At 52.0% G+C, this 139,954-nt stretch overlaps 3 protein-coding genes across 6 annotated transcripts; 1 reads left to right on the forward strand and 2 right to left on the reverse strand.

Annotated features, from left to right (window-relative positions):
• The first annotated feature begins 22,639 nt into the window (after positions 1-22,639).
• Positions 22,640-83,977, forward strand: LOC111145944 (zinc finger protein 618). Of its 4 annotated transcripts, XM_022501262.1 has the most exons (15): positions 22,640-22,874; positions 31,917-32,012; positions 35,378-35,455; positions 36,014-36,052; positions 40,863-40,952; positions 41,874-41,909; positions 42,002-42,079; positions 49,355-49,414; positions 49,957-50,046; positions 61,728-61,967; positions 65,524-65,607; positions 67,549-67,593; positions 68,575-68,652; positions 81,225-81,326; positions 81,954-83,977. In XM_022501262.1, exons 1-15 carry the CDS (start codon positions 22,706-22,708, stop codon positions 83,468-83,470), a joined length of 2,802 nt encoding a protein of 933 aa, XP_022356970.1. In that variant the 5' UTR covers positions 22,640-22,705; the 3' UTR covers positions 83,471-83,977. The 4 variants fall into 4 exon arrangements, with proteins under 4 accessions (XP_022356970.1, XP_022356967.1, XP_022356969.1 ...); XM_022501259.1 differs by lacking the exons at positions 31,917-32,012; positions 61,728-61,967 and having other exon boundaries at positions 22,665-22,874; positions 65,527-65,607; XM_022501261.1 differs by lacking the exons at positions 31,917-32,012; positions 49,355-49,414; positions 61,728-61,967 and having other exon boundaries at positions 22,665-22,874; positions 65,527-65,607.
• Positions 83,978-92,727: 8,750 nt separating this feature from the next.
• On the reverse strand, positions 92,728-105,785 carry LOC111146307 (alpha-1-microglobulin/bikunin precursor). The gene is made up of 10 exons (XM_022501805.1): positions 105,581-105,785; positions 104,231-104,373; positions 102,659-102,735; positions 101,731-101,847; positions 101,150-101,251; positions 100,398-100,444; positions 95,107-95,188; positions 93,941-94,108; positions 93,443-93,616; positions 92,728-92,759 (listed from the first exon to the last, which is right to left on the reverse strand). The coding sequence occupies exons 1-10, from the start codon at positions 105,695-105,697 to the stop codon at positions 92,728-92,730; spliced, it is 1,059 nt and encodes a 352-aa protein (XP_022357513.1). The 5' UTR covers positions 105,698-105,785.
• A 9,743-nt stretch (positions 105,786-115,528) lies between these two features.
• Positions 115,529-122,850, reverse strand: LOC111146331 (kinesin family member 12). Its single transcript, XM_022501842.1, has 19 exons — positions 122,792-122,850; positions 122,655-122,720; positions 122,469-122,547; positions 122,156-122,283; positions 121,970-122,045; positions 121,484-121,618; positions 121,181-121,316; positions 120,257-120,348; positions 119,927-120,074; positions 119,130-119,248; positions 118,941-119,045; positions 118,252-118,354; positions 118,078-118,168; positions 117,788-117,874; positions 117,309-117,399; positions 117,139-117,237; positions 116,493-116,593; positions 116,280-116,398; positions 115,529-115,954 (listed from the first exon to the last, which is right to left on the reverse strand). Exons 1-19 carry the CDS (start codon positions 122,815-122,817, stop codon positions 115,815-115,817), a joined length of 1,941 nt encoding a protein of 646 aa, XP_022357550.1. The 5' UTR covers positions 122,818-122,850; the 3' UTR covers positions 115,529-115,814.
• Between the last annotated feature and the right edge of the window lie 17,104 nt (positions 122,851-139,954).

Consider the following 139,954-nt stretch of genomic DNA (forward strand, 5'->3'; position numbering starts at 1 on the left):
CCATGTGTGGGGTGTGGTCTTTGTCCAGGAGGAGCACATGGTCTGGGGGCAAATAGGTGCTCCAGGAACTATGGTCCCCATCCCATAGAGTTGGTGAAAAGTGCTGGTGTTGGTTGGTTAAGAGTGGTGGGGGAACAGTGAACAGAGACAGGTCAAATCTGGCTGGGGAGCTGAGGGAGTCACTGATGTGTTCCAAAAGGAAGCAATTTTTGCATTGCAGTGGGGGAGGGAGAAGGTAAGATCCTAAGTATACCTCCACGGAAATGTGCTTCACTCTGTCTGTCCTGGGCTTGACTGGCCAAGGCACACCATCTTGAAGATGTTCTCTTCAAGATGGTGGCCCTCCTCCATCCTCTGAGAGCTCAGGGGACCATGAGCACCCACATTCACAGGGGCACCTCAGCCTCGCTGAGCCTCCGGCTTGGTTCTCTTATCGCAGAAAGGCATTTCATTCTTCGAGATCAGGCAGCCAGGACCCAAGGAGCTGTTTTCCTCCATTGTGCAAGCATGACAAATCATTAATTTTTGATTGATTTGCTTAGAATTATGGGCGCCCCAGCATTCTTTCCGCCGCTGAACAGCTGTATAACAAATGAATATATCAGTGTGCACAAAAGATTGGAGATCTAAGAGAAGCAATTACATTGGCCACCCTCCCCCACCCTCACCCCTCCCCGGGCAGCGAAGGGAGGAAATTTTTACCAGAAATTCCTCAAGTGGCTTTAAAAAAAAAAAAAAAAGCCCTTTTATAATTGAATTAAATCTTTATCTCTTCATCTTTTGCAGCAGATTTCCAAACACATACCAGTTCCCCATGTGCTTGGGTTCCATCCATCCAGGAGGGATCTTTAATAATGAAATTTCGACTCGTGAATTAAAACCAAAATGAAAAAAAGAAAAAAAAACCAATTCTACCCCATTTTGTGCTTTTTTTTTTAAAAAAAATCTTTTTTTTTTTTAATTTTTTTTTGGTCGCTGCTATTGCTTTAAGATTTTGGAACCGTACCAGTGCACTAAATGTGACCTCCATAACTTTTAAATTAAGAATTTATGCTGGCTTGAAATTTATGAAATATTTCAGCATGAAAGAAAGCCTTTTTCCCTCAGGAAAATTGAGCAATAAATCACAGCACTGTGGATTTACTGCCCTAGAGCCAGCGAGAGATAGGATTTTTTTTTTTTTTTTTTTTTTTTTTTTAAAAAAAAAAAAAAAAAATGTAATCATATAAGACAGCTTAGCTGCTATCCTCCCACTCTCTAGAATTTTTAATTTCAGCTGTTTCTGCTTGGATTTATTTCCAATATTCCTGCTCGGCTTTTCAATTTCCTCAGTTATTAAATTTTAATTCAGTGCATTAGCATTTAAATTAAAAAAGGGTTTATTTTATCGAAATCGTTGGCCAGCCCCCATCCCGTAGCACACGAATTGCCTGTTTCTGCCATTTGCACAAAATGTGAAATGCAGCTAATGTCCTACAACTTACATTTGCACAAATTCAGAAATAAAATTTCTGGGTTTAGAATAATATTTTCTTTCCAAGAAAATCCTTAATAAGAGAATGGAAAAGAACAACTTAACATTCATTTGGGAGGGAAGAGGAGGGTCGAATGAAACCAAAAATAGCTTTGCCCGGGTCTTACAGAGAAACTGGTGGAGGAGGAATGGATGGGGCTGGCAAAGGGGGTGCCAATGCCCTTACGGGGAGCTGGGGAAGTGGATGCCTGTACCCTCCCCCTGCGTGGTAGGCTTGAGGGGGAGGGTTTCTCATGGACCCACTGTGCCACGCCCCATTTCACTTGCCATAGTGGGGTTTGGTTAAGGTTGGGTCACTTCCACAGGCAGCAGGAGAGGATCTGATTTAACTCTCGTGCTTCTTGTCTAGTTTTTACCAATGAGAACCTCGTGTCTGGGGAAAGGAAGGAGCCTGCCCCCGGTGAGACATGGACAGAACCAGGCAGAGCTGTGTCCGTAGGAGCCCATGGTCCAGTGGAAGCCACTGCCGCGTTTCCATTGCTTAAGCCGTTGCTACACATAGCTGACCTGCGCTTAGCGTAGGCTGTATCACTGTATTTGACGTCGTTTCTACCAGCCCTTTGGAAGAAGCTTCAGAGCTGTGGGGTCTGGTGGACACCCATGAGATGCCGACCTGCACCTGCAGCCCAGGATTTAGACCAGACCCTGGGACAGGCTGGGGAGAGTCCTGGGGCAGTGCAAGGTCGGCCCCGCCTCTCGCCCATCTGCGGTGCAATCAGCATAGTCCACACTAGTTACTTGTACACGCGTTACCTCGTCGGTCCCAGGAGATTGGTCCAGGGATCGGCATTATTGTCATTTTGCACGCGGGAAGACCGAGGCCTTGAGCGTGCAGGTGGCTTGCCTAGAACCCCATAGCTAGGAAACGGCAGGACTGTTGGGGGCTCCAGACGCAAGACTGTCTGATGCTTCCCTGTGTGCTGTTTGACTTGAGTTCCAGTTGGGAATGGGGTCACGTTACACTGGGTAAAGGTGAGTTTGTGGTTTAGGTTGAATCATAGGAAGTTGCTGGGAAAATGGCCACATCAGAGGGTCAGCTTCATTCAAGTGGTAGGGAGTTGTGAGGACACCGACAGAGCTGGTCTGGCTTCTCAACTGATCCTTTCAACTGAAGGTTGATCCCTGCAACTGAAGGTTGGTGCCTTTGGCACTGTGGGCTTCCATGGGGGTGGGGAGGGCCCGAGAGGCTGTCCCTGGTCCTACGGTGGGCCTGGACTCAGCCAGGCCCATGTGCCCTGACCGACGGGAGCTGTGATGGGGACACATGCTGTTGTGGACATCTCTCACTTGAGCCTCTTGTCCGTGCACAGGCCCACCTGTATCAGTTCCCGGATCTGCCGGGAACCACCCCGGGGCCCCCGCCCCCGGGGCACATCACACCTGCCCAGGTGAGGCTCCTCCCACCAGCAGCTCCATTTCTCCTGTGGCTTCTCCTGAGTTTCTGTGCAAGGGTTTGTTTGGGCAACGGTTTGAACATTTTTAGCATTTTGTCTTTGTTTCATAAAAATCGGTGGAAAACAAAACTCAGTGTTGCCACTGGTGGCAAGAAGTACAGAGCATCGCAAACATAATAAAAAGGAAACATAGGTGGCAGTGCCTAGCTATGCCAGAGACGGAGCATCTTTTCTTCTCCCCAGCCCCGTGTTCCCTGTCAGCATGCAGTCCACTCTGGGTGAAACTGGGAAGGAAGAGGACCCCCCCCAAAAAAAAAACACAAACACCGCAAAAATATGTGCAAAATGCTAAAAATACGTGCCCAGAGTTGAGTGGGAAAGATGAGAGATCATTTGGGATTTTAAAATTTTCTTTAAGCTCTCTGGGGCAGAATCTCCACCCCTTAACCACTTCTGCCTCTTAACGATATGAAGATTAAAACAACTTCGTCCCATTCACTTTCCATAGAAGTTTTGAGGAATGCAAGATGTCGGAAGGAGGCTGTAATTGATCCTGTTCTTTTGCTCGCAGTGAAATGATATGCAAACCATTTTCCGCTTTCTTGTTTCTGCCACTGAAATAATACACCAGCATCCCATTAATTTTTCCCTCCCAGGCCTCACATTTCTGCCTCCTTATTTGTCCTTCATCTTTGCATTTCCCTCCTGTGGGCAGTGGGGGCTGTGGGTGTACCTCATTTCCCGACTGGCTGTTCTGAATGTTGATGCGAGAGAAAATACTCCAGAGCTTAGGAAGCTGGGCCCTGGAGTGACCCAGACCTGGGCTTGTAGCTGTGGAATGTTGGACAAGTGACTTAAAATTCTTTTGACTTCCTTGTGTGTGTTGGGGGACCCATTGGGAGGGTTGAATAAGGAGCATTACATGTGCATACACTGGTACCCCAGGGGAGGTTAGGGAGTCTGGATACCCCTGGGAGCCAGGCCAGAGGGCTGGGTATAAGGCAAGAGGGAGCCGTGGGGACTGGCAGCTCTAGCTGACTGTGGTCGCGTGGAACTAAGTGCTGCTTTCGCTCGCTGAAATCTGGCCTTCTGTGGGTGAAATTCTTTCATTTCTCCATATTGACTGTTTGAATTGAAGCCTGCCATCTGGTTTTGCCAGTTTGTAACTTCTCAAAAACCTGCGTCAAAAGGTAGCTGTTGTCTCTATTTTAGATCAGCCATCCTGAAATTCACAAAACTCGAAAACAAAAAGATTTTTTATGACTGGTGAGGCGGTAGAACTTGACCTGAAGGGAGAAGAGACTAATTCTGTCTTCGTTTATCCTCCATAGGGCCTGATTGCACGAGTTTCACTGTGGAAATAACACCGTAATGGAGTCTGGGGTTGGTGGGGGGCTGCCCAGAGCCTGCCGAGGTTGTTGCAAAATACAGAGCACATGTGCTACATTACCTTTCTAAACTTGGAAGTATTCTGAATTTGGAAACACGTGTGTGCCGGAGTTTGGAACCTGCATTATTCTGTGATTACTATTATTATAAATGCGTTAACAAAGCCAAGGAAAGTGGCTACAACTCATGCATTCTTCCCGTGCGTTCTTTCCATGTCCATGGCCTACTTCAGCCTCTGCAGCAGAGGTCCTCCCAGCACTGGCCTGGGCAGGGAGGTCAGGAACCCCAGGTGTTTGTCATTCTGTCCTCCTGAGACTTCAAGCAGCTCCCTCCTGGCTCAGGGCCTCAGTCTGTCCATCTGACCCAGAATTGTATGATTTCTGAAATTTTCATTGGGTCAGCCACATTTCCTCATTCCCCTCCCCAATCCCAAGTGAAAGAGATTAAGAACCGGCACTCTCTTGTCTCTCCCTGCGAGTAGGATTGGGGGACAGAATATTTTAACGTAATAGGATTTTCCCCCTCTGGTTGGTAGGAATAAATCTGCGGCTACTGTTTTATTGGAAATCCCAGATGAAAATAAAAATGGTGCAATTCAATCTCAGATTTAGCTGGTTACTTACTTTTCACTGAGTCCCCAGGGCCCTGTGGTTGCTGGGTTTGTATTGGCAGTGGGTGCTCTGCTAGATTTAAAGGGCCAAGCAAATTCCGGGGGTGGGGTGAGGGGGTGGGGGTGTCCTGACTCCCTCTTACCACTAGGGGCAGATTTTCCCAGCCTGCAAGAATGGAACAGGGGGCTTGGGCCAGCTCTCCCTCTGTCTGAAGACTGGCGTTGAGGGGGAGCTTGGTGGGGTGGCAGTGGGTACAGTCTGGGCTCCCCTCCCTTGGCTGATATAGGTGTTTTGGGTTTCTTTTGCAGGCTGACGGAGCCAGTGCGGCCGGAAGGAAAAGCACCGCAAGCAGGTACACTCTCTTTCCCTTGCCTCCGGTTGTACCCCTCCCTCTCCGCATTTCCCAACCAACAGCCACCAGAGGGTCCTTGCCTTCCCTGGAAGGAGATGGGGGATCCAGACCAGCTCCCTTGGCTGGGAAGTAGACATACTTCCCCAGAGGATGTGCGGTTACGAGCAGCACTTTCCAGCCCTCCTGATACCCTTGCTGAGCACTCATGATGCACCAAGGATGACTAGATCCCGGATGGGCCTTTGGGCACTCAGGCTGGCAGTAAATTAGAGGAGAAGCAGAAGAGTGGGCAGAAGGACCGGGCTCGAATCCCATCTCGGCTGCTCTGTTGTAAACTCCCGACCTGCCCGACCTATTCTGGTCTGGAACTCATTGGCCCAGCTTGGGTCCTGTGCTCCTCTCCCTGAACCAGTCACCCCACAGCAAGGGGAGGGGATACTCTGCTGAGCCACACTGGGGCTGTGTCCTCACCCTGGGAGCTGGCAGGAGATGTGCGGGTGGTAGCCCCTAAAGGAAAGCTGGGCTGTCGTTACCAAAGAAGGCTGGAAGAGGCTCTGAATAGGGCTGCACGGTGGCTGTCCGCCCCTGGTGGGTGGCATAGGCAGGTACTCGGTAAATGTGAGCACTGATCCCGCTACTGTTCGCTCAGCGAGAGCAGAGCACGAGCAGCAAGACGACCTTTACTGGGGGCATCAGAGGCAATAGGAAGGCAAAGTCAGACCAGAGAGGGCGCTCCAGGCCACGCACACGAGATCTGGAACTCTGGAACGGGCTGGGCTCTGGGATTACCTACTGGAGTTGGGATCAGAGCACAGAGGCCAGGCAGAGGAATTCGCCCTATAGCCCATGAACACTAGTTCTTCAGAATGTTGAGAGATTATGGTGGAAAAAAGGTTTGTGGCCAAGCAAGTTTGAAGGACAGTAGGTTAAACAGAGTCAACAGATTTCTTTGCAGAGGGACTTCTTAGTATTTCGTGGACTGACGTGTGTGCTTGAGGACATCCAATATGAGAATGCCGTGTTTCTCAAACTTTCTTAACCAAGGAACCCTCTTACTGAAGTTCAACTGCAGAGCAAGTATTCCTTGGAATGTGCTTTGGGAAACCACAGGGAGCCATTGCTCTTTGAGAAAGAGTAACCTGTTTGGCTGTGTGTTTTGGGAAGATCACCCGGGAACGCTTTGCAGGGTGGCTGGGGGCGCACAGCATGGAGGCAGAGATGCCCGGCTGGAGGTCATCGAAACCCAACCCACCCAGCGCAGCCTGGCTCCCCCCACCTCCTCATGCATCAGTCTCCCCCTTGTTCTGTGACCTTCGGTGTATGTAACACTCTAAACCAGGGGGTTGAGCAGCTTTACCTGTGAAGGGCCAGATAGTAAATATTTTGCGCTTTGAAGGCCGTAGGTGTCTGTGATGACCTCTGCACCGCCTGTGTGTGTGAAAGCACACAGATAAGACATAAATACACAATCTGGGGTTTGCCGGCCCCTGCCCTCAACTGACTATCGCCTGAGAGCCTTTGCAGCTGCTGTTCCCTTTGCCTGGAATGTTCTTTCTCTGATCATCCTTCTTGACTCCATCCTGGCCTCCGAGAAACCTTCCCTGCACCTCTCCTCGAAGGGCCTGTGGCCTGTGTCCCTCCTGGGTTCTTCATGCTCTTTCTTCATGCCACATGTTTATGTCATTTTTGCTGCCTCTCCCCTTAGGGTGTCACGTCCATGGGCAGAAACCTCTAGCAGTGCTCAGAGTTAATGGGACGGCTACCCTGAATGAGGTGGAAGAAGTGGGGGTGATGTAGGGCTGGGGTGCAGTCTGGGAAGGAGGGGTGGGCTGACAGGCTGGGGCCTATGAATGCTGGCAGGGGCGCATGGGGCGAGCAGTTGCCCAGTGTCTGTGTCTCCTGGGCCCCTGTTGCGGAGTTTTGTGTGAAGAGCAGTGCATGAGGCTGTGGTCTACGGGGGCAGTGGGAGTCTCTAGACTGGGAGCACGTGCAAGTGCTTCTTGGGTTGGAATGTCCGGACTGGATGGGCTCTTGGGGTTTGTCTAGTCCCACCCTCTCACTGGACACATGGGGAGGGATGGCCCTGCTCAGGGTCATATGTCAGGCCTCGAACCTGCCCGAGCAGGGTACTTTCTCTACTTACCAGTGCTGTGCTTGAGTGAGGGTCTGGCCAGCCTCTCCCACTGCACCCTCCGTGTTCACTGAGCCCCTGCTGCAATGGATTTAAAGCTGATGAGTCAGTCATTCAGCAGGTACTTGAGTGTCTAGAGAAGTGGACAGAGACAAACCTCCATCTGTTTCTCATGACTTTAAATGCACCTTGTCCTTAACTTTCTATTGTAGAATTTCTCCCATAGCAGGTGGGAAGACAGCAGGCAGGTTCCTCCGTAGCGGTAGTAACTGCCTGAAGTTCTGAACTGAGTCTTACCAGGCTGCAGTCAAAGTGAGAAGAGTGCGGGGATAGATTAGCGATGCCTCTCCTGGTCAGAGGAGGGGGAAGATGGCACATGTGCCATCTCTTTGTCCCACCTGACACCCAGGCTTGCACACACTCAGTGATGGAGCCCTTGTGTTCTTGCCACAATGCCAGAATAGGTACCAGGAAGGGCCAGCCCAAATCTTAGGGTTGTGTGTGACTCGAGACCTAAAGAAGAAATTTCTAATAATAATGACTACCGTTAAGTCAGCACTTACATGTCAGTAAGTAAAAGCTAAGTGATTTAGTTCATTGTTAACTTATGCAGTATTTCTAACAGCCCTGTGAAGGAGGTACTCTTATTAGTCCCACTTTACAGACGAGGAAGCTGAGGCAGAGTCGTGTATGTACGGGCCTCAGGCTCCCCAGTGGGAAGTGTGTGATAGAGCCAGGATGCCTACCCAGGTCTGATTTCTCTGCTGTGTTTGCTTAACAACCGCACCCTCCCCCTTCTTGGGATGAAGTGGTCAGTTAAGATGTTACAAGAGTCTGTTAGGGACCTGGGGCTGTGCCACGGGCCAGGGGCTTGTCAAGAAGGCAGGGACTTTGAAGGAGCGCTACGAGTGAGTTTGTATTGATTGTATAATTAGAGCTAATAGAGCATCTTTGAGAAACCAAAAGTGTTATTGTATTGTGACCCAGCACTCAGTCCCAAAAGCGAATTAAAAACCCGTCACACGTCAAGAGAACATTAACGCGGGCCTAACCTGAGGCTGGTTGTGCATTTGATCGTGGCCTGGCCAGGTGGGGTTTAGACATGTTGGTACTCCAGCATCTTAGGCGTATTTAGTCCCCGTTTTAGATGGAGAAACATGAGGGTGAGGCTCCCTGAGGTCAGTGTGAGGCTGTGCCAACCCTGGCCGGGAATGACCTTGAAGGACCCCTGGTCCTCTCACACGGGCGTCCACTCCTGCTGTGCCACGGCCCCCTCGGCTGTTGCGCTGGGCTCTGCTTTCTTCCCAGCGCCTGTCTTTTGGCTCAGAACACCTAATTTTGGTTCTTCTCCAGAGGGCCTCTGGCTGAGTCCCAAAACCAGCAGCATGGACTGCTAAGGAATTCATGTTAAATTGAGGGGGACCAGGAGCAGTGGTGATTCTGATCCTAAGAAACAACCAAATGTGGTTTGGTTTACTTCTCTGTAACCCAGCCTGGGTCTGTTTTACAGGACCAGTGATCCCAGCCCTCGAGGTTAATGCTGACTTGGTGCGCAGGTTACAAATCACGGAGCACAACAGCAGCCAAGCCCCACTTACGTTAAGAGGCGTGGGGGCTGTGGGCCTTTTAAAGGGGAACATTTTAAAGGAAGTGCAGTCTTTTTATAATCAAGTAAATGTAACTACAGGCTTGTGGTAATGAAGAAATCTGCCTTTTTTGGCAGGGGGGTCCACTGAAGGCTGTCAGAATTGATAGGGCTCTGGAGATAATCTGGAGTAACCGTCTCATTTTGGAGATAAGGAAACCAGGGATAGAAGAGGTTAAGGGACTCATTTGGTTGTTGTGTGGACCAGTTGCCTAACTAGCAATCGGGATCTAGTATACAGATTGGGGGTGTGGTGGGGGAAGTGATAAGACCAAAACTCACTGGTTCATTCTATAAATCTGACCTGGGCGCTGGAAATACAACAGTGAACAAAACAGAAATCTGGAGGGGTTCATATTCTAGCAAGAGTGGAGGAGACGTAATCAATACATAAAATGGATGGTGTGTCATAAGATAAAGAATGCTGTGAAGTGGGTGGAGGGGAAGGGAGGGTGGGGGATTAGGAGAGACAGAAGGAGTTAGTGCATCACCAGAAGGGGACATTTGAACATGGGTCTGAAGGAAAGGAGGGACTGAGCAAAGCAGTCATTTGGGAGAACCATATCTAGGCAGAGGGAGCAACAGGTGCAAAGGCCCTGGGGCAGGAGTGTGTACATTGTGTTGGAGCTGCAGTAAGGAGGCTGACATGACTGATAGAGCTTTGGAGGCTATCCTCAAGACCTTGACCTTTATTTACCCTGCATGAGATAGGGAGATCCCCTGGGGATTTTGAGCAGAGGTGGGCATGGTACGATTTGGTTTTAAAAGGATCATACCAGTTGCCAGGAGGTGAATAAACTCTGCAAGGGGCAAGATTGAAGAGGTGTTGCCAAGGGTTCAGGACAAGCAGGACCTTAGAAGTTTGGCTTGGCAGTGAGTTTTCGAAAGGCTGTATCTCCTCAGGTCTGAGGAATCTGATTCAGCAAAGCATTGTGTCCATCCAAAAAATGCATGCTTCTCCATGGCTGGTCTCCCAGATTTCTCCCTTGCCTTCTCTCTAGCCTCACTAAAGGCTAAATAGCTTATTAGCCCTGTGTTGAGGAGCCCAGACTGCCTAGGTTCAGGTTCTGGGGCTGCCCACTGCCTGGTTGTATGACGTTGGCCTACTTACCCGACCTCAGTGTCCTCATCTGTAAAATGGGTATGATATTAGACCTTCCCTCATAATGTTGTCAGTGAGGATTAAGTATAGTAATAGTAATATGCATTTGTTTAGCAAAGTGCCTGGCCCGTAGTAGGTGTTCAAAAAAATGCTTATTTTTATCATCACCAGGCTGGATCCCCTTCCTAGGAGGAGGTAGAAGTGGGATGGTGATTGAGTTCTTCTTGAGTCTGGACACTGTAGAAAGGACTGGAGTCAGGGACGAAGGTTGGGGTGGAGGGCTGACCACAATCTGGACACTGTAGAAAGGACTGGAGTCAGGGACGAGGGTCGGGGTGGAGGGCTGACCACAATCCAGTTCCTGTGTCATGCAGGATCACGCACAGATCCCCCTTGGGCCCCACAACGGCCCTCTGAAGTTGTGATGCTACTACCCCTCCTCCCCAGAGGGAATCAAGCAATAGGCTTGTTCAAGGTCACGTGCGTAGTAAAATAGCTTTGGGCCTAGCCGAGTCTTGTCCTTGAAGCTAAGATTTTTCACGGGTGGACTCTTAATCTGATCACCACGTGTGTGCAGCTACAGAATTATTTTTTTAAAGAACATCTTCTTGTTTAGAATTTTAGTTTTCAGCAGTAAAATAAAAGTAGCCCTAAACAAATTAATTTGATTTGCACAAAAGCCGGCAGTAGCAGTAGGCCCGCTGGTAGTCAGTGACCAATACGGTAGCAGCAGAATGAGTTACTTAGGAATTCTGGGTATATTCTAGCCAGGGCACATCTTTATTTTGACTCTAGGTTTATGGTGCTGTTATTGGAGCTTGGATGTGATTTCCAGAAATGTGTATTCTCAGCTTGTTGAACTCTGGGGCAAAGTTGGGCCGCAAAGATTCTAAATCACAGGCTGAGTCTGGGGTTCCTATACTCATCCCTTGGGGGGGCCAGTGCTTTTTTGGTGGGCAGAGTTTCCTTTTTGCTTGATCTATTACTGTTAGACCTAGACTCTGCAGATAGGGTGGATTCTTGAAAATTCAGGCACATCCTTAGGTTTGCCCTGCGGAGACAGCCGCAGAAATGCAAACTGATGTACATCAAAACTGGTGAATCATTTTTGCCCAATAGCACTGTGGCTCTCAAGCTTGGGGCAGTCCAGCGGAGGGAGGTGACCGGTCCCTGGGAAACTTCCATTCAGTGCACACTCCTAGCTGGAGTCTCCCTTCTGTGTTCTTTGAGCAGATTCAGAATGTTGTTGGGCCCTTGTTCTTAACCACTCAGGGCGTCTGGAAGTCTTGGCTTCTTGTCCTGAGGAAGCACAGCGTTGATGATGGTAACGAGGGTGACCAGGCCTGGCTGCTTCTGGAGGCCATTGATGCCAGAGGCCCTTCATCTGAGAAAACAACTCGGGAAATTTCCACAGCTTCCCCCTCTGTCTGGCTCCACACCTGAAAGAGATCCTTCTCCCCTGGATTATGCTTTCTCCAGCTTTGCACACAAAGCCTGGTGCTTCAGAACGTCTGTAGGCTCCAGACCTACCTTCCTGATCACTCCCTCCTGCCCGTCCTGCGGTGAACTTAGCTGCAGCATGTGTCCTCATCCCCCTCCTGTCACTGCTAGTGTAGGGGGGTGGCCATGTCCCCCATGCCTTCTGTTTTCAGGGGACCCTAAAATTGCCCCTCTGAGTTCATTTATGAGTACTCCATCCGTGGCCCGAGAGCTGATGTTTTTGATAGTTTGACCAGACTTTCTACATTTTTGTCTGGCAAATGCTTGGTAAGGACGGGAGAAAAGAACTTAACACTGACAGAGCCCCTCTGTGTGTGTGGGGCCAGGCTGGCTGCCTTCCTTATGTGCATCTCTGCCCTCGAATCTCTTAAGCGGCCCTGAGCGGTTTGTGTTAACTTCACGGGCTTACGTGTGAGGAGAGGGGGGTGTAGGGGGGTTAGGAAGCTTGGCAGAGCCCAGCCCCCAGCACCTCGGGAAGACCTGGACCAGGTCAGGGACATTTTGGCAGGCCGGCAGCTGGGGAGCTCCGGGTCTCCGTTGTCAGCGTGGGCAGGATGGTGGGAGCACAGTGGTCTTCTCGGAAAGTTCTTTATCTTTCATTCCAAGGAGACAGTGATCAGAGGTGCCGGGTGTCAGAGAGGGGACGAGGGGATAGTAGCAAAGTCACAACCTCGGTGGGAAATCGCATTGGTGGCAGAGGGAGAATCTTTCTTCATCATCCAGCATGAGGACAGCTCGGGGGCTGCCTCAGTCTCCCCTGGTGGACTTGGCTGCCTCTGGGATCTGCATGGGAGCCTGTGGCTGCCCCAGAGGATGTGTGCAGGACGACGGGCAGGAACCCCTCGGGGGCTCCCCTTCCCCACCTTCCCTGGTGAGGGAGTTCTGTCCCGGTGAGAAAACGGGGGTCTGCAGCTTTGCCACCGTGGGGTGAGGGGTACCCCTCAATGGGGTGAGTGTTGAAAGGACCGTGGCACCTTGCTCATGGGTCCAGACTGCCCCACTCCTACCCACCTTTCCAGCGAAGGTGGCGTGTTCCCTTAAAATGCTCTTAATGGTAATTCTTTCTAACAGTCCGGGCCAGCCTTCCTTGTGCCTTGATTCTTGTAAGAGAAGTTTCCAGCTTTACCTGGAGGGCCCTGTCCTACTACGTCGGAGTTCGTGACTTGACAGCATCGCTCAAGACTCTGCCTTTTCTCTTTTCGGTTTAAATTAACCAGGGAATTCACTCTTAATATTTAAATCTTCACGCTGCCTTTCTGAACTAGTATTACCCAGCGTCGTGGCTGACTGACAATATACACTAAAGAAAATTAAGTGCCTGGGAATTATCTCAAACTAATGATATATTTATGCATTGTAGGTTATTTTGAATTTCTAGACTGTTAAGAGTTGTTTAATAGGTTAATAGTTTTAATCTATTAATCTCATCTTTACTCCTTGACTATTTATTAAAATATATCAGGGATACATGACAAATGGAAGTGCAGATAATTCTGAGGGTTACGAAAGCATGGGTGATGGTGTGAAGATTTAACACAGGCTGAATAGTAAATACAGACGCAGGCCTCATTACTGGGGCCGGGGTTTGTGGAAAATAGGGTTTCGCTGTAGGTTCTCTCTCTCCTGGTCCTTCCAGGCTGGTGGAAGCCACAGCCTTTATCCCTGTTACGATTCCTGTCCTTGTCACCAAAAACAGGAGACTCTGTGTCCGCGGGACCTGTCTGCACATGGCAGCCAATTTGGAACGTGTCAAGGGGACTTAGAGGTCAACAGGGAACATAAAGCCCAGGCACTTTCTCCGTAGCAGACGTGGAACCCTTCATGCCGTAGTTCTGTTACATTTCTCTGTTACTGTGTTAAGTATCTGGCAAGGATGCTAAGGATACAGGAGGAGATGAGGGGGTATGCTCCCCACCTCTTGGGAGTTTCTGGTTGATAAGCCAGACTTTGTTCATTCAACAAGCGCTTTGTTTTTGTTTCTTTAATCATCTCTCCTTTTGAGAAGGGAAAACGAATCATCCACACGACTAGAAGCCCACGGGTTGGAGTCAGGCAGATCTGGGTGCATCCCGTTCTGTCCGTAGAAAGCTGTGACCCTGAAAAAGTCACTCGATGTCTCTGATCCTCAGTTTTCTACTGAGCATCTATCAGGCATTGGGAACAGGGGCGGTGCCTGGACATGGGGTGAAGCACTGTGCCCCTAGCCTGTCCCAGCCACTCAGAGCCCCTCAGAGTAGCTGCTCTTGTCCTTCTCCCCTTGTGACAGCATCCTTGCCACAGTCACCTCCACCTTCACGCTGACATGTGCACCTCTGGTTGTTCTCTGTCTGTGTCATTCAGCAGGCGTTAGCTGCTGTCTGCTAGGGGCCAGACGCAGGGATACACGGACAGTGGGTAGAGCCTTCACAGCTGAAGGGCTCTCAGCCACGTGGAATCAGAGGGCAGATTCGCAGCTGGAGCCCGTTAGAGGCACAGGGGGCTTTCCCAGTAACCGTGGGGATGAGGCTGTGGATGTCAGAGACCGCAGCTGCCCTGGGAGCTCAGCATCCCGTCCCGTCTGCATGCTCGAGAGTTGGTGCCCCCTTGCAGGACAGATCGTCACTGAGCACCTGCACCTTCCAAATCTTTACGTGTCAGTAATATCTCAGCAGAGCGGGAGAAGAAAAAGACTGGGGGTCAGAGCATCATCCGGCTGCCCTCTTTTGGCATTTCAGGAGGACGGAAGAGTATGTTACATTTGAGAAGGTTCCTGCCGGAGAGAAGCAGGATAAGAACGCAGCCCTTGTGGAATAAGCTTCTCCGTTCAGAATGTGACTCCCATTGAACATCTCCGGGCCATGTGGTTGCCCAGGGCCTGGGGGTAGACCGCACTGACTTCGTTTCCTGACGCGGTTAAACCATTGACGTTCTTTGTGAGTCAGGGGTGGAGGGCGAGGGAGAGACACCCTAAAGGCCACGCTCATACCACCCTTTCCAGGACTCACTGCGTGGCTCCTTCAGGGTACAGGCACCTGCTGATGGCTTCTTCTGTGCCAGGTGTAGCTGTGGGCACTGGGAGGCGACAGGGAATGGACAAGAGAGAGTCCTTGTCCTCCTGGAGCTCACGTTCCAGCCGGGGAGACAGACGGCAAAGGGGATAAGAGGTGATTGGTGGGTGAGTGCAGGATGAGTAGTGAACAGAATGGGTAAAGTGGGGAGTGGGGAGACGGGGTGGGGAAGGCTGGGGTGAGCTGTGTGCGGGTGTAGATCAAGCAGCTAGGATGCCTCCGCTGGCCCGGGGATGTTTGCGTGAGCGCTAACGTGGGGGCAGCCGGGAAGGGCGGAGGAAAGAGCAGGGGCAGAGGCCCCCCGGCCCCATGTGCTCAGGGCACAGCAGGGAGACTGGTGTGGCCCGCAAGGGGCTGTGTTGGTGAAGGCAGTGGGCTCCTGGGGTATGTCCCGGGGAGCCCTGGGGGTCAGGACTCTGGCTGCTGCTTGGGTGAGGTCTGGGACCGTAATGGGTTTTGAGGCCCGGGGGTGACATGACCTCGCTTGCTTTAACTAGGTCCCTCTGGCTGCTGTGTTGAATGTTGACTTTGGGGTGTTGGGCAGGGGTAGGTGCAGGAGACTGGCTGTGTAGTTGACAATGAGACGGGAGCCTGGGGAGGGCAGCAGGGACCGGGGGCTGGTAAGGAGTCATCAGGTTCTGGACACATCATGCAGGTGGAGGTGGCAGGATTTTCTAGTGGACTCATTAGTATGGAGTGAGGGAGAGGGAAGACAGGTTGGTTCTAGAGTCTGGGCTCCTAACTGAAATCGAGAAGTGTGCGGTTGCTTGATTGTGGTATCGTGGATTGCGGGGTTTAGCCGAAAGAGCACTGGGATGGGAGTCAGGATTGTCTGGACTTCAGGGAGGGGGTATAGCAGTAGCTCATTTGGGGCCTGTTAAGTGTGGGTGCTTCTCGGGCATCCGGGGGTGGGGGCGTCCAGCCGTCAGTTACGTGTGTGGGTCTGGAGTTCGGGGGCAGGTCCGAGCTGGAGACGGAATTTGGGATTCATCATCACATTGTTAATATTTAAAAGCCCAAGTCTGGATGAGATCACTTAGGGAGTGAGTGTGGATAAAGACAGAAGAGGTTCTAGAACGGATCCTTGGGGCATGTCAGTGTGTGAGGGTGAAGAATTGGCGAAGAGGAATCAGCAGGAGACAGAGAAGGGCAGGAGGTAGGAGGCCCCCCAGCTGAGCACAGAGCCAAAGGGCGCACAGAGTTTGACGGGGGAGAAGGAGGTTCATCTGAGGCTGCCGACAGAGGATGAGGTGGCCGAAGACAAGAAGGGACTATTGGCTCTACAAGCATGGAGGTCATGGGAGGCCTTGGGAAGAGCAGCTCTGGTGGAATGAGGGAGGCAGAAACCTCACTGGACTCGGAAGCCTTGCCAAGAAGGGGCCTGCTGACACCTGTGAGTAGGGAAGAGTCATTTGCAGCTCTTAGGTCATCAGGAGTGGGCACATGGGTAGCATCGGCGGACTGGGTCGGTGGTCAGCCTCCGCAGCGGGGTACACGCAGCCCCAGAGGTCATGGCTTAGGTGTGTGTTAGTTCCGTTAACAACCTATACATCTGTGCATTCGTGGAGAGTGTATTTAAGCTCAGCTTGAGGCTCCTTTACCCTCATTCCTAATGAGTAGAGTCTTTTAATGAAGTTTTATTCTAGCGGGAGTTAACGAGTCATTATTTACACACTGCGATTAGAGCTTTTGCACCCACCCTTCTCATTGTTTCAGGGGGCCGAAGTACTGGGGTGAGTGAACGGAGCCTTCGCAGGTGGTGGGGTGGTCCTCAGGCCGAGCCTTGGGACACGGATGGGGGCACTGGTCCCAAGCCTGTGCGAGAAGGGGCACACACCCTGCTGGGGAGGTCTGGCTTCTGTCACAGCCTTAGACTCTAGTGCATTCGTCATGCGAATGGGAAACTGAGTCAGGCAAGGGCAAGGTGACGTTCAGCGTGCGGAGAACCCGCATAACTACTATGAGTTGGTAGAGCTTCAAGCTTTAGCATTTTTGGTGGAGTGATGGAGAATTACACCCAAAACAAAGTTGTCTGGTTCCTGGCCACACAGCATCCCCTGGAGCTCTTCTCTAACATGGCCAGAAGTGGCATTTGTCTTTGGGCCCCAAATCCACTGGTAATGTTGTTTGGTTGTACTGTCTTAGGCTTTCTAGCTTCATGGGAATGGCACCAGGATGGGAATCAGAAAACTTTTTCCTCGTCCCTGGAAGTTGTGTGACCTTGGGCATGCCCTTCATTCCCAGTGTGGACTGAGGTCCTGCTGTGCCCCAGGCCTGGTGTTTGGCCTGGGGCGTGGACATGAACCAAACAGCCTCGGGCCCTGTGCTGGGTTTCAGTTTCTGCATCTGGCTCCGGGGCGCTCGTGAATGCCAGATGGGCTGGGGAGGGTCGAAACACTTAAAGAACCATTTGGTAAAACCCAGTAGAGGAGATTTGCTTCTGAAACTTTCCCAGGCAGGCTGTGCAGACACAGCGGAGGGGCCACATGCAGCACTGGGCATGAGTAAGAAGGAGGCACAAGAAAACGGAGAGGAGCGGCTTGCAGACTTCACCACGGTGGAGCTGGTTCTCCAGGACTAGTCGGACACTGCCTAGTAGTGTCCAGTGGCTGCTGTGACAGATTGCCACAGACTAGGAGAGCTTAAACCAGAAACTTGTTCTGTTTCAGAGGCTCTGGGGGAGACTCAGTCCTTTGCCTCTTCCAGCTTCTCGTGGACATCAGATTCCTCGCTTTGTGGACACGTCATTCCAGTCTTGGCCTCTGTGGTCATGTTGCCTTCTCCTCTTCTCTGCCTTGTCCCCTGTTCTGTCTGTCATAGGCCCCGTGTGTCTCTTATATGGATGATGCTTATCATTGCATTTAGGGCCCACGTAGGTAATTCACCGTGATTCTCATCTTATCCTGAAGTTAAATACATCTGCAAGGAGCCTTTTTCAAATAGATTCTGGGGATTAGGACATGGGATATCTCGAATAGGGGAGCACTGTTTATCCCACGACAGGGAGATAGAAGTCCATGTGTACATACATCAGGCTAAAAATCAAAGAGGGAGCAGGGGTCTCGGAGCCCCACTCAACACCACCCTCTTTATTGAGGCCTCGAGAGTACTTTTGACCCACTGTTGTGGAACCCCTAAGCCCTCAGGGAACACACTTTGAGAGCCGTTGCTTTAACGAAGGGTCAGTGCTCTTGGGGAAATCCTTGGGCTGGGACCCACTGGGTCTGGCTTCTCCCTTGGGATTCTGGTGTGAGCAGGAACCAGTGGCCACAGACGATATCTACTTACAGAGAAGTATCCTTTTTAGTGCCTGACTTTAGATTTTATGTTGAAGTGTGACTCAGGTTAAATATAAAATTCATAGCATATCTTGAGCAACTATTTTGTAGTTATCTATATATAAATCTATTTTACAGCGACACAAATAGAATAGATTATGGAGTGTCAGCATGGAGATAGATTCCGAGTGCTTTTTCACTAATATACCTAATGATTCGTGCTGAGAATATCCAAGGGCTCCACTGTACATTTAAATGGATATAATTAAAATAATGAGCTCTATTTTAAAAAATGATATATGAAAAAAAATTTTTTTAAAGAAGTTAGAAGATGCTACACCACTAATTCAAAGTGATATAAGTACTTCAGTGATTCCATTGTTATTAGGACACCTAATTAAATGCAAAGCACCCGAGAAAAGCAACATTTAGGCTTATATATCTAAAGCACGAAGCCAGGAAAAGAGAAGGTGCCAGTGTCCTTGTTGCCGCCAAGGCTGGGCGGGGGAAGGGGGTGTTGTCCCATTTAAAGGAGAGTCTGTGGGCGACAGGATGGCACACGTGGCTCCCAGTTTAAGAGTCTCGTGTGGGGTCCCGGTGGGTGTTCAGAAAGGGGGTCTAACTCCCCCTTGAGCAAGCTGGGAAGGTTTCCCAAAGGTGGGGGTGTCCCCATGAATTAGTGGCATAATGGCAGCCACTGTGCCTGGAAATCCACCCTGCCCAGCTCCCTGGCTCGTCTCCCCATCCCCAAGCTGTCAGGGATCATGGTCTTTCTTTAACGGACGAGGAAACTGAGGCTCAGGGAGCCTAACCCAAGGTAACAGGGTGTATGGATGCCCAGCTTGTCTGATTCCAGCAGCTCCTCCCTCCCACCAGGGCATCATGATGCTGGTGGGGTCCTTGAGAGCAGGAGGGGACATGGAGTCTGTTCAGGTGGGATGGGCAAGTGCTCATAGACCTCAGACTCGGCTTCTGAAGGTTGGCAGGGAAGAAAGGGGAGAGTCTGTTCTATTCCCTTCCCTCCTTGTGACCTCAGTCGTCACGGGAGCGCAGGCAGGGGACCTGTGTCTCTAGGGGGCCTCTTTGCTGTTCTGGAAGTACCTTTGCTCTGTCCTTGGGGCTTAACCCTTTGTGCAGTCAGGGTCAGGACGAGCCACGGCCAAGCCCCCAAGACTTGTGGGCTGGCATTCAGGCCCTGATGGGGTCCCCATGTTCCACCTGGTGCCCTGTGAGCCTTAGGACCAGCAGGGCCTTGTTAGCGTCTGTGTGGTCTCAGGCAGGGAGCAGCGGTCTCAGTAACTGTCAGCAGTCGCCATCGGCGTGAGCATCTCTGCTCTGAGTCCCTCTAGACGAGGTCCTGGATCTACATTTTTGCGGTTGAACTTCACAAGACCTTTTGAGTGGATGTGGGGCTCCCCACTTCACTGATGTGGAAATAGCCTCATTCAGGGTCACCAGCCAGGATGTGATAGTGATGGGACCGGATCCCCTGTTGATTTACAATCTCCACAGCCCCTGCAGTGATGTCTGTGCCGTGGCAGGCCCTTCCCCTGTGTCCTCTGCATCCTTCCCTCCCCGGCACCCTGTGTGAGACAGTCAACGTGCGTAAATGTCTCCACGGGTCCCCCGTTCCGGGGGAGACCTTGCAGACCTTGGCTTGTCTCTGCATCATGGCGCTGTGGGGCAGGTGCTGTGTTTGTCCCCACTGTAGGGGTATGAAGACTGAGGTGTGGAAGGGAGCCTGGAGTCATTTGCACAAGAACCCAGAGCTTGAGAGTGGTAGTTCTGAGATTGGCTGTGTGACCAACCATCCACCTTCACAGAATCTTCCATCTGAGTCTGTCATGGCCCGTTCCTGCCAGGCTGTCCACGCACTTCTGCTCTGGTGCTCCGGTGCTGGGGAGGACCCCCCCCCCCCCCCCCCCGATGTCAACTTCTGTAGCTGGCTGGCTGGCAGATTATCCTCCTTCCCTGAAGCCATAGCTGTCCCCTGTTAACTTCTCAGACCCACTGGTCCTGTGGCTCCTGGGGCCTCACTGAGCCTGAGGCTTTTTGGCCCTCTGACAACTATAAAGTGGGGGATGGGTCTTCTTGCTCCCTTCCCCGGGGGCACTAGTCCTCAGCAAGGGGGCTCTAGCTCAAGATAGCCCCCTCTGAGGAAGCAGCAGCCAGAAAAGTCAGGCGGCCTGCCTGCCCCTGCCCCCCTGCTCCCCCACTCACACCTTGGTTCTGAATCTGTTCTGGATGCAGAAGGTCAGGAGTGGGAGACATGGGGGCTGCCCCAGGGGCAGGTGGGCAGGCTTCCCTCTGCAGGTTTCTCCCTTAACCGCAGTGCGCCGAGGCTAAGAGCCAAGATGCCTGCATCCCATTTTGGTCCCACGTCTTCCTACTTGTATGACTTGGATCATGTTATTTCTCCTCTTCAGTGCCTCCGTTTCTTTTTCTATAAAACAGATCATCCTAAGGCTTCCTCCGCAGTTGTTTCCAAGCTGAAAAGAAGTCTGTATGTTAGCATAGTCCCAGCCCGTAGGAAGCAACTTCAGAGTTTGTTAACTCAGTAAAAGAAGTGATCCCGGAGGTGATGGAACCATCCCGATTCAGGTTTCCCGCTGCGGAGAAGGGCAAATGCTCGGATGGCATCAGGTGGCCCTAGTGTGGCTGACACATCAGGAGGAAGCGTCGTTGGGCCCACCGAGTGCTCAAGATGCCATAACACTTTGTCATTATTAATAATAGCGATGATGGCCGTGTCTTGTTAGCTGTTACAGGCCAGCTGCTGTGGTGCGTGTTCGGTTCGTTGGCTGACATCTCCCTGACAGTCCCATTAGCTCCATTTTGCAGATGGAAAAACTGGGGCTCTGAGGTTAGGCAGCTGGCTTAGGTCACCCCAGCAAGGAGGTGGCTAATGGGACAGCCCTGGCTTCTGGCTGGTTCCCCCCAGGCTGTGCTTCACGCTAGCTGTCCATCTGAGTCCTGTGTATTTGCTCGGGCTGCCATCACGGAAGACCGCAGACGGAGTGGCTTTGGACAAATGTATCGTCACGTGGTCCTGGAGGGTGGGAGTGTGAGATCAGGGCACCCTCAGTGTTGGTTTTTGGTGAGGCCACCTTCTCTCCGTGCCCTCCCGTGGCGGGGGGGTGGGGGGGGACACAGAGCTCTCTCTTACCTTTCTTCTAAGGCCACAGGCCCATCAGATTATGGTTCTACTTTTCATGACCTTATTTAACCTTAATTATCTCTTAAAGACCCTGTCTCCAGCTAGAGTCATGGTGGGGCTTAAGAATTCACCATAGGAACGGGAGGTGGGGGGAATACAATTCAGGCCATAACACCTCCCCAGTGCCTTCTCCTTGCTCCCTCCTTGTTAGCTGGGATCCTCCTCCTCTCTTTCTTCCATTCCCCAGCCCAAGAGCAAGTTCAGAGCTGGGAGGGACCAAGATTATGAGCAGACTCATGCACTTGGTGACGGATGGAGCCGCTGAGGCCCAGAGCAGAGCAGGGTTTTGTCCAGAGTCCCACAGCAAGCCCACTGCAGACCCAGGGTCTGAACCTGCGTCCCTGCCTCCCACCCTGGCACCTCTAGTCGGTGTGCTAGTGGGTCTTGTCTGAGCGTGGCTCGAGCCTGGGCCTTAAGGTGCAGTCCACGGAGAGGGCTAAATGTGCGGGGCGGCACCCCCAGCCTGGACCGTGATGTGGTCTCCCCTTTCTTGCGCACCTTGGCTCTTATACCTCAGAGACGGCAGTGGTGATGATGAACCCCCTGCCAAAAGGCCGAGGGGGCCCTTAGGATAACAGCCCACCGAATCGTCTGCTCGAGTGATGGCAGGGACCGGCTTCATGTCATGGCCTGTCCCCCAGTCTCGTGTGTGGGGCTGGGCACATGCCAGCTCTGTTCGGGGCCGCAGTGGGCCCCTCATGAAGGAGGCTCAGTAGTAACCGGGGTCCTGTCCCCCTCAGCACCGAGCTCATGACCTTAAGGATGTCTTCCCATATTTGAAGACCTACCTGGAGGCCAGAGTGTTTGTCTGAGTGGGGCTTTTGGCTTGTAGTGGCCTGTCTGTCCGCCGGGAACAGGGGGAGCGTTGATGAACTCTCTAGCCCTTCTGCCAAGGAGGGGAAGGAACAGCATGGGGCACCTTGCACACATCACTTCAACCCTTGATGCTCAGAGTGTAGACTGAAGGTGAGCAGCCCCGGCCCCGGCTGCGTGCTCGTTAGAGAAGCAGACTCTCGGGCAAAACCCCAGACCTGCTGAACCAGAATCGGCATTTTACCCATATTCTCAGCTGACGTGTACGCGCACTGATTGAGAACTGATCCCAGCCATCCAGAGTGGCCCTTGTAGGTCTTTTGTAACTCCAGTTAAAAGAGTTTAGACCTCTTGAGAGCCCAGTTTCCGTTATCTGTAAAATGGGTGAAATTGGAGCCATACTAGGCCAGTGGTTTTCAAACTGTGTTCCTCTGAGCACAGTGGGTTCCCAGGAAGACCCCCGAGGGGCTGCCGTGGGGCTCGTGTGCTTCAGGGTGAGATTCGTAGCTAAACATTTTGCAAGCCCCTGGGCCCGTGGGCTCCCAGGTGGGTCTGGGTGCTGGCTCGGGGTCCACACTGAGCGGACTCTCTTCTCGCCCAGGGAGCGCTTGAAGCGCAGCCAGAAGAGCACCAAGGTGGAGGGGCCGGAGCCCGCGCCGGCTGAGGCCTCGCTGAGTGCAGAGCAGGGGACGATGACGGAGGTGAAGGTGAAGACCGAGCTACCTGATGACTACATCCAGGAGGTGATCTGGCAGGGGGAGGCCAAGGAGGAGAAGAAGGCGGTCGGCAAGGACGGGACAGGTGATGTGCCCGCTGAGATCTGCGTGGTGATCGGTGGTGTCCGCAACCAGCAGACCCTTGGTGAGTGCCTGCCTGAGAGGGTCGGGGCTGGGACCAGGGTGGTCGGGTCCCGAAGAGCAGAGGGCTGCCTCTTCCTGGCTGAGAGAGCTTTCGGTGGCTCCCCGCTGCCTTCAGGGAAGGACCTAGTCTCCTTAGACTTGCCCTTGGCTTGTACAGCCCAGGTCTGGACCGCTTTCCTTTCCACCTGACGTGTCAGAGCCCAGCCTGTGTTTTAAGACTTTGTTCAGGTCAGATGCCTGGACTTTCTGTAGGTGTGGTGAACCCCTCATGCTGTGGGGCTCCCATGTCCCCCAGGTGGGTCTGGCACAGACACATTGCTCGTTGTCCTAAACGCCCACCTGCGTTTCTTCCTCCTTGGGCTCCCGAAGGCGGAGCAGGTGCCTGGGCTGGATCACATTGGTGATAGACCAGCACCTTCCCCTGCCTCTTCTGGACTGGGTCAGGCTCAGAGTAGCTCTGCGGAAACGAGCTTCGTAGCAGTCCTCGCTCCCCCACTAGGGGAGTCCCCTCGGGGGCTGCCTGCACACCTGCCAGGGTCACAGACTCAGATGCCCGTGAGGCCCAGCGCATACACGGAGTGGCTCGGTCCTCCGTGGCCGCGGTAACGAGGTGGGAGACAGGCTTTGTGTGGCCGGATCTCAGTGGACATGCCATAGGCCTGAAATGCAACATCTGATGTGAATTCTTTTGGCTTTAGGTGTTGGCGACTAATTTGACTTTTGAAATCTGCCTAACAGAACCTATCTGGGGGTCTGGGTCCTTTCGTGGCACAGATTGGCAACCCCTTGTGTGTAAAATAAAGTCTGCGGGCCTTACCCTGGCGCCAAGGCCTTGCCTAGTTTGTTCCCATCCGCACGGTCCTCCCTGTCTTAGACACGCTGCCACCTCCCGCCCCTCTCCCTATCCCCTCTGGTCCAGCTCTGGCTCACTTGCTCCAGACTCCTCGGCTCATGTCCCATGTGTGGCACGCAGGGCCTCGTGTGGACGTTCCCCTGTGTCTCTGTCCCCAAGTTTACACTCGAGTCCTGTTGCCTCTTCTTCCCAGCTGCCAGGGCTCAGCCTCGTCCTCCGTTTCCTGGCTGTTCTCTGTCCGCCCACCTGGGCCATGTGGCATCCTGCAGACAGCTATGCCTTCATGTCTCTCTGCCCTCACTTGCCCTCCACTCTGGCTGCCAGGGGCCTTGGGAAAAACAAGTCATTGACCATGTCACTCATGTCACTCTCTGCTTACAAACTTGGGACTCCCCACTATGTCTAGGGTCAAGGCCATAGTATCAAGATCGCCATAACCTGATGCCTGTTTCTTATTTATGACCTTTTCGGACCTTGCATTCCAGCACACACACTGCCTTTCCACGGCATCTCTTGCCCTTGGCCGGTACTCATTCCTCTCCCTGCAGTTCCTTTGCCCATGTGCGCATGCCCAGATGCAGCCTGTCTTTCAAGGCCAGCTCCAGTGCCACCTCCTCCCAGAAGCCTTCTGGACTTTCTTCTAGCCAGCGTGTTCTGTTTCTACCTTGCCCCTCACTTGGGTACCCCCCATGATCTGTTTGAGATTAGAGGGACCTTGTCTGTGCCTACCTCTGCCACAAGACTAGGAGTCCATGGAGGTTGGTGCATCGGGACTTGTCTGATCTGTGTCTCTGGGTTTGCTGCTTCCACCCCACAATGTCCAGCAAGGTACCAGCTTCTAGGGGGCAGTACTGACATCAGTGTCCTAACTGTCAGGATGGGGCTAGGTTATGCCCAGTCACAACAGATCCTGAAAGTAACGAGATCTTGGTAGCTCAGAACCACAAAGGTTTCTTCCTTGGTCACACTGCGTGTGCGGTGTAGGTCATCTGGGGGCTCTGCTCTGGACTCAGGCTGAAAGCAGCCATTGTGTGAAATGCTGTCGGCCAAGCAAGCCCTGGAGGGATTCAAACTGCTGCAGCCCAGAGGGTAGGAGAGTCAAGTCCCCTCCCTGTCATTGGCCACACGAGTCACATGGCCCCACCCAACTGCAGGTGGCCAGGAGATGTCATCCTCCCAACGTGATGGAATTGGGATGACACAGCAGTACGTGGTGAAGAGCTTGAGTAACAGCCCAGTGCTAATAAGCCCAGGGGAAGAAGGGCCTTTTCAGGAGCCTGTGTCTGGCCTTCCTCCATCAGTATGCGTTCCCTGGGTCTAAGGACAGTGTTAGCCACTAGGGATCTGCCACTGACCCAAGACAGGACGTGCCCTTGCTCACTTGGGGGGGTGTGTTTTAAGACTCACTGGACTCAGGAGCTATTTCTGCCTCCTCCCCAGGAGATGCTCGCTCAGTGAAGAGTAGGTGAATCTGAATCTTGGGATGGAGCCAGCAGTCGGGGTTCGGTGGGGAAGGCCTAGGGCAGCCATGTTAGCGAATGTTCGGAGGGAGTCTTCCCTGCACCAGCTGCCGGCCACGGATGGTGGTTTCCAGCTCGGTGGCCGCTCAGTGGCAGGGTTCTTGGCTTTGCGGTGCCCTTGAGGCTCCCCGTCCTGCCCACTCACGGGTGTGCAGATAAAGAGGCAGTGGAAGAGAACAGCATTGTGCAAGGGAGATGAGCTCAGGGCTCGGTCTCCAAGTGCATCCAGGCTCTCTGATGTAATAGCTGTGGGACGTCAGGCAGGCTGCTTGACCTCCCTATGCCTCAGTTCTTAGAACTGCCAATTCGTGGGGTTGTGCGAAGATTCAGTGAGGTGAGGTCTATAAAGCCCTCAGCATTTTACTTGGTAAAGACTACCTTTATCAGTAGGATTAGCATTGCTCTTCTGGGGCGGAGAGCGCCTCTTTCAAGTACCTCTTCAAGGGGGAAGAGTAGTAATAGTTCCTGCATTTTTCTGAAGCCTAAGAAATAAATACACCAAGATGGTGTAGAGAAAAAATGGGCCGGGGAAGAAGTTGGCTCTGGGTGAGGTGTCAGAGGACGTGGGTTCTAATTGAGCCTCCATTGTCTTGTCTGAACAGGACAACCTGTCCCGTCCCCAGAGCCCCTGCTAGTGCTTCCTTCCTAGAATCCAGGGACTTTGGGTATGTTGTGACATTGCTAAGTAACCTGCTTTTGGCAGACCCTTATTGAAAAAGGAGTACAGCCACGGTGGCAAGGGGGAGTGGAGCTGCCGTTTTGGAACCCCGAAGGCAGGCAGGGCCTGGACCTTCCCTGCTGGTTATCGAGGCTCATCTTGCATCCGTCAGGGCAGACCTTCCTCCTTGGGGGTGTAGTTTCTGTCAAGGGTCAGGTTCAGAGAAATCTGGGTTGGCCTCAGTACCAGAAAAGAAAAGCATTTAAAAAAAAAAAATCGATGTAAGAATTGAGCCTTTCAAATTCAGCTGTTCTCAAGATGGCAAGTAGGTTTCATCTCGTGGGCCATGTCCGAGTAATTGCTACTGTTTATTAGGGGTTCTATGTTAAAGGTTCTAAAGGGGCGGTGTGATTAAGCATGATTGATTATTAATGTCTGCCACAGATGTGGGAATAGGCAGTGAGGCTCTGTATGCTACGGGTTTGACACCTCTTATCCCCTCATTTTATAAAGGGGCAAACAGAGGCTAACAGAAAGGAAAAGAGTGGCTCCCAGTGGTCCACAGAGCAAGTCAGTGGCATTTTCTTCCACTTCATGAAGGGACTGTCCACCTCACAGCGACCCTCTCCCACCTGGAAGGAAAACAAGGAGGGAAAGCACTTCTGGGGATCTGGCCAGGGGCCAAATGCTGATTAGAGCCATCCCTTTAAATGCACCTGTGCCACAGAGGCTGGGTGGCGTGGAGTTAAGGAACACGTTCCCCAGCCGCTTGGCGGGGAAGTATGAAGTTCTGTGCGCCCGAGGGCCTGCGGAGTGCCCCGCTCCCCCAGTCACGCTCAGGGCTCAGAGCTGGCCTCTGTTACTGAATAGAAGAGTGTTCCCAGTGGCCACTCAGTGCTGCGCCATGCGAGAACCTTGCTGCATCCGCAGGTCCTCGCTGGCCCTGTAGCGGCCATCAGACAGTTTCCAGTGGCACGGACCTCACCCAGCTCACTTCCCGTGGGGCAGCTAGGGCTTGGGCCTGAGGACGGCATCTCGCAGCTTCTCAGGCTGGGAGAGGCTGGAGGAGCATCAGTGCCCAGGAGGCTGGCTGCCAGGCTTGCCCTGGGGACTGCTGTTTCCTGGCTGCCAGAAGTTCCTGTGCTAAGAAAGCGATCTCTCGCTCTTAGAAAGAACGTCACTACCATTGGAGCCAGTGTGGGAGAAACCGGGGGTTTTGAGCCAGAAGCGCTGAGATGATCTTGAACTCGATGACTCTGTTGGATAAAACCCGAAGTGAAAGGAAGTGAGGTCACCTTTGGCCTGTGTCCACCTGACGGGCTACACGTGCGTCTCGGCACAGCAGCCCCGAGGGCAGTTGGATCCACACTTGAGGTTTTGAGAACCCCACGAGGAGTGTTGAACACAGGGCGCTCCCGTTGCTGCCACCTCCACCCACACTCAGCAGCCGGCATCGCTGACGGGTCACCCGGGACGTCAGCAGTGCGCCTCTGCGTCCTCCTCAACACCGTCCACCGGACAGCACTGCCAGGCAGCTGGGGTTGAAAAGTAGCAAGTGGAAACCTACTTGCTGTTCTTGTCCTAGATGGTGAAGACAGGGCAAGCTGGGTTTAGAGCAGCCAGGACGTTCACCCCATGCAACGTTTCCTGGTTCTGAGAGAGAAGGATGCTCGGATCCCATCGTAGTGGTCAGAAGGTCCTACCCAGCAGTGGGTGCTCATCTCTGTATGGTGAGACATTGGTCCTTAATCCTGGGGAGCTTACACGTGAGGGGAGCCCAGGGAGAGCAGCAGGTGCCTGGAGACCAGTGGTGCAGGAGCCCCTAGAGGGAGCAAGCCAGCCAGTGGGGCCCTTCCTCGGATGTGGGGTGAGGGCCAACTAGCTTATTTCCAGCCCCATGGAAGAACTAAGGGCTCTTTGTCCTGGGGAGGAAGAGACTGGGGGTGGGGGCCGGTGGTAGGGGTCCAGGAGAGGGGGAGGATAGAGGTAGTCATGACTGGAAGCATTTGAGTGGGAGGGGAAGGAGTGGATGTGTTCTGCCTGGCCCCAACTGGTAAGGGGGCATCACCAGTGAATTCAGCTAAGTAACAGGAACCTGTGTGACTGTGGGAACTGTCTGGAACCAGATACAGGCCTGGGAGGGCATGAGTTCTGTCCCGGAAATCACTGGACGGGGTACAGGAGGCAGAGTCAAGGAGCAGATGGAGGACTGCACGGGTGTTTTTGAGCAGTGAGCTTTGAGCACGGCGGGTAGAGGTGTTTCCATGCCCGTAGGACTGCCTGGGGGAGGCGGCACAGGGAAAGGGGGTGGTGGGTCGGCTGCAGCTCTGGAAGGAGCAGTAGGAGGGCAGGCAGCCGTTCAGATCTGGCCACGTGGATTTGGGTCTGTGACAAATGCGGGCAACGGAGGTGCCAGGTCCTGCCCCATATCAGGCCAGCTGATAGTTTCCTGTTTCAGTGGGTGGTTGGCAGGTCTCACCCCGGAGGCTGCCAGAACCAGCCCTCAGCCCTTTGCTGCAGCCGCGTGGGAAGGAGGGGTTCTGGCCACCCTCCCAGGCACGTCTTAGCTCTGCTGCCGGTGGTTCAGGGTGGGAAGGGGTCCTGGGTGGAGGGTCCCCACGGGAAAGGGTCCCTGGGCTGTAAATCTGAGAGTCCCAGGATCTGCCCCGCGGTAGAGTCTCAGATGGGACCCTTAACCTCTCTGAGCCGTGCTGTCTTCATAGATTGGTGGGTGTAAGAACATCTGCCTGTCTTTCCAGGAGGCATGTTGGGGGCACAGGGAGGTAACAGGTATGAAAGTGTTTTTTACACGGAGAGACAGAAAATGCAAAACAGCTCCCAGCAGTGTTTGCGGGAGCCTCAGGACGTTGGTGCATCTGGACAGCCAGGAACCTGACGGGCTGATGGCTTTCAACGTTTTATGCTCATCCCGTCCTAAAAGAATTCTGAGAAATTGTATATGCTTTCATATTTTCGAGTTGACATCTCACATTTTTATCCAAAGTTTAAATAATCGCAAAGGATCTAATTTTTGGAGTGTTGTGTAAGAAAAAGAAAAGAAAGTGTCGTTTTTAGAAATGCAACTGTGAAACCACTGTTTTAAACGTGTCGGAGAGAACCCAGAGCCACTGCTGTTTAATATCTGCCATCATCTATTTTAAAAACATGCGAACTGGTTCATCTTTAACAGTCAGAAATTTTACGTCTTTCCTTTTCTCTCCTTGAACTCATATTTCCAGTCCACTTCCCTCGCAGGATTTTATCCTAATGTAATATATTTTTTATGCCCGAGAGTCTTTTATTGATCACTCTTATACACTCCTCTCCCACGACAAGATGTACATAAATTGAAATAGAAATTTCTAAAAAATTTGTCAGGATCATAAAACTCTACTTTTTAAAACTTTTCCCCCCCAGATCGAGTTAGTATTAGTATTAGTCCATTTGTTAAAAACAAATTTGGAATAAACAGTAAACATAAAAATAAAAAAAATTATTGGAAATGCATCTCTTAATGAAATGGATGGGGCTTTATTTCTTTTTCAGTTGCCTCCTGTTTCTCTGAATTAATATTTTCTCATTATTGAATGAGGCAAGATTTAGCATTAATTTAATTCCTGATTTTTTTTGTTTGTTTGTTTCTGTACACGTAAGTACTTAGAAAGCTTAATCACGTAGGTAAAGAACCAGGGATGGATGGAGTTTTGAGCGTCACTCAATGTTTGGAACTCTTCCCAAGTTGTGTGCTGAAAATCGCATGGGGTATGTCATCACACGCTGTTTTTAAGGGTCTCTGTGCTGGTAATTCCATTAGATTCTTACTCCGTTTCGTTGAGAGTAAAGAATTGGAAATCACCCAATTCACAGAAGGCCTTGTGCCCTGCCATTAGCTTTTGCCCGCGTTCTAGGTTCCCTCCTAGACCCCTTTGCTTGGACCCGTGAGATGGGCAGCCCCCATGGTGGGCACCGTGGTGGGATGGGGGGGTGAGGAATCGTCTTGCTTGTAGTGTATCAGGGTGGCGGTGAGGAGACACGTGGGAAGGAGAGCCCACTGAGCGGGGCCTCCCCGCCCCCTGCTGCATCCCCAGCACATTGATTTTAGGGAAGAATATATTTGAAAGTTGATGATTAAGGTATTGATTCTCTTAAAACTACCTGTGCTCACATATCCCCAGGTGATTTGTACTCTACTTGAAAGACCCTGGTCCCAAGGATACTTGGGCTGAGTCCAAGCCCGGAGAGCCTCGGGAAACCCACTTGTCCATGATTGACCTCTGTGGCTCCCTTGTCCGCCAGCAGGCCCTGGGTCTCGCTCCTGTGGGGTACCAGAACCAAGAGAGGTTTCGGGACTCCTTGACACCCCTACCTTCTTGTGTTTTTCCTCTCATTGACCTGTCCAGCTTTCTGCCTCGTTGCATTTTGTGTATCTAGAAAGGTATGTGAGCTGGCCTGGAGCTAGCTGGTGCACATGATAGGGCTGCGGCTTGCTGCCCTCATTTCTGGCCCTAGGGGGCAGCTTTTCTGTGTTAGCTTCCCGACTTCTTCCCTCCATGGCCTCAGGAACTAGAGCCTCCCCTGGTCCCAGCTCACCTCACCTGGTCTGTCCCGCACTCTTGGGGAGGGAGCCAAGTGCTTCTGGAAAATGCCAAACAGGTTCTGTTACTCAGTGCCTGTGGGTTCTTGCGTCACTAGTGACGGGGTTGGGGAGAAGAAGAGGCTGGGCTGCCGTGTGCCGGCATGCTCTGTCTGCTGCCCCAGGCAGCCGTGAGAGCGGATGGAGGACTCTGGGAGTCCCACAGTAGGATTGGACGTGGTGGGACAAGCAGGGGTGTAAGGGGGTGGTCATCTGCCCTGCCGCGCTAGGGGGAGCCCTGGGACCGAGGGGGAAGCCCCAGCTCTCTTGGCATCCAGAGAGGACTTGGTGTGGGGGCAGCAGGGTGGCTCGGAAGGCTGGCCAGCCATGAGCTGAGTAGCCCCCACCCTGGACCGCCTGGCCCCTAGAACATTCACGCTCATCAGTGAACTGGGTATGGAGTTGTCCCAAGCAATCCAGGACTTCTGGGAGGGTGGAGGATGGGAACGAGACCTGGGTGCCCCCAGTGGATGGTACATGTTAAAAAGCACTGTCTCTTCTCGGGCCTTTCCCAGAAAGGGTGGCGATCACACACACACACACACGCGCGCGCGCGCGCGCTGGATCACCGCTGACCTGAGCCACTCTTACTTACCTCATCTGAGAAATGGGGATGATAATCATTCTGTCTGCTGGGCGCACGAGGGTGAGCTGAGCTGGCCACGGGCTGCACCCCTGGCTAGCTTCTGCTTATGTGTCGGGCTCGGAGGCCAGCTCTGCTGAGACGCAGGGGAGGCTCGAATGAAGTGCATTAAGCACCTGTCACTTAGACTGTGGTGGTGACAAAGGACAGGGGTTGCTGGGGAGCCCAGCAGAGTGAGGAAGTGTGCCTGGCAGGGAGTTAATTGTGGGGCCTGGGGCTGTCTGAGCTGAGCATCCCCAGGAAGCCTTGCTGGCGTCCCCCTGCACCACACTGGGGTACTCAGTGACTGTGGGTGGCTAGGGGGTTGGACAACAATGGGGCCACAGCATAGGCAGGGCATAGCCTTCCTATAGGGTCATTTTGCTGGAAGGCTTTTGGGGAGTAATGTCATAGCCATACAGTGGATAATTTTGTTATATTTATGTCACGAGTTAGAATACAGAGAAAACATCAAACTTCGGGGGGATTTGGGCCTGTGGCTGCTGCTTTCTGCCATAGCCCAGCCTTCCAGGGCAGGTGTGCTGCCCCCTGGGCAGAACAAGTTCTCCAGTGAAAAAGGAGACCGTATGATTTTGGTTGCCCTCCTGTGTGTGGTTGGAGAAACCAAGGCCCCAGGCCCCAGCAGCTTAGGTGACTGGCTTTCCTGAGATGTGGGGCACCCCCTCACCTGGCTCCTTCCCCACCTCCCAGGAACCCCCAACTTCAAGGGCTCTTTCTGATTTCTTACGTAATTCAGATGGAAAAGCGCCCGAAGGCAGCCCCCACGGTGGATCGGTGCGAAGCCGCTATTCAGGGACCTGGATTTTTGACCAAGCATTGAGATACACATCTGGTACGTGAGGGCCGAGGGCAGGAGGACCTGATCGGGGCCAGTGTGAGGGTGGGGCATGGCCGGACAGGGCCGTGTGGGAGCCACGCTCATCTGCCCTGTTGCTGTCAGAGGGCAGCACATCTGAGCCTGCCAGGGGCTTGGAGGACTTGGCCATTGGAGGGATGCCGGCTTGTGGAAATTGGCAAGTCTGGAACACCGGGACCATTCTGGCAGTGCCTGCTGTGGGCAGCAACTTTGAAACAAGCCAAGGCTATATAAAGAAGTCCTGTGGCCAAGTGTTTTGGAAGGGCTGGGCTTAAACAGGGTTCCTGTAGGACATCTTCCCAAGTTCCCTCTGTGCCACACCTTCCCAAGACGACCGTGCCTCCCACCAGCTTAGCTTGATTATGGGTCTCTCTTTCCTGGACTGCGTTCTGGAAGTTGGGTTCTGAAGAATTCTGGAACATGTGTTTAATGAAAGCGGCTGTGCCGTGCTGAGTGCCTGCTTTGTACTATGTACTGTGCTCAGTAGCCCAAGTATTACTGCTCACAAGCGCCCCCTTGAGGTGGGTACCATTTTCCTGTGCTTAGAGAGGAAGCCTGAGGCACGAGTGTTTCCAGGGCCCTTGGCCGCTAAGGTAGTGAGCCAGGATTTGAAGCAGGTGTGCTGACACCACCGCAGTGTGGGGCTGCCTCTCTGGTGTGCTCTACCCTGGCCGTGGCCCCCAGCCGCCAGCCACCTGAGCATCCAGCCCCTCTGCAGGCAGAGCACCTGAAGCCTGGGTCTTAGGGTGAGTGAGAGACAGGCAGGACCTTGGGAGGGGATCCTAAGACTCTGTGCATGGGGCAGGGGGCCCCCACTCTGCCCTGGGGAGCCAGGAGAGGGTACAGTACTGATGGCTGCACCCCCCCCGTTACTCTGTGTGGGTTGAGATCCGGGAGCAGGGCTTCAAGGATCCTCAGCTCGCTCTGTGGGTTGAGGGGAAAATCCCATAAAGCTGGGAGGAACCTGGCCTGCTTATCCACAGGATGAAGTAGGTGGGCAAGTTGGGCGACCCACTGCAGCATGCACTTACTACACAGTTTGAAAGTCCTGAGGTCACTGACGATAGGGGAGAAACTGAGGCCCAGGTCTGTGGCAGAAAGGGGGTAGGACTGGGGCACAGAGACTTCATCTGGAAGAAGGTCAGATCTGAACCAAGTTTTGCCTCATCACTGTCTGTGGCCTCAAGTCTTCTGGGGAGAGAGTCCACTTTCCCTGGATGCCTTCTCTTCCATCTGCCCTTTACTTTGGCCTCCTGCTTGTTCACCCCCGTGACCTTGGCCCCTCGCTGTGGCCACATCAGGGTCCTGTGCTGCGCCCACCAGGTTCAGTACTTCACTGTCGTAACCCCGTCACCCTGCCTGTCCTCTTGCCTAGTGGACTGTCTCCTTCCTGTCATGGAGGGTGCTAATCACGCACGGACTTGCTCATGGTTGGGGCTTCGGTGCCAGGCACGTTGAAGGTGCTCCACGAATTCTCACTTGGTTGAAGGAGAATTGGCAAAAACTGCTGAAGAGTGGATAGAGGCACGGGAAGGGAGTCGGGGTCATTATGACTCGGTGACAGATGCGTAGAACGGCAGGACTCCGTGGATTTATTGAGCCCCCATTGCGTGCCAGTCAGTGGACTAAAGACAAAGAAATACCCAGTCTCATCTTTGCCCTCCCCGTATTTGTATTTTTTCCTCTTTGAGACAAGGGTGACACGTATAAAACCAGCGGGTAACAGGTGGCTAGGTTCCACGCTGGTGTTGGGATGACAGCGTCTCCTCTATGACCCACAGTGGTAAGGCGGCGAGGCCACCTGTGTGACAGCCAGCTCACAGGATGTGTCTTGTTAGTCCTGATCTTGGTCGTGAGACATAGGGGTCACCGTCCTGGTGACCTTACATGAGAGGCCGCTGCGGCTCTGACTGGAGAAAGGGGTGTGCCTGCTGTCCACTGGGGGCCGTGGCAGAGCTGAGTGGACCTTCTGACTCCAGGCTCAGTGCTCCTCAGACTTAATCTGATACCTGGAATTTGTACCTGGTATATAGGCCTCTGCTCCCAGGAGAGGTCAAAGGCAGTAAGAGCTGGTGATGTGGGCACTCCCTGAACCCCTGGGCTCATGCATTATCCACTTTTCCCATCAGGAACAGAGGCCCAACCAGTAAATGGTAGAGCTGAGATCCCCTCCCAGGTCTGTCTTATTCTAGAATCAGTGGTTCCTGAACCTGGTTGCTGGTCTGCTCAGAATCCACTGAGGCACCCTTTTGTAAAAGGCAGATTCCTAGGCCCCTAGCCCCAGCCATTCTAGGGCACTGACCCTGGCATGGGGCCAGGGCCTCTGTGTGGTACGAGCTTCCTGACCATTCTGTTAGGAAGGATGTGGCCCAGCCTCTGGTGGCAGTGGGCGTCTGTGAGGGATGACCCGTGAGGGATGACCCGGGCCTCTTCTCTTAGGGCCCCTGCCGGGCTGGGTCTGATGGGCTCTGCCTGGCTTCCTTCTATGGGCCTTCCGTGTGTGCTCTGTATGGGTAGGCTCTGCCTTGACCTGTCTGAAATGCCTATTGGGAACTCAGCCATTTCAGTCCCAGCTCCTGGGGGAAGGGGCCAGCAGAGGACAGGAGTCAGGTAGTTACACCATGTCTATCTCTGTATGTCTGAGAGAACAAGAAAGCTTCTCAGTAGATTGTGGTGGTGGGGGGTACTGTTCCCTTAGGGCACATCTCTAATAGGGCTGGGCACATACTAAGAGGAGTATAGGGCCACTCTGTAAGGTAGGTGTTTATAACCCCACTGGACAGATGAGCAGACTGAGGTTTAACGTGTCTAAGGGAATTACCTAGGGCATGATGCTGGTAAGTGGCAGAACAGGGACGGGGATCAGATCCCTCTGGTTCAAAGACTGTTCTCTTAATCTCTGTACCATCCCGGCAAGGAGGAGAGGTAAAAGTTACTCAGGTGTGTGTTGATTTCTTTCCTTGGATGCAATTTATTCCTTATTTTGAAAGAGCACTTTAAGGTTCATTTCCTTTTTCCTCCCAAGGAATAAGTTTAAGAAAGAGTTGTCTTCTCCATCTCACAGATTTGGAAACTGAGGCCCGGAGATGGGAAGTGACTTCCTCGAGGTCACTTAAAGAGTTTGGGGCAGAAATTTGGAACTAGACCCTGGGCTCCTGACTTCTGGCCCGGGGCTGTGTCTGCTGGTCCTTGCTGTGTCTTTGCTTGTCAGGGCTAATGCAGCCCACGGGATGTGGTGCCCCCTGGTCGCGGAGTTCGTGATCCTTGGGGGCATTCCTGGGACCTCATAGTTGCACATGTTGGGCACTTACTGACCTGTCCCTCTCTTTCCTGTTTTCCAGGATCCTATGAGTGTGGAATTTGTGGCAAGAAGTATAAGTATTACAACTGTTTCCAGACCCACGTCCGGGCACACCGAGGTGAGGGGCGTCCCGGGAGCAGAGACGGGGGCCACACCTCCCCATTCCCTGCCTGGCATGTTGATGACTGCAGGGCCCCCTCTCCCGCTGTGTGCCGTAGGATGGAGACCAAGGTGGAGAGAAGAGGCCTCCTTATGTGGGAGAGCACACAGGGCCAGTGGGGGGTTGGGAGGACATGCCACCAGCCTTCTGCTCCATGTGGGTCTTCTTTCTCCCAGGATGCATCAGGGCTGCCTGGAGGGGGCGGCCTCTGCAGGGAAGGTGCTCCCATGTCATCTCGTGTGCTCCTCTCGGCTTCCCTGGGTGTGGGGTCGGGGCACTGTCTCCATTCTGAACATGAGGAGGCTGAGGGGACAGGACAGATGGTGCCAGGGAGGACAGCCAGTGGGTCCGGGCCTGACGGCCGGGGGCACGGGGAAGGGCTGTGAACGGGCACAGAGTGTCATGGGCACACTGTGCTGAGGTCACTGTCTCCCCCCTAGTCCCTCGTGCTCTTTGGCACCGGCCTCACGGGGAGTCCAGTCTATTCACTTCCTTCTCATTTTCTCTCTCATGCAGACACTGAAGCCACCTCAGGGGAGGGAGCCTCCCAAGGCAGTGAGTATTTCCCCCTTGTTCTTTCCCCCTCAGGACTGTCCTAAGGGGCCGGTGGGAGACAACTTGGCTGTGCTTCAGGCTTTGGGGCCAGAGGGTCTTGACATTGGAGGATGGAACCTCAGAGCAGCCTTTCCCAAATGTGTCTGTGGCAGAGCAACCTTTCCCAAATGCGTTCTGGCATGCGTCCTGTGGAAGCTACCAGGTGTTTTGTCAGTAATGGGTTCTCTGGCCCGAGTTCTTGAGTTCCTGAGCCTTGAGTTCTGCCAAAATTTCTTTGTAGTAGACTCCTCAGGGACCCTCACTGGCAAACTCAGCACTGGTGTTTGGGGAATGCTAGTTCGAGTCTTATCTCATGGGCACCCATGGGTGCTCCTCTCTGGGTGCTCCACCCTAGTCTGGGCCGCACAGGGCCTTGCCATCTGAGGACCTGGTTCTGCTTGCCCTCCCCCAGATCGAAACCTGTGGGCCTCAGAAAAGCCAGATGAGCGTAGGCTAGGGTGGAACTTTTCCCCGCCCAACGAGCCTGAGCTCCACAACTCAGACTTTCCACTCGCAGGTGTATCCCCAACAGAGCTGTGTGCCACATGTCCACCAAAAGATGGGAAGTGGATATTTTCTTTTTAAGATTTTATTAAAGAGCGTGCAAGCATGAGCAGTGGGAAGGGGCAGAGAGAAGCAGACTCTGCTGAGCAGGGAGCTGGGAGCCCGATGCGGGGCTCAGTCCCAGGATCCCAGGATCATGACCTGAGTCGAAGGCAGGTGCTCAACCAGCTGAGCCATGCAGGCGCCCGGGAGCTGGCGGTTCTTAGCAGCACTGTTCGTAATAGCCCCGGACTGGAAACCACCCAAGTGCCCAGAGCTAGGTGAACGGACAGATCACTTGTGGTGTGCTCACGTGAAGCAGCAAGAAGGAAGGATGTACGGCTACTCCCAGCGACGTGGATTACACACAAACAGAACCGTTCGCCAAAGGAGCCCAGCACAAGAACCCCTCCTCTAAGATCTCTGTACAGGAAGTACAAAATTGGGAAAGTGATTCATGCTAGCCTTGGGAAGGGGTTTCTGGGCATTGGTGACACAGGTGTTTCTGGTTTATGAAAATCGAGGTAGCTGAACAGTTTGTTTTCTGCCTCAGGGTCAGCAGACGTTTTCGTAGGGACCAGATAGCCAATATTTTAGACTTTGCAGGCCAGACATCTCTGACCCCACCACTCAGCTCTGCCATGTACCCCTGAGCATAGCCAGAGATGATACAGAAGCAAACTTTTCACCAAAACAGGGTGGGCAGGCCCTAGTTTGTCAACCCCTTTTCCTCTTGCTGCAGAAGGTCTTTAAAAATAATAAACACCCCCCCCGCCGGCAAATCCCAAACAAAGCCGATGAGGACGTGTGTGGGCCAATGAAAGGCCTTAGGTCCAAAAAGCATTTCTTCTGAGGCCCTTTCCCAGCCACTCTCTCCTTGGATTCCCGTAGCATGTGAGAGGCAGGCGCGACCGAGGCTAAGCTTCTGTGTTCTAGACATTATGAGGCTCAGGCCCGACACCTGCCTGAGGACCCTGGCTAGGGGACCGTGTAGGCCTGCCCCTCTTCCCTGAGCCCTACCCCAGTCTGGCCCCTGGCTCCCTTCTCCTTCAGAAGCTTCCTTCTCACCCGGCTCCCATGGTTTGCCTGTGGTCAGCCACACATTTAAAGATCTTCTCTATTTATCGTTTCTTCCTTAGCTATTCTGGGCCCCTGGCCTCTCGGGCAGCCCCTCAATGATCCATTGTGTTCGTCTGGCTTCCTTGGTTCCCAGAGGATGTAGAGAACTCTCGCTGGGGGTATTTTTAGTCTTTCCATCACATTCGCCTTCCTCCCTAGGGAGTTTTCTCCCCATGGCCACTGTGCTTTATTTTGTTCTCAGTCGTGCATCCCCACCCTGACCCAAGCCAGCAGCGCCTGGTCAGAAGGCCTGGTGTCCTCGCACACCGGCCTCATGACAGGAGCCTGACCGTGGAGTCCTGGAGCCAAAAGCGTTGTGTCGAGAATACCAAATCCAGCCTACCCATTTCACAGATGAGGACACTGAGTCCCAGAGAGAACTCCTGCAACTTGTTAGTGTTTCAGGTGGGCCTAGAAACCAGGCCTCCCACCTTCTAGTCCAGAGTCTTTCATTTAGTTATTAGAAAAATTGTGCACTCAGAAAGGGAGGCCCATACCCACTCACCCATCTCTTAGCTGAGAAAATAAAAGGTTGACGCCACGTCCAGTTCTCTTGCTGCTATTACATTGATTCCCTTTCCAGAACAGTATTCGGTGCCATCTACCTAGTATCTGTTGTTTGTCACGCATTGTCCTGGCTCATTCTTTATTCCACCTCTGGGAGATGAAGGGACCGTCATACCCATTTTGCAGATGACCGAGGTGCAGCGGTTAGGGAGCATGTCCAGCATTAGTCACACTAGTTGGTGGCCAAGCCAGGTTGGAGTCTGGCAGCCTGACCCCAGAGCCTGTCTCCCCAGACTGCTGCTCAGTGCCGTTCCTAGAGACACTGAGCTCTCTTGGAGGCTCAGAAGTTGTGGTTTCATTGACAGAAAATCATTTTGCTTTTCTTCCTCTGGGGATAACTCTCTTGTCCTAATGTACTCCTGCCTTAGGTGGGTCCGGGAACGTGGTCCCCATGCACATTGAGAAGGATGTGTGGGGTGGGATTCCGAGAACCCCTAAGACTTCCCGCTGAGAAGGAGGAGCGGGGTGACGGCACTTCTTGGTGGCAGAAAGCTGGGGGTTCTCATTTTCTCAGAGGTGGTGGGGGGCGCTCTGTGAGCAGAGCTGAGACAAGTGCTCCCAGCAGCTGTGGAGGGTGACCAGCACTGGCCAGTGGGGGAGAGGCATTTCAGGGGCAGGGTCCTGTCCGGAGCCAGACCCTGGACAGCCTTGACTTCTTCAGCTGTATTCCCTGGTATCCACCGCTGAGAGAGAATTCAGGTCTAGATGGAACATGATGGGGCATGAGGTGGTGGTTATTGTCTGGGCCGGATTGAAGCTGGAGCCAGGCTTGAATTCTAGAATGGCCAGCCTGGAAGAGGCCATGGAAGTCAGCTCATTACCACCCTCCCATCCCCTTAGATAAGGGGGAAAAGAAGGAAAGCTGAATCTCGAGGTGGGGTCAGCACTTGCTGACAGTCTGGGTGAGGCAGAGCAGGACCAGGCCTCTCTTCCTCCAGCCCCGCCTTCTCCCCCCACCACTGCCCGGCTGGTTCACGGGTAGGCATGGGGGTGGCAGGACCCGGTCCCCAGGACTTCAGGACTGTGTGTATTGACACTGCGTGCCTCTCTTGAACCAGTTAGTCTCTGTAGCCCTGGCACCTGACGGGACTTTGAGAGCCTGCAGGTATAGTGTGGAAGAGGTGGGGGGCAGAGGCAAGGAGAAGGCTGACGTCATTTGTGCCCCTAAGTTCAGCTAAGCAGGGACTAGAAACCTTCCTGTAGAATTGCCTGGCATTGCAACCTCGGGATGGAGGTAGTTCCATCAAATCCCACGTTTGAGTCCTGGGAATAGAAGAAGGGTGGGAAAGCTGGTGCCTCGGTCAGGAGCGGAAGGTGGCCTGTGCGGACCGAGAAAGGACACGTGCCCTGACTTAGTTACGGCATGGAGTGAAGTGAATATTTGAATTTTGGTCATTCCTCACCCCACTCTGCAGCCTTGAGCAAGCCACTCCGTTCCCCTGGGCAGGGCCTCGTCAGGAAGATGGGATTGAATGGGGCATCTCCAGATCTGCCCAAGGAATACACAAGGGAGGTCCATGCTGGTGCGGGCTGAGAGCAATGCCATGAGGGAGTCTGGCCTCAGAATTTGGATAGACCTGGGATCATCCAGACTCTGGCCCAGTGTTCGTTACCTCTTGCTGTATACGTTTCCCCAGAACTGAATGATGTAAACAAACGCTGGTTTCCTCGGGTTATGTGGTCAGACCTCAGGTGTGGTTTTTCTGGGTCCTTCGGCTGTGGGTCTCCTGAGGCAGGGGAGGCGTTGGTCGGGGCTGAGGCCCCTCCCAGGGCTCAGCCGGGGAAGGAGATGCTGCCGCACTCCCATGGCTGTCAGCAGGCGGGGTCTTTCCCAAGCTGTGGGGCTGAGGCCTCACTTTTCCCACTGGCTGCTCAGAGAGAATGCCACTTGGCTCACGCTCTGGGCAGCTCGTAAGAGCGAGACGGAAGTCACGGTCTTTTTTAAGACTCTCAGAAACGACGTCCCATGGCTTTGTCGCATTCCCTTGTTAGAAGCAAGTCACTAGGCCCAGCTGAGGCTCAGAGTGAAGGGATCACATCGGGTGTGAACGCCCAGAGGCCAGGGTCCTTGGGAAGCTGCCTACCACAGGGCCTCCTGGCTGTGGGGCTTGGGTTGGGTCCCTTCTGACCCTGCGTCTACACGTGTGTTCAGGGGTTACTGCTCAGTCACAAGGACTGATGGAGGAAAGGCAGAGGAAGTGCCTGGCCTGGCCCCTTGCGCGTGCAGTGCCCAGGAAGTAGAGACTGCAGTGACAGTCGCTCTCATGTAACCTCGAGAATGGAGGTGGGGCCCGGCCCTTAAACACTTAGTTCACACAGAGTACGTTTGGGGGCTGGTTTGAAGGTGGTTTCCAAGCTCTCCTATCTCCTTGTGTAGAGAACCCCTAACACTCCCAGGACTGACTATCCAGGGGGCACCAGTTGGGGCTGGTGTGGGCTGGTCCCATGTTGGTTCCTAAGGCAGATGAGCTAGCCCCCCCAAAATCCCCATCCCACATGACCGAAGCCCTGGTAACTGCTTGTGTCTTTCCATCCGCCACAGACAATTTCAGGTACACATGTGACATCTGTGGGAAGAAGTACAAGTACTACAGCTGTTTCCAGGAGCACCGGGACCTGCACGCCGTGGACGGTGAGTCGGGCCCCTGGCTCCGAGGGAGGAGAGTCACGTGAGGAGGAGCGCCCATCCCGTCCCCCACTCCCCACCCCCACCCCCCAGCACCAGGGCTGCTCACCTGGCTCCTCCCAGCCCCCAGATATCCCCTCTCTCCTCCCACCCAGAGGAAGGTCAGGCAGCAGCCAAGACCACAAGGGAAGTGACCGACCCTTGAGGATTCTGGGAGAGAGAAGGTCCCCATCATATTCCATATATTCCGATTAGGGTAGCCCAAATGAAGTTGCCATTTTTGTAGGTCAGAATCCGTCGAATTTCAGCAATTTCATATCGATGCATTTTACAATTTCATACTGAGTAGTCATATGCTCTGATAAAATTAAACCAGTTTTTTAAAATGAATGATGGTATTTTAGTATCTTAGGTTATAGAGTTAGAAATTAGAACAATAAATTTAGGTAATTTATTTTTAGAATCTCAATCCCAGAAATAGGGTCTTGGACCTGGAAAGAGTGGAGGGGGCTCCTTCTCCAGCCCTGCACCCCGGCCTGTCACGGGCTGTGACAACCAGGCCCGGCCGCCCATTGCCACTGGCTTGTCCTTCTCATCCCCTCTTTGTCTCCTAACTGGTCTCTTCCTTGTTTTCTCCTGTCCTGGCCCCTTGAGTGGCTGCCAGCGATCCAGAAACTGGCTGGGCAGAGAGCCTGCCTTCCTCCGGGCTGGTCCCCAGCCCATGGGGAGGGCGAGGAATGGAGGCAGAGGTTGCATCCTGGTTGAGCTGTGCCTTCCTGTGGCTCCTGGTTTTCATGCTGGCCATGGCACCTCTCCTGGGTCCCAGAGAGGCTGGGAGCATTGGGCAGAGGCCGCTGTGGACAGGGACTAACAGGGCTCCTGTTTGCTTCTTTCCTTCTGCGGCTGCTGCCTACCGCCTGGGCGCAGTGTTTAGTGTGGAAGGGGCCCCCGAGAATCGGGCAGGTAAGTCCTTGGTGACTGCCCACCTCCCTGTCCCTGGCTGGGCTCAGGGGACCTGGTTACCAGGGTGCTAAGGGCTATGTGTTCTCCCACAGACCCCTTCGAACAAGGCGTTGTGGCTACTGACGAGGTGAAGGAGGAACCCCCGGAACCATTCCAGAAAATCGGGCCAAGTATGCGGGCCTCTCTCTGGGGATGGGGCTGGGTGGGAGACAGCTGGGGGCTGGCTGAGGGGGCGCAGGATGAGTCGTGCCATTGGAAGGGGGTGACCCATTCATCCTGCAGCAGTGCTACTGGCCAGTGACCACTGGCTTCCTTTACCTTACTTTGCCCACCTGTCAAATGGGCCAGTCTTAGGACTTCAGCTTTTGAGGAGCAGCAGAACAGCACAGGGTCAAGGTCAGGGCAGCTAATGTAGCACACGCTTGGTGCCCTGGTGGTCTGTTAGCCGTCCTGAGCCTCTGCTCCTCATGTGTCAATGAGGACTACATTTCCCCGAAGGTTTGTTGGGGGATTAAATAAGATCGTGAATGTAAATCACCTATTAGCACAGTGCCTGGTACATAAGAGGTGCTCGGAAAATAACTCCTGTTGTCATCATCCGCCAGTGAAGGGCTTCATCGGCAAATGTAGCTGTCCAAGGGAGCCACCTGGACATTCTGTCCTTGTCCCATGACACCCCTGAGGGCAGGAGCCACATGTGCTACCCGCCTGTTCTTGGCACGCTGTGTGGGGTATGGGGAGGACACAGCAGTGGATGGAGCAGTCGTGGCCCTGCCCTCAGGTCCTCAGCCCAGGAAGGGGGCAGCCGGGCAATGTGCAGACAGAGTATAACCTGATGCTTATGGGAGCCTTGGGAGCCAGGAGTGGGGGGTGGGCCCCTCTCCTGCATTGGGGATCAGGGTGCAGAATGAGCCCTTTTGCATCATAAGGTGAAGGTAGGCGAGCAGCTTTTGTTCTGGGGAGTTGAAAGGTCAGTCAGTTTCTGAGTTGGGGTCTTCGAGAGCCTTGAACGCCAGAGGAAGGCATCTAGAGTTCCTTCTGAGGAAAATGAGCTAGAGGGTTACCCCAAGTGGGGAAGGGACTTGGTCAGACTTACATTTGGTAAATCTTGGTCAGATTTACAAGTCTGTTTTGGCTGTTTCTAGAAGAATGGGTTAGGTGGAGTCAGCCAGTGAGAGGTGTCTGGTCCAGGCCTTCAGGAACCCGCATTCCCCTTCCTCTCAGTTACCAAACAGCAAGAAGAGACCTTTGTGGGCTCTGCCTCTTTACAGTAAAGCTTCCAGGCAGCTCGCAGAAAGGCGCACACACGGTGAATGAATGCATGAGGGGATTTCGGGGCGGGAGAGCCAGCGAAGCTGGAGGTGCTCCTCACGGGGCAGAGCGTGGCCCCCCCTTCGGAAGGTGTTGACTGGGTTCCCCGGTCCTTTTTCTCCCTCCTTCATGGTAGAGGGGGATTCATTGCTCTCTTCGAACTTTTCAGCACTTGGGGGACTGGGGCTGGGACAGTATCCATGAAGGGTTCGTGCTGTGCTTGTCATGCGTTGACTGTGCGCGTGGCCTGTTCTCTGTCTCTGGAAGAAAATAACGAACCTCTTAACACTAAAACTGCTAAAAATTAAAACTGGCAAACCCCACCTGTTTATTGAGACCTGTTCTGTGATGGGCGATCATAAACAGCTACAGGATGAGGACAGCGAGATCGGGGACCTGCCATCTCAGCACTTCCCCCAGCTGTCCCCCTCACCCTCCCCGGGGAGCGTAGCCCTTCCAACCATCTGTAGCATCATAATTATGAAAACAGAATTGGAATCAGGAGGCCTGGGTTTGAATGCGGGCATCACCCACTGACGAGCTCCTTATCCCCCTTCTGAGTGTCCTTGGACTCCTCTAAGTTGGGGACGAGAGCATCTCTCTGTTCCGTAGGGCCCATGGAGGATACATGCAGGAAGGGACTAGCCCAGCCTCCTGGCTTGTATTCTGGATGTAACAGATGAGTGATGTTGTCAAGAAATGACCAAGGGTGGGAGCTTCAGAGCATCCCATCCGTGAGCCCCAGCCCTACACTTCATACCTACATGACGTCCTACACGCTTTATAATCTTCCTAATCCACAGTTTCCTTAACTCGAGAATGGGCTGACGACAAGAAAACTCACCTCTCCGGATGGTCGTGGGGAATGAATGAGGTTACATTTGCAAGGGAGTGAGTGTAGTCCTTAACACATGCGTGGAAGGCTTTAAAGAAGTAGTACCTGTTGCCCAGGAAGATAACGGAACTAGGTGCAGCTTGTTCTGTCAGTAACCAAGTTGGATCTGGGAGGAAGGGTCACACACCATACGCAGTTGGGAATTGCACTGAGAAAATGGTACTGGTTTTGGCTCCCTCCACGCCCCCAGCTTGACATTATGGGACCGAGATTGCTGGACTAGTGTGAACCTCTCCTGTTATGGCTCAGGAGCTGCCTCATGAGATGAGAATGCTGTGTCTTGGGTTTCAAAAAGCCAAGGTCACAGAACCCCAGAAATGACAAGGTGTAGAGTAAGCGGAGCTGTGAGAGGCACAGAGCCCCATGAAGGGACTTGGGAAAAGGAAAACCCCAGAAGCAGTGCGTGCTGGGAAGCACACCTCCCACCACCACGTGATCTGAACAACCTGGAGAATTAGGTACTTGGTGCTCCTGGAGCCATGACAGCAGAAGAATCCTTCTAGAAGGACATAGTTGGCCATAGGGGTCTTGCATGTCCACCTGCTCTCCAGCTGCGATCTGAGAATTGACCTGGGACCGTGGGCTGCCACGATAACTTAATGCCACGATAATGGGAGGCTCAAGAACAGTTCGCTCACATCTACTGAAAACAGTAAGTCTGGATCATCTGTAGTTTACTCGATTTTTATATGTGGCCGAGGAAGAGTAACTTGAAAAAAATTTTAAATTAAAAGAAAAAGATCCCAAAGTATGAAACTAAAAATTCCACCTAACAAGATAGAAATTAGGAGACTTGGAGGGAAAGTATACCTCTGAAAATGACCTACTACAGAAATCTAGAAGAAAATTCTGTTTGACAACTACAACTGAGCGTAAGAAAATACGACTTCTGTCAGTCTGCTTGGACTATGGTAACAAACTCCCAGACTGGATGGCTTAAACAGCTTTATTTCCTCACAGTTCTGGAGCCTGGAAGTCCAAGATCGAAGTACCAACGTGGTCAGGTTCGAACCTTCTTCCTGACTTGGAGTTGGCTCCCATCCGTCTGTGCCCCTCACATGGTGGGAGACTGATGCAGGCCAGCTCCCTGGTGCCTCTTGTTACAAGGGCAGTAATCCTGTCCTGGGGGCCCCACGCTCGTGACCTCATCTCAGCCCAGTTACCCACCACAGGCTCCATGTCCAGATACCTTCACGTGGGGAAGTGGGGCATCAACAATTGAGTTTGGGGGTTTTGGGGGGCCACGGTTCAGTCAGTAGCATGACCCCTGTGAGAGAGGAGCCTGAAGTTGTCTGGTGACAAAGCAGCAGGATAAAATGAAGAGGCAGAGAAAGGAGTGAGGTGGAGGACTGCAGAGAAACAGAAAATGAAATTAAAATCTACATGGTACGTAGTAAAAACCAGAGTTGATCTGTTGGAATTAAATGGAATTAAATACGGGGAGGAGAAACCTGAACAGAGCAAGAGAACAAGGGGAAAACAGGCTAACTACGGAGCCTGGGGAGCCAGTTCCAGGTAATTGTACCGGTGGGACAGAAGTAATACTCCAAAGATACAATAGAAGAAAAATGTGCTGAAGGCAGACCCATGTATGCTGATGTAAGGGTTCACCGTGTGTCGGGGGTGACAGATGATTGGGCTATAATCTACCTCTGTATAAAAAGACCCATAACTCAACAGATGTTTGTGATGTTTTTAAACTATAAATATAAAGGAAAAAGTATGCAGGCATTTAGGTATAAGAAAAGCCAGTTTTTAACAGATGAATCCAAGGGGGACTTGTCTCCGACTTCATACAGCGCTAAATGCCAAAAGATATTGGAATACGTTTTGAAAGGAAATGTAGATTACATCCTAAGAATTTTTCTATCTAGACTGATTGTAATTTATGAGTAAAGGGAAAAATGAGGGCTTGAAAAGACTATTTTCCCCATGTACCCATCTTCAAAAATTCATCAAGTACACCCCAGTTGTGAAGAATGAATTCGTAGCATAGGAGGACTTCTGGTCAATGTTAAAATCAGATAAACTAGACCATAAGTTGATTTATTTTATATTTTTAGATATTTATTCTTTTTTTTAATAATTTTTTTTTATTTTTTATAAACATATATATTTTTATCCCCAGGGGTACAGGTCTGTGAATCGCCAGGTTTACACACTTCATAGCACTCACCATAGCACATACCCCCACCAATGTCCATAACCCGACCCCCTTCTCCCAACCCACCTCCCTCCAGCAACCCTCTGTTTTGTGAAAATAAGAGTCACTTATGGTTTGTCTCCCTCCCAGTCCCATCTTGTTTCATTTATTCTTCTCCTGCCCCCTTAACTCCTCATATCAGGGAGATTAGATATATATTCTTAAAATTTTATTTATTTGAAAGAGAGAATGAGAGAGGGAGAGATGGCTTGAGAGTGGGTAGAATCAGAGGAAGAAGCCGACTCACCCTGAACAGGGAGCTGGATGTGGACTCCATCCCAGGACTCCAGGATCATGACCTGAGCCGAAGGTTGTCACTTAACCAACTGAGCCACCCATCCCTAGATATAAGTTTAAAATGTTACGAATCTGGACACAAAATTGAATGCAGAAGACAAAGATCATTCTGCAGTATTAAAAACGATTTGTAAGAACACAAGAAGGAAGGAATAAGGGGAGGGGTACTGTAGAGAAGGTTAAACCAGTCCTTCCCATACTGTGGGCCCCAGACCAGCAGCAGCAGCGCCATCTCCTGGAAGCTTATCAGAAATGTAAATTATTAGACTCCACCCCTGACCCTGGGAATCAGAGTCTCTGGGGTGAAGCCCAACAATCTGTTGTAACCACCTTTCTAGATAATTATTATTTTTAATAATTTATTTATTTATTTATTTGACAGAGATCACAAATAGGCAGAGAGGCAGGCAGAGAGAGGAAGGGAAGCAGGCTCCCCGCTGAGCAGAGAGCCCGATGCGGGGCTCAATACCAGGACCCTGGGATCATGACCTGAGCCGAAGGCAGTGGCCTTAACCCACTGAGCCCCCCAGGCGCCCCTCTAGATAATTCTTAAACCTGCCAAAGTTGGAGAAGCACAGAGTTAATTAAGCTACCTTTCTCTATGATAATAGACTTGAAAATGTCATTTTCTGCTTAACTGTAATAGATGTATCTTACATGCTGTGTAAAACAAACAAAGGAGAATATTGGAAAATAATGGAATATCGGCAAATAATGGAAAGACAGAGAAAAGATTTCATGCATCAAGCAGCTGCAAACGAAGGAAACAAACCCGGAAGGGTGGAACGTGAAGAAAAAAAAAAAAAAAAAAAAGAAAACACAAAAGAAGTAAAACCAAGTCACTTATAGCTACAAAACCAAATGGCCTCGTCTCTTTTATTAGGAGGCAAAGGTTCTCAAGTTAATTTAAAATAATGGTTTATTAGAGACCTAGCTCGTTAATTCCCCATCTCTTTCTCAGGGAGCTCCCTCTTGCTTCCTTAACTAAATTGAATCCCCTTTTGGGATTTTCATAGCCCTATAAATGTCTTCTTTAAGAACACCCATTGGGGTTGCAGTTTTAAGTTTGTGTGATTATTTGATTTTTCGGTCTCCTCCTCCAGACTCCAGACTCCTCCTTGAAGGCCGGAACCATGATTCCTTTTTCTCAGCAGTTTGTGCTGGCCATCTACCAATGTATCTTTTTTTAATGAATTTTCCCAAGAAAATTTAGGGAAACGTTTTTAGGCGCATGCAAACAATGAGAAAGGAAGCTCTTACAAATGATCAAAAATTAGTAACTAATGTCAGGCGAGCTAATACAACAGTATAATTAAATATCTGAGCAGTGGTTCTTAAACTTCCCCGTGCATCAGATTTTTCTATGGGGCCTGTTAAAACACAGATTCCTGGATCCCAGGCCTAGAACTTTTCTTTCAGTGTGTCTTGGATTAAGTCTTGAGAATTTGCATTTCTCACTGATTGTCGGACGATGATAATGCTGGTCCAGGAACCTCATCTTTGAGAAGCACTGTGTTACAGAATCATATCATGTTCTGAAGGCTACAGTTAGCAGTGACGATTTTGATCTCATGGGCCTTATTTATATGCATCAGACAACATTGCATCTGAATATACAAAAACAGATTTGGAAGCACGACAGAGTGGAAGGATTGAGCACACCTTTCAGTCTTCAATAGAGCAGGTGGGCAGATAGGATCCTACCAGGTTTGAGTAATACAATACAGTTGATCTCACAACTTTGAAACCTATGAACAGCAAATAGTAGATCTTGTCCAGTGTTCATGAATCAGTTATAAAAGTTATTGTTGAAAAAGTTTTAAGTCCATATTGAGAGAGAGAAACCATACACAGAATTTTAAAAAATTGAGAAAAAATACTTGTAACCTGTAGAATGAAATCGTTGATGTCCTTCATCTGTGGGGTTCTTGGCAATTAAAGGTAAATATACCTATGGAAACATGGACTGTGAACACAAATGGGAAAGTCACAAAAGGAAAAATACCGGTTAATGAAACATGAAAAATGGTCAGTTTCCTTAGAACTCAAACAAATGGAAAATGAAAGCAGCGGCGCCGTATAGTTCCTTCTCTAAGGCCCATCTTTCTGATTGGGATGAAAATCAGCCCAACCTTTTGATATGTAGTTGGTGCTGTGGTTATCAAAAGCCTTAAAAATGCCTACCCTTAATTTATCCCGGGGAAATAATGAGCAGCAATTATGCACAATAATCCTTATTTTGCAGTGATATGAAAAATAATGAGCAAATTGGGCAGACATTTCTCAGGGATGCGGATCACAGCTTTTTTTTTTTTTTTTTTGGTAAGGGAGAAATTTTGAAACAATCCAAACATCCCCTGGTGGAGGAGGCTGGCTCAGCAGATCTCAGAGTCCAGTGGGATGCATACAGCCAATAAATGCAGTACGGATCGATGTTTATTGATTGAGCAAGATGTCCACAAAGTGTTGTCGATTGCATACACCAGGTTACAAAGAGGATATGGATCAGGGCTGGCTAATTCAGGGCCCACCGGAGCCAGACAGAGGATGTCAGGGAGAGAAGCGCGCTCCAGATGAGATGGGAGTAGAGGGATGGGGCCTGGGGCGGATGGCAAGGTTGCACCTCCACTCCCAAGGGGTAGCTGCTGCTCTTTGTTCGGGGGTGACGGATGATTGAAATTTCTCTTACTCTTTAAATCTTGTATTTGTATTTATCAGTATTTTATAATTTTCCCCCAGTGAACAATATTACATCAGAAATTTTTAAGAAGAAAGAAGTTAGGCAGTGCCAAAAGAGAGGTAAAGATAAAGTCTGGTGGGACCCGAGAGGAAGACGTGACCCCTCCTGCTGGGCAGGGGTGGGGGTGCTTGGGGGCGGGGACGGTCCTGGAGACGAGGGGACCCAAGCGTGACCATTGCAGAGGCTAGGACTTGCAAAGGGGGTGAATGTGAGCTTGGCACTGGGGGGTCAGCTAAGGTCACCACACATTTCCTGAGCACCAGGGCCTGGGGGTGCAGTGTTGGAGAAACAGCGTGTGCCAGGTACTGTTCTAAATACTTGACATATAAATTTAATCCTCACAGCAATCCTAGAAGGTGGTCCTATTATTACCCCCCGTTTACAGTTAGGAAAACTGAGGCACAGACAGGTTAAGAGATTTGCCCAAGGTCACACAGCTCTGACGTGGAGTTGCTGGGACTTGAACCCAGGCGGTCTGACTCCAGCGTGCTCTTGATTGTAGTTGGTCCCAGGATGAGGGGGAGCTGGAGGGGAGGGAGCATGCTGCTGCTTCTCAATGGGACCCGGGCGCCCATTCCCACGCTTTCCTCTCCTTGGACAGAAACTGGCAATTACACCTGTGAATTCTGTGGAAAGCAGTACAAGTACTACACACCCTACCAGGAGCATGTGGCCTTACACGCCCCCATCAGTGAGTACCTTCTCTGGTTGGGGGCTGGGGGGTGGTGGGGGAGGGGTGGGCTGGCCCCAAGGTGGAGGCTTTGCCAGGGGAGGGTGACCATGAAGGTGAGCTTGGCCCTGGGGCAGTCCCCAGGTGTCTGGGTCTGACCTGGGCCACCTGACTGTAGTAGCTGGCATAGCTGGGAAAGCCGAAAGCCTGAGTCACTCTCGGTCAGCTCACGGTGGGCATCACTCATCCGCTTCCTTCAGTGGTCCTGTCCTCACTTCTGAGCCCTTCTACATTGCGTGGTTCCTGAGAGCTGGTGCTACGTGATGCCGCTAAGCCACGGCCAAGGAGACAAGACAGCTGCCTCTTTGCCCTTGCTGGTGGAGTGGGTAGAAAGCTAGAAGGGGCACTAAGCCAAGACTCAGAAGCCCTGGGTTTTAATCAGCTGGGTCTCAGGGTTGTAGGACCTTGGGCAGACCCCATCCTGTCTCTGGCACTCAGTCTCTCCCTTCTCCCTTGGTCTGGAAGAAAAGAGTTCTAATGGCCCTTCATGTGGGACATCCCAGTCTTCCAGTCTCCTGTTTGACAGCTTCCCTCCTGGGTGTCAGAGGAGGCTCCATCCTTAGATCCCCGAGATGTGGGCGAGGAGGGTATGAGAGATTTCGGCTAGATCCAACCGAGGATTGGTTTGCCGAGGCTGAAAGAGCCCTTTGGATCTGGAGGTCTGTACGCCGCTGGGTTCTATGCGGAGCTAGGGGCTGGGCTTGGCTTTAGGTGGTACCTAGGGCTTGGGCTTGGGGACCCTGGGTCTGAGGAGAGTATTTAGAAGAACCTACACTAACTACAGAAGTCCTTACAACTGGAGTTGTGTAACAGTACTCTCCTGTGTCTAGCTGATTTCACTGAGCAAAATGTCTATAAGACTCGTACATGGTGTTGTATAAATCAGTTCATTCTGCCTGACTGCTGAGCCGTGTTCCGTTTTGTGAAAATCCCCACCGTTGGTTTAGCCCTGTGCTTGTTCATTTCGGTTGGTTCCTGTTTTAGGCTCTTAAGAATGAAGCTGCTATGAAGGTGTTTGTAGGAGGCTTTTTGAGGACGCATGTGTTTATTTCTCTTGGATAAACACCAGGGAGTAAAATGCTCGGTCGTAGGGGAGAGGGTTGAACTTCGTAAAGACTTAAGAACTATTTTTCAAAATGGCTGTAGCATCGTAACGTTTGGAGGTGATGGGCTCTTTAATTCTAGCTATTCCCGTGAGTGCGACGTGGTCATTTTGGTGTTAATTTGTATTTTCTTGATGACTGATGACCATTGAACACTGTTTCGTCTGCATATGGGCCATTGTATATTTTACTCTAGAAATGATCTAAAGTCTTTTGTCCATCTTGTGGTTGGAGTTTGTATCATTAAGTTGTAAGAGCTCTCTTTATATATTCTAGATCCAGGTCTTACATCGGACACATACACTGTGAATATTTTCTTCCTGTCTTCAGTATGCCCTTTGATTCTCATACACTATCTTTATTCTTTTTTTTTTTTTTTGTAATTTTATTTCTTTTCAGTGTTCTAAGATTCATTGTTTATGCACCATACCCAGTGCTCATGCAGTATGTGCCCTCCTTAATACCCACCACCAGGCTCACCCAGCCCCCCACCCTCCTCCCCTCCAAAACCCTCAGTTTGTTTCTCTGAGTCCACAGTCTCTCATGGTTCGTTTCCCCCTCCGATTTCCCCCAACTCACTTCTCGCCTTCTCCCAATGTCCTCTGTGTTATTCCTTGTGTTCCACAAGTAAGTGAAACCATATGATAATTGACTCTCCTGCTTGACTAATTTCACTCAGCATAATCTCCTCCAGTCCCGTCCATGTTGATAGAAAAGTTGGGTATTCATCCTTTCTGTTGGAGGCATAATACTCCATAGTATACATGGACCACATCTTCTTTGTCCATTTGTCCGCTGAAGGGCGTCTTGGTTCTTTCCACAGTTTGGCGACCGTGGCCATTGCTGCTATGAACATTGGGGTACAGATGGCCCTTCTTTTCACTACATCTGTATCTTTGGGGTAAATACCCAGTAGTCCAATTGCAGGGTCGTAGGGAAGCTCTGTTTTTAATTTCTTAAGGAATCTCCACACTGTTTTCCAAAGTGGCTGCACCAGCTTGCATTCCCACCAACAGTGTAAGAGGGTTCCCCTTTCTCCACATCCTCTCCAACACACGTTTCCTGTCTTGTTAATTTTCGCCATTCTAACTGGTGTAAGGTGGCATCTCAGTGTGGTTTTGATTTGAATCTCCCTGATGGCTAGTGATGAACATTTTTTCATGTCTGTTAGCCATTTTTATGTGTTCTTTGGAGAAGTGTCTGTTCATGTCTTCTGCCCATTTTTTGATGTGATTATCTGTTTTGTGTGTGGTGAGTTTGAGGAGTCTTTATAGATCTTGGATATCAGACCGTTGTCTGTAGTATCATTTGCAAATATCTTCTCCCCTTCCGTGGGTTGCCTCTTTGTTTTGTTGACTGTTTCCTTTGCTGTGCAGAAGCTTTTGATCTTGATGAAGTCCCAAAAGTTCATTTTTGCTTTTGCTTCCTTTGCCTTTGGAGACATACCTTGAAAGAAGTTGCTGTGGCTGATGTCGAAGAAGTTACTGCCTATGTTCTCCTCTAGGATTTTGATAGATTCCTGCCTCACGTTGGGGTCTTTATCCATTTCGAGTTTATCTTTGTGGCATACAGTATCTTTTGATAAATTTTTTTTTTTTACGAAGTCTAATTTATCAGTTTTTTTCTATGGCTAGTACTTCTTGGGTCCTACCCAGAATGTCTTAGCTATCTCAAGATTGTGAAGACAGTCTCCTTAATTATCTTTTAGAAGCTTTATAATTTTAGCCTTTGGATTTAGGTCTGTGATCTTTTCAAGTCAGCTTTTATGAGTGATCAGAGTAGGAGTTGATTCATTGTATCCCATATGGAGATCTGGTTGTTCATCATCTATTAAAAGAGTTGGCCTTTCCCCATTGCATTACATTGCAACCTTTGTTGAAAATCAGTTGCATGCCTAAGTATATATAAGTTTATTTCTATTCTGTCAATCTATTTGTTTATGTTTATGCTAATATGGTCTTATTCACTGGAGTTCTATAGGAAATCTTAAATTCAGGTACTCTTGGTTTTTCAACTTTGTCCTTTTAAAAGAATATTTGTCCATTTTAGGAACTTTGCTCTTCCATACAAATGTTAGGGGAATTTCTAATTTCCATTTTCTATAAAAAACTCAACTGGGATTCTGTTTAGGATTACCCTGAATCTATAGGCCAGTTTAGAGAGACTAGAACGTCATAATAATACTGGGTATTCCAATCCATGAATATGGTTTATCTCTGGATGTAGTCAGGCCTTTTTCTGTCAGCAATAATTTATATTTTTCAGAGCAGAGGTCTTGTATATATTTCATGAAATTATCTCGAGTAGTTTGTTTTTTCTACTGTGATTTTTAGCTTTCCAATTACTCGTTGCTGTCACACACACTATTTTTGTGTATTGATTTTGTGTCCTGAAACTTTGCTAAGGTAACTAATAGTGAACTAGTCCTAATAGCTTTTTGGTGAGTTTCTTAGGATTTTCCTTGTACATACTGATGTCATCTACTAATAAAGATAGCTCTACTTCTTCCTTTCTAGTCTGTATTCTTCTTAGTATTTTTTTCATCTCACTATACTGGTTAGGACCCTCCAGTACAATGTTGAATAGAAGAATTGAGTGAGTATTTCTGTCTTTTTCCTAATCATAGGGTTCAGTTTTTCACCATAAAGAGTAACCATTTTCATCATTAAGAATTATAGTAGCTGAAGTAGGTTTTTATAAATGCCCTTTATCAGTTGAGGAGGTGACCTTTTATTCCTGGTTCACTGAAATTTTCTGTCATAAATCACTATTTTATGTTTTTTCCTCCGTGTATTGAAATGATTCTGTGATTCTTTTATTCTGATAATGTGGTATATTACATGGCTTAATTTGTTTTGTTTTGTTTTGTTTTTTAAAGATTTTGTTTATTTGACACACAGCACAACCAGGGAGAACAGCAGGCAGAGGGAGAGGGAGAAGCAGGCCCCCCGCTGAGCAAGGAGCCTGATGTGGGGCTCCATCATAGGACCCTGGGATCATGACCCGAGCCAAAGGCAGACACTTAACGGACTGAGCCACTCAGGCGCCCTTGTTATCATAGGTCTTAAATAAATCACCATGCCTGTACTTTACTAAAACACATTAAAACAGTAAGAGTCCCAACTATGAAATGAACGGAAGAAACTTACGATGTTAGGATGTTTCCTCTTTGCCAGGAGAGTGACTTTCTTCTTTGAAACTCCTTTTTCTTGGAAAGGCATCTAAATTACTTTAAGACCTAGGGCAGTTTGTAGAGTCATTTGCTTTTAAGAACATATTTTCTAATCACTTCTATCTAAAATTCCCCGGGATTTTACCTGGTTTTTGGTATCACTCCCAAAACTGACTTCTCAAAGCTAGGGAGCTACAGTCCTAGAATTAGCCGTGCCCCGTGAATGCCAGTGGTTTGTTAATTGATGGTCATAATCAAGAAAATAAATATTTCTCGTGAGGTTTTTTAAAACAGTATTGAGGCATACTGTCCTACAATAATGTGCCCGTATTTAAAGTGTACAGTTTGATAAGTGTATACATTTATGAAGTTATCACTGCAGCTGAGATAACACACATCCAGCACCCTAAAGCTTTTTGTGCTCTTTTATAATCCCTTACTCACCAGGTCCCCATCCCCAGGCAAACACCGATCTGCTTTGTTACTATGTATTAGTTAACATTTTCTAGAATATTCCATATATGTAGTATCTTACAGTATGTACCCTTTCTGTGTGGGTTTATGGGGGGTCTGGCTTCTTTTACTCTCCACGATTGTTTTAAGATTCATCCGTGGTTGCATGTGTCAGTTCATTCCCTTTATCTGATGAGTAGTAGTGTTCCATTGCATGGATACACATCCCCCAGTTTGCTTGATTCACTTGTGGATGGACATTTGGGTGGCCCTGGTTTGGAGCACTAGAGTACAAAGCTGCTCTGAACATTTGTGTTCAAGTCCTTGCATGGGCAGCTGCTTTCATTAATCTTGAGTAAACAGCTAGAGGAATGGAATAGTGGGATCACATGATAGGTGGACATTTAACTTCTAAGAAACAACTAAACTGCCAAGTGGTTATGCCCTTTTGCATTCCAACCAGTAGAGTACTTCCCTTTTTTATAATGTGAGTTGGGTATCAGGCTAAAACTGGTCTCCGAGAATGAGCTGGGAAGAGTATTTCCTGAGTGTAGTGTCAATTAGGTGAAGTTGCTTAATAATGTTCAAATCTCTATTCCTTTTTTAGGCTTTTAAAAAGTGTGCTTGTTCTATCAAGTATTGAGAGACAGGCATTAAAATCTACAACCATAATTATGAATATGCTCTTTCTCCCTTTAGTACTGTCAGTTTTTGATTCATGTACTTTGAAACTTTGCTTTCAGGTGTATACACGTTGGATCATTATGTCTTGATGACTCTTAAAAATTGTTCAATACCTTTATTTATCTCTTAATTTTTAATTTTTTTTTTATTTAACAGGTAATAGCTCTTGTCCTGAAATCCACTTTATCTGTTATTAATATAGCTACTACAGCTTTCTTAGGCTTAGTATTTACATGGTATATTTCTTTTGATCTTTTTCTTACAATCTTTGTGTCTTTCTATTTGAAGTGTGTACATATAGTTGGTTCTCACTCTTTTCTCTATTCTGGTAATCCCTGCCTTTTAAATGAAGTGTTTAATCCATTTACATTTAATATTATTTATTGATATGATTGGATTTTTGTATTTCATGTTTTTTGTATTTTGTATATTTTGTCTTGTTTTTTTCTGTTTGTCCCATCTCGTCGTTCATTTTTTTCTTCTTTTCTTGTCTTCTTTTAATATTAATTGAGAACTTAAAAATTTCCTTTGTTAGCTTTCCAGCTATACCTCCTCTTTTTCTTTAGTAGTTATTCTGTAGTTTATAATAGAGATCTTTAATGTGTTACAGTCTATGATGAATTCAAAACATCACAATAATCTAAGAACCTTATAACAGTGCATTTCCATTTACTACTCTCCTGTCCTTTGTGCTCTTCTGATATGTCTATGTGTATGTAAGTTATAAACCCAACAGTTATTCTTTTTGCTTTAAACAGTGAATTATTTTTTAACTAAGAAATGAGGAAAATTTTTTTTATTTTCTAACATATTTACCACTTCCTTTACTTTCCTTTGTATGAATCTAAATTCCATCTGTTATCATTTTCCCTTATTCTTTGAAGAATTTCCTTTAACACTTAATTGTAGGTCTGTTGGTGAAAGATTTGCTTAACTGAAAATGTTTTTATTTTTTATTTATTTTTTAAAGATTTTATTTATTTATTTGATAGACAGATCACAAGTAGGCAAAGAGGCAGGCAGAGAGAGAGGAGGAAGCAGGCTCCCTGCTGAGCAGAGAGCCGGATGCGGGGATCGATCCCAGGACCCTGGGATCATGACCTGAGCCGAAGGCAGAGCCTTTAACCCACTGAGCCACCCAGGCGCCCCAGAAGATGTTTTTATTTTAGCTATCCTTTTGATGGATACTTTCTCTGCATATGAAATTCTAGGTTAAGAAATTTTTCTTTTGGCACTTTAAAAATGACATTCTTTTATCTTCTGGTTTATGTTGTTTCTGATGAGAAGTCAGAGATCATTCTTATTCTTCTATATTTAATGTGTCTTCTTTGTCTGGGTGGTTTTAAATAAATCTCTGTGTTATTTTTTTTTTACCAGTTTGATTATAATGTATAATTTTTTGTGTGTGTCTCCTGTTTGGAGTTCATTTGAGTTTTGTGGTTCAGTGGTGTTTATATTTCTCATCAGATTTGGAAAATTTCAGTCAGTATTTCTGTAAATATTCTTATTACCCAATCTTTTTTCTGCTGTTGAGACTTTTTATTTGTTTGTGTATTAAACCATTTGGTGATGAAGCTCCTGTTTTCTCTTCGAGCTTCAATTCAGATGGTTTCTAGTACCTTGTCTTCCAAGTTTGCTGTTCTTTTCTTCTCTAGTATGCAATCTTTTCTTTTCTTTTAAAAGATTTTACTTATTTATTTGATAGACAGAGATCACAAGTGGCAGAGAGGCAGGCAGAGAGAGGAGGGGAAGCAGGCTCTGCAGAGCAGAGAGCCCGATGTGAGGCTCAGTCCCAGGATGTTGGGATCATGATCTGAGCTGAAGACAGAGGCTTCAACCCACTGAGCCACCCAGGCGCCCCCACAATCTTTCTTATTAGAAAAATCTGTCAAGTGAATTTTTCATTTCAGCTATCCTATTTTTCATCTCTGTAATTTCCATTTGGTTCCTTTTTATAGCATTTTTTTTCATTTAGTTCATATTATCCTTTAAATCTTTGAGCATATCTATGAAAGCTGTTTTAAGGCCCTTGTCAGCAGAGCCCATCATCCTTGTCGTGTCTGTTAAGTGGTATTTTTCTCTTGATTATTAGTCACATTTTCCTGCTTTGCCTCACAAGTAATTTTTCATTCTGGGCTGCACATTGCAGTGTTTTGTTGAGCATCTGGATTTTGTTATCTTCCTTTGAAAAGTATTGAATTTTGTTATGGCAAATGGTTACCTAACTTACAGATCAGCTTTGTACTTCAGTGGTTTGTTTTTAAACTGTTAGGGTGGGTTTCCAGTTGTTCTTATTCTAGGGTTAGAGTAATCCTTCTATGGCCTGACCTTTCTGGTCCCCGACTAAATGCTTGAGGTATTCAGCAAGGTCCGTCTTCTCTGGCAGATGGGAACTCAGACAACATCTCCTCATCTTGAGAGACTTCTGAATCCTTGCTCAGCTAACAGCCCTCAGTAGCGGTTACCTGCCAGACTTTTCAGAGGCTTTTTCTTTACAAATCATTCTGGCGTCTAGTCTAAGACTTTAAGGAGTTCTCTCTGTACATTTCTGGAGGTTTTCTTTTTTTTCCCCCTCAAAATTCCCTCCTCTTTGTAATTCTGTCCTGCTAATTCCAGCTCCCTTAGAAGCCCTGAACTCTGACCATTGCCTTCCCCATTCAGCCCGACAGCAGTGCCTTCTTTGGGCTCCACTCCTGTGCCATGGTCCGGAAGATCGCCAGGCAGAGACTGGAGTGATCACACATCAGGTCTTCCCTCGTGAATCACAGCCCTGCGTTGCCCTGTTCCCGTGTATTTTGTCCAGCTTTACAGCTGAATCTGGAGGAGGGCTTAGTCCTACACTGGGGACTCTGGGATGGCCGGAGGAGTAAGTTGTCCCATTCTCTAACTAAAATGAAAACCCATGACACGGCATTCCCAGATGAGACTCCCCTTGGGCCACGACCCCCACAATCCCACCCCCAGCCTTTGAGCACGCTATTCCCATTTGCCTCAGATGGGTCTCCACCCTCCTCTGACGCATGAGAGTGTCAGGGAGACCCCCTGCTCTCTCTGCGCTCTCGGTAACCCCATGGTTATTTTTCTGGAATCCTTGTGTTCTCTGATTGATTGATTGATCTTGCTCCTATTGAATTTTTGGCTTTACAGAAAGGAGAGACCTCAGTGCCCTCGTATTTTTAAGTATCTCCCAGATGTAAATTTTTCATGGGTGTTCTGTCAGCCAGTCTGTCTGAAGCTCGCTCTTCTTTTCCCAGTGAGAACTTGGGTAGGAATTGCAGCCTGATAACATTCCGTGTGAGAAGGTCCACAGATGGAGCAGACTGTTGAGTGAAAGGAGTTAGGAGTCTGCGAAGTTCATCCTGCTCTGTCCCTACCTGCCCTGTGACCGCGGAGTGGTTCCCATACCTCTCTGAGCTCTGAGGGGCTATCTGTCCCTAGATATGCCTTGGGGGCTGATGGGAGGGTGACGCAAGGGCTAGGTTCTCACGTCTCCTCTCCAGCATCCCGTCTTTGGTGTGCTGTGCTTTTCTGGCCGTTCACGCAGTGGTTCTCTGATCCCACAACACATCTTGAGCACTTACTGTGTATCAGGGAATGTGCTAGGTCCTGAGTGCATGGTTGGGCCTCACTGGCGGCGTCTACCCTCCCAGAACATTAAGACTAATGGGGAAAGAGATCCCATTCGAAAGATCACACCTTGTGTCAGCACAGGTGGTGATCAGTTCTGGGAAGGGAGGAGGAGAGGGGCGACTGAAAGACTGAAAGATCCATGACTGAGTGAGGTGTCGGCAGGGGTACCAGTCTGACACACTCGTGACACTCGTGTCAGACCAGCACGAGTTACCTAGGTGAAAACGAGGGAGCATCCTTCCAGAAGAATATGACATGTGCAGAGCTGCTAGGCTTGGAAGAGAGAACGTGTTAGAGAATGGGAAAGGCAAGAGGTGAGCCGGTCCCAGGCCAGGTGCCTGAAGATTGCCTGGATCGTGTGGTTCGTGGGTGTCCCCGAGCTCCCTGCCCTATCAGGGAGGCAGAAGCTGTCACACAGGCCAGGATTTTGACATCAGGAATTACAGACCCTGAAAAGAACTGCTCCGGAGGGCCTTCTAGAAACCATCCTTCAGGCTAGATCCTGGAGCTCGAGAATGAAAGCCATGTGCTCAGTGTGTTGCTCAGAAATTCTCTGTCCCTTGTGCCCAGGTTCCTGGGATGTGTGAGTGGATGGCACAGGGGACCACATGGCCTTGTGCAGGTAGCTTGACAAGCTTGAGCTTCTGTCTTAATCCTGACACGGACTTGCCATGTGACCCTAAACTGACTGAACATTCTGGGCCTCCATCTCCTTATCTGTCCCAAGTCCCAGTAGTAGCTGCTTACACGTGAAGAGCCTTGTATCATTCACAGGACTTCTGGGAGCTTGTGTGTTCTTGGGCTCTCGTAGAATCCCCGTGAGGCCGGGCACACCACTTTTTTTTGGTGGACAAAAGGGGTACGGGTCGGGGGGAGATAAGGTCAAGAGAGGAGAAGTAAAGAAGCCAAGACCACGGAAGGGGCAGGGACCTGGCATCCGGAGGTGGGTTCATCTTGCTGCACGTTCGGTCCCCAAACTCCGCTTCAGGGAGGTAGTGGGGAGCTCAGAACTAGAGCTCTAGACACACATCATGGAGTATGGTATGTAGCTGGTTCTGTGGCTAAAAACATTTGGAAATGGTGAGACAAGCCACCCTTTAGATTGGCCTCCAGGGACCTCTAAGGTCCTTGGCTCCTAAAGGGAGAGAGAGAGAGGGAGGGAACATAGGGAAGTGTCCTTCCCTACCCAGACCTCTAGTTTGTGATTAAGAAAGCCAGAGTCCAGAGAATGGGTATTGACACAGTGAGGGACACCTATATCCTCTGCGGACAGTGGCCTTGGGAACTCCTCTTGGGGCCAGGGTGGGCCGGGGTGAGGGCTTGCTTAATTAAGAGGGCTGTGACCAGAGTGTCCCCCAGATCCTGGCATCTGGCCACAACTGTGAATGGAAGAGGGGGTACCTCCAAGAGGACGGGGGGCAGCCGAGTGTTCTGAGCTCATCTCCATGTTTCAGTGTCTCGGGCTGAAGAGTGGGTCCCTGTGTGGCTTTGCGCGAAGAAGCCCTGCTTCCTGCTTCCCTAGGCCAGGGCTTGCTCATGGCTACCAGGAATGGCCCAAGGTAGAGGGTCAGGAAGTGCCTTTTTATTTTTTGGCTCTGAAAACAGTGGGTGAATTGTCTGATGCCCAGGATGGGGACACTGTCCTGGGACCAGGGGTATAATGAGGCCCCTTGTCCACCCCCCAGAGGCAGGGGGGCAGCAGCACTGAAGAAGCCCCTTCCCGTGCTGCCTAGTCCCCTTCTCGCCTTCGGTGGGGAGAGTTGCCATTGAGCTAGAAGACCACTGCCTCCCCCCTCCTGTTCTGTGTTGAACGTGGGGAGTATGGCCAGGTTCAGGGCTCAGCCTAGGGCCCCGGGCGGCATGAAGGAGGCAGACTGCTGCCCGCCCAGGATGGCCAGAGGTGGAGACCACCTGGATGTCAGCCCCCAGTTCTCAGCGACTCTGGCTTCTGCAGAGGACTCAGGGGAGGGAGGCAGGGGGTCTGGGCAATGGTGACCCAGACTTCCCCACACACCACTAGGGAACTGTTGCACTGCACTGACTTTGGTGAAAGCAGCAGCGTAGACTTCATGCACTGTCCCTGAGAGCAGCAAGTCTCCAGCACCCCTTCCCCCTAAAACTCTGGGGCTCCATGGAGCCCCTCTGCTTCCCCCCCCCGCACCACCACCAGGTGACCCTGGCGTGTCCCCGGCTGTCTGCTTTCTGTCCTTCCTTCTGAGCCAGCCTGCCTTGGAAGGAAAAGGCTTCGGAGCCAGTGTTCTAGAAAATGCTCTTTGGCCTGGGTTGACTAATTCACATGCTCCAATAGGTCATAGGCAGCGTTCTTAGGCACTGAGAGCCTGGGTTGGTCTAGGGTTATGGGGGAGCCCTCCCAGTGAGCTGGTCAGTGTGTTAGTTGATGATCAGGCTTCCTTCAAGGAGAAGCTGGGGAAGGTTCTAGAATCCTGGACTTTCTTAGGCTCCGAGAGAGAGTGAGAGCCTTTGCCCTCTGTGGACCAAGAAGAGGTTTTGACCCTTGAGCATGGGGTTCTGTGGCCCAAGAGACCACTCAGTCGGCTGACTCCGAGGGCCCACGGGGACTGAGAGCATGACCCTCTCAGGTACTGCCCCCGGGTGGGAGCCACCGGACGATCCAGACACGGGCTCTGAGTGTTCACATCCGGAGGTCTCCCCGTCTCCACGCTTCGTGGCAGCGAAGACCCAGACGAACCAGTCGGGGAAAAAAGCTCCGGCCTCCGTGGTCCGATGTGGCGCCCTCTTACACCGCACCCCTCCAGCCACCCAAACCCAGACGTTCCGCACTCCCAACTCGGGATCTCCGGCAAGCAAGGCGACTGCAGGTACCAATGGCCTCTGTCATGCTCGCACTTCCTCCACTCCCCACCCCACTCCCACCTGCCACAGCTGTGCCTGGGGTCACTGTTCCCTTGCAAGAGCGAGTGGAGGTCCCGTGGCTCTCTGGGACAGGTCTGGGTCCCAGCTGTGCCTCTAGCTGGCTGGCTCTCACCATGGCGAGCCACCTAGCCTCTCTGAGCCTCAGTTTTCTTACTCTAAATCAGAGAGTTTGTATTTGACAGTTTGCAATTTTTTTTTTTTTAAGCGGGATACTATATTTTCCCAAGTCATAGCCTAAGGAGTTAAAACTTCTTTTTAAATTAACTGCCAGCCTTTGAGACTGAAGAGATTTTGCATAAGACATGTGAGTTCTTGCTGACGTTGGAAAGTCCGCTCTGGCAGTGCTGGGCCCGCTTCCCCAGAGGGCAGCCGCTGGCGGGGGGCTGAGCCACAGCAGCCACCTTGAAGAGAGCACACACTGCCCAGTATTCCGTGGTCCTCACCACTCCCTCCTGCATCCCTAACACAGTGGCCACGTGGCAGGTGTCATTTCTCATTGTGATCTCGCTGTTGTCTGTCTCGCATCCAGCCCCGCTCATCCATTTACATCACCTGCCTGGACCCTCTTGGCATGAGTTTGCATCCCCCCGTCTTCCTGAAAAAAATCCGAAAACTCATTTCTAGAAGAGTTGCTCCCCATGAAGCAGAGCTCTGTTCTCTTAGCCTCCGCCTGCCTGGTACTACCTGTGAAGCCCCTCCGTGGGCCCTAACCCAGCAAGAAAGCAGTGGACGCCAGCTGCGGTGTGTTCTGAGTCTGTGGCTGCAGTTGGGGACCAGGCAGTGAAGGGTACACAGCAGCCACAGCAGCCCGGGAAGACTTGACGAGACACAGCAGCTGCTGAGTGGCGACTGTCAGGAATCCTCATTCCTGTCTGGGTGCGCTGAGCCTTGGGCTGCCTACCAGGGTGTGCGGGGTGAGGAAAGAGTGACGATGTTGTCCTTCTGGAGCTGTGGACCTTTCCTCACCCTCGGGAGGCCCAGAGCCAGCAGAGAGCTACACCAGCGATCAGACTGAGATCCAGGTTTAGTGAACAAGTAGATTGGACCCGCCACACAGTCAGGTGCGGGTTGGGCTCGCCTTTCCTCTGTGTTTCAATTTTGGGCAAAGATTTGATTCTTCAAAATGTTTGAGGATAAGTTTATTGTGCTTAGGTCTTTCAGAAGAGGAGTAAGTAGTCCGTCAGCCTTGAAGGTAATGATTTTTCAGGCACCGTGCTGAGAAAAGCCAAGAGCAGTTGTGTTTTTGCAACAGCAGTCATACATTGGTTAGTAGCAAACTGGTCATCACGGGCTCATTGACGGTAGATACTGGCTCAACTAAATTATGGGATCCTGGCTTTCAAGTCTTGCTTTTACTCTTGACCTTGTGCCTGGGAGCTTGTGCATTGACCGTTTTGTGCAGAGAAGTGCCTACAAGGGCCCTGTGGTCTCTCATGTTTCTCAGACCTCAGTGCCCCATAGTAAGCATCCAGCTTACTATGGGACGTGCCTCTGGCTGCCTCCATGTGACCTGGAAGGCTTGTGTTGGGGGTCCCGGGGCAGAGGACAGCAGGGGGTGAGCAGGGCCCTGCCCATCAGGCCGTGCTCCTTGGGTACAAGTGTGTCTACACACGGCACTCCCCTTGGAGCACTGCCCCTGGCTTTTTGGCCCAAGGTGCTGATTCGGGGGTAGCTGTTCCCAGTCTGCATGGTCCGCTGAGCAGTAGGGGACTAACTGTCAGCTCTGTGGTGCTGTGTCCTACTGAGATGGTGGTCAGGCTGCATGGAACGCCTCTGCAGGTGGGGAAGCATTGAAGGAATGCACAGGACATAAGATGGAGAAAGGAATCCCATCCCTACCCCAGACCCTCTTCAGGAGACTGCATGTGTCTCAGCAACGAACTCTCTTCTTTCTACCACCCAGTGGGTTAAGCATACACCCACCTCCAGGACTGGGCAGTGTCACTTGCCTGTCTTTCTGCCTGTAGAATGGGAACGACAGTGTGGCTGTCACAGCACCATCGGGAGGACTGTGGGAGACCACAGGCATCAGGTGTGCGGACCGTGCTGGCCACATAGTAGGTGCTCAGTAAATGAAAGCCTCCACCCCACCCCCCCCACCCCACACAAAGAATTGAGGGGCGTTATTTGCTGATTTACAGATGGTACCTTGAGGTGAGCCGATGGGTAGCTGTCAGCCCGGGCATTTCACAGACACGTTTTGAAGAGCGGGTCTTCTTGGGATACCATCAACAGCCTCGGAGTCGGGAGGCGTCTTTGGGCTTGGGAGCCCAAGCATGGAGCAGGGCCTGAGGGAGCCTCCTGGGGCTTCTTTTCCCATTGCCCCATCCTCATGCAGAACCCCAGCCCCCACGGTCTGAGCACTTGTCCTTCTGATGTGGGGTGGGCTGGGTGGTGTTGGCATTTCCCAAAGTGGGCTCCAGGGATCACCATTTCTGAGGGATACTAATGAATTTTTAAAATGGGCCTCAGTGGCTAAATGTATCTGGGAAGGCTGCACAACCACGCGGGTCTCTTTCTGGTGGAGCTTCTCAGAGCCTTTGATATCCCTGTGTGAGTTATTTCCCCTTAAAAGGGACTGGGTCAGCTGCTTGTCCCAACCAGACTTGCTCCCAGAAGCGTTTATGTCCCGGCATAGCTGCAGCCCCATTGTGCCAGGAGCAACTGGGAAAAGCAGAGCTGCCTTCATGCTCTGATAGCTCTGTCTCGGGACCTTCCACAGGGGGCAGGTGTGGGAGCTAAGCTGGTCTGTTTGCTCCTGCTCGGATCCCATCTCTTCACACGGTGCCAGGAAGGTGCCCCCTCTAGGTGGAGATGCCCCCGAATCCCATAAGGATCCAGTCCCTTTCCGCGGGTGAATTCGGAGCAGACCTCATCTCTGGTCCAGGCTCTCAGGGTGTGCGGCTGCCCCCGCTCTGCCTGTCACACCGTCTCTCCAGGATGCCCTCCCTGCCACCCAGCGACCACTTGGCTTGTAGATCTGGAATCTGCTGTCTGGCCCTCCCGCTCTGCTGGAGCCACTGCCAGAAAACAGTCTGTCACCCTCCCTGCTCCTTGGTGGAGCCCGTGGCAGCAGATTCTGGCTGAGGAAGTAGCAGGTGGCAGGTCCCAATGACTTAGTGTCACATATGTGGCTCCTTAACCAGAGATGGGAGACCCAGGTCCGTTTGCCATCTGCCCACTCAGCTGGATTTCATGTGGGCATTCAGGTCACACACGTGTGCACCCCGTGCCTGCTCCTTCACCCACGCTGGGTGCTGTAGGGGGGGTATCTTTTGCCTGATGAGATATCAGGCAAATTAGGTGAGCCCAAGGAACTGGAGGTCTGTTTTGGGGTCCTGGCACCTCTCGCTCTGCAGGGTCCACACATAAAGCCCTGGGCGCTCCCAGACCTTGGACCAGGCAGTTCCCGGGTACCCTGGCCTCGAAGCCAATTCCTTTTGGCCCTCATCGTGCTAACCAGTCACCGGTGTTTTCTCGCTCTCTCCTGTCCCCACCCAGCAGAAAGCGCTTTCAGTCGGAGAGTAGAAGGCAAAGCACAAAACCACTTTGAAGAGACAAATAGCAGTTCCCAAAACTCCAGCGGTGAGTGTGCCCTGTGACAACCATCCTGTGCTGTGGCCTCCGCTACTCCTACACAGGGAGGCGGCAGGCGTTCTGGGCTGGGGTCTTCATGGTCCCTTATGCTGTTCCTGGGAGGACGCAGCGGGCAGGGAATTAAGAGGGGGCCGGGGCCAGGCAGACACGGGAAGGGTGTTTTCTTCCAGGGACCTGCCTCTGGGCCTCGGGGCATCTCGGGGACTGCTGCTCTCGTCTCCCTGGAGTCACCCTCCCCATTGCCTGCAGCATTGATGCAGGTGGCCCAGGGAGGAGTGAGAGAGCTACTGCTGGGTTTTTAGAGTAAACGTTGCAGCCAGTTTCTTTCCAGGACAGGCAAAGGAGGTTGTGGCAGAGAGGACTGTAGCCAAAGAGCCAGAGACCCGTGAGTTCTGGCCCCACTTTGAACCGGAGGCCATCCAAAGGGCCTCTGCCAGCCTCTGCCCTCCGAAGGAGGTTTGGCTGAGGTTCCTGGTGGTGTTTTGGTGCCCCCTGGCGGCGCTCCTCTCGCACCTTGGAGCAGCCAAAGGCCGCTCTCCCCAGACGGATCCTCCGCTAGCCTAGCAGGGCGCTGGGGGGCCCTGTCTGAGAAAGGCGCAGCAAGCCCGCCTGCACAGTGACGACCAGGGCACGATGGGAAAACGGTTCTGATGCTGGGGTCACGTTAAGGTAGGGGACCTCCCCACCTCCGTGCAGCTGCAGTTCAGCTCAGCAGGTGAGGGGATTGCATGTGCCTGGCACCGTGCTGGCCACCGCCTGGGCACAGACGGGGCGGGCACTTGGGACTGTCATGAAACAGCCAGGAGCCCAGACTTGGATGTGGACGCTTCTGCCCCGGACGGCGAGCTCCGGCTCTGATCTCGAGCCGAAGCGTAATCCCCGTCGGCTCTACCTCCGAGCTGGTGCCTGGGGCCGGCGCCTGCTTCGCCTCCCCTGCGCTGTGAAGCGGGGCTCGCACACACGTCCCTGTGGCGGCGGGCTGGTGTTCTGGTGGCGGTGGTGGCAGTGGTCATTTTAACTAAACCAGGCGACGTGGGGAGTACCCCGAGGAGAAGCGAGGGAGATGGGCTGTGCTGGGGTCTGAGAATGTCTGTGTAGCCCTGTAAACCGTAGAGAGCTTGCCGACTTTCTCAAGCCGCTCACCTTCTGAGACATGTGACCCAGTCTCCAAAAGGCAGTGCCAGGAGCGACAGGGTGGCTTGCCCGAGGCCACACAGGAAGCAGGAGAGCCAGGACTGGGAGCGCCATCGCCCCTTAGCAGCCGGGCTGGACCCCCCGCCTCTCAGTCCTCCAGCACTGCTGCCTGGAGAACAGCATGATGTGCGGCTGCCAGCAGCCACCATTTATTGAGCGCTTACTACGTGCCTGGCCTGTGTTCAGAGCTGTCTGTGTCTCCCCTGTTTTCATCCTTACCACAGCCCCGGGGCGGGGGCGGGGTGTCAGTGTTCTTATTAACCCCATTTTCCGGATGAGGAAATAGGCCCAGGAGAGGTCGGTCACGGTCCCAGGTCCCCAGTCTGTACGGGACGCCTGCTGCCTTTTGCCTTTGAGGCTCACCTAACAATGCCAAGAAGCAGAACCTGTCCCAGCACAGCCCTCCCCATGGCTGGTCTGCTGTCTGGTGCCAGGGTCTAGAAGCAGCTCCCAGCTCCCTCTCCTTAAGTGGCAGCCACACAGGGACATTTCCTCATTCGAACTCTGTGGGCTCACTCTCTGAGAGTTGAGAGTGTCCTGGAGGCATGGCCCTGGCTGACCTTTCCCTGCCTGGTGCCCCAGCACCAGCCCAGAATGTGAGCCTGGCTCTCAGATCCTCTTCCTCCTCCTCCGAGAGCCCTGGTGGCTTACTGCTTCCTGAGAACAGAAGTAATGACAATCATCTCAGAGCACCAGAATGGGAAGAGACTTAGCTAAACTGTTTCTCTTTTGCAGAAACTGCAAGTCCCCTGATTTCCAATCCTTTCCCTCTCCTACAGAGTAAGTGACGGTCCCATGGGGGGCTGGAGAGGGCAAGGCAGGGCAGGGAGTGAACTCAGCCAGCCACCTGCTCAGGACTTCCCCAGAGCCCTTGCCCTTGGGCCACCCCTTGGCAGAGCTGGCAGCCAGCAGAGGCAGGAGGAGGGGCCGGCCCCAGATGGGAGGGGGAGTCCGGATAGGGGACAAGGCAGAGCCTGACTACAGGCATCCTGCTTCCACCCCCCGCCCTGCCCCCGGCCCTAGGAGGAACCCAGGCCTTCCCGTAGCTACTCATGGGGGCGGCCTCAGGACATCTCTTCCAGGCCCATCTCAACCACCCTTTACGTCTCTTCCTTACTCCTCTTTGATCCCCTTCTTTCCTCATCCTTCCACTTTTCCCTGTGCCGGGCATTGACTTGAGTTCTGGGGACACAGAGGTGGGAGGTCTCTCTGCGCACGTGGTTCTGTCCCGCACGCACTGTCTTCCCTGTCCTCACCTGTCCTGTGTCCTCTCACCTTCCTGTGGCCTTCTCCACCTCCTACCCTGCTCTCCCGCTCACTGCCCGCTCCCTTTAGGGTCCTCTGTGCTCTTCACCTGGTTTTCGTTTCATTCATCCACTCACGTCTTTGTTTCCTCCGCGGGGATTTCTGCATTCCTGCGTGCCGAGGATGGGCTGTGAGGCGTGCGGGACATGGTCTCTGTCCCAGGACAGCACTTGGTCCGTTAGTGTTGCCCCATTCCCCTCCCCAGTGCCCAGAACAGTGCCTGGCACACAGTAAGCACTCAATAAATGTCTGTGTGATTGAACTAGACGGTCTCTTTCTGCAGGTCTTCCTCCCTCCGTTGCTGCTCCTTCCCCCAAGCCTCTCCCTCAGCAGTTAGTAATAGGGGCAGACAGGCTGGGCCCAGAGCTCCGAGCGCAGAGCCCCAGCCGGTTCCCGGGCATCCAGGGTCGTGCTGCCACTAACGCAGCTGCCTCGTTTCTCCCCCTCCCGCCCCAGAACCATACACCTGCGGCGCCTGTGGGATCCAGTTCCAATTCTACAACAATCTGCTGGAGCACATGCAGTCCCACGCAGGTAAGGGAATCCCTGGTCTGGGCCTTCCCGAGAGCTCTTCCCGCCCCCTGCCCCCCAGAGCTTGCCCGGAGGCCAGGCCTTCTCAGGAAATGGGCGCAGGACCTGGGACCTGCCCTCAGGGAGCCCTGGGGCCCCACAGGGGAGGTCTGTACTGGAGAGGGTGGTGGGCGCCCAGTTAGAGAGGGGGATGAGCCAAAGAAGGCTTCTTGAAGGTTGTGGCTCTGGCCCCCGAGCATAACCGTAGGAGCTGACTGGGAAGGACCTCAAGGAGGCAAGGGAGTGTGGTTTGAAATCTCGGGGAGCTGAGGCGGGAGCTAGACGGGGCAGAGGGATCCTGCCAGGGCAGCCTGGGCCCAAGCCTCGTCTCCAAGTAGAGGTACATTCACTGTGACACTGTCCCAGACATGACAGCAGCAGTCCTCAGACTGGAGCGTGCCCCAGGCCCCCGACCCTGATGCTGGGGTCTGTAGGTCCGTGACAGGGCCTGGCGCTGGCGTTTCTGGCAAGTCCTCGGCCCCGCCATGAATCTAGGAAGTATGAGGAGAGCCACCGGGGACAAGCTCCTGGCTAGTGGCTCGCTGTCTAGGCGACCTTTTCATCAGCTGTGCGGCCACCTTCCAAGTATGTGGTATTAGTGCCCTCCTCTCTACCATCCTGCTTTCAAAGCCACGCCTCCCATTTTCAGGGTCTTTTCGCAGCAGCACCCCACTTCTGGTCCAGTTTCTGTTCCGGTCAGGCGGATGCCACTGTGTGTGATAGTGGATAAGCCCCAGAGTCGCAGTGGTTTCACGTGATCACTGACGTCTGCTGTCTCAGCGCAGCCTGACACAGGTGGCCGGGCTAGCTGGCCTTGACCATGGTGACTGAAGCTCTGTCCTCCCTGTGGCTCCTCAGTCTCCCTGTCTCAGACGGGGCAGCGGGGAGAGCAACAGACTTCCTCCTATACCACTTTGGATCACAAGTGACACGTGGTACTATGTGCCCACATTCCAGGGGCAAGGAGCATGCCCAGCGCCACTGTCCAGGGACAGCCTGACATTTCGGGAGAAATGGGAACCTGGGGCTTCAGCTAGCCATCCTTGCCACCCCTCTCTACAAGGCCTCCTGGGGTGCGGGTGGGGGATTCTTGGAAGTGGGAGGAACGTCCTTGACACACTGGGCTGTGTAGAAGCAGTGGTCACTGCCGTGTCTGGGATGGTGACCGTTACTGCTTGTGCCCCTCTTAGGGCTGGCCTGACCTGCACAGAGGAAGCAGGACTGGACCCTCATTTAGGCGGGGGCTGTTCTGTTCTGTGAGCGTGTCCCCTCTTCGTTCATTGTGTCCGTCCATTCCCTTCTTCGGCGTGCAGTCATTGCGTGAGCGCTGTCCCCTTGGCACTCAGTCACGTGCTCTTCGGGGGAGGGGCGCTATTATTTATTTCTAACAAACTCATTAAAATCAAGAGCAGAGCCACTGTGGCAGCCAGGACATGTGAACTCCAAGCTCTGGTGTACTGCCATGCCGAGTGCCCCGGGCAGTAAACGTGTCCCCCTGTCTGAGCCTTTTCCATCTCGGAGACCTGTCCTGTCTGGCTGTCCTCCCACAAAGCTTCACAAGCCTCACCCCTCCTGCTTGCCTTGGACGTCAACCATCCCTCCCCATGGAAGGCCTCGAATGCCCGCTGAAGGCATTCAGACTTGACCCCGTGGGAACCAGTGACAGGCACACCTCTTGGACCAGAGACTCCCACAGTCCAATGTCCGCTGACTCCCCTTCTGAAACCAGTAACCCTGCACCTGCCCTGCTGCCAGCTTCTGGAAGCTGAGGCCTGTTAGGGGAGGGTCTGTCTGGGTGCTCAGGCAGTGGGGTGGAGGCCATTAAAATGCAAATCGAGGCTGTGCCTGTGGAGCCTTGCGGCTTCCAGGCCTCCCGTCTTGTTTTCTAGGGAGAGCTTTGGGCTGCTTTGTCCTGGTCCGCTGCTGGCAAAGAATGCCTCCCGGGCAATCCAGTGCAAAGCCAGCCTGAATCCCAGCCAGGCTGAGTCGGGATTAAAGGATTGACTCCATAGCGTCATGATCTGTGCAGTTCACGGTGTCGCTGATAAGGGGGATCAGCCTCGAATAACACCAATCTCATTAAGAGGCTGCTGAATGGCACAGGGTAATTCCCCCTAATAAACTTCTTTTCTGTGCTGTAGGAAAATTTGTCTTGCCCCTGGTGTCCATTCCAGAATATGTTTTGGGAGTCATCATACCAGCGATTGCTAACATTTAGTGAGCAATTACTATGGGTCAGACGAGGCTGTGCCATTAGATCTCCTGAACAAGCTGATGTTCTCATCCCCATTATATAGATGAAGAAACTGAGGCTCACAGAACAGAATCACTGGCCCAAAGTTGCAGAGCTTGTAAAAGGTATCTAACATCATATGAGCTCTCGCCCGGTCCCAGACCTTCCCTTGGAGCTGCTTTAGCAACTGGGTCTTAAGCTTCTCATCCGTGAAGTGGGCCAGTCAGCGCTCTCACAGGCTGGGTGAGGGGACTGATAATGACATCTGTCCCATATTGAGGGTCGTGGTATAGTCTCAGATACTGAAAAGCAACAGGTGCCTCTTTTCCCAACAGCTGCTTCCTACAGTGGCCCCTCCCCACGGGATGGCCTTGACTCCAGCTTCTCATCCAGCCCTTTGCTGATGGGGCCGGGCATGTGCACCTGTGGGACTTAGGGAGTAGCCACACCGAGTAAACGTTATTTTCTACTCAAGCTGTAAATCGAGCCTTTTCACGGGCATTTACCAAGTACCTCGTCCACATCAGAGGCAGTATCAGTGGGATCTGGAGAAAAAAGTTGATTGAGCCAGCTAATACTAGATGATGTTCTCCACTGCTGGGTTGAGTCCTCTCCATTCTAGGTCCTAGAGGATAGGGGAATCAGCTTACAGCTTGCCCTGTGCCAGCATTTTGGTTAAGGGGGGGAAACGAGGCCCAGAAAGTTGAAGCAGCTAGCTCCAGCTCCCAGCCCACAACCATGGCAGAGCCCGATTCAAAACTGTGTACGCTGGTGGAGAAAGGCAACAAGAACGGCGGCTGGTTTCTGTTCTAGAACATGTGTTTTCCCCATTTTTAATGTAATATAAATGTAATGTAATATCTACTCCTTCAAAGAAATCGGGAACTTGTGGGGAAGTTAGGAAATGAAGCCATGATCTCACTACTCAGAGCTACCCACTCTTGTTATGTCGGGATGGGCTTCTTTTCATTCATTTTAAAACTGGATTTATGAAGATAAAATTTTACATACATGGAATTCCCCCATTTGAAGAGTGCGATTTGATCGTTTTGACATGTGATGGTCATCTGATCACCATTGTTGTCAAGATGTATAACATGACCGCATCCACCCAGAAGTTCCCTCCTGCCTCGTGGTGGCCAGTCCCCTCTCCAAGCCCAGCCCCAGCAGCCACTCTCTGCTTCCCTTGGCTCTAGTTTTGCTTTTACTGGAGTTTTATATAAATGGAATTACATGGCATTTAGTTTTTTGTGTCTGGCTTTTCTCACTTTGCATGCTTTAGAGATGAATCTGTGTCATCAGTAACCAGTGCTTTTTATTACGGAGTGGGACGCCATTGTTTGGCCCTGCCACAATTTGTTTATCCTGTCACCAGTTGATAGCCACTTAAATTCTCTCCAGTTTGGAGTTATTATGAACACACCTGCTGTGAACTATCAAGTATGCGTTTTTGTGTGGATATATGTTTTTAACTACATGTACACCTGGGAGTGGAAATTCTGGGTTACATGGTAACTCATGTTTAGGTGGAAATTGCCAGATTGTTTCTGCAAGGGCCTTGTACCATTTTTCCATTCCTGTGAACAGTGTGTGAGGGGTGTGATTCCTCCACACCTGTTCAAGGTACTTGCGATGATTTGATTTTTTGTTACAGCCATCCCAATGTGTGCGAAGGGGTATTTCATTAGATTTTCATTTGTATATTCCTGACGAGTAATGACATTGAACATTTGTCTTGTGCTTATTGGCCATTTGAATATCTCCCTGGTAGAAATGTCTGTTCAGATCCTTTGCCCATTTTTAAATTTTTTTTTGTCTTTTTATTGTTGAATTGTAAGTGTTCTTTACATCTTCTGGATATAAGACTTCTACAGGTATACGGTTTGTAAGTATTTTCTCCTGTAGTGCGGGTTGTCTCTTTACTTTCTTGATGTTGACCTTTGAAGCACAGAAGTTTAAAATTTTGGTGAAGTCCATTTATTTTTTCTTTCATCATGTGTGCTCTTGGCATCTTACCTAAGAAACCAGAGTTTTAGCTTTTACATTTATGACTGTATTCCAAGTTAATTTTTGTGTGTTATTGGGGGCGGGGGGGTCCTACCTTAGTCTTCTGCATGTGCTATCCAGTTGTCCTACCACCATTTTTTGAAAATATCCTTTTGCCCATTAAATTGTCCTTGCACCCTTGTCAAAAATCAGTTGTCCATAAATGTGAGGTTTTATTTCTAAAATTTGAATTCAGTTCCATTAATCCATATGTCCCCATGCTAGTACTACACTGTCTTGATTAGTATGTGGCTTTTCAGTAGCTTTGAAATCAGGAAGTCTGAGCCCTCTAACTTTGTTCTTTTTGTAGATTATGTTGGCTCTTTTGCCTCTCTTGGATTTCCATGTGAATTTTAGGCTTAGCTTGTCAATTTCTGTTAAAAAGCCAGCATGGATTTTGACAGGGATCGTGTGGAATCTAGATTAATTTGGGGGGTATTGCCATTTTGACAATATTAAACCTTCTAGTCTATGAACATGGACTATCTTTCCATTGGTTGAAGTCTTTGAGTTCTTCCAGCCATGTTTTTAGTTTTCATTGTACTAAATCTTGCACTTTATTTGTAAATTTATTCCTAACTATTTTATTCTTTTGGATGCTGTTATAAAATGGAATTGTTCTCTTAGTTTAATTTTTGGGGTGGTCATTTGTTAGTATAAAGAAATACAATTGATTTTTTTCATATATGTTGATCTTGTTCCCTGCAACCTTGCTAAACTTACTTATCAGTTCTAATAGTTTTACGTGTGTGTGTGTGTGTGTGTGTGTGTGTGTGTGTGTGTATTTCATGAGATTGTTCATGTACCATAAACCATATTACCTACAAATAGAGATCATTTTACTTTTTCCATTCCAATCTGGATGATTTTTTGAAATTCTTAACTATTTTTTCCTCCTTGCCCTGGCTAGAATCACTAATACACATTGATTAAAAGAAGTGAGACTGGATATTCTTATCTTTTTCCTGATCTTAGGGGGAAAGTTTTCAGTGTTTAACCATTAAATGTGATTTAACAGTGGGTTTTTCAGAGATGCCCTTTTGTCAGGTTGAAAAAGGTCCCTTCTATACCTGGTTTGCTGATTGTTTTTATCATGAAAAAGTATTGGATTTTGTTAGATGTCTTTTCTGCATCTGTTGAGATGATCATGTGGTTTTTGTTCTGTGTTCGATTAATGTGTTTTATTTGTATGTTGAACCAACTTTGTATTCCTGGAGTAAATCCCACTTGTTATAGCTGGGTTTGGTCTGCTCTGTTTTATTGAAGATGTTTGTGTCTGTAGTCCTAAGACATAGTGGCCTGTGGCTTCTTCTTGTGTAATTTCTTTGTCTGATTTGGGTATCAGAATAATGTTCGCCTCGTGAAATAAATTGTGAAATGTTCCTTCCTCTGTTTTGGGGAACAATTTGTGAAAAGTTCCTTAACATTAGAATTCACTAATGAACTCATCAGAATCTGGACTTAGCTTTTCTTTCTTTTTGTGGAAAATATTTTGAATACTAATTCAGTCTTCTATAGGTCTGTTCAGATTTTCTATTTCTGGAATTGGTTTTTGGTAGTTTATGTTTTTCTAAGAGTTTGGGGTACCTGGGTGGTTCAGTTGTTAAGCATCTGCCTTCACCTCAGGTCATATGACAATCCCAGGGTCCCAGGATCGAGCCCAGCATCAGGCTCCCTGCTCGGTGGGAAGCCTGCTTATCCTTCTACCACTCCCTCTGCTTCTGTTCCCTCTCTTGCTGTGTCTCTCTCTGTCAAACAAATAAATAAAATCTTTGAAAAAAATTTATTTCATCCAGATTATGTGATTTGTTGGAATACTATTGTTCATAGTATTTCCTTAAAATCTTTTTTGTTTCTATCAAGTCAGCAGACTTAGGATTTTTATTTGTTCGTTTGTTTGTTTTTAGATTTCCTGTATCAGGTCCAGGAAGTTTCCTTCTCTTCCTAGTTGGCTTAGAGTTTGTGTCAAGAGTAGCTATTGAATTTTGTCACATTTTAAAAAAGACTTGCTTATTTTTAGAGAGAGACAATGTGGGTGTGGGGCAAGGGGAGAGAATCTCAAGCAGACTCCCCACTGAGCACAGAGTCAATCCCATGACCCTGAGATCATGACCCTAGCCGAAACTGAGTGGGACACCTACCTGACTGAGCAACCAGGCTCCTCTGAAATTTTCTCACATTTTAATGTGTATTTCTATCCATAGAGATCATTTTTCTTCTTATTTTCTCTTAGTTTAGGAAATTGCACTGATAGGATTTCTTTCTTTTTTTTTTTTAACCTCAACTTATACTTCAGGGGTAAATTCCACCTAGTGACAATATATATATATATATATTTTTTTTAATATATTGCTGTATTTAGTTCGTTAATATTTGGTGAAGGATGTTTATATGTGTGTTTATGAGGAATGTTGGTTTGTAGTTTCTTCTCCTGAAGTGGTTTTCTCTAATTTTGGATCAGAATAATGCCAGTCTCATAAAATGAGAGAGGTTCTTCTCTCATCTGTTTTCGGGAATAATTTGCATAGAATTTGTATTACTACTTAAATATTTGGTCACATTCTCCAGTTAACTCATATGGGATTTTTCTTTGTGCCTGTATATGAACTCGATTTTTGTAATAGATACTTTAGGTTATTTGTTTCTTCTGGAGTGGACTTCGGTTCTTTGTATGTTTTAGGGTGTTTGTTTGCCTCACTGAAGGAGTTCCATCATTTTTAATCCCTCTAATATCTGTAGCATATGTAGTGATGTCCCCTTCTCTCATTCCTGATACTGATAATTTGTATCCTTTTTTTAAAAATCCTTTTGTCTAAAGTTTTATCACTTTTCTTCATTTCTACAAAAAATGAGCTTTTTGTTTCATTAGTTTTCTCTATAGTATTTATTTTGTTTTATTTATTTCTGCTTTTAGCAATAGGATTTCCTTTCTTCTTACTTTAGAATCAATTTGCTCTTCCTCCTTAGATCTTTCTTATGGTGGAAGCTTAAAATACTGATTTTAAACCTTTATTCTTATTTTTTTTTTTAAGATTTTATTTATTCATTTGACAGAGATCACAAGTAGGCCGAGAGACAGGCAGAGAGAGAGGAGGAAGCAGGCTCCCTGCTGAGCAGAGAGCCTGATGCAGGGCTCGATCCTAGGACCCCGGGATCATGACCTAAGCTGAAGGCAGAGGCTTTAACCCACTGAGCCACCCAGGCACCCCCCCTTTATTCTTTTTTAATGTAATCATTTAATGCTATACATAATCCCTGCTTTAGATGGAACCCACAAATTCTGAAAGGTTATGTTTTAATATTAAGTTCAAACCATTTTCTAATTTCCTTTATGATATTTTTTGGTCCTTGTGATTTTAGAAGTGTGATGTTTATTATTCAAAAAGTTGCAGTTTTTTCACTATATTTCTGCCTCCTTCCTTTTTCTGGGAACCAAGTTATATGTGTATTAGGCTGCTTGATCTTGTCCACTGTCTGTTCATTTATGTGCAGTTATTTTCCTTCATTTCTAACTAACAGTTACTCCAAGAGGAGAGTTGAAATCCCCAGATATACTTGTGGATTTGTCTACTCCTTGTTTCAGGTTTTGCTTCATGTGTTCGGATATATCCACATTTGGGATTATTATGTTATTCTTGGTATTTTGACTGTTGTCATGGTATAGGGTCTCTTGTTATCCCTGGTAATATTTCTTGTCCTGAGGTCTGTTTTTTCTGTAATGCTATCACAAACATCACTAGCTTTCTTCTCTACTATTTGTATGGTGTGCCTTTATTCAGCCTTTTACCCTGTCTTAATATTTAAATAGGTTCCTTATAGATAACATATGGTAGAGTCTTAACTTTTTTTTACTAAGTAGGACAGTCTCTGACTTTTATTTGGAATGTGGAGACCACTTATATTTAATGTAATATTAATAGTACTGGGTGTAAATTTGCCATCTTACTACTTGTTTCCTAATTAGCTCATTTCTTAGTTTCTCTTTCTCTCATATTTCTGCCTCATTTTGGATTGAGGTTTTTTTTAGGATTCCATTTTTATCTCCACTGATTCATCAAGCCAGCTCTTTGTTTTATTTATTATAGTTTTTTGGGGCTTTAAACTATATATTTCAGGTCAAGTCAAGTGGCATCAGCCAACCTTCCATATTGTATGAGAAACTTTCAGCAGCATCTTCTCTTTCCCCGTCCTGGTCTTTGTGGTATTCTTTTTTTCTTTTTTCTTTTTTTTTAAATAAATATTTTACTTATTTATTTATTAGGGAGCGCAGGTATAGGGAGTGGCAGGCAGGGGGAGAGGGAGGAGCAGGCTCCCCACTGGGTAGAGAGCTAGATACGGCACTTGATCCCGGGACCCTGAGATCGTGACTTGAGCCAAGGCAGATGCCCAATGACTGAACCATCCAGATCTCCCTCTTTGTGATATTCTTGTCCTATAGTTTACTGTACATATTATTACTGCAGTTCATTGTTACTATTTTCTGATGAGTAGTCCTTTACCTTTTAAAGAGTTCAAAAGTGAGGGAATATTTTTAATTTATATACATTTACCAGCATGTGTAGTTTCCAACACCCTTCATTTCTTTTGTAGATTTAGATTCTTATTTGATGTTGTTTTTGCTAAGACCCAAAGAAATTCCTTTAATATTTCTTACAGTGTAGGTCTGATTTTTTTGGGGAATTTTTTAATCTCAAAAATCTTCATTTGTGAAAGATACTGTCATTGGATTTAGAGTTTTAGGTTGATTGAAAAAAAAAAAAAATTTAGGGGGCGCCTGGGTAGCTCGGTGGGTTAAAGCCTCTGCTTTCAGCTCAGGTCATGATCTCAGGGTCCTGGGATCGAGTCCCACATCGGGCACTCTGCTTAGCAGGGAGCCTGCTTCCTCCTCTCTCTGCCTTCCTCTCTGCCTACTTCTGATCTGTCTCTGTCAAAGAAATAAATAAAATCTTTAAAAAAAAAATTTAGGATGATCCTTTCTGTTGATGCTTTGTTCCGTTGCCTCTGGGTCTGTTGTTGTTCTTACTGTTGTTCATTTGTGTGTAATTTCTCCCCCTCTCTGGCTCCTTCTAAGTTTCTTTTCAGTGGTTTTCAACGATTTTGTCATGATGCTGTGCCTCGGTGCTATTTTCTTTATGTTTATTCTGCTTCGAGTCCAGTGAGCTTTTTGAATCTGGACTGGACTTTTAATCTAGTTTGGAAAAATTGTGTCCATTTTTTCAGGTATTTTTTTCCTACCTTCACCCCCTTTTCCTGGGACTCCAGTTACATGTATATGAAATTGCCTTTCTCCTAGCATCCCTGCTCTGTTCATTATCTTTAGCCTTTTACCCTTTCTGTTTTTCATGTTGGGTGGTTCTCTTGCTCTTTCTCCACTGATTTTTTTTCTTCTGTGGCATCTGATCTTTTATCCCATACGGTGTGTTGTTTCCCTAGATTATTTTTATATCTTCAAGTTCCAGTTGAACTGGTTAGTTTTAGTTTTGGGTTTTTCACATCTTCCGTTTCTCCCCTGATGGTGTTCATGTTTCCCTTCATGTCTTTGAGCGCATTTATGGTATTTATAACACCCCTGTAAGCTCCTTACTGGATAATTCCATCATCTCTGTCCTTTGTGGCCCTGTTTCTATTGACTGGTTTTTCTCCTGGTTGATAGGTCCTATGTTCTTACTGTTTGGAATGCCTGATCGATTTTTTACTGCATAATCGACATTGGGAATTTTTATATTGTTAGGTGCTAGATTTTGAAAAAACATTGAACTTCGTTCTGATTTACAGGTTAGTAACATAGGACCACCTTGATACTTTGGAGGATTACTCTTAAGATGTATTATGGCAGAGGGGGCGCCTGGGTGGCTCAGTTAAGCCTCTGCCTTTGGCTCGGGTCATAATCTCAGGGTCCTGGGAATTGGGCCCTGCCTCAGGCTCGCTGCTCAGCAGGGCAGCTGCTTCTCCCTCTCCCTCTACACCCTCCCCCAACCCCCTGCCACTCATTCCCTATCTCAAATAAATAAAATCTTAAAAAAAAAAAAAAAGGAAAGGTATTAGGGCAAGTCTAGTGCAGCCCTTAATCTGTTGTTAATTTTGCCCCATAATGAGGGGACCCTACCCAGTCCCTTTCACATCGTGGTCTTTCCTTTCTGATTGAGGGAATACAAATTATTTCCTCCCTGTCCCCTCCACTTGGTGCTTTCTAGTGATTCTTTACCCAGTCTTGTGGAATTTGACCCTGTACTTGGGCAGATGAGTATTGAGCAGACTTCAGGGAACCCTACTGAAGGTCTCCAACGTGCGCTTTCTTTACATAACTCCCTCCTCTCTGGTACTTTCCCTGTAAATATTAGCTCCCTTGGGCCTCCCTAAACATCAGCTTCTGCTTCTTCAAATCAGCAAGACCTCTGGGCTCTGTTCCCATTTCCTGTCCCCATGCTGCCGCCTGCGAACTGCTTTCAGGCCAGCTGGGCCAGTGGTATTACTCACCACATTTTTTCACCCTTTTCTGGGATCAGAACCTGGGTTATCTCTCCGAAAGTAGCGGAGTTGTGATTCAAAGTTGTTTCCCACTGGAAGAGCCATTCCTGCAGCAGGTCATGCTTCATGGGTGGAAGTGAAAGTCCCCCGTCCCCTGCCCAGCCCGACAGCCCCCGGCCTATTTTTGGTGCATGGATTTATTTGTTATTTGACTTTCAAGTCCAAAATACAAACATAAATAATATGTATAAATTGTGGTGAGATAATTTCATTATGCCTTTTCTCTTGTTACCACAGTCTGTGCAACCACCTTTCTTTAGTGATTAGAATATGTTCCTTTGAGTGGATATCCTGGAGTTTCTTTTTTTGTTGTTTTTTTGTGGGGGTATGTTTTTGGTTTTGTTTTTTCCTGGAGTTTCTTAGTTACCCTTGCAGGACTGAACATGTAGATACTGGGGAAGCCTCTTCCCTTGCTATGAAAATTGTGGCCTTGGCTTCCAGGGCCTCAAGCCTTGAACTGAGAACAGTGGGAGATGCTGGCAACCCTGAGCCAGTGTCATTGGCCTGTTCATCTCCTTGCATTTGTGATTCTGCCTGTAAGATGATGTCTCAGGGGAATAAACCCACCACAACAAAAGCACAGAGAAATGATAGTAGAATATTAGGCAAGTAGGTTAATAGCAGAAACAGTAGGTGCCTATTGGAAATGGCCCAGAAATTAGGTACTTGGTGTATGGTTCAGCAACCCATGGGGGATCCTACAATGGAAGACTGTGTGGTCATTTGTAATGACAAGCACGGTACTCAGACCATTTCTGCCCAGAAATGATTCTGTAAAAATGGCAAGGAGTCTCAGTGAAGGGAGGAAAACAGGTATGTGCCATTTTGTCTGGTCTATTAGCAAGAGAGAGACCATGTGGGCTGGGGGTGGGGAGGGGCAGAGGGCGGGGGAGAGAGAGAATCTTAAACAGGCACCATGCCCAGCATGGAGCCCGACACGGGCTCAATTTCATGATCCTGAGATCATAACGTGAGCCGAAATCAAGGGTCTGAGTCTCAACCCACTGAGTCCCTGGGGCGTCCAGCATGTACCATTTTGATTCAGTTGCATATGCACAAGTAAACAGAAGTTAGGGACGTGATGGAGCAGGCATTAGGAATCTGGGACCTTGGATGTCTGTCCCAGCCCTGCCTTTGGTTTTTTTGGTGTGATCTGGGGCAGATTCTTTCCTGTCTTTGGGCGTCAGTTTCCACCTCTGACAGGGAAGGGGATTGAGAACTTAGTATCCTATAGGGCTTTGGTTTGGTTTTGTTCCTTTAATTAAATATTTAGTCAATAAACTGAAAAGATGGGAAAGCACACTTGAGAGAAGTGAGAGAATGTGAGGTCCCTTGGGCCCCTTGCTGTACCTGGCCCCCCTCGCCCATTTCTGAGCTAGAACATGGGGTTGTGTGTGGGGGTGAGGCCTCCCAGGTCGAGTTGGGACAGCAGTTCCTACCCACTGGGCAGTTACTCTGCACCTGGCCCCATGCTCCGGTCTCTCCCTGTATTCTCTCTTGTTGGTCCTTCCAGCCCGTGTGTCCCACCCATGTGCTCATCTTCCTTCTTCCAAGTGACAGAATTGAGGCTTTACAAGCATCAGAGGTTGAGCAGGAGCCAGGGTTGGGACCCAGGCCTGCGTCCTAGAAGTCTTGTTTGGACTTCACCAGCCCTGCTGTCATTCTCATCTTGTGAGTTGGCAGGCCTCTTGCACCTCAGGGTCACATGCTGTCCCCTTTGTGCCCGCAGCGGACAACGAGAACAACATCGCCTCTAACCAGTCCCGATCGCCACCTGCTGTTGTAGAAGAGAAGTGGAAACCCCAGGCCCAGAGGAATAGCGCCAACAACAGTAGGTCTCTCCCAGGCCAGAGCCTGGGGGCTCGCAGAGGTCCTCCTTGTGCACTTCTAGCCCTGGCTCCGGTGACTGCCCTCTGCTCCCCCATCCCACCACCTGTTCCTCTCATGATGGTGCGAGACCACATCTGAAGCTCTTATACACCTAAGACCTCACCCGTGGAAATTCTGATCTCACTGCACAGGCAGAAGGAAGCCTGGGGAGAGGAGGTGACCTTTTTGTGGTCAGAGCACATGTATTTAGTTATAGAGTCACAACTGGAATCCACTGTCTGCAACTAATGTAGGCTGCTCTTTCCTGATGCTGTGGCCTCATTTATTTTAGAGATTCCTTTCTTAGGGGCAATTCCTATATTGAAAAAGTTAGACTAGTTGGCTTTAAGAGGCTAGGTGAATGACGCATGCAGCAAGTATGTTGCACACATCCCACTGTATTCTCTTCCCGTGCTCATGGCAGGCATTACTAGTCAATCCCAGAACGTTATTCCTCTAAGGCTCACGGTGTGCAAGGTGAAACCTTCTCACAGTTCCTAATACTAGGTACTTGAGCAGTAGGCTGCCGCCAGACAGAGGGACCTCAGATGCCAGGTTTAATGACATCTCTCTTTGTGTCCTCCGCCAGCCATAACCAGTGGCCTGACACCCAACAGCATGATTCCCGAGAAGGAGCGGCAGAACATCGCAGAGCGGCTGTTGCGGGTCATGTGCGCCGACCTGGGTGCGCTGAGCGTGGTGAGCGGGAAGGAGTTCCTGAAGCTGGCCCAAACGCTGGTGGACAGCGGCGCCCGCTATGGGGCCTTCTCGGTCACAGAGATCCTGGGCAACTTCAACACGCTGGCGCTGAAGCACCTGCCGCGCATGTACAACCAGGTGAAGGTGAAGGTGACGTGCGCCCTGGGCAGCAACGCCTGCCTGGGCATCGGCGTCACCTGCCACTCACAGAGCGTCGGCCCCGACTCGTGCTACATCCTCACGGCCTACCAGGCCGAGGGCAACCACATCAAGAGCTACGTGCTGGGCGTCAAGGGCGCGGACATCCGCGACAGCGGCGACCTGGTGCACCACTGGGTGCAGAATGTGCTGTCAGAGTTCGTGATGTCGGAGATCAGGACGGTGTACGTGACAGACTGCCGGGTGAGCGCGTCGGCCTTCTCCAAGGCCGGCATGTGCCTTCGCTGCTCAGCCTGTGCCTTGAACTCGGTGGTGCAGAGCGTGCTGAGCAAGCGGACGCTGCAGGCCCGCAGCATGCATGAGGTCATCGAGCTGCTCAACGTGTGCGAGGACCTGGCGGGCTCTACAGGCCTGGCCAAGGAGACCTTCGGCTCGCTGGAGGAGACCTCGCCGCCGCCCTGCTGGAACTCAGTCACTGACTCACTGCTGCTGGTGCACGAGCGCTACGAGCAGATCTGCGAGTTCTACAGCCGCGCCAAGAAGATGAACCTTATCCAGAGCCTCAACAAGCACCTGCTCAGCAACCTGGCGGCCATCCTGACGCCCGTCAAGCAGGCGGTCATCGAGCTGAGCAACGAGAGCCAGCCCACCCTGCAGCTAGTGCTGCCCACCTACGTCCGGCTGGAGAAGTTGTTCACGGCCAAGGCTAACGACGCAGGCACCGTTAGCAAGCTGTGCCACCTCTTCCTCGAGGCCCTCAAGGAGAACTTCAAGGTGCACCCGGCACACAAGGTGGCCATGATCCTGGACCCGCAGCAGAAGCTGAGGCCTGTGCCGCCCTACCAGCACGAGGAGATCATCGGCAAGGTGTGCGAGCTCATCAACGAGGTGAAGGAGTCCTGGGCCGAGGAGGCCGACTTTGAGCCCACCGCCAAGAAGCCCCGCTCCGCCGCGGGCGAGCACCCCGTGGCTCAGGAGGATGATCGGCTGGGGAAGAACGAGGTGTACGATTACCTGCAGGAGCCCCTCTTCCAGGCCACTCCCGATCTCTTCCAGTACTGGTCGTGCGTGACCCAAAAGCACACGAAACTCGCCAAGCTGGCCTTCTGGCTGCTTGCGGTTCCGGCCGTGGGGGCCAGGAGTGGGTGTGTAAATATGTGTGAGCAAGCACTTCTGATCAAAAGGAGGCGGCTGCTCAGTCCGGAAGACATGAACAAACTCATGTTTCTGAAATCCAACATGCTTTAAAACTTCGGGACGCTGACAAGGAAGACAAGAGAAAGAGAAGAGAAACGTTAGGAAAAAGAAAACCACATACACACACACAACACTGTCGCAAAGAAAAAGGAATTTAAGTTCTAAACACTGTGGACCTCATTATAAACGCCCCCCTGGAAACTTAAGTGCTTTTTCAGCGTGCGTGTGCATGTGGCGTGCGCACGCGTCTGAGCGCGTGGGCCGCAGGTGTGCAGCATGGGGGAGGGGGTGCTGTGCTTGCCCGTGCGGCCCCCCACAGCCTCGTGCACGCGTGCGCACATACACACAACCCTGGTGCGTGCACACACGCCTGCTCGCGGGCGCCTGTGCATTAAGCTGGGTGTGTCAGGAAAGCTATGTGGGAAAGAGGGAAGACGCTTCACCTCCTTTTCTCAGTGAGGGGGCTGCAAAGACTCCGTTTTCAGGTGTGCAGATTGGTAGAAGGCTGATGCCGTAAAATGTTCAGGCAGCTGAGATCTGAAGTGACTTGACGTTCTCTGTCCTTGCCCCCATGGCTTCCTCCCTCCCCCTCTCCTCCCCCCCTTCCCCCCAGCCCTCCTGACCACCCCGCTTCCCCACCCACCCCCACCCCGGCTGCTCTGCCATGGATTCTCCAGACCGCATCAGACGGACAGTGTCTGCACTGGACTGTGTTCTCGTTCACCTTCAGGGCATTGAGCTGCTGCCGCCGAGCTTCCTCCCCGTTGGTGTGGGGGGGGGGGTCCCGGGGCAGCCGCCTTAGAAACACACCTATCTATCTCCCCAAATCAGGAAAGGAGACTTTAAGAATATAAAGCTGACTTTTTGCTTTTTAATATAAGATAGAAAAAAAAAAGACATTTTTTAAAGAAGTATAGATACTGTCTCCACTCAATTTTTTTTCCCTAACATTTTAGCAGTTTTTACATTTTTTTTTTTTTTCCCTCCCTCAAATTTGATTTTAGACTCTGCTAGGAGGCACTGAATGTCTGTAACTTATGTTTTGGAGGTTTTTTTGGTTTTGTTTTTTGTTTTTTCAGTTGCCCTTTTTGTTCCTCAAATCACACTGTAAACTAGCTCATCTCAGTGGTACCTTCAGTAGCCTAAGGTTTTTATTAGCCCTCCCTGTACTGTCCCATGTTCATGTATTCGAACGGCCAAGACCACAAACTTGGCTTTGCTGTTTGGAAACCAGGAGTGGGGCTGGAGTCACAGGTTTCACGGACGTGGGGTTCGGTGGAAGCCATAGGGAAGCGTGTGGCTTAGGAGTGCTCGTGAATGTACGCGGAAGACCCGCCCTCCCGGTTTGCCGTGTCTGGTACCGCGAATGTCTGACTTCTGTACCCAGAGTGCATTACACTACTCGCCATGTCACTGACACTTCCAGCTCAGCCGGGACTCCTGAGTCCCTCCACATTCACATCCGTTGCACCTCAGACCCACAGCCCCTCCCCCCTCCCTGGGGCCCCATGGGGTTCCTCTGGTTCCATTGCCCCAGGCCTGGGGGAGGGGTCCTTCCCCCTCCATGAGCCTCGGCCCTCCTGCCAGGACAGTAGTTGAGCTTGGTGCCTTGGTGGCCAAACGGTTGATGTCTGGAAGGCACAGTGGCATCAGGCCACATTTAACATGAGGCTGTGAAAGATGGATTTTCTCTCCGTGAGCAATTTAGGTTCTACACGCTCGGTCCAAGTGCCAAGAGCGTGGCCCCTTTGCCCTCCCAGGAGGTGGTTCTGTCAGGGTCAGCACTCCACCCCTCCCCCCAGCCCTCCCACGAGTAATGTGCTGGTGGCCTCTGGCCCCCCAGTGGCCATGGCTAATGGGATAGATGGTTACACTGAGGGCTGCAGGCTAAGAATGACCACCCTCACAGAGGGCTCTTTGCAAAGGCATGTTTCACCATCTTGAGGGTTGACCAAGTCCGCTCCCTCCCTTCCTGGTAATAAAGCATTACTTAGCAGTGAGATACCTCGATTCCAAAAAGCACTGTACAACAGGTCCCTCCCCGGGTCCGTTAGCAGATTGGAAAGTCAAGTTGGTCCAAAAACTCAAGAAGGCTTAGGATCGATCTTAGACCAGAACGGTGTCCCTGGGGGCCAGGCCTGCTCACGTCACCTCATGAGAACTAACCCAGCTTTTCTCTCCAAGTCTTGGACAGACTGAAATGCATCACAACAGGCCGTTCACACCTTCGCTCCAGCAAGCAGTGGTCTCAGGAACCAGTGTGCCGTTGCCTCTCCTGGAGAAGTTCTAGGTATTTTCCCCCACATTTCCAGCCGGGGTCACACCACCAGAAGAGCCTCCATCTGCACTGGACAGTCACCTCATGTCACTCGAGAGAGTGTGGGAGCAGCAGGGAACTTTTTGATCTGATTTTTGGAGACATTCCAGAAAGTAGCTGCGAGGCTGCTGCAGAAGGGTCCACGACTTGGCACTTCCCATCACACATGGAGGATCAGAGCTTTGTGTGTTTGGTGGGAACAGAGCCTTGGAGCCCACCATCCTGTCCTGAGAGCAGAGCTGTTCTGTGTTGCCCCATTACCGGGCCAGACATTTCACTTTCTTGCAGAGCCATCAGAGACCAAGCCCAGAGACTCATTCAGAGCACTCCACATTCTCTTCAGAATACGGGGCTGTCTGCCCTCCAGAATGAAAGTCTGTGTAAGTCTAGTTAGCTACACTGTAAGAGTCGAGTCATACGTGTCACCCTCGTTCTGTTCTAACTTCCCACCTCCTTTCAACCCTTTGGGCTTGGCTCGCTCTGTAGGTTTAGGAGAGATGCTGCTAGGCGCTCTGAAAGCTGTCTCCTGGGGCTGCCTCATCCGGATTTGGTCACAAGGTGGCAGTCCTTTGTCTCTTGCAGCCGCTGGTTTCCCCCAAAAGGTGTCACCAACAGGAATGGCTGTATCAAGGTGCCCCTTCAGTCTGCCTCCTCATGCATGCGGTTCCCGTAGTGCGAATCTTGCTGCAGTGAACAGCTTAGGAAAACCCAAAGATCTCACAGGTCCAGCCAGTGGCCCCTCATTTCCAGCAATATCCACCTTATCCAAATTCTAGTTTAGCCAAAGGATTGAAGGTAGACTCTTCCAGTTCATTTCCCTGCTCCTCCCCTGGCACCGACCTTGCGAAGGATTTTGTCTTCGGCTCCCCGTGTTCTGTGACCACTATGGGACTTTCTACCACAGGCCGTTGGTTGCTGGTAGGCCAGGCAATAGGGCCATCTCAGTCATGTTTTTGGCAGCTCAGTGTGGTTGTCTGCTGAACTTGGACACAACTTGACTCAAGCCATGTGATTCCCGGGACAGAATTGGTCTGGTTTTGACACATGTGGATCCCAGAGGGGGAGAAGAGAGAACATGCCTCCATCCTGTAGGATGGCCTCCCCTCATCTGATGTCCACTGGCTTCACCACCAAGCCCAGGCCAAGGACTGCAGCCTCATGAGTGGTTGATGTGAGTGGCCCGGGCGCGGATGCTCTGGTCCCAACACCGTTCTCCTTCCTGGTGCGTGGCCCACCAGCCAGGCCTCAGTGGTTAGAAACCGGGAAACAAAACGGAAGGGCCTCGTGAGCAAAACTGCTGCGGGATCCCCGAGCACGTGCCACCCGATAGCTTTGGGCTTCGAGTTCAGGCTTTGGCTCTTGGTGGGAAAAGGGTACAATGGTTTCCTGGTCAGGAGAGAACGGTCCAAGGAAGGACTTTCTTTTTACACCTGGTTAGTAAACTGGCAAGTGTTCTCCCCTTGAGTTTCCTCTTTTATTTCCTGCACTTTGAAGAAACACCAGGGAAAAACTCTGCAAGGCGTGTTTTCCACTGTGAAGCCGAACCTCGGCCTTCGGGGGTCCCCTGTGCTCGGCTGAGGCCACCAGCTACTGCCCGGACTGGGACTAGACTTCTCGGCGAGGGGCCACCTGGAGAGACATCAGGGATATGGCGCACACTCTCGGGGGCCACACGTTCCCAAGAAAGGTTCGGAGTGAAGGTGGGTTGCGGATGGAGGAGAAAGGTCCTGTGAGCAGCAGGCGGGAAGGGGACGGTGCCTGGATGTTGTCACCATGATGGTCGCACTCGCAAAGACGGGAAGAGGAGGCACACGGGGTGTGGTGGGCAGCCGCCTCCTGCCCGGCTGAGCTGGGTTGAGTTCATAGCTTTGCCCTTGGCCTCGAGAATGGTGGCAACGCCTGTTTTCCTGGGATGTACCTGACGGGGAGCTCCTGGAAAGGCTGCTGGTTAGAATGGAGAGGCTGAGTCCGGCCCAGGCTGTTCCCTAGAGACGGTAGGCGGGGGCTCCGGGCTCAGCCCTGCCGGCCCTGCCCCAGCCCCCAGCTCCAGCTGGGCCTGCCCCTCTCTTCACTGTGGCTCATGTTTGCTAGGCCAGTTATGGTGAACCAATGATACGGTGTTGTTTTTCCTCTTTTATGTTTCCCTCCTGGATTCCCTCTTCAGGGTTTTCTGGAGGATTTTGTTGTCGCCGTTTTGTTTTTCTTCCTCTCTCATTTGGGTTTGAGGGTCGTGGTCAGTAGAGGCCTGCCTTTCCCCGGAGGGGGCCCTGTGGTTTCTGGGAGAGGAGGCACCTGCTTCTGCTTTGATGAGGGTGAAGATCCCGGGGTCGCTGTTCACTGTATTCACGTCCCCGCCGCCACCACAGGTGTTGCTTCCGAGACCCAACTCCTGTCCAGAGAAGGGTTGGCTAGATCTGCAGTCGGGCTCAGCATCGGGACCCACGGGTCCCACCCACCCACGCATCCCCACTGGGCACCTTGACTCTTCGAACCAAAGTTCCTTAAAGGGGCACAGCCCAGCCTTGTCCACAACCTCAGGGGCCTGGGATCCCTGTGGCGCTTCCTGACGTCCAGCTGGCCGAGACCGTGGGGTCTGAGACCAGCCGGAGGGAAGCCTCCTCCCACAGCCCAGGTGCCAGCCGGTCCCTGCCCGGGGCCCTCCCTCCCGCCCAGCCAGGGTGGCTGGGTTCCCTGGGTGGTGAGCCAGCTCGTGGACTGGCGTGCGGCTGGGACTCGCCAACCTGGAGAGAGGGGACCTGCTGGGCAGTGCGTCCGGGGCCATTCAGATCTCAAGCATCAGGAAATCATTTTGTACAACCACCCGAAGCAGAGATATTTTTTAAAAAGTGTAAATTATTTTTCATTTGTGTTCTGATCCTTTTTCTTTTCCCCCTGCAAACTTCACATCGGTGATTCTTTCACATCAGGTAAATCTTCAGAAAGCCTTGGTGCCCCTTCCTGCCCGCGCCCCGCTCAGTAACCACATGCGTGCACCCCCCCACCCCCGTCTTTTCTCAGTAGTTAAAGATGTTCTAGGCAATACCATAGGCACATCTGACTGTGTCTCTCTCTCCGAGTGCAAGAAACTCAAGTCATCTTAAAAAAAAAAATACAAAAAAAAATTTACAAAAAAACAAACACAAAAAAAAATATCTTTTTTAGGCCAGAGTTTTCTACAGGTATTAATGAATATTTTTCTTAATCCTTATAAGTTTTATGTGTTTAATATTTCTTAATACCGGTAGCATTAATTTATACTTTTGTAGCAACACAATATTTTTATAAACAGCCAGTGCTTGGCTCCAGTCTTCACGAGGGGTTCATGCAGGGGCCCTCTTGGGGCCCTGTGTACCATGTACTGTATTTAAAAAAAAAAGTTACCTAGTGTCACCCTTGCTGTGTTAATTAACAAAAGACATTGTTCGCGGTCTCCCGTGTCGTCGGTGTGGCTCCGGCGGCTCTCCAAGGAGTCGCGTTGCATGGGGGTTGAGTTGACAGTTCTTGTGATCTGTAAACCCCCGAGACCAAACTTGAGGGTTTATTTTAGGGTTTTCTGTTCGTCCTTTGGGTTTTTTCGTTTCACTTTGTTTTGGTACTGTATCTCCATTTACAGCCAAATCAGTTTTGTGATGTTTAAAACTTTTTCTGATGTCAAATGGAGGAAAGGAACAGAAAAAAAAAAAAAAAGGAAAAAAAAAAAAAAAAAAAAAAAAAAAGGAAAAAAAAAAAAGATTTTTACAGAGTAATAAAATTTAAAACTGAGCTGTTTAAATGTTGCTGTTTTTACCTGTCTGTTCTTGTCCGAAAGTGGGACATTCCCAGGAAGAAGAGGAAGGTTCCACTTGGTTCCTTAAATCGCCAAAAGCCCTAGCCCAGAATTCACCCCCCATCCCCCGAATTCTTCCAACATTATTTCCCAGTTGGTTGATGCCAAGGCAAAAAGACATCCTTTTAATGGTTAGAGAGGATCAGTTACTTAAATGATTTCATGTCAGTGTTGTATTTATGGTTTTACAATAAAACAACCTTTAGGAAGATGGCGGTGTGTGGTCTTATTTCTTGGGTTTGGCGTTGGGCCATGTCATCCAGTGAGGAGCACGGTGCGGGGGAATAGAGACGGGCGAGAGGCAGGACCGCTGGGCGCGACAGAGTCAGATGGAGTCCATGCTGAGGGGCACAGTGAGGTCGGGGATATCGTCTCCTCAGCTGAGCGGACACGTCCAGCCCCAGAGTCGGCTCAGCCCATGTGAGGTCAGTGCTAGGGCCCCTGTGGGCCTTGCTTAGGGACCCTTGTCCCGTGGAAGGAGGATGAACTTAATCTGCGTCCTACATGTCCGGTGTCTCAGGGACACAGCCACATTTGCCTTGTGGCCCCTGCTGTGCCTCTTGCCTCTGGTGGCCCTGTACTCAGCAACCTTGGGTGACCTGTGTGACTGTGTGTTGTATCCTCTTCCATCTAGGGAAGGGTGCGGCTTTGCCAGATTCCTGATGACATCTGTGGCTCTAAACGTGTTAAAAATCTGTGCCCTCCACAGTGAGCTCTGGGGTACCAGCCTGGGTGGACTTCAGCTCAGTCTCACCCGGAGCCTCGCACCCCCCGGCACGAACATCAGTGCTTCGAGTCAAGCTGAGGGCAGGTCAAAGGAGAGGTGAGGCCCCCAGAAGGTGAGCCGCGGTCTGAGTGGGCCGGAAGCGCGCGGGGGTGCTGCTGTCGAAACAGTCTGTTGTGCTTTCTCCCGGCCTCAACCAGATGGTGGGGTGCGGTCCCCGAAGAGGATGTTGCATGGATTGGCCAGACAAACCCCACCAGATCGCATGTGGAGCATCCTTGACAGGCTGCCAAGCTGGACCCCCTCCCACAGGGCATGAGCCCTGCCCTCGGGACCATCCTGTGGGAGTTTCCTGTGATGAGTACCCCGGGGACATGGCCCAGAGTGGTTGACTGACATTTCATCAAGCCTCCTGTAGCTCAAAGAGTCCTCCCCCAAGCCCCAACATCGCAGTCCCAGAAGGCCAAGGGCATGGCCCAGAGCCTTCATGCAGCCGAAGGGCCAGCCTCCAGGTTTTTAAAAACAGGGGTACGTGTTGTTACTAAAGCAGCCGTACTGATTTTGTACCAGATGTGACCAGGATCTTGAAGAGAGGATTTCAGGTAAGGACCTTGAGAACCACGCTGAGTCTTCATTCTGGGCAGCCTCGACAGGATTCTGGGGCCCGCAGGGGTGAGTGGCCCAGGCTCTGGACTCCGGGGCACAGACATGCTTCAACCCCGCCTGTCCGTCTCTGGGACCTGACAAGGCAACAGGCCAGCTGGGGAACCGCAGGGGAGCCCCCAGCCAGAGGGACCTTCTTCCCTCAGCCCCTGCCCCATGGCCTGCGGGGTGCTGTCCCACGGCTGCTGGCATGTATTTCAGGAGAATCATTAGGTTTTTTTAATGGAAGACCCATTTTTAAATGGTGAGTTCGGAACTGTGAAAAATCTTAGGAGCCAGCATCCCGTCTCCAGCTGCAGCTGCTTCCCGCCTAAGGGTTGCTGTCTGTGCTTGAGGCGTTTGTCCGTCAGGGCCCTTCAGAGTATTCCCCTTCAGAGCACCGTAGGTGGCCAGCCCCGATACTGAGGCACGAATGGGGGCGGGGAGGGAGCAAGGTATGGACGTAGGTCATGGTGACCTTTGTTCAGGCAGAGAGCTTGTCTGGTCTCCCTGAACAGTCACCTGTGTCCCTGCCCCTGACCCACCCACTCCTACCCTGAGAGTCCTGGCCATGACCGCACACTGTCCTCTCCCAACAGTCCTCTTGGGAGGAACCGGGAAACTCCAAGCTTAGGACTTTAGGGAGAAACAGGGGCTCTCTCTCTGTTCTGGCCAAGGGGGCTGCAAAGCTTTCTAGTGCCCAAATCCCTGCCTCTGGATTCATCCCTCCCTCCCTCCGTCCTTCCCTCCTTTCTTATGAGTCTCATAAGCAAACGGGCTAATGGCCTGAGAGGGGCCCTTGACTGAATTAGGTCCAGCCCTCAGCACACGGGTCACCCTGCAGAGAAGAGGTGTGCCGGCTTGCCTCGCCACTTCAGAGGACACAAAACCGGGGGGTTATCCTGCAGCAGTACCTCTCCGGGCTCTGGGTGGATGGACCCAGCAAGAGGGATTTGTAAATCAGTTGCTTGTAAATCCTGTGTGTCCCCGTTGGAAGCTCCTGGAGTCATGTTCTGAGGCTAAGTTGGTAACCAAACCACCGTGGATAGCCTGCCTATTTTCTTTCTCAAGGGAGGACAAGCCAGGCCAGGCTGAGGGCTTCTGGCCCTGCTCCGGTGCCTTGCCAGTCCCAGACGCCATGTGAAGGTCAGTGACATTCTCCTGACGGGGCAAAGGGCCAGAGTGATGCTCCCAGGAGATGGGATCTGGAGATTCTTGTAGGGAAACCGCCTGAGGCTTTTCATCCCCTGGCAGCTGGTCCTGGGACAGGGCTGTGACCAAGGTAGGACACTGGAGTAAGTATTGGTGGCCCCAGGACAGACGGCTGCAGGCAGGGTGGGTCAGTAGCTGTGACTGGCCCGGGGCCTGGGCACATGAGGGCACAGTCCTCTCTTCGACCCTGGGTAGCTGATGACCCGGTTAGGCCTCTCCCAGAAATAAGTACCCAGAGGTTTTTCTCCCCTCCTCTTTTCTGGCTTTAATAAAACAAACAGTCCCATTTTGTACTACTGTGGAGTAAACTATGATTAAGGTCTCATAATTTGCGTAGCCAATTTCACATACCAAGGACTTCTATTTCTAGCACAAATTTTTTCATTTCTGGGGGAAGCTGGGGTTACTCCCGCCCCCCCCCCCCATCCCCAGCTTGGTCTCCCCCCTCCCTGCTACCTCGTTACACACATGAGGACAATGAATAGTCACGACATGGAACTTCAGGACTCTACAGGTTGGTTTTTATTTTGAACCCAGCCCCTGGGACACGCAGCAGCCCGCAGCCTCCCTGCCATCCGGTGGCCCCGTCAGTTGAATAAATGCAGCAGCTCCTTGTCCCCTGAGGACACAGAGAAGCTCAGGGAGTAGGTGTGGGGAGCCCCTGGGGTCCAGGGATGGGGATGGTCAGGGGATGGGGATGCCTCGTGAACCAGGAAGGCAGCTTGGGCTGGTTTGGACCTGAGCTCAGGGTCAGAAACCGCCGCTTGTGGAACAACTTGGTATCTCCAAAGCACATTCCACAGAACAGTCTGGGTTTTAGCCTCTTTCCATTGACTCTAAGTGCTCTTTAAGGCACGGGGGTCAGATGGTTGCTTTTCCCCCGCAATGCCACAACCGTTGGCATCACTGCCTCACCCTCAGCATTGGTCACAGCTGCCATCAGCCGAGTCCAAAGTGCACGAGGTGCTGTGAGGTCGGCCAGGTGGGTTCTCTGTCCCACTTTACAAAAGTAAAAGCCAAGGCTCAAGCTGGCACTCGCCCAACGTGGCCAGCCCACAGGTGGCTCCACCAGATTTGGGACCCGGCTCAGCCAGGCGCCCGGGTCTGGCCAGTGCCTCCCTGGTGCAGCATCCCAGCTGGGGGAAGGCCCAGGGCTTAGCCCCATTTTACAGATGGGCGACAGGCCCGAGGAGGGGGGTGGGCTGGTCACCTGCTAGGGTCCAAAACTGCCTCTCCAGATCCCCACCTCCTCCCAAGGCTCCCCCGCCTGCACCCCAGGGGCGCCCCCTCCGGGCCACCTACCATTGCCGGGGACCCCGCAGTACTCCTTGCACTCCTTCTCTGAATAGAACTTGTTGCCGTTGCCTTGGCAGCCCCCGTAGATGAAGGGGACGCACTTCCCCTGGGCAGCGTCAAATGCCCAGAGCTTGTGGTAGCCTCGGCAGGGGCCAGGGACGATGGGGAGACTGCAGGCCGCTGCGAGGCGGGGGGCAGGTGCAGAGTGTGAGCAACGCTGACACTCAGCTGACCCTCAAGACCCCCAGCGAAGGGCACGAACCAGGGCACCTGCTCCTAGAGAGCACCGGGCCCCTCCAGCCTCGGGAACCTGGAGCCCACGCCAGCCATTGGCTGGCCCGCATCCCGCAGTCCCAGGGCGTGGATCCTGTGACCTCAGGAAACCTGTCCTGGAATCCCACCCCGGGCATATCCCCGCCCCACTCCCCGTCCACCCTGCGGGTAGCCTGCTGGAAGCATGGGCTGGGGGCTGCGGCGTGCGCGGCAGGAGGGGCCTATGCTCACCCACGGTCCGGCAGGTCTGCAGACACTCCTTCTCTGAGGCGAAGTTGTTCTTGTTGCCCAGGCAGCCGCCATACTGGAAGGTCTCACAGGCCATGGACGAGCCGTTATAGAAAAACCTCGTGACCATCCCCAGGCAAGGGCCTTCCGCGCGGCCCAGCTGGCAGGAGTCTGGGGAGGGGCAGAATGGCAGCACGCACTGAGAACTTTCCGTGTGCCTGTCACCAGGCTGGATGCTTACCGGGCACCCTGTCACCTAGTTCTCCCCTCTGCGCTGTGAGGAAGACAAGGAGATGAACTGTGATAGGTAAAGTAACTTGCCTGGGGTCACACAGTCCTGAGATTCAAAACGATGTGTCTGCTGGACTCCAGAGTCCATGCCTATTCCACTCTGTACCGCAGCGGCCCCCAGACCCCACCCCAGCTACCCCATGTTGGTCTAGTCTGTCCCGAGACTGTGGTAACAGCAGCCGACGAGGCATTCATCCAACAGCTCCCCAGCCAGCCAGCGGGACCTTTTCTCTGAAGTCCTGCCCCCGTGCCTTTGCTCCCCTTGCTCCTGCCCCTGAAATGCCGTCCTGCAGAGAGCCCTACCTGGACGCCTGGACAAAGTAGGACTTCCTTTCATCCAGGAAGTACTCCTTGATCCCCTTACCCCTCCGTCCTGGGCTCCCCCAACCCTTTAGCTAACCTTCCCTTTTGAGTCCATCAATTTCCCCTCTGCCTGTCTCTACTGGACCACAAGTTCCAAAAAGATGGGGGTTTGTCTCCGTGACCCCAGTACCCCCACAGGGTGGAGCAGGGCTCAGTGTTTGGGGGGCAAGGTGGGGAGTCCCTTGCAAACACAGCTACACACAGCATGCTCCCGTCCTTCTCCAACGTGCTCCCACAAAAGCCCTGATGGAGAGCGTGGCCAGCTCTTGTGCCAGCCACAGAGAGGGGGAAACCGAGGCTGGGAGGCCACACAGTGCTGCAGACAGGGCCAGAACTTGCTCCTCCTGGACCTACAAGTTTTGAGGGGGCCTGACTCGGCTTTTCTAGTTCCAGTCCTTGCCCAGCAGACAAATAAGAAAGAGACTGTGGTGGTGAGGGCAGCCCGGGTGAGCCCCCCATGGGCCCTTCCTCTCTGGAGTGTGACAGAAGCCGGTGGAGAGGTGAGTGGCTGTTACCTTCCTTCTTGTGGAAGTCAGTTACCAGTTGCCCGGTCCCTGATCCTTCATCCTCCTGGGGCAGCACAGCCCGCCGGGCTCTCTGCGGAGGAGAGGGAGACAAGCTGTTGCGGGGACCTTGCCTCCACTGCTCACCTGTACCCCTGGAGTGTATAAACACCACGTGCTTGGGGAATCAGGGTGTAGACAGAGCACGATAACTACACTCGTTAATGGACTGTCTTCCCCGAAGCATCAACCTCCATCCCAGAATGGGCGTCACAGGAGAGGTTTCTAGTCTGAAAGGAAACTCAGAACCGTGAAGTGTGACAATACCCCTGTGTCCAAATTCTGGCTGAAATGTCCAAAGGAATAAAATAATGGAGGGGGGCGGCGTCTGTCTGAATTGCCAGGGAAAGGCAGCATTGCTGTGCCAGAAACCTGAGGGCATTGCTACCCGGCGGTGAACAGGTAGGACGGATTTGCAGGAAGGGCTGACCGGACCATCATCCTTAGCTCCTTGCAAAGGAAAAGCCACAGAGAGAGGATGGAGAAGGGACCTTGAGACTGCCCCTAACACCTCTAGCTCTGGCACCAGGGGCTGAAGAGCGGGGCAGGATGCTGAACGCTGGCGAGAGCCTCCCAGAGCGCACAGCCCACTGTGGCAGGGTCCCGGGCCGCGAGAGCCAGCAGCACGCAGCCTTCCTCCCTCTCCATCAGTACTCTGAACAAGCACACCTGTTCTAACCTTCACCACGGCCCTTCACCTTTTAAGGTACCACTAAAGGCTGTGCTCAGGGACCCCTGCTGTCAAACTGGTTGCACACGGGCCTGCCTTGGGGAGCGCGAAGGGAAAGGGAAAAATCATGGCGCACTGTGCACAACGCCGCTGCTGGAGAACTAGCTCCGCCACACACAGGGCGTCGGCAGGAACCAGGTGGAAACCGAAACCATCGGTGACATTCAAGCTGACAGCGCATCGGTATCACGGGGCGACAATTACGGAAATGAACAGAATGAAAGGAGGAGAATGTTACTGGACCTGGAAAGGATTCTGATGAATTTAACCACACAGAAGAGATAATACACCGCAGGTTAGTGATTATAAGAAATAAATTCATAGTAGGAATTCTGGAAGGAGAGGCAGCCAGTATAGAAATAACAGAAGAAAACTTTGCTGTGTTGAATAATGACTTGAGTTGGCTAATTATAAGTAGGGATCAGAAGGAATGAGGCAGAATGAGTGAAGAGCCCTCACCTAGACATTCCCTAGAGACAAGGGTAAAGAGCCCAGTGGCCCTTGGAGTAAACAGCATTAAGGGACAGGTGGCAGAGCAGCCTCTGAGGGTTGTAAGAGGGCAGAGGTACCCCTGGGATTCTACACTCATCCAAGCTGTTGACCATGTGATCTAAACACAGGCAGGCATTTCACTCATGCAAGGATCTGGGAGTTTTCCACCTGTGTGTTTATCCAGAAAAAAAACTACTTCCAGAAATATTCCAGGGCACCTGGCTGGGGGCTTAGTTGGTAGAACATGGGGGTTGTGAATTTCAGCCCCACGTAGGATGTAGAAATTACTCAATCTTAAAAATAGATATATATCCCCACTGATTGAGAAGGGAATCTAAGTGCAGGAAAACAGGTGATGTGATAGCAAAGAAAAGATGACAGAAACCAAAGCCAATCAAATAGGGAGTTGAGGTTAAATGATTGTTACAAAGCTCATACAACTTAATTCTCAAAAGGTGGAAAATATAAACATCAATCTGGGATTACATCCACAAAGGCAGGGATGTGGGAAGCCTGGAAGGAAGAAGTGGAAGTGTGTTCCATTTCTCTTTTCTGCAAGGGGAGTCACTAGTTACGGTTTCATTCTTGATGCTGATGAAGAAATACAGATCCGTTGGGATCTGGATTAAGATGTCAAATTGAAATTTCATTTCCAGTTGCCTTCTCCAATACCTAAGAGCAAAAAGTGAATTCAGAATACCGATCTCCAAATGTTCATCAGCGTCACTCAGTCGTGGAAAGGGGCATAGTTTAAAGCAAAAAGTAAAACTGTTGATGAAGGAAAGAAATCAAGTATTTTGGAGCTGAAGAGGAGGGTCAGTTCCTAACTCTGCCCTCTAATTCCCAAGTCATCAAATTTCTGTTACTTCTCCCTAAGACTCCCAAATCCTGAGAGAAGGAAACTGAGGGACCCTATCTTTTTTCCTCTTCTGACAGAGTAGTGAAGATGGCTTCTGGGAAGGAAAGGGGAAAACAGACCAGTGGCCGACTTGTTCTAGGTGAACGTTCTGGGGCTACACGATCTGAGACACCGGAGGTGTTGACAAATGGACGTCACCGCCCTGACCAGGGGTAACGAACCCCACACAGGACATTAAGAAGTTCTTCAAAAGAGAAAGCAAGCAAGGTTATTCCAACCAAGATGGAGCACCTGAGGAAAGCTCTTCCGCCCCTACTCCCTTCTGACCCTTTCCCTGGATCTCAGTAAAGTAGATGGAACATAAAACACCTAGACTTTAGACTACATTTGGGCACTCGGCTCAGTTTTAGTGGGGAAAGAAAGGGTCAAGGACTGAATTATATCAGAACAGACAGGCGAAAACTGACGAGTCAGGAGCAAGAAGAAAAGGTGAAGAAATGGTACAGGGACTATCCAGACCCATGTATGAAATGAAGGAGTAACTAGCCTGAACCAGAAACAGAGGCCTGGCTGTGGTGGGCCCCGGTCATGAACTGCCTAGATGTCCCCTCAGGAATGGAGTCACATTTCCAGCCTGACCCGAAAGCCCTGTTGGAAACTGCCTCAGCCAGCAGGACCCCTCTCACTCGAGGTCATGCTTCCTCGCGAGAGTGAGCAACGTAAGGGTGTTAAGGCCCCACCCCTTGGGGCCCTCATGGGACAACTCCAAAGGGCCCTCCCAATTCTAGAACGCTCCCAGGGCTGGCTGAGGCATCGGGACCACATCACAGCTCTGCTGCTTCTGCTCAATCCTCCCTTCGTCTCTTCCCTTCCACAGGTGTGGATCTAGGAAACCCCACCTACGACACCAACTTGGGAGAGAATAGAACTCAGCAAGCCAAAGGACATTCCTCAGTGGCCTCAAGCAGCAGAATTACTTCACGAAAACAGGTACTTATTAAAACAAGACTCAAAGACAAAATGGTAAACAACAGAATAAGATGAAGAGAGAGAACCCAGGGAGGGCCTAGATAAACAAGTTGAGAACCAAGACAACATACGTTCAGAGCTACTAAGTCAGAAACCGCCACAGGAACAGAACAGATGCTGTGACGTGGAATGACTGTTATACAAGAGAGACAAGAGAGAATCCCAGTGAATGCCGGCGAAAGCAACGTGAGAACGCCTGCCACGTGTGAAAGACAAAAAGATGCTCCAGGACGAAAGAGCAAGGGTTCCCGAGGTAGCAAAACCCAAAACGGGACTAGAAGATGAATTCCATCTAGTACAAGAGATTCCCCGAAAATGGAAAGACTGAAAGCTGTGGATGGAAAGAGCACAGTGTATCCCAGAAACCTCTGATATGGAATGCTCAGCACCAAGACCTATCCTAGTTAGGATGCCAACTGCAGGGCGCCTGGCTGGCTCAGTCAGTACAGCATGCTACTCTTGATCTCAGGGTCGTGAGTTCAAGCCCCACAGTGGGCTTAGAGCCTACATTTTAAAAACAGGAAGGAAGGAAAGGAAAGGAAGGAAAGAGAAGAAGCAGAGAGAGAAAGAAAAGAAAAAGATGTAGCTATCTTCAAGGATAAAGTCTGTCTAGGCATCTGGGCACAAGAAACAAATTGCTTACAAGGAGAAGAAATACCAGACTGGCCTCAGGCTATCCCAGAGCCATAATTAGTGCTCAAGAGCAACAGAGCAGTGCAAACAATGTTCTGAGGGAAAGGCAACATGACCCAAGACTCTGATGCCCAAGCAAAATGCCACTCAGTGTGAAGGAAAGGGGCAGGCTTTCTCAAACAGGGACGAATTCAGGGATTAAAATGCCCAGAACCCTCCGTGAAAACACCACTTGGTGAACAAGGGACACTAATGAAGAGATTAACAGAAATCACTGACTCGGGAATGGAGAAGCTGTGTGGTTACATTCACTAGGAGAGAGCGTGGAAACTACAGAACTCTTATTCCATGCCTGGGAAAGATGGCGGCAGACGCTTATTTGGAAGTTCGAGAAGCCCACTCACTTTTTAAAAATTCAAATGAAACTACACTTAGTGCTTTAAAGACCTAAAAATAGCATCTCTGATGTAATACCATTTAATATCACTATGCCCTAATCTGTGCAACTCTCCATCTAACATTCCTTACATCTGTCCTCCTCTCCACATGTAGGCGTGTCACGATTCCTGGGATAATGTGAATGCTGGTAGTTTTTGGGTGGTGGCATTTTTTTTTTAACTCTTCATGTAGTTTTTAAACTATTTTTTACTTTCTAATTTTAGTTCTTTATAATGAGCATATGTTACTTTTATAAAATCAGTGGTAATTTTTCTTTAAAAATACAGGCACAAACAAGTAATAGGTTAACAGTATTGATTCTATATAGGAATAGGGACACTTTTTTTTTTTACTTTCTGGTATTTTTTTTTAAATTTTCAAACCTATGTTTCTGATATTTTTAGGATATGTATTTGCTTAGAAACAGCCTTGAAAATGTATATATACAAATATACATGTACATATAGAAATATACACACCCACATACCTATATATACACACAAAACAGTAGGATAAATTAGGATATATAATTTCCAAATAATCACAGAAAAAAATGAAGAAAGCTTAATCAATATGGTAAAGGCAGGAAAATAAACCAGAAGAGTAAGGAAGCCCCCAAAAAATCAAAAGGCAGAATAGGGAGAGGTGAGCTGGCTGAGAATCTGCTTGCTCTCAGGTTTATAGTTTTTTTTTTAGAGATCCAACTGACTTTATCCTTTGAGTACTGAGCATCGTCCTTCCATCACTGAGTATTCTGCTGGTTGTGGGAGGTACGGCGCTAAGAACTTTTCCAACACGTCCCTGAATTCTAGCACATGGAAGGTAAGGGTAACTACCCCATTTCACAGAAGAGGAAAGTCAAGTCTGGATGGGACTGCAACTGGTCCAGATGGTAGATCTGGGGTTGAGCCCTGGGGGGTCTGACTTCAAAGCCCTGTGCCTAGCCCTGCCTTCTCTCCACCTCTCTCAGTGGCCCGACCCACCCACCCACCACTGCAGGACCTGAGTCAGGGCAGCAGAATCAGGCACGGTGGGGACAAAGCGGGAAAAAGAGGTGCTCACCATGTGCGGAGTGGGCTCCGGTTCCTGCTCCCCGGGGACACACTCACCTAGGTCAGGATGGGAGAAAGAGGTGAATAAGAGCGCTCTGTTTCTTGCATCATGCTAACTGTGTGTGCCAGGCGGGCACTATCTGGGACCAGTCTCGGGCATCTGCCCACTTCAAGAATGGTTCCACGCACGCGGCGTGCTGAAGGTCATAACTGCAAAGCGACAGGCTGGTGGCCGCGCCGTCACTGCCGCGGGCGCCAAGACACCAGCGGCAACAGCTCACCTCCACCGAGCCCTTGGCAGACACCAGGCACAGCACTGCCGTATTTAAATGCTATTTCGGTGACTCCTCATGGTGACGTCTAAGGGAGGCATTATTAGCCCCCATTTTACAGATAAGGAAAACAAGGCTCTGGAAGGCAGAGTAGCCAGAAGTCCTCCAGCTGCATGTGAAATCCTGTCCAGCATTGAACTGCCTCCTAAGACGTGCCCATGGGTTCTGGATATAACCTTACTGAAACAGGTGGCACTAAGGGGGACTCTGAACTGGATCCGGTCTCTGCTCTCCTGGGTATATGCTGTGTGACCTGGAGCAAATACGGGGGCTCCGGCTGCCTCCTCTGTAAGATGGGTGAGGGGGGAACTATAACCCTACTTACCTCAGAGGGTTGCAGGAAGTACCCAGGGGCTGGGAAGATGTTCTCGGAGGGCTGTGAAGAATGAGGAGGGGGCAGAACTGTGAGGGGGATTGGGGCTGCATTTACCTTTGTCGGCCATTGTGAAGATGGAGTCCTCGGGGATGCCCACACCCAAGGCGACCTCCCGGAACTCCTCCAGCAGGCTTTTTCGAAGATGCGGCTGTCGCCCTGTAGTGGAAGCAGAAAAGACACCTAGAACCACGGGTGCCTGGACTGGCAAGGCCTGAGATTATGGTGCGCAGGGATTTTCATTTAGAAGTTAAAAACCATCAGCCCAATGCGATCTCTTCAAAAACACTTATGGAAAGATTGGCTCCCACAAGAGGAAGAGGTGTCCCTCCCAGGCTCCCACCCACATCCCCCAAATCCCCACACATGGCTCTGTCCACTGGTTAAGGGCCTGGAAGCTCTGGAATTCTCTAGGCCTAGAATCTTAAAAGACCAAAAGAGGATTCTACCTGATGGAAGACTGAGCTCTGCCTCCTCCAGGAAGAGTAAATGTTTCCACCTTCCCCATAGCTGGAGTTTTCTCAGAAGGATAAAGCAAGGCTCCCAACTCCTCCCCACTCCACTGTCCCTAAATCATGGCCCTCCTTCCCACCCCCAACTCCCACTTATCTAGGGCTTATCTAGCTCCAGGCCATTACCATAGAGCTTGGCGGTGATGGTAGGCCCGTGGCGGTGGCTGAATTTCTTGGTCAGAAGGATGGCATACTCATCATAGTTGGTGTGGACCACGTAGGACTCCATGGTGATGTTCCATTCTGCATGGGCAATGCAAGAAGCCAAAGGGATCAGTGGTCAGAAGGCTCTTCTGGCCTGAGGTCCTTCACCTGTTCCCCCACACATCATCTATCCATCCAGCCTTCTGTCTATCCATCTGTCTCCTCCGTATATTTATTAATTCATCCACTGTCATTCCATCCATCCATCCTCTCCATACATCAAACCATAAATCCATCTATTTCCTTCCCTTCTTCCTTCTTTCCTTCCTTTCTACCCTCCTTTCTCCCTCCATCCATTAATCTATCAGTTGATCTGTCCGATGACTGACTAACTCACCTGCCATCCGTATCTACATTCACTGACCAATCACTTGCTGCTTGATTCACTCATCTTTTTTTCTAACCATCCATCTACCCAAACATTCATATGTTCAACCACTAATGTGATTATTCAACACATACAGCATATTCGATAAACATTTGCTGGACGAATGAACAAATTCACGTCCAAGTCTCTCTGCCACTCAGCCCCGTGCATACTGTACGTGGGAGATGCTTAGCAAATTCTTCTCAGCTCACTGCGGAGGCCTATCATCAGGGCTGATGAAATCTTCATGTTATCCTCAGAATGCAGCAACATTCCTTTCATTCTGGATGCCCATGAGTGCACGAGAGAGGAGGAGAGAGCAAAGGAGGACAAGGAGAAGGAAGCCGAGAGGACATCTCAGAAAAATGGGAGGGGAGGCTTTAGGGGCGCAGAGAGCCGACGCAGAAACAGAGAGCGCTTAAGACACGTCGAGGTCTTTTCGGCCAAGGGCAGAACTGTGGGGAACCCTCCTACTCAACTTACTGGGTTTACGATAGAGGAACTTTCCGTTGGTGCTGGTTTTCTCATAAGCCCCGGAGATCTCCTCACAGGTGCCTCTCCTGGAGGTAGACAAGCCAGAAGAAAGGTAACCATTGGGAGAGACAGAGGTCCTGACACCCACTCTCCCCCAGGGTCCTTTCCACTTTTTTTTTTCTTTTTGTAATTTGGAAAGTAACACTCTCAAATGTCTTAAGCCTCACACCAGTCCTAGGGGACCAGTTCACGTGTAAAGGAACAGAGGGACAGAGAAAAAAGGGACATCCATGCCATCCTCTTGCCAAAGCCAGCACTAAACATCAGCCTCCTTCCCCAAATCTGCACATCAGCACGGGGAGGGGAGGAGAGGGGAGGGTGATGAGTGAGTGCTCTGACGTGTTTATTACCCTACATCCCTCTGGCCCCAGTTCCCTCATCTGTGAAATGGGGCTCATGAAGCCTTCCTTACATGGCGGTTGTGAGGTCCAATGGGATACTATTAAACAGCTTCCAGCAAGCACTATGAACATACCAGCTGTTGTTACAATGACTGCTAATTACCTTATGAACATTTATCAAGCTACATCTATGTGCTAGGCCCTGTGCTACCTGCTGAGGATACAGAGGAGGGCAAGAGGGACTCTGCTCACAGACCTTACAGCTGAGCAGGGCCCAGGGGCAGGCCAGAGACAGATGCAGTCAGTGCGATATGTGCCATGCAGGGAGAAGACTGAGGTGCTCCAAGAGCAGAAAGGAAGGCACGTAACCTGAACCTTGGGGGTGGGGGGGGAGAAGTTAGTCAAGGAGGGCTTCCTGGACAAAGTGACATAGAACCTGAGTCTTCAAGGGTCTATAGGAATTAGCCCAGGGAGATGGGGAGAGGTTTTCCCAGTAGAAGGAACATCAGGGGTGAAAGGGTAGAAGATTCCAGGAACTGAAAGGTCTACTTGGGTGGGTCACAGAGTACCTGGTGAGTGCTGGGAGGGGCCTGGGAGGTGATCTGAATTTTATTCCCAAGGGCCACAGGATGCTATGGAAAGGTTTAAGCAGACTTGAGTTTTTAAGAGATCTTTTGTTTGCTGGGTAAAATGTTTGAGATTAGAGGTGGGGAGAAGTGTAGGCAGGCTGCTGTAGAGAGCCAGGAAGAGAGGCAGGTGGCTTGGGCCAGGGCAGGGACGGTACAGAATGGAGAGGCAGACAGCGTGAAGGGATTTAGGAAGAGAAAGGACAGGGCCTGATGGTGGACTGAATGGCTTGTGGCAGCAGAGAGAGGAGTCTCAGCACCTGCCTCCCGCCCAGGTTTCAGGGTCAGGTCCTGGGGCCTGGATGGGCCCTGAGCTAAGGGACACCCAAGGATCGACAGCAGGTTCTGAAATAGGCACGTATTGGGGCGTGGCCCAGAGGTGCTGATGGGACGTACAAAAGGCGTGTCTTGCTGGAGGGACCTGGAGCTCAGAGGCACGGTCTCCACTGGGAGGAGACAGCTCAACTCTCCAGGACAGGGTGGCGACCAAAGCTAGGCGGGGGTGACAGGTGGGCCTTGGCCTCTCGTCCCTCCCACCCCATCCCCTCACTCACCGCCAACGTGTGCTGGTCATGCTGATCTCCCCGTCTGTCACCCCCTCACCCAGCACCAGCGTGCTCATAGACATCCTGTCCATGAACTTCTTCAGCCATGGGCAGGTGGAGCCCATGGCCACGTGAAACCACTTCCCGTAGATCTAGGAGGCAGCCACAAGCTCTGAGGATCTGAGTTTGCCTCAGACCGCAAAGACGATTTGCCAGACACCTCCCCTCCCTCCCTCCCTCCTCTCAATGAGAAGCTGTAATGTCAGAGAGCTAACTGGAGGCCATGCAGTTTCAAGGAAGGACAGACCTCCTTACAGCAAACCTAGGAGGGGAGGAGCAGATGGGGTCCCACCCCGCTCCGTGGAGGGCCTTACTCTGCTTAGGTACAGATCTGTGCTGCTCACTTGCATGAGGCCCAAAGCCCTAAGGTTGAAGGTCACCTTCAACTGTCTTTCACCCTTCCAGGGACAGGGAGCTCAGTACCTCGCAGGCAGCCCATAGCTCCGTGCTAGAAAGGATCTCCTCTCCTTGAACTATCTCAGGACAATCCTGCTACCCTTTCTGGCCACACAGCAGAGAGGTGACTAAGCCCTCACATCCTGGGGAACAAGTCAGTGAGCCTCTAACCCTTCACCATCCCAGACCACCGCAGGACCCCCCCACAGTGCCCCTCCACCCACAACCCCTGCTTGTCTCCGAGAATAAACAAAATCCACAACTAGAAGAGTCTGAGAGCCCCTTATACCGATGTGGAGACTGAGCCCCGTGTGGGCAAGGTCCTGTTCAAGGTCACCCAGTGATTGGGGATAGAGCGGGAACCGGAAGGTGGTCCTGGGGTTCCCACACACACCGCCTGCCCAGCCCTCTTAATCCCACCAGCCCAATCTCTGTCCTGCTTCTCTTCTCCCCAGTATCCCACATCTGCCCTGTGCCACCCGGATCTCTGTCCACAGCCAGGCCTGCAAGGGCAGAGCACCCGGGATGGTAACGGGCTGTGGGGAGAGGGGAGCAGCTGAGAGTTGAAGGGCTGGAGGGGGGCAGGGGGCAGGGGGCAGGAAGTCACAAGAAGTTAAGCACTGTGAGGTGGCTACAGGAGAATTCCCGGGCGAGGGGGGCCTGTAATCTCTAGTGGAAGGTAAGGAGCCCCCTGAGCCCCGGAGGGCAGGTTCACATGTGAGATCATGAGATCGTCAGACAAGGGGCCCACGGAACGGCAGGTGCATAGCATTGTAACTTCAGCGAACCCCAGATGGTCTGAGCAAGAAGGGCCCCGAGGGACCCAGCCCCAAGTTCCAGATCAGGAGACCTGCCCCCCGCCGCCCCCCATAAAGCCATCGCCGCCAGAGAGGCCAGCCTTACCCGAGAGATGTCGAAGTTCTCTTGCACTTGGATGTCGTCGGGTGGCGTCACCACGGGACTGGCACTCAGGGCCAGGCAGGCAGTCAGCAGCAGAAACACAGCCCTGAGACTCCACATGGTTCTGGGCTCTCCTGCCTTGGGAGTCGCTCGCAGGCTCAGGCTGGGGACAGAGGACACAAGGCCTCTCTGCCCACGGCAGTTGTGAACTGAGGCTGGGGAGGGGCCAGCTGCTTGTAGGTGACCTTGGTGTTTGCCCTGCTCAGCCTGAACCAATCAGGGCCCTGAGGCCGGGTCTGATCGATCACTTGCAGTGTCCTGCCCGGGGTCAGTGGTCCCAAGGGGTTAGGGCGGCTGTTTCAGAGAAGGCGCTGGCCAAATACAACCCAGCCCGGAGGCAGCCCAGCATGGGCTTCAGGCCCCAGACCGGCTCCCTGCCGAGAAGAGAGGAGCAGCCTGTCGCCTTTCCCGCCGGGTCAGCGGCCTGGACCTCCTGCTCCAGGAGCCAGCAGCGTGAGCCCCATCGGGCCCCTTCCTCGCAGGTGAAAACCGAGGCCCAGGGAGAAGAAACAACGGAGCAGAGACCATATCGGTTGGTAGGGGGGAGGGTCTACAGGCACAGCCCAGACGAGAACTCAGGCATCCTATCTCCAGAGTTCCCTGTCTGAGCCCTGGCTTCCTGGAGCTGTAGCAAATAAGAGCAGGAGTAATGACGATGATTTCCACAGCAGCTTCCATTCCCTGAGCACCTGCTCTGTGCCAGCTTTACACCGACACTGTACACACGGCACAGACTTGAATTCCACCCCTACAAGAACCTAGAAAGGTGCTATTTCTCCCCTTTCAAGACAGGGGACTTGAGGGGCCTTGCTGCCTCAGTCATTAAGCATCTGCCTTCGGCTCAGGTCATGATCCCAGGATCCTGGGATCGAGCCCCACGTGGGGCTCCCTGCTCAGCAGGGAGCCTGCTTCTCTTCTCCCTCTGCCTTTCCCCCCAGCTCATGCACACACACTCTCTCTCAAGTAAATAAAATCTTTACAAAAAATAGAAAATGAAGACAGAGGACTTGAGTCTCTGGGAGGGAGCTGGGGCTCCCTGCTGGGAAGCAGAGCTGCCAGGCCAGGCGGCACTGGGTGGCAGCAGAGAAGACGGACTCCGGAGCTAGACCACACCCGGTGCTGGCCTTGGGCAAGTGACGTGTCCTCCCAGTGCCTGGGCTTCCTTACCAGTCAATGGGGACACTGGTTGCTGGTTCACAGCGCTATCATGAGGTCATGGGCACCACGCTTTGCAAAGCCCGAAGGCAGTGTCTGGCATGTGGTAAGAGGTGAATGTGTTTGCGGCAGGTTGAACATACTATCTCCCGCAAAATTCGTGTGCACCTGGGACCTTAATGTGACTTCACCTGCAGAGGCCACTAGTTAAGATGAGGTCACACTGGATGAGAGTGGGCCCTCCATCCAACGCCTGGTGTCTGAGGAAGAGAAAGGGGAGTGAGACTCAGACGCACAGACACAGTGACGTGCAGGGAAGACTGCCACGGGAAGACGGGGACGGAGGTGGGAGCCAACCACAAGTCAAGGCATGCCAGGGACTGCTGGTACTCACCAGGAGCTAGGAAGAGGCAAGCAAGGATTCTTTTCTAGGAACTTCAGGGAGACTGTGGGCCCAGTGACAGTCCAGCGTCAGACTTCCAGCTTCCAGAACTGTGAGAGAACACACTTGTAAGCCACCCAGCTATGATACTTTGTTAACGGCAGCCTTAGGAAACTGTATACTGTACATTAAGCAATTTTGAAGAGAATTTTTTAAAAAACTTAGGTCTGTCTGTCTCCAAAGCTCAAACTCTTGCCAGTGCTACCGCAGGCCCTCCCTGTGAAGCTCTTTCCCAGCCGTCAGAGCCACTGTCCTTACTTCCTCCCTGTTCTTGACATGAAACATTCCAGACTCACAGAAGGCCTCCTGCTATGGCTGCGCATGCCCCCTTCAGAGGGCTCCAAATGCAAAACTCATATTCATGTGAGAATCCAGGAATTCCCCTCTTCCACCCAGTGGCACCAGCAAATGGTGTGTCACATCCCTCTGTAGGAGCCACCCAATACCTGTGCTCTCTCCCAGCAGCAGGAACAAATGTCTCTATTCCTAAGTGAGTGTTTCCTTTGCTCCATCACTAACAGCTTGGCTACTGACAGCATTTCCTCTTTGCTTTGGCTGCCAGGAAGCTCAAAGCCATGTTACAAGCTTTATCACACCAACCATTTCAGCTTAGATTTCTGGGACAATGACCTTCCCTCTAATTCACAACATTTCTTGATCTTTTACGGTTTGGTTAGTGGTGGCAGGAAGAAGGCAGTCTGATTTATGAGGCATTCAGAGAGCTGGGAGCCAGGAGCCCTGACTTCTTTTCCACTAACTTTGCAGAGGCCTTTCCTGCTCTGAAGCCACTTTCCTCATTTGTATACTGAAGATAACAGACCTTGTTCTGTCTGCCAAGAGGTCAAGTGAGGCAGTGGGTCAGAGTGCTTTGTAAACTATCCACTCTCCTACCTGGTGATGAGCTCTGGGCATCTGGGGAGAAACCGAGCTGCAAGGAGAATGAGACACTATCAGCAAATCAGTGGGAATAGAGACCCCCTGTGAAGCTTGCTCGTGGCTGCACGATGGCATCAGGGTCGTCCACCCCACTGGCCCCACGGGAAGGCTGCGGCACATGGGGGTGAAGACAAGCAGTGGCCTCTTTTGGACAGGACTGTGCAGGCAGCCCCATGGCCTCTCCTGTGGGGAGGGCAGATGCCCGGATGTTGATCTCTCCACCTGCCTCCAGAGATGTTTGCTCTCCTGAGATGATTAACCAGAGCAAACAGAGAGAGCAAACCCTTCCAAAGCCCACCTGGACTTTGAGCTGTTTTTTAAAAATCAGCCCTGGACCGCAGGATGCAAGGTCATTAGCGGTCTGGGGATACTGACCCCTCTTCCCCTTCTGGCCATCGGGGTGGGAGGGTGGAGGCTCTGGGACCACTTCCGGAACCAGTCCAAGTGCAGGGGGTGGGACCCAAGAGTGCAGGAGGCGCAGCAGGAACGGTGGGTCATTTTCAGATGAACACATGGCGGCTGAGGGAGGGAACAGGATTCATTCAAGGTTACCCAGCTTCTGGCTGAGCTGGGGGCCACATCAGCCTGACTCCAGGGCCCAGGCTTTCTCCCACACTTACTCATTCACTCACTCATTCATTTACCAAGCTCGCACTCTGTGCTTGGTGCTGGGGGTATGATGGAGTGCATGGAGGACTCTAGAGCTCACTCCCTGTTGGGGGCAGGGTGGGGAGGAGAAGACAATAAGACAGATGGTCATTGTAGTGACGGGGGAGCAGAGGCCAGGGGAGGGGAAGACCCACCTAGTTCACCAGACAAAAGGGCAAGGGGGCCCATGGAGGGAGGGCAGGATGCTCTGGACAGAGGGACGGCACCAGCGGAGCCATAGAGGAGGCAGATGGAGAGAAAAAAATGATCCATCTGGAAAGCAAAAGCCAACCAGCCAACCATCCAAACCCGGAGTTGAAACTAGGCAGTGGCTGGGGGTTGGGGGTGGGGGAGGCAAGTGGTGAGAGTGAGGCTGGGGAGGGGGCCGAGGCCCAGCAGGTAGGACTGTGATGCCTGCCTAAAGGTCGCTGTGAGTCTCAAGTGTGTGAGGAATGCTGGTGGGTTTTCAGAAGGGGAATGGTCGGTCAGATTTGTAATTGGGAGAGATCCACGAAGAGGGAGCAGAAGCGAGGGCTGGAAAGCAACTCCCTTCAAGGTTCTCCAGAAAGAAGGAAGGACCAACAGGGGCATCCAGGCCAATGGGGTGGGACTCAGACCAGAGGGTGCGGTCAGGATTCAGGCCTTTCTGTGCTAATGGTGGAAGGGGATAGTAGGGGTCCTTCCTTCCTCACGAGGAGGTATCCAGCCCCAGGCCCTGCCCCAGACACCTGACTCTGCGCAGTTCCCCCAGACTCAGAGTGTGACCTGTCCACGCATGGTGAAACTGGAGGTGGGCGGCACCCGGGACTCCATAACCAGCATCAGGAGAGGGGACCCTCTCCCTGCTCAGCTGTTTCTAGGCTTTACTTCTTCCCCACCCATCCCAAAGAGCTAGGCCACCTACAGCCTTGAGTCCCAGCCCTTGTGATTTGCTGGGTGACCTTTTCTTCCCTGACCTCACCCTCCCCATCTAGGGTCAAGTAGCTCACTGGAAGTGGCTGATATAGGAGCTCAGAGAGGGACGTCCTCCCAGCTGCCCAAGTGCACACACTGGAGGGACCTGTGTCCTCACAGGCACTTAGCACAGCTGGGGGGTACCTGGTAAGGGCTCAGAAATGCAGGAATTATGCTGCAGGGAGGTGAGAGTGCCCCAGGTCCGCTAGAGGGCAGCAGAGAACTTCCAGAAAGACCACCCAGGTTTGTTCAGATGGTTCCACCCAGACCAGGAGCCAGAGGCCTAAAGCAAAGGCCCACAGAAGGGGGAGAATCAGCGCTAGAACCCAGTCCTCCTTGCCCCAGGACTGCTTCAGATCTCCTGGGGAGTGTAGAACATTCAGCCTCTACCTTGCCTATCCCCCGCCTAGCTACAGAACTGTATGCTTAGATGGGGCCCTTTTGGAAACAGTTTCCTGGAAGAGTCTCTCTGTGAGCCAGACTTGGGCGCCACTGCTCCAGACGACAAAGGCGGATTCAGTTCCTACAACATGCCAGGCCCCAGGCCGGTGTCCCACGAGCACATCTTACTGAACTCTCCTGTTAAGGCTCCGTCACTTTATTACAATAGTGGCTCTATCTTACAGATAGGGAAACTGAGGCTAAGAGCTCAGGCGAACAGGTACCAAAGACCACCTAGGCAATGAATCATGATTCGAACTCGGATCTGTCACCCTGACACCTGCCTCTCACTCCGCTGACCTCCCAGACCCTGTCCCCTCCTAAATGGCACTTTGGGCTGTGTTCCTTCAGACACCTGGAGCAGTGGAGTGGCTCATCTCCCTCCACAGGCCTCCTCCCTGCAGGAGTCAGGCTGACATGTGCCTGCTTCTCTCTTCCCCAGCCAAAAGCAGACTCCGTGCCTGCCATGCCATGAGACCTGCCACATTTCTTCCTCTCTGGAGCCTAGCAGTATGCCGGGCACTTAGTAGGTGCTCAGTGAACACACACCAAGGGACTTCCTTAGAGCTATGGAGGAGACTATATTAGACCCCAAGAAGGCCCACCCAACTAGAAGGCAGCTTAGGGAGGCTGGAAGATTGGAATTGCTACTCCAAGTGCTTAAATCATGATCAGTGAATGACCAGAAAGCTCAATGACAGTCCAAAAGGCAAAGAGACTTTGCTTGGTGGTGGCATTTCCTTGTGTCCCCAGTTTTGAATTGGTCTGTGTGCCATGGCCAGGAGGACCCCCAAACTTAGTTTAGCAGAGTGATGACAATGCGGTTGAACTTTGCCCCCAGATAGATCTGGGTTCCAGTCACTGCTGTGCCCTCTTCCTATGTGATCCTAAGTGACTTCACCTTTCTGGATCTGAGTTTTTCCCTCTGTGAAATGGGGTTCAGAGGGGCCACGAGGTATGGAGGAATGAAATGATGGACAGGTCACATTCTCACTCCTTGCAGAGAGGGGAGTGAGGAGTGCCCTTGGATGTTGTCAGTGTAGCTTCCTGTTTGCAGGAGAGGCTGGCTCAGCCCAGAGAAGCAGCCCATGAAGCCCGACACTCTGGAGCCGAGTGTCCTTGAGACCCAGGGGACAGAGCTTGCGGCCCGCCCTCTGGCTCCCTTTGCACCACTGAAGAAAGGGTTTTCCCCAAGAAGTAAGCTTCCAAAATCCAGCCTGTGTCCAGGCAGAGGACACAGGCATCTTCCTGCTCTTTGCAGCCTGGTCTTATCTGTCCATTACAGCAGGACCTCCAGGGACCTGCCCTGACTCTTGGCTCACCGAGCTGATATCACCCAATGTCCTCACACAGACTAAAATAGCTCTTTTCCAAAACCTCGAGGCCAGCCAGACTTTCTGGAAAGTCCCCCTGGCCCTTCCTCAATGCAGACAAATGACTCTCTCTCTCGGTGAGCCCTGGCAGAGCAGCGGGGACTCGTCCCTGGCGCTCGTACCGGCCAGCAGTGCCGCATGGCCACTTCCTCCCCTTGTAGGACGGGGCCGGCAGAGTGGAGATGAACAAGGTCATGCCTGTGCAATGACCAGGGAGCAGGTGGCGACACCCATTCCTCTCCTGCAAGGACAGGAACATCGCACGTGTGTGCTGAGAGCGTCCGTTACTAATAAAAACAGTAATACCGATTCGCATTCATGGAGCACTGACCGGGGTGGCAGGCTCTGCCCTCAACAATTTATGTAGAGTCGCTTTCAATCCTCATCTCCTATCTTCTGTGAGCACTTACGAGCTTCTCACAGGATAAACCGATCTTATCCCCACTTTACAGAGAAGGAGTCTGAGGTTCCGAGAGCTTAACTATCTTGCCTAGGCTCTCACAGCTGTAGCTCGGACAGACGGGGGCTGGGAGAGGGGATGCGTCTGCCGAACTTTCCAAAGCCTGGAGACCACCCAGGCCTCCAGCCTGACCACCAGGAGCGCAGGCCCGGCCTTCAAGAGGGATCTGGTAAAGGGGTGATGAGCGAGAGTCTGTGTGATCATAGCTGGGGGTTGCATGAAGGCTCCTGTGAACGAGGCCCCTGCAGGCTTTCCAAGGTCTTCCTTGCTGGCTGGACAGGGCAGGGCTCATGCGGCCCCCACAGGCGGTCTGCTGCAGGGCAGGCTTTGAGCCCCGAGCCCCGGCGCCTGCAGCTCCTGCCTTCTTTTTTTTTTTTTTATTTTTTAAGATTTTATTTAGTTATTTGACAGACAGAGATCACAAGTAGGCAAAGAGGCAGGCAGAGAGAGAGAGGAAGGGAAGCAGGCACCCCGCTGAGCAGAGAGCCCGATGTGGGGCTCGATCCCAGGACCCTGAGACCATGACCTGAGCCGAAGGCAAAGGCCTAACCCACTGAGCCACCCAGGCGCCCCAGCTCTAATCACAGCACCACCTGCTTACAACTCCCGGTGGCTGCTGCTCCTTGCTTCAGAGCAAGACCGCCCCGGGGACACTGCCCCACCATTAAAATAAAGGAAGGGGAATCAGGAAGCTCGATAAGGACTCGATGGTAGAAGACATCTAAGAGAACACAAAATGTCCCTCAGAGGGGCTGAAATCGATCTGTTGGATACAAAACTGAGTATGAACTGGGGCAAATGGGTCATTAGACAAAGGGGGAAAAACCCCAAGAGCAGGCAGGACACGTGTGGGAGGTGAAAGTAGGCGGGGGCGGATGCGGCCGGAGCGGACAGAGACCGAAGTGAGATGTTCTCAGCGGTGGGTTCTGCACACTCCGTCACGCTGTCTACACCGGTGGCGTCTATCTCGGGGTTGATCGCCCAGAGGAGACCTCAAAGGAAGAACAAGGACCCACAGGCGTGCCCTTCCTTAAGTGTGTGTCCTACAGTGACGCTTCCAGCCAAACTCCGGCTCCTGCCCTGGCCAAGAGGGAAGGTCCCCAAGGATCTGGAGAATTCAGCCGGGACTCTAGATATCTAGATTCATCTCTAGATTTGCCAGCATTCTACAAACTCATGGATGGCCTTCCAATGTCCGCTAAACATCCCCCCAACCCCCCAGCTAGAGAGTCCAGAGAATCCCTCCCAATTATTACGTGCAATTTCACAGCACGTGAAATTTCTGAGAGATCACTTAAGGATCTGGGATTCTGAAGAACGTCTACAGTGCCCCAGAATTTCCTAGAGCTTCCCCCAATTCTGATATACCAGAGACCTTCTAAGCTTGACAGTTCTGGAGAATGACTACCCTATTTCATGGGGCTGGAGAACCGCCCCCAGATTCCAGCATCCTCGGGAAGCCCTGTAGCCTTCAGGGCTCCAGAAGAGCTCTCTGGAGTCCTCGAGCTCTCAGTAAGGACCACTCGACTTGAAGAATCTTGATGTATTACTGGGGTCCTCTGGAATTCCTCCAGAGTTTCAGGATTTTGGACCAGGGGCAGCTCCAGAGTAAGGATGTTGACCCGGGTTTGGACACATGGCCTAGGACATGGGGTGCTGGAGACTGGTCTCCTTCAGTCTCTCTCTGGGAAAGTAAGTGGGGGTTTTGCTGAGCTGGAACTAGGAAACTGGAAAATCGTGGCCGGCTCCAGCGGAAGAAGGAATCATCCAAACACAAAATGAACCAGCAACAGCCAGGGTCGCCCTGGGTGGTCCCTGTCCACCCTCCCAAGGCAGCTGAGGAAAGCTCTCATGCTCGGTGCCAGGGGCCTTCCCTGCAGGGGGGCTGGAGACCTCCCAGCAAGCAGGGATCCCATACGGTGAGAGAGAGGGAGAGAGGGAGAGAGAGAGAATGAGAGAGAGAGAGAAGGGCTCTTCAAAGGGGAGGAGCCCAGGCTCAAGCCTGCCAAGCCACTGGAAACCAGGTGGCACCACGATGAAAAAAGTGAAAAAAAGAATTGAAAAAAGTGACCTGACGGCATTAACCAGGTTCACCCTCCTCCCCTCCTTCAGGTCTGGGCATGAACGTCACCTGCCTGGGACCTTTCCTGATCCCCCCATTAGAATCCTGGCGGATGGACCTCCCTGCGAGATTTTGCTCCATGGCATTTATCACTGAGTTCCCTCTATTCTGCCCTTTCTCTGATCTTCTGTGTTTGGTGATGGTGAGGATTCTTAGGCTTTGTTCAATGTTGGCCCAAAGTGGGCTCTCCATAGGGCTTTGTGAAACGACTTCTTTTGAACCCAGATCATCACCAAATGGTCATATTGACTGAAAGTTGCTTTCAGCTGAATTGCAATAAGCAAAGCCTTGTGCCACACTCTTCCCATCTCCGAGTAGATTTAATGCCTACAACTGTCCAGGGAGGGGCTCCTGCTGCTGCAGCCATCCTGCCGATGAGAGGACCCAGGTTCGGAGCAGTGAAGCTGTCTGCCCGGGATCACTCATGGTTACGGAAGGCGGCAAGATTTGCACTTTGTATGGTTCAGGCTGTGGACTTAACCAAACCCACTCTGCTGGGCCCGGCTGCCTGTGGCGGCTACTCGTACCCCCACGTCCTGGGCTCTGCCCCCTGGCACTGGCCTCCCACCGAGTCTCCGCGGCTGAACACCCTGAATGCCCAGCCACACGTCTCGCCTTTCAACACCCAGCCTCCGTGAGCTTCCTGGGCAAAGCCGTGTGTCCCTTCTCAGTCCTGTTCACCACCCAGGCTGGCGTCGATGCCAGGAATGTTGAATGAACAAATGAGTGAACAGAGGCAGGAATGAGCCCTGCAGGTCTCGGTTCCCCTAACTCCAAAATGGAAGAGTTAGAATAGTCTCATGGCTGTTTCTCTAACAAGGTCCTCCCACTGGCACCCCCAATTTCTCATGTCACATCTGGACTTCCCCCTAACTGTAGACCCACTACACCCTACTGGGATCCTGACATTCTTCACCTCTTGACCCTCACTCGAACTCCACAGACAAGGAGGCATTCCCACCCCGTCTAGTCGGCTGAACACCAGACAGTGGTCTGGGAGGGTTCAAGGCCTGCCCAAGGTCCCAGCAAGTGTGTGGCATCAGAACTCAAACCTCACAACCCCTGCAGCACCAGCATGCCTGTAGCGGGCACACAGGCTGGCTGGAACTGGTCTCCCCCATGCTCCTGCAGGGAGATGCTCGCTGGTTTCCCCTCGGCCGCCCTGCTGCCCGTGGCAGTCTCTCTCAACTAAAACTGTATCACATACAAAGGAGAGGGTAACCCAGATTATTCCAATCAGAAGGGGCATGCACCTCTACCAAGAATCCTTGGCTCCTCCTCGGGGTCCCCTGGGAGCCCCCCTCTCTGGGCTGCCTCCATGCGGAAGTGCCTGACGCCCCTAAAACACGACCCGCCACACTCGGAGCGACACCTTCCTTTAATCATTTGTCAGTTTCATCACCCGCCGCCTGGCTTCTCCCAAATCCAGTCTCTCCTTTCTCACAGTCTGGGGTGTCACCCTTCCTCTGCTCCCCCAAACTGCCCACAAGGCCCTAGCTGCAGCCCGCAGGAACTGGCCTCTGTCCGGCACAGGTGCACAGAGGGACAGCAGCTGCCATCCCCATTGCACAGATAGGGAGATGGAAGCCTGGGAGTGCAGAGCCCAGACCAAGGTCACGCAGTAGTCTTAGGTTTCTGCTTTGCCCTCAGCAGGGAGGAAGGACTCGCCTGGGGCTCCCAGCAGCCTCGCTGGTGGGTGGCTGGCTCCGGCCGCGGCGCAGGGAGCTGCCAATCTGGTCTCGGAGGGCCTCCAGTCTCCGGGCCAGGTTTGGAACTGCAGCCGCACCTGAGAAGCACACGGTGAGACTCAAGGCCTGCGCTCCCTTGGGCCCCTCCCCACCTGGACCCATCAGTGTCCCATCACCCTCTGGGGAAGCCTCAGGGGGTTCCCCTACCCCTCAACATACACCACGGGCTCCTGCACACAACTGGACATACAGGTGGCCCCAGGAAGTGAATTCCAAGTTTGGGAACTGGAAAGATCTTACAGATCGCCTCTCAACAAACACCCTATTTCAGAGATGGGAAGACTAAGGTCTGGATAGGGTGGGTTCTGGCCCAAGATCACCAAAAATACACCCACAAGGGGCCGCTCCCTCTCTCTTCTTCACCTCTCAGCACTGGTGAGGTGTTCGAGGGCCCCACAGGCAGCGGGGGCGCGGAGGGTACCGCCTCCTCTTCCAGCAGCATCTCCGCCAGGACTCGGGCCTGAGGCCACTCGCTAGGACTCCTGGGCCGGGGTGGGTTGGGTAGTGGGAGATGAGCCTTGGGTTCCCAGGCCTGGTCCCCTCCTCTCCCATTCCAGTGCCCCAGGGCTGGCCCACCTCTCTCTTGGACACTTGGCAGAGCCAGGGTTGCCTGGGGGTGCCCAGGGCGAGGGCTGGGCAGACAGGGGCACACCACCTGGGGCCTTAGGGCCAAACACCTGCAGGGAAGACCAGAGCCCACCCTGGGTGAGCCTGCCTCTACGTGCCCCATCCTCCTGGTGCCACCACCATCTCTGCCATGCCTGCCCCCTCGGGACATCAAGCATATCAGGGGGACATAAAGGCGTGGGCTCTTGGTCCCTTTTCCTGTGGGTGGCAGGTAGCCCTCTCTGGAGATGGGAGCTCCCTGAGGGCAGGAGCCATGCCTGGTCTCTTTCGGAATTCTTGGCGTCCAGAACTGGGGCTGCCACAAAGCTGGAGCTTAGGGAAGAGTTACCGAGCGAGTGAGTGAACACGTAAGTGAAGACGTAAATGAGTAATGTGTGAGTGGACGAATGGGTAAGTGAGTGGCTCCGTGAGATCCTGAAAGAAGGTAGGATGGGGAGCAGGGGGAGGTGAGCGAACCGGCCCAAAGTGACCCCTCACCCCATGATCCAGCCTGGGACCCTGGAATTCTGGAGCCTCCCAGGCTGCCGAACCCTGGATCCAAGTCTCCAGCTCTCCCCGCTCGCTCAACACCCACCCCCGCCCCCACCTTTCCTACCTGGGGCAGGTGGAGCTCCCCACGTGCACAGGCCCAGTGGGCCAGCGGTGCTCGGCACAGGGGGCAGAAGCGGCCGCAGGAGCAGGGGGGAGGCAGGGCCTGCAAGAGGGCATGTCAGAAGCTCTGCACCGGTCCTGTTCCTCCCCTCTCCCGGCTGGGCAGAGACTCACGTGGCACAGGGGAGCTGGCGCCATCACACAGGGACACGGAGGGGCCAGGCCAGGGTGCGGCTGGTGATGGTAGCAGGCACTGAGGAGGCGCCTGGAGAGAACAGTGGGGTCTGTGCCTACAGCCCACGAACCAACACCGGGCTGGCCTCCACGTCCCCCTTTTTAACAAACACTCAGGGAGCACTAACTATAAGCCAGGTGCCGTGCTCAAGGCTTTACAAATGAACTCATTCGATCTGAACTCTACATCCACCCTATCAAGTAGGCTCTGTATTCTCCCCATTTTATATGAGAGGAAGCCCAGGCAGGGAGAGGTAAAATGACTCACCCAAGGTCACACAGCTAGTAGGTGGCAGAGCTGAAGTTTAAACCCAGGGGGTCTGGGTCCAGAGGTCAGACCCTTGACCATTTCACTGAGCCACCCTTTCCCACCTGCCCTGGGTCCCAAGGCCTGTCTCCCGGCTGGCAGCCGTGCTCACCGCTCCAGCTCCTGGACCTGCTGGGCCAGGATGCGCTGTTCGTCCCGGGCCTGGGCCTGGATACTCTGCAGCTGGCTCTTTTCTTTCCTGGGAAGAGCAGGCCCCAGGCAGGTGACAGGAGGCAGAGCTACCTGTGGGGGTATCCGCTAGCCCTCCTCTCTGCGGTACGAGCCCCAGGAGGCAAGCAGGGGGACAGCAGGGTAGCCACAGACTAGGGAGCGGTGCAGCTTGGCAGAGCAGCCCAGAGGGGCGGGGTGGGGCAGAGTCCCCCTGGCTGAGGCAGGCCCTACCTGAGCCTCTCATTCTCCACCATGAACTCCTGGAGCATCCCATAGAGGTTCCGCTGGGCCCAGGCCACCCGAGCCCCACTGAGCCTGGAGGCTGCAGGGAAGATGAAGATGGCTGGATCCAGAGGAGCCCTGGACCCTAGCCTCACCCTACCCCTGCCTCCAGGGAACTCATACCCTTGGGGTCTCTTTGCCCCAGCTGGGACCGCAGGCAACGGTTCTCCTCCTGCAGCTGCAGTATCTCAACCTCCAAACGCTGGGGATGCTTTGCCTTTGGCGACTGCAGAGAAAGAGGCCCAGAGCTGCTGTCTGTGGCTGCCCAAGTTGTGCACTGCTCAAGGGCTTCCTGGGGTGGGTGAGGAGAGCCTAAAACCCAGCCCATGCTTCACTGGCCAGCCTCGCATCCCGGGGCTATGTCCACCTGGAGGAGGCACCTTGTGCTAACGGCATCAAAGGGTCAGGCAACCTTCACTGGAGGCCTGGAGGGCCTGCTCTAAGCTGGACCCTGCTCCAAGTCCAATCTTAAACTCAGTTCTGTTCAAACCTTGGCCCAAATCCTGACCCCAAAGGAGACACTATGTCAGACCCCAACTCAACAACTCAGACTTCATCATGGTACCAGCTGGGATCCTGGCTACACCCTGAATCATGTCCAAATCAGACCATACACCTAGGCATGCCCTAACCCTGGCCATAACCCTGACCCCACCCTACCCAGTCAGGACCCCATCACCAGGACTCTGACTCTAATCCCAACTCTGACTCAGTTCCAGACTTCCCATAACACCAACTCGGACTCCAACTACTGCCAGAACCCCAACTATCTCCTCTGCCCTGCCCCTCTGCCTGGGTCTCCCTCCATTCACCTTGGGGGCCTGTGGACGAGTGGTGACCCGCTGGGCCCGGCTTGCATATCGCAGGGTGCTGAGCGTCTCAGGAAGGCACTGGGCTGAAGGGGACACGCAGGCCACCTGGGGAGGACTGCCTCTGAGTGTTCCTCTCTGGGACCCCCCTCCCTCAGGAGCCATTCCTCCCTGCCAGCCCCTCTCTGGTACCATGAGGGTGACCCCGCGTCCCCCCAGTGAGTCTGCCAACAGCTTGGTGAGCTTGCTGTCCCGGAAGGGGATGTGGCTCTGCTTCCGCTGTGGGTCCAGCAACAGGGAGATGCAGTGACCTGGGTGGGGACAACAAGGCTGGCAAGGTCACCGCTCTCGCTCAAGGCCACCCAGCTGGTACGTGCAGAGCTAGGACCTCCACCCAGACCTGTGTGACTTGAAAATTCTTCTTCCTATGAGATCTAGTTACTTGATCAGACCAATCTCTGCCACCAGACAGGGGCTCCTGAGGGCAGAGATGGCCCTGTCCGCCCCGATCCCCAGTGTAACCAAAGAGGCTGACCACTCCTGAACCTGGCACTCGGCAGGGGCTCAGGAAATGAAGAAGAGTTCCCTGAAAATCTCCCTACACACACTGCCGAGGAAGGGACCTCAAGGCCCAGTGACCTGGGGCGGGGGTGGAAAGAAGGTCACTTCCTTCCTCTCATGGGGCCTCAGTCTTCCCAACTGCACATGGGGACAGGCTGAATGTCTGAGGGCTCAGCCTCTGCACTCAAGTGTTTCTACTTCTCAGATAAAAACGTACCTTTATAAACCCTCAGTTTTATAGACTCGTAAAGTTCTAAGAGGGGAGGCACGAGTCAATAGCACGGTAAGGCCAAGAGGAGGCGGGTGGCTAGTGGGTCACAGCTCTTGACCCCCCACTACCACTCCTCTGGTTCCCCCACCAGGGACAGCTCTGGGTCAGGCTCAGGGCAAGGACACGGGACGTCCATGCGGCCGGCCCCATGTCTCACCCAAGGCCAGCAGGCTACGGTTGATGCTGTTTGCCTCAAGCATCAGCTCCCCCCGGGATCCTGTGGCCGCCACCTTCTCGCTGCCAGCCAGGTCTACAAAGCACAGCTTCCCCGCCACGGGGGGTTCCCCAGGGTCCCCTGGAGGCATCTGTGGGGCAGGGGGATCAGGGCTCAATGGGGACTTGGGAGGGGCCGTCCCCACCAAAGTCACAAAGCCGAAAAGATTTCCACTATTACCTCCGGCGCCTGCCCAAATTGCTTGCTATACCCAGAGGCAGACCCTGGCTGGGTGGCCCTGGGCCAGCTCCTTCCCCACGTGGGGACACTCACAGTTTGGCGGCTGATGTAGAGCGTGAGCAGGGCATGGCTTCGGCTGGAGGCCTGGTTCAGGGTGTGAGCTGAGCTCCGTCGGCGGGTAAGACCTAGAGGCGGAAAATGGCAGGAGCTGGACCTGGTAGGAGGAGCACGTGGTCACCGATAAAGGAAAAGAAGCGAGGGATTCCTGGGAGAGCGGCCAGCACACGCAAAGGCTCGGAGGCAGGAAAGGGGAAGGAGGGGCTGCCGGGGCTGTCTCTAGCATGGACATGTGAGAGGGAGATGGGGAGTACTGAGCAGAGGAACGTCAGTCAAATTCACGTTTTATGAACATCTCTCCCATTGCCTTGCGAAGAGAAAGACTCAGACAGAAAGCTCAGCTCTGGGCACAACTTTGGGGCCAGAACCCAGAGTCCCAGTGTCCCCAGCGCCTGCCACAGGGTAAGTGCTCCATAAATACTTGATGAATGAATGGGGCTGGAACAGAAAGACGTCACAGACTAGCCTAAGAGGTATGACATTTACCTTTAAGAAACTGGAAGAGTCTGGGGGTCTGGAGAGGAAGAGGGATGTGGTTACTGCATGTAGGGGAAAAGACTGGAAGGGGAGAGCCGTGAGGTGGGGAGACCTCCTCAGGGGGCAAAGATGGGGCCCAACCAAGGCAGAGGCCCTGAACAAGAGAAATCATGACCCTGACCCCACCCTACCCAATCATGCCCCATCATCAGAATTCCAAGAGTTTGGACAGCAGAATCTGCAAGCCTGGGGAGGTGGGGGGGAGAACATCTCTGGGCTGTGTCTGAATTGTTGGTTTGCTGGCCCTTTCCTCCCACACGGAGCATCTCAATCCACAGCTCCAGCCAGGGACTCGGGGTGCACAGTGAACAGCTGAGGAATGGGCATCCCCATACCCCAAAGCACCCCTGAAGTAGCACGCACCCATTTGGAGAAGGTCCATCAGGGCCCCCAGACTCCCAAACTCCACCACCCGCAGCTGGTCCACATAGAAGCCACGGGTCTTATTCCAGCGAACAGGGAGGGGCCGGGGAGATCCCACACTCAGAAGGTCGCGAACCTGAGGTGAAGGTGGCGGGTGAGGGAAGGGGCCCTGAGCCCACGTTCCATCCACCCCTAGCCTTTACCAGCAACAGGCCCCCAGCCGCTTCTGTCCCTCCACCCCTGCTCCTTGGAGAGAAATGCCTCCTTCTCCTTGAGGGCACTCTCTTCATCTCAGTCCCCCACCTGCTCATTGTAGATCTCCAAATAGGAGGCACGGAGGGTAACAGGCGCGCCCAGGTGCTGAACCCGGTCTAACAGCCAGATGAAGGTCCTCTGTATGATGCCGGTTAGGTTGGGGGGTACGGGCACACCCTCGCCCTGGGGGCAGAAAACAGCTGAGCCTGGGGCTGGATCACGCTCCTCCCAACACAAAACAACAGGCATAACTACCCTTGGTAGAGGACTGCCCTACTATGCGCCAGGAACTGTGCCAAGTTCCCGCGGAACAGGGTAGTAATCCCCGGTCAGGATTGTCACTTCCGCGTACGGATGGAGAAACTGAGAGCTACTAAGTCAAGTGGATAAAAGTGGCTCCATATGAGGCAGACGCCTTCACCTCTCCAGTCCTCAGTTTCCCCGTCTGCAAATGGGGCTGGGCGGCACGAAGGCCCTTCCCCCTGGAAGCGTGGGGCTCCCGTTCCCTCCCCGCTTCCTGGGCGCCGGGCCCACCTGCGGAGGAGGCCCGGTCAGGGTGTAGGTCTTCCCGGAGCCGGTCTGGCCGAAGGTGAAGACAGTACAGGAGAAGCTGCGGGCGACAGGGGCGAGACTGGACCCGGGCGGCGGTGGGCTGGGGGCTGGAGGGGAGGGGGTGGGCTGGGGGCCCGGGGCCGGGGGCCCTGGCGGCGCCTCACTCACCCGCGCAGCGCCAGCTCGCCCAGGCGCCGCACGCCGCACGCCCGGAACACGTCCTCCTGCGTGCGCGCCCCGTCCAGCACCGCGCCGAAGCGGAACGCCACGTCCGGGCCGCCGCCCGGGGGGCTCACCTGGGGGAGGGGGCGGCCGAGGGGGCGGGGCACGCTGGGGGCGGAGCCTGGGAGGGCGGGGCTCACGGGGATGTCCGGGGGAGGCGGGGGCCTGGGACAAAGTTGCCCCGGGAAAGGGACGGAGGGGCCTTCAGGTAGGTTTTGGGGGGAGGGGGTTGGGGCTCGAGGGGGGAAGGGTTCCTCACTTGCAGAGTCCGGGTCCCCGAGCAGTGCAGCGCGCTCTGTTCCCCTCGACGCAACTCGGCGGCGCTCATGGGACGCACCCTGGGGTCCGTTGGGAAGGCGGACGGTCCATCCCATTGTCGCCATCGGTCCTGTCCTCGCTCGCGCCCCTCCCCCCGCCCCGCACTCTCCAACCAGTCTATACCTACCTGAGCACCACCTGGATGGGCGTTTCTGGCCCCTCTGGTCCCTGTTCCAGGCTCCGCGCGGGGTTCCTGTGGCAGCAACGGGAGTTACCATCCCTGAGCCCAGAGGCTCCTCGAAACCTCCCAGAATCTCTGCTTACCCGTCTGGAGACCCGCGTTCCTCCATGTCCCGCTTTGCACACGAAGTTAGCTCCGCCCGAGTCTCGTTCCTTTCTCTCTCCACTACCCGCCCTTTCCCACCTCACCCGGACTGCTGTACACACCTTACATCCCCCACCCCTTTCCCCCTTCTCAGGCAATCATCCATCCGGAAAGGCTCCAGCCTCCCCAGGGCTAGCTAGTTAAAGATTTACCCACCCCCACGTCTGCTGGAAAAAGTGTCCAGCAAAGGGACCCCTAGCTAGGGGGTTCTGGAGTCTGGGGATCCCTTGCTCTTGCCCATTCCTATCAGGAGGGACTACCCAGACCAGCCTTCTCTGTACACCGATGGGGATAGGGAGGGCAGGGATGGGAAGGGCTCAACTGGGGCCTGGGCAGAGCAGGGACCAGGCCCTCCCCGCTCCCCACCTACAGCTCCTCCAGCTTTGTAAAGCTTCCTCCCCTGCTTCCCCACCCTGGCACCTCCGGCTACTTGCACCCTAGGACCCAGGAAGTGAGGCGGGGAGAGGCGCCTAACGGCTGAGAGGGGCCCAGGTTTCAGCTCTCAGAAGACCTGGCTGGACTGAGCTCCTGAGCCAAGCTTACAAAAGGACCAGAAAGAATCTGGTTAAACATTGGGCCACCTGCTTCTCCAATGCCAAGGCTGATCTAAGGCCAGGGCTGCTGTTTAACCCTCTCCTGGTCTGGCTGTCAGGAGCCGCAGAGCTATGTGCGTAGGTGCTGGGGTGCGCCAACCACCCGTTCATAGACAGTCTCCGTGCTGCGCATCAGGGCAAAGGAATCACGTAGTCTTAGTTCGGGACACAAGTAAGAACAGTCTAGTGTGCAGGGATTTGGTGGGGGTGGGGGTGGATAGTTCAGAGTCCTGTAGGAGCTGGGGGTTGAGGAGGTTCTTCTCAGAGGGAACACATTGCAGGAATGCTGGGTGGTGTGGGGAAATGTGTGAGACATGTAGAGGGGGTTTAAGACTGGACCAAGCTCATGGAGGGTACACGAAGGAGTCTGGACTCCCGCTTCAGGGAACCAGGAAGCCATTCATGGGTTACAAACACGGAAGTGACACTATCAAATAGATGTTGTGATTATTATTGCCATTCCGGCTGCCTCTGTATATTCTCTACATATTTCTGTAAACCTCTCCTCTTCCTGACACACAGTAGGATGAAAGCCTTTAAAAATCACCCCCCTCCCCCACCCAATGCAATGTGCTCCATACCACCACAAATGATAGACAACTATCGGAGCTGCCCAGCTAGGGACTGGCTTAACCTGGGTGGCAGTGAGCTCCCCGTGTACTGGAGGAGTACATGCAAGAGCTGGTTAACCTTTTGGTCATAGTGCCTTCAAGCTAGATCTACAGGGAGAGTTAGGTAGAGCAAAGAGCCACCGCTCCCAGCCCTGCCACTTGGGCAAGTCATTCCCCCTTTCTTAACCTGTTTCCTTCCTCCAAAAAGAGATGAATGATGTCACTTGGTTGTCCTGAGTTTTCAATGAGACCGTGTAATTGAAAGGGATTCATCGGTTGTAAAGAATTATCTGAGAGCAATAATAAAAGTCCCTAGATGATCTCCAAGATTTCTTTCAACTGTGAAGCTCCTTAATCTGTTACATTTTTTTTTTTTAATCCTTGAGGTGGATAGGACAAGAATTACTTTTCCTGTTTTGTAGATGAAAAAAATGGGAGAAAAAAAAGGGGCATGCAGGGGAGGCTGTCTGAGGGGAAAGCAGACGTGAGCGGCAGATCCCAATAGAACCCGGAGCTATGAAAGGCTGCGGGCCTGGGTGCTGTCTGTGACGGCAGCTTGCCTTTTTCTGTCGTGGACCCAGCAAGAGATCAGGCTGCTCCTCAAGGGTTAAAGACTACCACTCATTTGTATCTTTGTATGCCCTGGTTTAATCAAATTGCTGTCCCTCTTCAAACTGGACCAAGATGAGCCACACGGAAGGGATTTTTGAGAAAAATGCCAAGACAAGGGATATGTGCATGATGGGGTGGGATGGGCTGTTGGGCTGTGACTTTGGCAACCCGGGTCAGAACATGTACATGGCTGGATGTCCACAGGCAAGAGCAAAGTTCTAGTTCTGTTCTCTAACAGCGAGTGAGGACATCTGCTATCCTTAAATTGTGAATTCTTTCAATAGGTTTTTTATTAAGCCTTCTTTGTGTGCTAGGTTTTCATGAACATGAGAGCTACATGAGGGAACAAAACAGACACTGCTAACTGTGGCTTGTGGGGCACCTGGAACACCTCCCCGCCACCGCCGCATGGCAGGCAGGAGTGTAAAGACAACCGTGTTCTGAAAACTATTTGGCTTGATCTAGGAAAGTTAACATGTGCCTATCCCGTGATCCAGAACTCCCCCTTCCAAGGTGTGTGCCTAAGAGATTGAGTATCCGCTCCAAAGATGGGGACAAGGAAATCCATCCGTATCAGCCACCACCTCTATCTCCACTACCACAGTCCCTTCCTCCCTCCTTGTCCTCATCACCATCACTGTAATCCCATCACCACCGTCACTCCAATTCTGCCATCACCACCAGTAGCTACAGAAATAGCAGTCTCTGCCCCAGTTGCCACCGTACCATCATCATCATGACCGTGACCATCATGATAGTGATAGGAGTCCACACCATCTCTGTCCATTCATTTGAGAACGTTAAAGGACACAACTCCTGGGCCCCCGTGCACAGCTGGGGCTGAGTCCCTCTGTGTCCTCCTCCCCTGGCCTGTCCTCTATTCCCTGGGGGCAGTGAGACTCCTGTGGTCCTGGGAGGGGCAGAGGGAAGGTCTCCAGAGAAACTTGTAGAAGCTGGCCGACGCCGCAGGGGTGAAGCTCCAGCCCTCACTAGAGGGCAGCAGAGCACCGTGCCACTGTGGTCCGAGGGCTCATCACAAAGGAGTTTTGTCAAGTGAGGCCTTGGCTCTTCACATACATTTTCTCCCTAGCCTGTGCCCTGAGGAGGGGTTTAGCCAGCCTGGTGCTGTGGAGACGGGTGAGCAGGCCCTCAAGAAGCACTCCCTGGGAGAATGAATGAAAGCCGGGCTGAGTCAGCAGGGACCCTCCTCCACACACCCCTGCTCCCGCTTCAGCCCTAGACATCCCTCTGGAGAAAGCCCTACCCTGACTCCCTGGGGCCACAATAAAATCTGAGCTACCTTGGCTGGGACTTAAGGCCATTAGGGCTCTATCTCCTATTGACCCCTCTGGCTGTCCCTCTCCTCTCCCCCCACCACCCTTGCCTCCTGCACTCCAACCCAAAGCTTCTCGAGGCTTCCCTGACTCCCCTAAGCCTTTGCCCCTGCTCTTTCCCTGCCAGGAGTGCTCACTTCGACCTGGTGGGCTTGTCCTGCAAGCTGTGTTGTAGAAAGCCTTTCCCGGGCCCCTACCCCCTAGATCGGGCTGGAGTCACTCTGTCCCCACAGAGTCCTGGGCTCTCTTCTGTTACGGGACTGATCACATCTGATTGTGCGTCTTGTTTTTTTGCGGGGGGGGGGGGGTTGTGGCAGGGACTATGTCAGCTTCATCCCTGTGGTCTCTGAGCCAGCACCAGACCCTGCACACAGTAGGAGTTCAGCAAATGTTAGTGGAGGAAGGGAGGCTGGTGGGCAGGCTCCTGGTGCATCCCTGCATCCTTCCCTAGCCTCCCTCTCTCCTTTCCTTTCGAGGCTAACCACAAACACTCAACTTCCTGATGTAAGGATTCATTTAGGGCTCATTTATCATGGAGATCATCAGTTCCTGCCACAAAGCTGCTCTCCGATGTGCCCAGAAGCTGGGTGACATTCTCTGAGCCCCAGCCAAACTGGCCTCTCGGACCCAACCATCTGCTACAAATTTAGAATTCCCAGAGGGTGGGGTACAGCTCCACTTGGCCCCTGGAAACCCAAGTGTCAACGCCCTTCGCTCTGTCCAACACACTTCATGGAGGGCTCATCCCCATTTGTCAGGTGCAGAGACTGAGGCCCTGGTGGGGAGAAGCTGAGCCCAGTCTGGGGCTCACACCCTGCAGGGATGGCCTCGCACAGGATGGAGGTGGAACAGAAATGAGGAAGAAGATGGTGAGGAAGCAAGTTCTTTTATCACATGACACTCATCTCTCCTTGTTCCTCTTGTGAACCCCACCCCCCAGCGGAGGAAAAGCCAGATGGGTCCAAGGCTTGTTGTGAAATTTTCCGAACAGAGAGCTTGATGTAATCTTTAATTAAAACGTGAATGTGGGCCATGGGACTCATTCCACAAAATTGTCCAAAGCAGGAACCTTAAGGGATTATTGCATTGAATTCTATCTGGTCCCCCGCCCCATCTACAGATGGGAAAACCGAGGTGGGGGGGAGCAATACAGGCGTGGTGAGGAACAGTGATTTTATTTTATTTATTTTTTTAAGATTTTATTTATTTATTTGACAGACAGAGATCACAAGTAGGCAGAGAGGCAGGCAGAGAGAGAGGAGGGGAAGCAGGCTCCCTGCTGAGCAGAGAGCCTGATGTGGGGCTCGATCCCAGGACCCTGAGACCATGACCTGAGCTGAAGGCAGAGGCTTAACCCACTGAGCCACCCAGGCGCCCCAGGAACAGTGATTTTAGATCGAGGTACAGAGAGTCACAGGAACACTACCGGCACCCCTCCCCACCCCGACCCCCAGCCACCACTCTCTGCCCTTAAACACCTGCCTCCTCTCCTCTGAAACCTTGCATGGCTTCTCTCGCTGGGTATGGTGGGTATTGGCAGCCATGCCTGGCTTCCCGCTAGACAAGGAGCTCGGTAAGGGTAGAGGGCCCATTCCATTGCCCCGCCCAGGGCCTGGCTCAGAGACATACCCACTAACTGTCCGTCTGATGAAGACATGAGGTCCAGCAAGAGGAGATGAAGCATCCTGAAGCCACGCTGTGTCTTTTGGTGAAGATGAGCCTCTAGGGGGTAGTTGTGAAATCGAAGGACCCAGGGTTGTTGAAACTCTGCTGTTCCCAGAATCTCGGCTCTCCTCCCTAAAAATGTAAGCAGCTTGCCCTGAGTCAGCTTCAGCCAGGAACAACTTACCTATGAGCTGGCTGTTTTCTTCTAAAAACAGTAACGTTGATATGTAAGAATGGGAAAGGGTGTTAGGTACCATCTGTTGCACAGTAATGCTTCATTGTGTCTGGAAACTTCTGGGTCAGAGGATTGGGAGTTAATATTTATTGATACTGGACACTTGTGCTACTTCATTTTATAATTCAAATTCAAAGCAACCCTCTGGGACTGGCCCTGGAAATGTCCCCATTTTACAGGTGATGAAACTGAGGCTTGGGGATGTTCAGTAACTTGCCAAGGTCAACACATGCTCTAAGTGGTATAGTGGGGATCTGTTTCCAAAGCCTGTGTTCTCTCCTCTGCTCTCTGCAGCTTCCTTTTGTGAGCTCTTCCGCAAAGCTGAACTTGGATAACTGAAGTTGACCTTTAAAGTATACAACTTGCCTTGGATCAATCATCTCTGCGGAAACAAGCTCCCATATTGGCTTTCACACTGCCCGGCCTTCTTCCCTGGGGAATGTCCACTGCTACTTTAAGCCGGTGGAGTTCCAGCCTTGGCGTCAGAATCCCCACCCCCCAGAGATTCTGATTAATTGGTTTGCACGTGGGGCCCCAAGTGTCAGTGGTTTCAGAGCACCCCAGATTTTTTTTTAAGATTTTATTTATTTATTTGACAGAAAGAGAGAGATGGCGAGAGAGGGAACACAAGCAGGGGGAGCGGGAGAGGGAGAAGCAAGCTTCCTGAAGAGCATGGTGTCCAACACGGGGTTCGATCCCAGGACCCTGGGATCATAACCTGAGCTGAAGACAGACACTTAATGACTTAGCCCCCCCGGCCCCCCCCCCCCCCCAGATTATTCTAATGCATAGCAGGGTTGACAGCTTTGCTTTCAGTTTTTCTTGAGGACCAGAGTCATTCCATCTAGCCTGTGTGTTGGGCCCTATATACTGATAGTGATTTCTCAGGTTGTGATGGGCATTTAAAGACGCTGTGTTAGCTTCTTCTAGCATACCCTTTCTCTTGGGACCAAACTTCCCAATGAGCTATGTCACTGCGGTCCTCAGATTCCCTCTTTTCATTTCTATCTTGGAATCCATTGAGAATTCCTAGGCCAAACAGAGCAGAACGGCCCACAGGCCCTACCTGCAAGGCCTATGGGGCTCCGTTAGTTGTTTTCCAGACTTTTCCTTCCTCCCAGGTTTCTTCCACACAGGTGACAGGGAACTCTCTAATGTGTGAGCAGCTGCATATTTAATCTGACTCTTAGTTAAGCATGCCCAAAGCACCTACGATGTGCTGGGTCACAAACTAGGTGCTAACAAGCCACGGTGTCATTTGGTTATGAACACAGAGGCTGCGTCCTCTGTCTGGAAACCCTCCTGGATGGCGAGGAGTCCTCTGAGGACCTACAGCCTCCTAGACCTACCAACCTCATGACCTTCACCCATCTGGCTAAGGTGGGGTTGGGGTGTCAGCATCTGTCTGTCTCAGAGAATTCTAAGCTCTGTGGGCAGGGACTGATCAGTGAACCCGAGTAGGCACTCTGGGCATGCCTGTTAAATGGAACCCTCATAGCAGCTGGAACCAAATGGCATGGGAGCACAGGCAAGGCAAGTGAATCCTGACCAGAAAGCAAGGGCGAAGGAATCTGGGAAGGCTTCCTGGAGGAGGTGGCATTGAGATAGGCTTTAAAAGACCAAAGACCCAGAGTGGAACAAGTTGAAGAGCAAGCTCTTGCTTACTAGGATTGAAGGCCGGGAAGATTGGTGGAATTATACTTCAGACTGCCAGAAGCCAGAAGCTTCCATGGAAGTCTGGGCAACAGTCCTGGATAAGAATTTGTCTTTGCTCACTCTTCTGGATGAGCAGAGCCTGAGGATGCCCTGTTGCCCTCTTCTTGTGCTACTTCAGGCTCTTCCTAGGAAGCCCCATCCACTGTATCAGCAGAAAGGACACTGAGTTCCCAAGGCCTGGGCGGGTGCCAGGCCCGGCTGCTGACTCGCCCCTATGGCAGCTGAGAAGATGGAACAGGGTTCCCACATAAGCCGAGCCCTTAAAGCTTCCCAACACATTCCCAAGTGTACATCACCGTCCCTGTTCTGTTACCCAGGGAGAACAGTGCCCCTCCCCCCAACCCCCTAGAGCCTCAGTGTCCCCATACGTAAGTGAGGAAGACAGGGGACCCAAGGTTCCCAAGCCTTGTGTGGTCCAGGGCTCTGGGATACCCGGGAGCAAACACTGCGCCTGCCTCCCTGGGGGAAGCTGGGGGCAGGGGATGCAACTTCTGTGACCCCAAGACTGCCCCAGACACAGAGTCGTGTTGTCGCCAAGACCAGAAGGATTTGCTTCGTGCCAGTTTCTCGGGCTTCACTCTCCTTCATTTCTTCTTGCCAGCTCCATCTGTGTGGACCCCTCTCCTTTCCCATTTCCACAAGTGGGAACGTGCCCCTGCTACCCAGCATTTAAAGGGGCTGAATTCTCCTAGCTTTCCTACCTCGCCCCGGCACATGTGCCCACTTGGGCAACACTAGTACCACTGTCCTACCAGTATGTCTGCTACTAGTACTTCTACTACTATTGCTATCACTGTTTACCAGTACAACTAGTACTTCTACTGCTATAGTAACACCACGGGTACTTCTACCGCGACTATTGGTACTATTACTTCTTCTTACCCACACTGCAACAATTGTACCAATTCTCCTGCTGCGACTACCAGTACTAGGACCTCTAACTACTACTACCACTAGTACTTCTGCTGGTAGTCCTTCTACTATGACTCCTCCTACTACTTCTACTCCCACCATCACTACTATGGCTACTCGTGGTATTTATACTATTATACTGCTGTTCCTCCGACAAGGAATATATTGGCGATCCTTCTAATAGCAGCAGGCATTACGAATCACAATGGGCCAAGGACTGAGCTGTCGCTATCCACTGGTGTCATCTAATCGTCGCAATAGACTTCTGCGGCAGTCATATTCTCCCTGTTTCATGGATGGAGAATCTGAGGTTTACAAAGGCTAAGTAACTTGGGACAGGAAGAGACCAAAGCAGGTTTTTGACTGACAACCTGACCATGGAGCCCACGCCTGGCCACTCTCCCCTTCTCTCCTTTGTCTGGTTGTCTGGTTGTCTGGTTTTACATCCTTGGCTTGTCTTGAGTCCTCAGGAAAAGATTCCCTGAAGTCGAAGAAGGGAAGAAGACCTAAGCGGTACGAGATGTCTATAATGCCATGAGCGATGTACACAGTAGGTGCTCAATATGTATGTTGTTTGAGTTAATTGGATCCTAACAATAGATCCCTTGGAGGCAGGGACAAGGACCCAGATTACATTTGGGGAAATTGAGGCTCTCAGAAGTGCTATGGTCTATCCAGTGGTAGAGCTGGGGCCAGCCACTAGAACTGTCTTTTCATGACCTTGAATACCACAGGAACCTGCTCACCCAAACCACGAACTCTTCTATGTGCGTTGTGATTTACACTTTACAATTTACAGTTACCGTTCATTTAATTCTCCCGACAACCCTCGGAGAGGGTGATCAACTCCATTAAAAAAAAAAAAAGATTTTATTTATTTATTTGAGAGAGAGAGAGAGTGCAAACAAGGGGAGGGACGGAGGGAGAGGCAGAGAGAGAACCTTAAGCAGGCTCTTCCCCAAGCGCAGAGCCGGACGCAGGGCTCGATCTCATGACTGTGAGATCATGACTTAAGCCGAAATCAAGAGTCCGATGCTTAAATGACTGAGACACCCATGTGCCCCAACTCCATTCTATAGATTTAAAAAAATTGAGGCTCAAATTGCTAAGATAGCTTTTGAAAGGCTCCTCGGGACTCAGTGGCAAATCTAGGATTTGAACCAATTTGGCATCCCCCCTCCCCAGCCACAGCCTGAGAGAAGGGGCCTCCCAGCTGGAAGAATCCAAAAGGCCTCTCTGGGACAGGCCTCCTGCCCCACTCCACCCAGCCACCTCGGCCCCTGTGGTGGGCGAGCCCACAGCCCCCAGGGGTGGAGAGCACTGGTTATTTCCAACCTGGTACTTAAGGGCTGGCCAGGGAATGGGGTGTGGGCTGGCCAGAGGACTACGTACTTCCAAAAGGGTCGGGCCTTTGGCTGCTGAGAGCGAGGCAGGGGGTCAAGGATCTGTCCAAGCCACCTAGGCTAGCCAAAGCTGGGCGGGTGTCTCAGGAGAGGGCAGGCCACCCCCTCCTCAAAAAGGTATGATGTAGGTAGCCAAGATGCACACAGTCAGCTCATTCAATCCCCTCCAGCTCAGCTGACCCTGTCCAGGCCATGGCCCAGGCAGAGTGAGGCACTACCCGTGCTGCTCCCGAGAGATAGAAAGAGCAGGCAGCTCTCTTGATAGGGGCTTGGAGCAGCCACAGGAGGTTGAAAATCAGGTAAGAGCAAACACATTATGCTACGAGCACCTACTTTGTGCCATCCTGCCCTCCCACATCTGCAAGGTAGAAATTACCACCCCACATACTCCTCTCCCTCTCATATGAGGAATGCTATTGCCACACTGACCTCCTTTCAAAGCATTAAATATTTGCTGCTTCAGGACCTTTGCACATACTGCTCCCGCTGCCAGGAGTGCCTTTCCTTTAGCTCCTCACATGACTAGCTCCTCTGTTTTCAGATTTCAATTCAAAAAGTCACCTTTCAATGATGTCTTTCCCGACTCCTCTAACAGGTTTCCCCCCAGCCCCGTACACACACCTTTTCTCTGTCACCCTCTTCTGTTTCCTTTCCAGTAGTTTGTGGTTTTTTAGAAATGTATTTTTTGATTGTGTCTCTCCCCTCTGGGGTCAAGGGCAAGGTCTGTTTTATTGACCATCATGTCCTGAGCACCAGCAGAGGATCTGACACTTAGAATAAAGCTTTATCCCATGAACAAATGAAAGGGAGAGGAGGGCACTCGTCTGCACCCCACTGCACCATCAGCGTTGGAACTCAGCCCTGCCTTGCTGCAAAGGCGCTTCCATGTCCTCTGTGAGCATGCTCAGTGATGACGCCACACTCCCTCCAGTTTCCTCCTCGGCCCAGAGGCATGTCCCTCACACAGGCACCCAGAGCCTTCTCCAACTGTCCACACAGTCCTCCTGTTTCTGCTGGCCTGTCTCTGGAGGACAGGGGGCTCACCCCATCCATTGGGACATTCAGAGCTCCCTTCCGAAGCCCTGTGACCTTCTGAACAACGGAGTGGACTGTTCCTCGCAATGTCTCATAGACCGAGGAGGATGAATTTCTGCCATTAGCACGAGCCTGCAGACTCGGACAATGTACTTTTCTGTTTATTCACTTCTTTCCTGAGCACCCACTATGGGCCACGTCTGGGGTCACAAAGCACAGAGCCACACAGCCCTGGTTTGCCTGCTCGAGGATGGGCAAGGCCTGTGACGGCCCTGATGGTTGGGGAGGGGGGAGATGGGGGAGTCACGTGCCACACGTCGGCTGCTTCTGGAACCTTCTCATGCTCCTGCATCAGCCCCGGAATCTCCAGACACAGATTCGAGGGCGGTCGATCTGGGCAGAGAGTCTGCCCTTCTCACCAGCTCTTGGGGGGACGCTGCTGCTGCTGCTGGCGCATGGGCCACGCTTTGAGCGGTGAGGTGTGGACCCGATGAGCAAAGAAGGCCAGGGAGGCCCAGAGTGAATAAGGGACTTGCCCAGGGTCACCCAGCCAGGCAGCAGGGCTGAGAAGGGAACGTCCAACTCTCTGGGCCAGGACTCTGGAATTCACGGTGCAGGCTGGGCTCAGTGTGCCTTTGTGAGGCCCGGCATACCTGAGCTCACCCGGGCCGCCCGCCCCGGCCCGTGAATAGCGGGCCTCTTTCCTTCCTGCACCCGGCCAGCCGGGCGGGTGCACACCCACAGCCGCCCCCTCCCCTGCACACACACTCACACACACTCACACACCCCAGCCGGCCAGGCTGCCCTCCCTGTTTGGGGAAAGTCAACAAGAGCATTTGAAAAGTCTTTCTGTGTGGAGCATCTGTTTGTATAGGGGGAGGAAACGCAGAGCTGGCCAATAGGTAGAAATATTAATGAAGCTTGTTATAAAGGGCCCATTCACAGCTCTCCGAGTAAATAGGGCTCTTGTCGGGCTGCCACGTTATCTGCCAAGTTCAAGAATGTGGTTTGAAAAAACAGAATTTAAAGGGGTGAGGTGGAGCCTTATAAATGGCTGGCCTGCCGGAGCTGGAGCCGAGTCCAGAAGGAGCCTGCGGGAGGGGGCTGGGGCGGGGGGCGCCGCGGCGCGGGGCAGGGGGCTGCTCAGGGAGAAGGGCAGCGGGGAGGAGCTGGGCTCAGAGAGAGTCCCAGCCACCAGTGCAGAAGGCCAGGTGCCCTCCCTTCCTCCCTTGGTTTCTGGCCCAGGGCTTGCGATGCCTCAATTTGGCCCCCAACTCGGTGCTGGGGGTCAGGAGCAGAGCGAGGCTGCGGGGCTGGTTAGTCGCAGCGTACCCTAACTCCTCCGGGAATGTGGCCCCTTGGGGTGCTTGTAATGGGGTCTCTGCAGCAGGAGGAGGCACACAGTACTGGTCCCCAAAGTTCAGCCTCCCCTCAGATGCTAAGCTCTGTTTTGCGAATTGTTACCCAAGGGAACATGAGAAAGAGCACAAAAGCCTGAGGTGGTCAACCCACCCATTTCACACAGGGCAGACTCTGTGCCCCAAGAAGGAGGACGACCCACCCAAGGTCACTCAGCAAGTCTTCGGCAGAATTGGGACTGGCTGCCACCGGTTTCTTGTTGGAGCAGGGCCCCAGGACTGAGCACGGCACCCACACCGAGGAGGCACCATGTCCATGTCACATTCGCCATCTTATTTTTAGCCCTGGACTGAAAGCAACTTAGAAGCGAGGGTCCTGCCTTGAGCCAGTTTGCCCCTGACCAGTTGGGTGGCCTCCGGCAGGTAGCTTTGACTCTTAGAGCCACACCTTCTCTTTCCATTGTAAAATGGGGTCATCAAGACCAGCCCCTCCCATCGAGAAGACTCAGCGAGAGGATGTTGGTGAGGTGCCCAGCGCTGTGCCAGGCCCTTAGTGGGTGGCCGAGGAGCAGCGGCTATGGGATTTCTTTTTCTGTCCCAGCCTGTGGCACAGGGAAGGGTCTCCAGGAAGACTGTTCCCTGGGCTCTCGGTGTCAGAGGGTGATTTCTGCTTGGGTCCTAGAAGTCTGGCCTCTGCGGAGGGTTGTAGGAAGCTGGTAAATTGGGGGTCAGGGGCCTTTGCCACAGATGGCGTTAGATGGCACTGTCACACGTGTGTGTGACCTATCACAAGGGTCTGTGAAAAGGGCCTGCCGGAAGCTGTGGCCAGCGGCTGACCTTCCGCTCGCTCCCCAGGTGGCTGCTCAGAATCTGCCTGTCAGACAAGGGTTAACGCATGTGTGGGGAGAACATTGACATTGGCTTTTCTTTGCAAATAAAAAAAGGGGAAAAATTCCTATAAAGCAGAAAGGAAATAATCAATGCAAAACCTAGATGGAAACAATTTTTAAATGGCTCTGCCAGGAGCTTGCTGTGTGACTTTGAACAGTGGGGACTTGGAGATTTGGAAAGAGGAAGTCGGCAGCATCCCTTTAAGGGAAGGTGGTGTTGGGTATGGTCACAAGCGCAGTGATTGGAGCTCACAGACGAGGGTTCAAACCTAGGCTCCGCTCCTCGCTGGCTGTGTGACCTTGGGCAAATGATGGCCCTCTCTGGGCTTCCATTTCTTTGATCTGTACAAGAAAAGAGAAGAGAGAGTTAAAGTGTGTGAAGGCCCTGGCACATTGTGGATGCTCATTAAATGTCCATTTCCTTCCCTTTTTGGGCCTCTTGGCAGGCTGAGGGGAAGTGTCTGACAGGTCTCACCAGCCAGACCCGAGAGAGACACAGCTCGGCAGGCCTCGGCGCCTGCATAGGCACTCAGCAGCCTGATGGCGACTGTGTCTGCACAGCCTCTGTTTGCAAAGCATTTGCCGGCTCACCACTGGGGCCTCTTAAGAATCCCGTGAGGTGACTGGGGTGGTGTTCATTACCCATGGCACCAAGACTGGCAGAGGGTAAGGGATTTGAACCCAGCGCTCTTAGGGTCCAAATCTGTGTTCAGTTCTTCACTCTTTCAGCAAATATTGGTTCAGGGTTTGTTATGTGCTGAGCACTGTGCTGAGCATGGGGGATACAATAGTGAGTAAAAATAGACATGGATGATGGATGGATGAATGGATGGATGGAAGATGGATACATGGATGGATGCATGGAGGATGGATAGATGATGGATGGATGGATGATTGATCAATTGATGGATGACGGATGAGTGGATGGGTGACAGATGGTTGGATGATTGATCAAATGATGGATGATGGATAGATGTATGGAAGATGGATAGATGGATGGATGGATAGACGGCTAGATAATGGATGGATGGATGGATGGATGGCTGGATGAATGATGAATGAATGGATGAATGGATGGATGGATGGATGGATGGATAGATAGATGGATGGATGGATGGATAGATGGATGGATGGATGGACGAATAAATGAAGGAAGAATGAAAAGTTTCTTGAGGGCAGCCCCATGTCTATTCTTTCCATCCAATACTGAAGACAGTTCCTGGCACAGAAGAGGTACTAACACTTGCCATACCATGTCTCCTTTGTGGTGTGGACTCAAGAACCAGACTACCTCTCTACATAACTCTCTAGCTATGTGACTGGGGGCAAGTTATTTAACCTCTGAGTGCCTCGGTTTCCTCTTTTGTAAAATAAGTCCCAGACAGTACTTTATAGGGTATTGTGAGGATTAAATGAGCTGATCCATGAAAAGCCCTTCAAACAGGTCTGTGTCTCCCTAGTGCGTTGTAAATACCAAGCAAGCATTGTTTTCCTAGATCTACTTCCAAACTGTGCCGTCTTCCGAAAAGGGTGATAAGCCCACTGAAGGCAGGGCTGTGGGTGCCCTATCTGGAGTGTCTCCTGGTAAAAAATATCTGTTAATGGTGTGGTCTCAGAGATAGGAAGACCTTGAATCTAAAACCGGGTCAGAGAGTCGGGGTGCACATACCACTGGGGCCAACGGCAGAGCTGACTTCTGGTTGAGGGAGGCAGGACAGCAGAATGGTCAGACCTTTGGGCTGGGAGGTGAGAGGTCGCATTTCTATTCTGGCCCATGGGGCCTGGCCTTCTATGAGCCCAGGTCTCCCCAGTTACACATCGAGGGAGATAATCTTCTCTGAACCATTCAAGGCCCAGTCTGAGGAAACATGAATCAGGCTATCTTCGGCTCCTCGTCCTTAATTTTCCTTTCTTTGAACAGATTTTTCCGGCTCGGAAAAACTGAGCCTTTGCTAGCCTTGGAACACACACACGCTCTCTCTCCCCGCCGAAATGCTGTGTCAGCGTCAGCTACTGGTTGAGGATGGCACCAGATGGAGCTCTCATTAACGCCCCCGAGCAGTGGCTCAGGGTCCCCCCGGGTCACCTCCCCAGAGCACACAGGCCAAGCTTTCTCTCTGAGGGCTGCCTACAGTCCCACCTTGTCCCAGCCCTGCGATTTTTAGGAGCCAGTGGTTGACACAAGTGCCCGCCCGGCGTGGGCTCGTGGGCCCGTGGGCTCAGCCTGATGCCAAGAGCCACAGAAACATCTCCCGCCTGCCTGCCCCTCACTCTGTAAGTGAGTCACTGGGGTTTGGAGTGGGCCACCCTGGGGGTGGCTCCTTGTTGGAATAAGACAGTCACCCTCAAACAGAGCAGGCAAAGATGGCATGCCAAACCCTTTGCTTGGCAAGGCTTCTGCCCAGAGGGCACCAAGACTTCTCCCTTCAGCCAAGGAATCGCAAGCACTCGGGCTGGCACAGCCGTCTGGGAGCCTTGAGCCCAACTCCCCCAGGTGGAGAGAGGGAGATGGAGGCATAGCCAAGGAGGGACGCTGAGGAGGCCATGGTCAAGGGCAGAGCTAAAACCATGGACACCAGGTTCACGGATATCTCATGCTCCCCTCTGGTCCTTCTGCTCATGGAAAGGGAGCCGCTGCTTCAGCCGAGCCCTGGCTGGTCCTCTGGGAGCCAGGTGTGGGCTTGCACATCTAACCTTCGGGACAGACTCCTGGGTCTCCTGAACTTCTAGGCCAGCCAGTCCGATGGCCCTTTTGGGTGACAGGAAGAGAAAGAGATGGCGTATAGGAGAAAGCCTGGGGTTTTGCAGTTGGGCACACTTGGCCATCTTGGCTCTGTCCATTACTATCTGGATGATCACAGGTCAGTTACTTAACCTCTCTGAGCCTCAGCGCTCTGATATGTACAACGAGATAGTATTATCATCTACGTGGGCATATACATTTGTCTGGGGAGAGTTCCAGCGTTTCATCACATTCATATAAAAAGCCAACACCCTGTGGGCTGAAGTCCAGGCTCTTGGTTGGCACTCAAGGCTCTCCCCAGGGTGGCCCCAGCTGAAACTCTAGGTCTCAGCGTCTGCCCCTTCTTGCCCACCCTCACTCCACCTCCACTGGAGAGGCCCAAAGTTCAGCCCAAATAGTCCCCTTGCAATTGTTCTTGCTGAGATAACTTTCCTCATCTCCCCTCCTGGAAATTTTCCTGGTCTGGCCCTTTCCCAGTCCCTACAACATTACCGTGGCCCTTCCTTTGCCATCTTTCTCACAGTCATCCTGTCCTCCTCACCCTGTAGCTCTTATGGGGCTCGGACTCTGTGGACGCTTGCCTGGACAGTTGCAGTAGCCTCTTGTCCATTGCCCTGCCCTCCCCTCCCCTCCCCAGGGCCAACCCCGCTATGACACTCTCCTCCCCCAGGTCTGTTACCTCCACTCACCTGAGCTGGATGACAGGCAGAGGGGAGACTGCGAAGGCAGAAGGGGAGGGAGAGGAAGAGAGACAGAAACGAAAGAGAAACAGGGCCTTGCACAACGGAGAGAGGGATGCAGAGTCAGAGCAAAGGAGGGGCGGATGCAGAAAGATACATGGAGAGACTATGAAAGAAAAGAAAGGGGGTGAATCAGGTAGGTAAGACATGGAGACACAAGAAACAAGAAACAGAAAGAGACAGAGTGATGCAGGGCAAGACAGAGTGATGCGGACAGAGACACAGAGGCCACGAGACAGAGAGGGCCAGAGCAAGAAGCAAGGTGGAGGGAATGAGGGAATGGGAGTGAGGGAAAGGGAATGAGGCTGGGAGAGCCCTTGCCCTGCACTAGAGAAATGGCTTTCCAGTGCTTTCCATCCCTGGAATCCTAGCCCTCTTCCCCTCCTCTGAGCAACTGATCCTCCCAGGGGAGCAAAAGGAGCAGGGCCTGGTACTCGATCCTACTTTCTGATGGCTTCCCTCCCTCCCCACACTGGAGGCTCTGGCCGGGCTCCCTGAGAGTCATGTGAAAAACTCCAGGAACCCCCATCGATGTCCGCATTCCCCCAGGAGGTGACCTCAGGCCGAGCTGGGCTTGGGGGTGTCACAGAATTTTAGAATTAGGGATCTCCAGGTTCAGAAAGTCCAGCTGGCTGCCAGATAAGCTGTGTGATACCAGCCTGGGACCTTAACCTCTCTGGGCCTCTGAGGAAGTCAAAGGGCAGATTCTGTGTTGTCTGGGATGGACACTGAGAGGGGTTGTATCACACCCCTTCAGCCCACCTGCTCCCAAGCCCCGTCCCACTGGAGGCCGATCTTGTTTCACAGTATCTATGACCACTGTTCTGGAAGGCATGAGAAGAAAGAATTTGGGGGAAGTGGTAGCCACTTTGCTGGAGAGCATGTGGCCCAGGGCCCCTCTCGCATTCCAGCCTCACCTCTGCGATGGCGTCCACCTCTGCATCTGAGATGGGAGTTAAGTTGCCTGTCACTAGAAAGAGCTCCGTTAACTCTTCTTTGTCCGGGAGGGTGACCTGGTGCCTGCGGAACCGGGGGCCATTAGGAAACCTGGCTGGAGGATGATAAGGCTGGCTAACACCCCTGAGCTCTCAGCTACTGCTCTACTTCGCATTGCGCAGCCTGATTCTCCCCACTGACAGGCAGGGAAACTGAGGCTCAGGGCCTGTGAATGGTAGCACCAGGATTCAATGACCCGAGAGTATTCTTGTCCCAGTAAAGGGCAGGATGAAGAGTGACAATATTATGGGTGCCACAC

The sequence above is a fragment of the Enhydra lutris genome, unplaced genomic scaffold, assembly GCF_002288905.1.
Source record: "Enhydra lutris kenyoni isolate GAN:26980312 unplaced genomic scaffold, ASM228890v2 scaffoldscaffold13, whole genome shotgun sequence".
Taxonomy (NCBI): domain Eukaryota; kingdom Metazoa; phylum Chordata; class Mammalia; order Carnivora; family Mustelidae; genus Enhydra; species Enhydra lutris.

Coding starts and splice junctions, on each gene's coding strand:
- LOC111146307 (XM_022501805.1), bottom strand. CDS start 105,697: ATGTGGAGTCTCAGGGCTGTGTTTCTGCTGCTGACTGCCTGCCTGGCC. Junction 94,109..95,106: donor TGACTTCCACAAGAAGGAAG/GTAACAGCCACT, acceptor GCCCCTCCCCAG/ACTCCTGCCAGCTGGGCCGC. Junction 92,760..93,442: donor CTGCGGGGTCCCCGGCAATG/GTAGGTGGCCCG, acceptor CTGTGTCCTCAG/GGGACAAGGAGCTGCTGCAT.
- LOC111145944 (XM_022501262.1), top strand. CDS start 22,706: ATGACGGAGGTGAAGGTGAAGACCGAGCTACCTGATGACTACATCCAG. Junction 40,953..41,873: donor GGACCTGCACGCCGTGGACG/GTGAGTCGGGCC, acceptor GCCTGGGCGCAG/TGTTTAGTGTGGAAGGGGCC. Junction 68,653..81,224: donor GCACATGCAGTCCCACGCAG/GTAAGGGAATCC, acceptor TTGTGCCCGCAG/CGGACAACGAGAACAACATC.
- LOC111146331 (XM_022501842.1), bottom strand. CDS start 122,817: ATGGAGGAACGCGGGTCTCCAGACGG. Junction 121,317..121,483: donor TGGAGATCTACAATGAGCAG/GTGGGGGACTGA, acceptor CCTTCACCTCAG/GTTCGCGACCTTCTGAGTGT. Junction 119,249..119,926: donor CCGTAGCCTGCTGGCCTTGG/GTGAGACATGGG, acceptor GTCCCCACCCAG/GTCACTGCATCTCCCTGTTG.